Genomic DNA, 144,179 nt, shown 5'->3' with positions numbered 1-144,179 from the left:
CCGCAGAGACCAGTCAAGGTAACACACACACACACACAGACACACACACCAGGAGACACCTGCAGAGACCAGTCACTACGATGATGAAGGTGATGAAGAGTTTGGCGGCTGTGAAGAAGTTCTGGACGTAGTTGGCCAACCGCACACTCAGAGAGTTCACCAGGAAAATTACCACTACACACACGCGCACGCACACACACACACACACACACACACACACACACACACACACACACACACACACACACACACACACACACACACACACACAGAGTTCACATGGGAGATTAGCACTACACACACACACACACACACACACACACACACACACACACACACACACACACACACACACACACACACACACACACACACACACACACACACACACACACACCCGCACACACACTTACACATTTCACCAGAGTGATCAGTACTGAAGACACACTCACACACACACGGATGAAAGACGCGACGCCACAAAGCATTTGCGGATCCAAAATAGATTTCTCTTTGATCGTTAACAAATTATTTGCGCAAATTATTTTGCTCTTCCAATAATTACTTTTGTGCCTGCTCAAAATGTTTCTGTACTGAGGAGAGTTTGCAAGTCACCTGTTAGCATTTAACGCCATGATGGTTCATAAGGACTGAGAAGCTGTTTACACGTACAGTATGGATCTTTTTGAAAACAAATTGGTTGTGGCCTTCTGTTTATACATAAACAAAGTTTTAAAATCCGCATCCAGCTTTAAAATTATCCCATTTTAGGAGGCTAAAACGCACAATGAATTTACACCATAACAGGATAAAAAAAAAATCCACATTTAAAAATATCCAGATATGTGTAAACAGCACCTGAAGCTCTATGGAAATTGATTGAGGTTTCACAGATCCGTCTCAAAGACGTGAGTGAAAACACAAGAGGAGCGAACCCCAGCATTTGAGGAGATTAAAAACAGACTGTAGGGATAACGTGGCCGATCATTTGGTATCAAAGAATAACATAAATACAATGATGCTATCAACATGCTAAAGCAGGAAAACTGACTACGCAAGAGAGATGTGTATCGAATGTCACTGACCATGTCCATGGTAACAATACTCAAGTCGGAGACCTTGGAAATATCTCTCTACACCCTGATACATGTTGTTTTTCACTACTGACAACACTATTTGATCAAACTTAAAGAACGCCATAATTGCATTAAGTCTGATTGACATTGTTTATTAATATAATTTCAAAACTTACCATCGAGGTGAGGTTGATTATGTGACTAGTCCTTGTGGCAGGAACTCGTTTCAGCTCATGCAAGATGATCAATGTAGTTCTCAAATTTTGGTTGTTAGCCGAGGGATATTATTGACATTACTTTATTATCATCATATTTTGTCTAATAAACACATCCATATGTTTGTGGTGTTCCTTTTAATGATGGGGAACGGATGCAGGAACACATGAATGCCGGTGGGTAACATCACCCTCTTATATTTTTGTCGAACATAATATGACCATGTTATTCGCCATAGAAACCAGATTCGCAGCATACGTCACGTCACGTCTTTTTTTATTTTAGAGTGCTAGTAAATTGTGAGTCTATATCACTGTACTGTTCATTCAAAATATAGGTTCCAATATAGGGTGTAGTTCCATATTGTCTCCTAGTTCCATATATTCTCCATTGTGTGTGTGTGTGTGTGCGTGTGTGTGTGTGTGTGTGTGCGCGTGTGCGTGCGTGTGCGCGCACTACAGGTGCCTGTGGTGGTTGCAGGGCTGGTGGTGTGCGTGTCTTGTTATCTGGTGTTGGCCCCCATCGTTGAGCAGCCGACCTTGGAGTATATTTACTGTACAGCTTTCATTCTCAGCGGCCTGATCATATACCTGCTGTTCATACACCACACACACACCTGGAGTCACCGCGTTATGGGTGAGTCCACACACACACATACACACGCACACGCACCCGCATACGAACACACACACCTGATCGTATACCTTTTCTATATACACCACACAAACAGCTGGACTCATAACCTCATGGGTGAGGACGCACACACACACACACACACACACACACACACACACACACACACACACACACACACACATACACACACACCTGATCTCTGGGCATTTCTCAGAGTGAATTGTTCTAGCCTTGCTAGTGCGAGTAACGACCATTTTTCGTGGATTTCACCAAGAAGTATCCAATTATTAATTACACTTAGAACTAGGCTAGTTATTGAATACTCTTTGGTGAAATCTGCGAAAAATGGGCGTTATACGTTACTTGCGCTTGTGTAAGTTGCAGCTTTGTTTCAACTACACTTAATAAATGAGATAGTGGGCTAATGAAATATTTATTAAATGAAATTTTTTTGCTCGGATGGCTCACAGGCAAATCTAAAAACTGTTGTGCTTAAATGGGATTTCTATAAATAGGTAGTGGGCATGATCGATTTCGCGCAACGTCTGCATGTGCATGCAGCATGCATTCTGGATGACAATGTTGCATGATGGTTAGATTTCTTGTCCAACTTTCAGACCAAATTTCAGTCATGTTGCGCCGACGAGGTGACATGTCACATGATGTCAAACTATTGCGGGATCAATGTGACTGCAGACGGACCTTGCTACTCCCGCAGTTGCTTATCCCCACTGATGTTCATCTGCATACTGCCTCCAAGGTCAACTGATTGGCCACCATTTCACTGTGTAGGCGCGTTGTCCCACACCCCTAAGAAAGTTTGCACTGCACCCCACTTCAGCCCCTCCTACCCACCCTTCCCCCCACACTTCGCACTCTTGGTGTGCTATTAGATCAAACAAGCGCGAGCTCATCGTCTCGTGCACATTTGTGGTCGACTTTAAATGCGCTGTGTTTAATACCTCCCACATTGTGATTACAAGTTTTCGCTCACATGCTTTATCAACATCGACCGACAGCAACGGAGTCAAACCAGCCTAGTATTTTTTGCTAATACAGTAATAATCATGTGAGAGCTGACTGTCATGTGTCTCTCTGCAGGACCAATCACCACACAACTACAACTGCTGATGCAGGTGGTGCCCCCTGAGAAGATGGACTGAAGACAACGCACGTACGCGCGCACACGCGCACGCGTGCGCGCACGCACACACACACACACACACACACACACACACACTATGGACTCTATCGGGTCAGAATTGTATTGTCTTCAGAAACTTCAACTCTTCAACTGTCAACTTTTCAACTGTCTGTTTTGTTTCCAGAATATTCAGACCCACATCTGTCTCTCTGTTTGTCTATCAGTCCTGGCTGTACTATACTGTACCTGGCTGCGTTTTAGTACTAACACATGTCAGGGTGGTGCAACCACATCTAATGCCACTATTGTATGGATATATATATATATATATATATATTAGTGCATATTCATTGAAGTAGGCCTACATTAATTACAAATTACTAATTCATTTATGGGCATTAGCTGTGGTTACATCACCTGACGTCTAGGCTAAAAAAACGTCATTGAACCATTTACATTTCTAGCATAATAATGCAATTTGCAGTTCGTTTGTCTGTTTTTTTGTTTCTGTTTAGCCTTTGGAAATCGCCATTTCACATTGAAGAAGGGTGTAAGCCCGAAACGTCTGTGATGTGAGGCGATTAAAAAAGAAAAGAAATCTGATGAGTGCCTCTTTATTTTTGAGATGTGAGTTCAACCATTTGTAATGGAAGCTATTTTGAGATGAGTCATTATCCTCAGTCAGCGGGATACACTAGGTGGGGAATAGCGGTAAGAAAACTGTTGATTTTCCATTGCGACACATACCCCCATTTGAGTGATGGTGCAAATGTGAAATATTAGAGATAAACAGTGGGTGAAATGGAAGCAAATTCAACCAATCAATAGATATAAGTAATAGCTACTTTACTGTTAATTGTGGACCCTTAGTTGGAAGTGTTACCAGTCGGGGTAACCACCGCATCCTATGCATCTATGGACTACCCGGGTCCCCAAGCCGTGTAGGGTTTCATTCTGCCCTGGATCACAATGTCTTTTTATCTAGTCTACCCATTCTCCAAACCTGACTGGAGATCTTCGCTGACGCCTCGGCCTTTGAGAGCGCTGATCAGGCAGCTGTGTCTTTGCCTCACCCCCACTGAAGGGTCGTCCTCTGGAGAGCCGGTAGGAGGAAGTGAACCGGCTGTGGCAGAGTCGTTTTCCACTGTATCCAGGACCGACTCCTGGCCCACACTGGAGAAGAGGCAAGCAAGGTCCAGCGCCACAGAGTCTGGGGCCACAGTCGGAGGAGGCTACTACTGTTGTGCAATCCTTGACAAATCTTCGGTAGTGCGATGCTAACCCGATGAACTGGCGATCGTCCTGAAACGAAGTGGGCGTAGGCCGTTCCTGTACCTTCTATATTTCGGCGGGGTCTGATGCCACCCCTTCTTTGGAGACCACATGCCCCAGGTAAGCTACCTGTCGTCAGAAGAGGCAACATTTCGCTGGCTTCAGTTTCAAGTTTAGGCCTACTTGTAGCAGCCTATCGAAGACTTGACTGAGACGATGCAACATCTCGGGCACGTCGCATTATGTCGTCCAAATAGACAAGACATGTCCCACTGCATGTCAGCTAACACCCAGTCCAATAAACGTTGGAATGTTACCCAAATGGCATGACATTCCATTCGAACAGTCTGTTTCTGGTGCAGTGGCCGCTCGGACAGGCTAGTGGTGTCAGTTCTATGTGCCAGTAGTGCGGTAAAGTTAGGTTGATATTGGACATTCATTTGACATTCAAAATAAAAACTTGATGGATCTGAAAAATACGTAAGTCTTGTGGTACATGAGGGACTTCTGTCCCTATGTTAAAAATATGGTTTGATGACTCATGGTCAAAAGGTCAAGGAGCCTAATTAGTTTATATCAACATATTGAGTATTTTTATTATTTGTAGAATTACTTGAGTGCTAAATCTAAAAAACAAGTCTTGTGGTAAATGAGGTATATTTATCTCTGTTTTATAAAACTGGTGTGGTGATCTGAGGTCAAAAGGTCAAGGAGCCTAATTTGTGCCAGTATCCAGACGCGAGGTCTAGTGTGCTGAACCACTTGGCAGTGGAGAGGGTGTCTATGGTGTGTTGGATGCGGGGCAGTGGATACGCAGCCTTCATAGTGCAGTCGTTCAGTGCCCGATAGTTGACACAGAGGCGGTAAGTTGCATCTTTCTTACGTACCATCACGAGGGCTGAGGCCCAGCTGCTGTCGCTGCGGCATGCCACAGCTGCACCTGGCTGGACCATGATGTCATGTTGCACAAGGCTTGTACGGTCGAGGTCGTTAGGCCCTGTTGAGAACACCGTGCTGCACTTGCATGAAAGTTGGGTGAGCTGGGGCTGCTGTTTTCGGTCAAGCTCAGCAACACTCTGGTTGTAAAGCTCTTGCAGGTGCTGGGGGACTGTGCTCTGGCAGTTCGGCCATGGCCGTGGTGGTGCTGGGTGGTAGAGCGTGTGCAGGCTGGAGGACTTTTTGCCTTCATGTTAGTATGATTCTTCTGACTCTCCATCAGAAATAGAATTACAACCTGTCTGTGAAGATTCTCATTCACTCAATGCACATTCCTACCTCCCGCAACACCAAATGCCACCACTAGACACATGAAGTTTCTAATGCACCACTGGTTTAAGTGTTACAGTATTTAAGGCTCATGCTCCAATGCATCGCTTCCAATTTCCCATCACTGTGACGAGGATGAGATGAGGCGAGACATGACCTGAGCTGAAGCCGAAGCCGAAGCCAAAAAGAATTTGACGAGCAGCTGATGATCGAGATGGATCGAGAGTGGCCACCTGCGACCTGATGGAAGATGCGCAACGGCATTCTTCCCGATGAGAGTCCGTGACCTGGGCGCAAGGGTTAATACCAGGGCCGAAATGGACGGGTGCGAACGCTCGCATCTCAGAAAGATACATGTAAGTCACTGATTCTTGAGAAAGCGGCTAAAACATGTCTCTGCAATAAACTGCCAATTCTGTTGAAAATGAACTACATTTTCATGAACAAAATGAATCCAGATAAAGACCCAGGGGTCTGTTACACAAATGTACAGTCGTTTGAAATATTTAAGTGTAATTTTATTACTTTTCATGGCTATAAACCTGCCCACACCCTGTAAAAACAGCTGTCCCAAGGACAGACATCATCATTTCAATTGACTTAAAATGTAAAAATCACTGATATTATTGAATAATATCACCCTGATGTGAAAGTCCATATTGAAGTGGTTCTGCAGATATGCACATAGTGCGTGTAAAGCAATATTTACTACTATTTTCTGATTGCTCAAAGTGTGTCCAGCATATTAGTCACCACTGTCAGATTTTTTTAAAAAGACAATAAAATCAGGTATGCACAAGGTCATTGTCATTACTTAGGACCCCGTTTCAAACCTTTAGCTCTACTGAATACTTCACCATCACTGAAGCTCCTGTAAGTTTACTAATTTTGCCTCAATTTGTTAATTTGTTTGGACACTGGTACTGTCCCAACCATAAACTGTCAACACCGTCGGGGGGTTTAATAGTATTATGTTACATTAATGTTAATTATATATACATTTTCAGAAGCGGCATGAAGCCCCTAAGAAACAGAGCGAAAACGAAGTGGCTAATGTGAGCAAAAAATGCACAATATGTAAAAGAGTGTTTTTTTGTCTCACACCGTCAGATGTCACCACCGTCAGATTTTGTTCCGCTCATCATCTTGTTCCATATTTTACTAAATTGTGCTGGTTAATGAAACATTACCAGACATGTTAGTAATAATTGTGACCCAAACTTATACTCCAGCCTCCACTGAAGTGCATTTGGAGGGTTTTTTGTCACAAAACCTGACGGTGGTGACATCTGGTGTAGTTCACAAAAAAGCACGTGTTTCACATGTTTTTGACAAGTTTTAAGAATATGCTTCCAATAAGTATCTACAATTATGTTGAATTGTAAAAGTAATTCACGTAAACATATTTTTTTACTTCTAATTCTGTCTGACGCTGGTGACAAAACCAAGAAAGAGCCCATTTTATGAAAAATGTAAAACATGGGGAGCTTGGCCAATACATTCACTGCACAGCCAAGACCTTCATCTATGATAATACACCTCTATATTTTGGATTTGAACAACTTAAAACCTGTTTATGCCACATTTTCAATAATCTAGGCCTACTTCCTAGAGTATCTAACAAATGAAGAAAAAACTCATGCACAAACATACTGTGCACACACAAAAATAAAGTGTTTATGCTAGATGCCATTGACTTGAGAGGGCTATTTATTTTGCTAAATGTAGGTAATAATTAGGTCACTTTCACCACCTTCAGATTACTGTCACCACCGTCAGTTCTTAAGTCACCACCGTAAGAAGGAGTTTTGGACATTTTAAATGAATGTCCTTACAAAATTTTCCTTTGGAGTTGTTGAATTACCAAAGTAATTGCAAATTTAAGCCTACACGAATATTTGTGAAATTACAAAAAATTGTTTGATCTATTTAGGCATTAAGTAAGCATTGTCTGACAGCACATATTTTTAAATTAGAACACATGAAGCCGTATTAAAATAGAATGAAAATGAATTTTCAACATTTAAAGGCGTATGTGTGAACCAAAAAACACACACAATCACTTAAAAACTCCAGATACATATGCAACCAAATCAATACACTTTTTATTGCTTTTAAATTGTGTCTGACGGTGTTGACAAAAAACAAGGTATGATCGGAGAAAAACCTGATTTCTGAAAAAAAATCAAAATGGGGAGATTGGCCTTGTGCATTTCTGAAAAGCCAAGACCTTTGTCTACGAGGATATACCATATTATTTTGTAATTCACTTCGTTTTTTTCTTTCGAGATTACAACCTGTTTTAGCCACTTTCTCAAGAATCAGTGATGTGCATGCCGCAACCTAGTCCCCGTGGCACTTCAAAAAGGCAGACTGCTTGGCTTCTCTGCTCTCTCACAAATCCCTCTCTCTCTTCCCCTCGCTCTCTCATCTGCCTTCTCACTCCTCCCTCCGACTCACCCTATTCTTGGGCCCCAGCTTTGCCACAGTGAACGTAGTGAAAAACCCTCAACAATATGTGTAACAAGTAAAGTATGAGAATGAAAATGAGAAAAATGAGAATAAAAATGAGAAACAAGTAAAGACCTTCCTCTTTCGAGAGTATCTACTAGACTAATGCTTGAGCTGGCCTAGCCCCAGGGCAGCCTCTTGACATGATGTCTAGTTTAGTTTGTGTGTGTGTGTGTGTGTGTGTGTGTGTGTGTGTGTGTGTGTGTGTGTGTGTGTGTGTGTGTGTGTGTGTGTGTGTGTTTACTCGTTATTTACTCTTTATTTACTCTTAAAAAAAAATAAAAAAAACGAACCCCTCTTTGCAACTGCACTTGTTGTTCTGTATATTTCCTGTGCACTTGGTATTTGCTTGTGATGTTGGCTTGATTATGCCCTCTTTTGAAAGTTGCTTTGGTTTTAAAGCGTCTACCAAATGCAATGTAATGTAATGTAATGTGTAACTGTGATGGCCGTTCTTATTTGTTCACCGTGTGAAGATTACCGTGCAGTGTCATGTGTGCCATGTGTGCGTTATGGTTTAGAAAATCACGTGTGTAGGCCCTGCGGTGGCCTAATAGTAGGGCACTGGGTTACTACACTGGCAACCCGGATTCCGGCCCGGGACATTTGCCAATCCAATTAGAGAAACAACTGTGGCATATTGAAAAGTGTGAACACTGGCTGGTGATGATCTCCCTGTGCCCCCTAGCATTTGCCATATACGCCTACAGTCTACGCGGCAGGACCGTGGTGCTGGGTGCCCTTCTGGAGAGACTGAATGGAACCCCTCCTCTGTTGGATGGACTAGTTGCATGCACGCACCCACACACACACACACATCCACTCACAGGGCTCCGTACCGCACTACGTGTAGATAAGTAAATATTCGTCTTTAACTGCTCTGGTGTCTTGGTGTGTTTGAGTGTACAATGCTCCTCGGGGTAGGTGATAGTATTCTTCTGTAATGAAAGCCCCCTTTCTGAAGCACGTATTGAACCCTTCCACAAACTTTCCTTTTAACTGTAAACGTGACATTTTCCCTTTCAAGCTACATGCACATTAAAAAGCTGTTTCACTTCTGCATAACATCCTGAAGGATTGTAATAAAACTATGAAACTATGAGAATATACTTTAGTGTAACTGTTCCAGGCATTTTTACCTCTGCCAAGGAAGTTATGGTTTTTTTTAGCTCTGCCAAGGAGGTTATGTTTTCGGTCGCGTTGGTTTGTCTGTCTGTCTGTTTGTTTGTTCGGATTTGGATGAAACTTTGTGGAGTTGTTGGAAATGACAAAAGGAACATCAAGTGATTACATTTTGATGGTGATCCGTATTACAATCCGTAACCAGGATTTTTATTATTATTATTATTCTTTTTGGGGGGGATTTTATTATTTTTCAGATTGGACAGTGGAGGAGAGCGAGGAAGCGAGGTGGGAGAGAGTGATGGGGAAGGATCGGGAATGACTCAAACCCAGATGGCCCGCGTAGCAGTTCAGTGCCCAGACGTTACAGCCACAGCTGGGCCCGGATTTTTTTTTTTTTTTTAAGATTCCTCACCATTGCGGGATAGGGCAGATTTTGACATTCCAGTTTCTAACTCCATATAAAGAGGCACGGAAAACTTGGGAAAAAAGGGTGTAATATAGTCAAATGTTCTATGACCTTGGCGGAGGTCTGCACTCTCTGAGTACATTTCTAGTTATTATTGTTGTTGTTGTTGTTAATACCTGTGAAGACCCTCATCCAGGCAGATCACAGTTTGTATAGGCCTAATTTATTCCACACAAATACAGAGAACTGTTTCTTCACTGAGATGAATCGGTGGCATGTCATTTTTCTGACGCCTCTTTGGTCCGACGTGTAGCCTATATTCCGAAAATTTCCCATTGATCCTACAGCCCATTAACCCGAAATAATTAAATTAAACCCTTTGCTCCGATAGCTCAATGTTCCGACCAATGGCTGTTTGAGGTCTGTCATCATAATTCCCCAGGTCGTATTCCTGCTCCAAAAATTCTGAAAAAGCCTACTCGAATGTTTGCTGTGAACAGCATAGCTGAGTGATTTAAAGTGGGAATTAAAGGGGGGGTGGGGGGTGCAGAATGGGTGGCTTCAAGTAGGCTAACCTGATAAAGTGCTGATAGAAAATTCCCTTGGCCCAACTCACGTGGTTTGAAAGGCTGGCTCTCATAAGAAACTTTGTAAATAGGCCTACTTAACCAAAGTCAGCAGCCTATCCCTTTTATATATTAGGGCTAGGCTGCTGACTTTGGTTAAGTAGACCAACTCTTGGCAAGTTTTGTTGGCCTTGTATTGTGAAGCAGGAGAGGGACAGTTTTTGTGAATCGGTGTCTGTATCCAACTTCATAAGTCATAACAGGCCTATGCTACTTTAAGTGTAGGTGAAAGTTGGCAAAGAGCCTTTACAGTGGAACACTAAATCTACCGCCCAAGTCCGACACGTTGTTACTTAGTTTCCTTACATTCCGTTACTTTATTGCTTCCTTGTGTTACTTTGTGTCTTCCATCTCATACTTGTGCTGTCATTGTAGTGCGCCTGCGCGAACTTGGGATAACGGGAGGCAACCGTAGAGACAACACAACAGCTGGTTAGCAACGGGGACAGGACAACATCATGGATGAGTTTCAGTCGGGAGACGAGGTAGGCTGCTGTGTAGTTTAGCCCAGTATAACATAAGCATAGCGAATACAAAGAGCGTATTAAATGAAATCATTCTGTTGTTTGGAAAAAATAGTTGGCCAACACGAATGTGATGCTCGGCACAGGAAGGTGTTCCCTATTGTCTGCGTAGCAGTTTTGCTACATCAGCCTTCTAATGCTAACCTGGCACAACTCTATCTGAATTCCAAGAACAGTTTATTTACATACTTACTCGTAGCTACGTAGTTTGCAACTGACAGCACAGTAGTGGTATCAACGATAGAATTAACTTGAGGTTGCTGTATCTTGCAGTGGTGTCACGCTAGCTATGAGCAAATGAGCATGGATGGAGTTAACCCTATGCGCTGCATTGCATTTCCGTCTTCTAGTTTCGGTATCAGATGCAAGCATTGAGAGTAAATAGAATGGAGGCCAAAATTCTATTTCATTGTTGAAGCCAAGTTGGAGCCAAGGTTGGACCCAAAAAGACCAAAAAATGGCCAAATCCCATTCATTCCTATGAGAGACATAAAACCCTGTATCTCCCTTAAATGCCACTCCAGGGGGATAATTTTTCGCTCAACTAGTAGGTCCCCTTGCTCTCCAACTTACCAGGGTGGTGATTTTTTGTGGTGATGTTTTGTTTTAGAGAGATATTAAAAGGTAAATTGACCAATGAGCATCAGAACATGGTTTGATTGACCGTTAGAAGTCTTGTTGTTGTCCAATCAGCACCTGCGTTTGGCGTTGCTAAGGTGGAATGTAAGTTGGAATGTTCCCAAATCTGGCTTCAAAGCGTTGAATGGCAAATAGGGTTGATTTGGCGTCCATTCTATTTACTGTCAATGGATGCAAGGCTCTACCATGGATCTGTAGATTATCTTAATTTGGCACCTGGCTGTGGGAAAATTATGCTTGGCTATGCAGAACAGTCAGAAATCTAGCTGACTCACCGTGTAGCCTATTACAATGTGCTTTGAAAATGTGTGACATCTCCCTAATGGCCAAATTCCTCTTTTCAATTAGGCCATTGCCACAACCTGCAATAACGGGCCTTTACCTCATTTCATAAATCCAGATGTTGCTTTTTATGACATTTACAATGTGACCAAAATGTGTTCTTTTTTTAGACAGCCTTTGTCGTGGACGACGTAAGCACAATCATAAAAGAGGTATGTCTTGGCTTTAAGCTGTCTCTTGTTATTGTACGTCTTTCACAAGTCATCCTATTCCTCCCTATGTAATTTACTTTCTCTCTCCAGTCTGTTGAAACAGCCATTGGTGGGAACACCTACCAACACAGTAGGGTCAATCAGTGGACAACAAATGTTGTGGAACAGTGCCTCAGCCAACTCAGCAAGCTTGGCAAACCTTTCAAATACATTGGTAAGTGCATTCGTCATGCCAACAAACATGAGTGATTAAGTTGATGTCACAGTCACACCACTCTCCAATGTGTTTGAAACCTGTTTTACATAGATGCATAATGATAATAATAACAGCAAAAACAACACAATTAGTATAGTGCAATTCATACAAATATGCAGCTCAATGTACTTTGTCAGATTGATTACTGGTAAAACACAAGTTTGTGTTGCATCCCCATAATGCACAACGTTCTGCCATTGGAACGCTGTAGTCATTGCAAAACTATAACTACCATACCACACCACTATGACATCAGCCCTTTAGAAATACATTACAAAATCTTAAAATGACGTTTTTGTATACAAAACTATTGTACTCCACTTGTTACCTGTGGCTCATTGAATGACATCCTGTTGTCTCCACCTGGCACTAGTGACGTGCATCATCATGCAGAAGAACGGGGCGGGACTGCAGACGGCCAGCTCGTGCTTCTGGGACAATAACACTGATGGTAAGGACACCACTGCTGACACAATTCACATTTAGAGAACAGGGGCCTCATGTACAAAGCTTGCTTATGCACAAAAAAGCTACACAAGTAACTTTTCACGCAAATGTTCAGATGTACTAAGACTGACTTAATGTGAAAAAGTGCATGTAGCCTACTAAATTTCATGTGAATGACACATGTGAATGACACATGGAATGAGTCTTCAATCATGGATGTTTATTTACATTCACCAAAACAAACCACAAAGATATGTTTTACATGTAAAACAAAACACAAGTCTACTGAAACAAAAGGAAATGACTGAACATCCATATGACTTGCTGGATCTGGCCGCAAGATTTCATCAACATCACATGCTACAGTATATCACGAAAGTGAATACACCCCTCACAGTTTTTGCAGATTTGTGAGTATATATTTTCATAGGAAAGCATTACAGAAATTTCAATTCGACACAATGATTAGTGACCATTTAACAACATATTTAACCGCTTACATTTCTTGTTCTCTCAGAATCAAAAACAAAATACGGCCATTATAATGTTTGAACATGTACTCACAAAAAAGTGAGTACACCCCAGATTAAAATCCGGTAGAGAAGGGGCCGTGCTGACTGGAATCGTCTCGAAATGAAAAGGGATTGAAAGGGAGGTCATCAGTGTGCGTTTCAACCTTTCTTTGCACTGAACTTTTACATTTTGAGTGTGCATCTGGCTTAAATAGATTGGTGTGAGATTTGAATGCAATCCTATGGAGAATATCATGATCTGCTTCAGTAGTCACAGTGCATGTTGACATGCATGTTTCTTTTAGGTGTATTTCAGATTGCCAATGTTGACAGCATCCATGCATCTACCAAACCATGTCAGTCCCACTACCATGCTTGGCTTTTGAGAGGATACACTTTTCTTTGTAAAACTCACTTGTTTACCACCACACATGCTTGACACCATCTAAATTAAATTTGCTTATCTTGGTCACTTCAGATCGCACGACATGGTTCCAGTGATCCATGTCCTTGGTCTGTTCATCTCTCTTGAGACCAAGATAACATTTTATTGGCTGTTTTCTGTATCACGTCTTGCAGTTTTCAATGCTTTGAAGTGCTTTTATTTAATTTAACATTCATTTGCTCCTGAAATACCCACGGAAGTAATTGAAACTTTTTTTAAAAATTCTGCATCGATTATGGAACTCGCCGCGTTGAATTGAATTGTCCATGCCCCGCATTGCATTGCCGAGTCGATTATTGTTGACACCACTACTGTCCATGTTAACCTCTTGCTCTTATTTCTTCAAATCCACGTCCTCTGTCTCGCCCTCTTCTTAGCCTCACTCTTCTGATGATTCTTTATCTTTCCATTGTTCTCCAAACAGAAAGCTTGCCTGAGGTGTACTTATAATTTGTAATTTATTTGTGTTCATAATAATTTGGAAAATGTGTGTAAAGCAGTGAGTTGTGTTTATACTAGTCATGCAAAAAGAGTGTTGTGCAAATCAGTAATAATTTTGGTACATTGATGTAATGTTTGTGTATTTGTGTAAAGAGTTTAGCAAAAAACAGCCCAAGTAACAAAATATGGGCTTCAGCAAACAGAAAAACTCAATTACTACTTCCTGTAGGTTAACTTACTAAGGTTGGCAGGTATGACTTAGCCAGGTTTATCTTTTAATGCGTTTTGTAAAAATGTATTTGTTATATTTGTGTCTTTCCAGGGAGCTGCACAGTGAGATGGGAGAACAAGTCAATGTACTGCATTGTCAGCGTCTTTGGGCTGGCCATCTAAAACACTAAACTGTGCTGCGCAGTACTGAACCTTCTGTATCAGCTCTTGACATATTTGTGCCTAATGTTCTCAAGCAAGACAAGCCTCTCGGACCAAAGGTTACACACTCATGAAAATCATCCCGCTGTTTTTACACTGAATGAAAAAAAAAAGAATAAATTATTTTGTCTTTCTGTAAATTATTTCTAATTTTTAGCCTACTTGTTCACATATATGACATACAGCTGTGCTCAAATACCATTGTCTGTACAAAGGTGAGTAAATGTCAGAATTCTTCAAATAAATTGTACTTTCATGAGCAAAAAATGCATTGGGGACTGCACATTCTATGTGTATTTCAATGCAAAAAAATTGACAGTTGCCGGACGTTGTTCAATTCCATGCCCCACAGATGGGAAACCGTAGAACCATTGTCATGCAACAAAATATAAGTTTAGGATGCTCAGCAAAGTTGTATTTTCAAGAATTTGTTAGTTTGTATGGAACATTTTTGAGTTTCTAAAGACATGTCAACAATGTTTTTTTTTAACATTAAATTTCTTCACTTTCTATGAAATAATATACAATCGAATTACTTTACCTAATTTTCTTGCTTTGAAATAGAATGTGCAGTGAATGTGTGGTGTCCCCAATGCATTTTTGCTCATTTAAGAATTTTGACTTTCACTCAACTTTATAAAGGCACTGCTATTATTTTGAGAATAACTGTATGTAGACACATACTTCTATACATACACACATACTGTGAGTTATTGTCAAACCCATCCTTATAGGTCAGGTGCATTGCTGGCACTTATGCCTAAATTAATGTAACCTACATTGCAGTACTTACCAAGAAAGTGAAATTCAGAGACTTTCACAGCGTTAAATTCAATGTCAGATACGCTTTTAAAATGGAACTTTAATGACAGTGACATCACAGCATTGTATTTACAAGTGATTTGGTTTTTTTATAAACTGCCCAAACAAACCACAAAGACTTTCATCATTTGGTGGTTAGTAGTCCCTTTCCTCCCGAAATTTTCATGCCTAGCAGCCATCGTTTTCATGGTTAAACATGGATAGATAGCCAAAGAGTAAGCTTTGCCTCTGCAGTGGGAAAAAAATGTCATACACAACCCAAAGCAGTAATACTGTGCAAAATAAAAAAGGAAAGGCACCCATCATTTCAAATCTCATGTCAAAAGAAACTGGTTGTATATGGTCTGGAAGGAAAAAGGTGTAAAAGTGAAGTTAGTGTTCGAGTAGGCAAAATGGTATAGGTGACGTCAGACAGTGTGTTCGACTTGATGTGTTGTAAATACAAGTACACAGTAAAACATTAAAAGCGCTGAAATTACCCTTCATACATGATCAAAAGCAAGGGATGCAACATTGAGACGGATATACACAAAAGTACAAAAGAAACACTCAAATCAAAAGTGCATTAAGGTGGAATGTGATAATTACTGAAGAAACATGTTACTTTTTAAAAGTTTTTTCTCAAGGGGATAAAGGACCTAAATAAAGTTCTGGTGTCTGCAATATTAAGGAGCTGAACTGAAGGTGGGGTCGGTAAAAAGGAATGATCCGACACAAAAACAATAAGCATTTACACCACATCATAGATGTACAAATGTTCTTCTTGGCAAAATAAAATGAAATAAAATGTCAATATTTAATCAGATACTCTGGCACAGCAACCAGAGAGGAGTTCAACCTCAATAATTAGGTTTGGATAGGCAGGATGTGTTTTTGGCACATATGTACAATAATGGGAGAAAGAAGGTCTAAAGTAAAATTAATGGGGATGCAAGGATCAACTGCAACAGAAACTTGACATTTTTAGACAGTATGTTTTTCTAAACAGGTTAGTCCCAACTCGACCACAAACCGGACGACATAACCATTGTTATTTCCGAGTGCGTCGATGAGTTAATGAGCTGTAAACCGTTATTACAGTTGAAAATGTAAAATCTCAAATGCATGTATTGTATAGGGGGGGACATGATACATTTACATTCAGTCAATCCCGTCGTAAGGGGGGGAAAAAGGAGGGAATAAAATCGGCTTTTACACTGGTTAGTTTTCCCTCTTGTACATTCACACAAAACATGTTTGTTTCCTTTGTTTAAAAATATATATTTATATATTATATCCTCTTCAACAACCATATTTACACGGCGTGGTTCTGCTGATGTACAGTCTGGTGGTTAGGCAAAAAGCGGAGAAAACCCACAGGATGGATTAGTCACTGTCACTTTCGTCTTGGTACTTTGAAGTGGTTTTAATGGCCCGCCCATTTTGTAAAGGCATTTCCTCATAGTCGCTCCTGCACAATGAATCAAATAAAAATAGATTCATTAGAGATGAATGATCAGGAATACAATCAGACTTCCCTTCCCTGAACCATTTTTTTTATTGTAAATGTCCAATGATGTATACATCAACAACACACAATATAGTGTGGCAGTGACCTGAACCCACATCCTATTTTTTTTAACTAAAATCCATGAAATGCTAATATTGTGAAAACCTACCCATAAATAACCTCGTCGTCAGAGTCATTCAACATGGAAAAGGCAGGGTTATCTTTCAGTTGAGAGTCTGGAAGGAGAATAGAGATATGGATTTAAAAAAAACACCATTTTGAAAACGGACATTAGAATTACACAGCCAAAATATTTATTGAGCATCATAAGAAAGATGACTCCTTCGGCTAGAGCTACACTGGATGTGTTGCGTCAAGTCAAGCTACTTTTGAGAATGTTCGCTGCAGTGCAGTGTCTGATGTAGACAGGTCGATGGGGTGACGTGAAAGCTAATTATCACAGCAGACGTTTTTGACTTAACATATCCAGTGTAGCCCTGGGGTCACAGCTGTATCAGTACATACCATACATTGCATTCTTGGAGGGAGAGTACACAAAGGCTAATGTGTACAAGTAGAAGTTGAGTAGTCCGTAGAAGGACAGGAACTCAGCAGGTGAAAAGGCCACGTTAAGGACAATATTCACTTTGACAATGTGACTTTCATCAACTGACTCAAAAGCCCTATTCATACAGGATTCATTATGTGTTGACCTGGGGTACAGTAATAATTACAGGGAAATGTAGGCATTCAATTTTATTCAGGATTCTTTTCCTAAAATATGCTCTCTACAGGCTACTCAAAATCAGGAAGCAAGGTCACAAAGCACACTTCATGCTAATGTGTGTGAATGTGTGCTGATACATCTGGATTTAGATGGGTTACCTAGCCAGCTAGCATTGAATAAAATTCTTCAACGGCACCAAATTCCTGCATTATAAATATATTTTAATATGGTACCCACGTGACATCAAAAACGGTCACAACGATGGGTGAAGAGTGACCCCTGGATCCCAGTCTGATCTCATGCACATTCAATTTCTGTTAGCCGGGTGCATGGTCAAAATGTTAAGTTAAAGTGTAAGGCAAGGAATTTCAATTTATTAGTTTAGGGGGATAGCCCCTTGAGATAGGATATCTCTTTTTTGAGGAAGACCCGCACACCGATGGGCTCTCTTTTAATCCTTTTTTATTTTAGAAAATAAAAAAGGATTAAAAGTGAGCTAAGTGGTGTGCGGGCCTTCCTTGCCTTACATGAAGAATGACCCCTCCCACTCTCTGCTTTAATGCATCACAGGACAACCCCCAATCTCCATTCCTCCCCCATCCCTGCCATGCTCGCCAATTGGTCATGTCTCCTCCCAGAAGCCCTGACCCAGACGCAACGTGGAGGGAAATGTAAATGGACCGGAGGTTTACGGACAGCAAGGCCAAGAAAGGATATAGTTCTGGTAATGAGTCGACAGCTCAGCTACAAAGTTGTCTTGAAGTGCTTTGGCTCCAAACCTCATGTACAGTATAACCATGCTGGAAGACACAACACAGTTGATGGAAACTGTTAGATACAGGGAGTAGATACTTGCTGTTGAAGAATTAAAAACAAAATCCCACTTCTTAGATGTTCAGAGGATAGACGGAAACAGACAGACAGGAAGAGAGAGAGAGGAGAGACAGGGGGAGAGAGAGAGGAGAGATATCAAACATGTCATACATGTCAACAATATCAAAAAGCCTACCTTATTATGAGAACAACAAATGTCAGAGCCGTCAGGAACTTCAGCCGTAAGTCTACAAAACAAGTAATGAGATGTGCACGTATGAATTGTGTGTGTGTGTCTGCGAAAAAACAAAATAATTTACATTGCAGACACAGATGTGTGTGTGTGTGTGTGTGCAAGCACATTCTTTAAAAAAAAAAAAAATGCAGACGCACAGATGTGTGCCCTTCCTTACAGGGAAGGGCTGGCAAAGGACCTGGGTCGGGAATCGAACCCAGGCCGACCAAGTAGTAGACGAGTGCCCTACCATTAAGCCACGGTAGGGCCGTACAAACACATTCTTAACCCACCCCTGTTTACAAGGTTAATACACATGGATACCGCAGCCGGTCTTAAAGGTAAACACGCACACAGATGCGTTTCCCTGTCTTGCAGTTTTTGTTCGCTAATGCTTATTTTTTTGTATATTTGTATTCATTGACTGGGAAAATTGCACTTTTCATACATGAAAAAGGGGATCTTCTCCATTGTCTGCCATTTTAAATATCCAGAAATTTTAGCGGCAAAATATACTGTACTTTGGCCATGCTAGTAAATATTAGTTCATTATTTTGTAAATATTCATGGAAAGATCAAATGTTCAATGAGCAGCATAGTTGGAATACCTACTCTGGCCACTCTGCTACACAGTGCACCTTTAAGTTACAAAAATGAGCTTTAGCTATCAGAAAAAAACTGTAATGGGTGAAATAGGTCATGGCGGCCATCTTCCCGTTACCTGAGTAAGGCATGTGCTTCAGTTCCGAGCAGGCTCGCACCACCAGGAACACCAGATAGAGAATATACAGTATCACCACCAACAGGAAGAAGATCTTCATGCCCTGGGGAGTCATGGTTGTACAGTTGGTATTATTGTTACTGTGGATACTACTGTACTGTGTACCATCCACCATGACACTTAACATTACATTATTTAGACAGTAATGACAAAGGGTGCATTCGTTAATTAAATCTGGCGCATGAAAGTACTGCACTTTTCTGAGGGAAAAAAATTGAAATAAATAAACAGTCAGGCTAAACAAACCAGAATTCTGTAATTTATGATCGGTTTCTAAGTACTGGTGTGTGCTCGGAGCACTCGGGAAGTTGAAAATGTTGCTTGGTGTGATATCAGATTAAAGTAACGGTACACATACATCACTCAAAACAAAAATTCAATAGAACTAAAAAAACCAGATGTACATATCAAGTACACTTTACCTGAAAGTTGTCAATGTCTACTTTGTAATTGTAGGTAGGGTCCTGCAGCTCATTTACACTGGAAGGTAAACAAGACGCACATCAGTTCAATTCTGCTTGCTGACTGCTTTTCCCCTGAACAATTTCTACACAGTGTGCGTTTCATAGGGTACTTCAGGCTTCGGATTCGGGATAAGGTCTTTACATGAACACAGTTTTTGGGTTAGTAATAATCCCAATTTACATGCAAAATACAAGTATTCTGATTTCTTGTCAGTTAGTATTCTTCTGAAATGGCTGACCCAGTTTCCCTGTATACCCTGATTTCTCAAATAATAAATCCCAAAATATATATTAATATATAGCAATATTCAGGATACTGAATTTGGGAAAAGGTGTTTACGTGATCAAATGCAAATTTGGGATAAGTACATAGTAGTCCTCATGCAAAAGCATTCAGTAGTCCAGGTTCAAGGCGGAAAAATTTGATCAATGCTAAAAGTTAAGAGAACACAGCACGCTGAGCACTGTTCTTTTTCTTTTTTAATTTCTGGGAGCGAACAACGCGTTTCGCCCAGTGCATCTTCCGGTTCGCCCTTTACCAAATTCGTGATACTTAATTTCCTGATCATGTTTGGGATACAGAAATGCATATAAACGCACCCACTGCCTTGCTTTTCCCCTTAGAAATAGCCACCGAGCCCACTTACGTTTGCCAGATACCCAAGGTTACAGCTGAGAGCCAGATCAGCCCCACAATGAGGAACTTGGGAATGTAAAATGTCGAACATTTTCTCTCGCCCTATGAACAAGAGAAAAGTACATTGTTAGAGTAGGACAAAATCAGCCTCAACAAAACACATTGACTGCGGTTACATATATATTTCAGTTCCAAATGGAGTATGGCCAATATTCAGTTTATAACAAGTTACAGAATATACCAACATGTGTGGAGCAATGTTGTGCTACCGGAATATTCAAAGAATACGGCCACATTAATAAAGCAGTTGCCATGACTCGTGCTCAAACGCAACTATGGAATATTGCCTGCATGTAAATGTGCTCATAGATAGATGTTTGAAATGTTTACATTATTTTTTTGCTCAATCACCAACATTTGGCCATGACATGTAACATATCTGTCTGTTTGCGATGAGTCATTGCTCACCCCCCCTCCCCTGTCACTCCCCCATTCGCTGAATGAATATGTTGGAAAACATCTGTAATGTCTCCTCAGAAGACAAAACACAAATGAATTGAGTGGCCAACAAATGTGCGAGTGTGGTCTGAACACTAGGTATAAGCTCCAAATAATATACTTCAAATTGTTCAACAAACAGCAATATTTCACACAAGAGTGGGATCTTTCGCAGCCAAATGGCAACAATAGGCCACCCACCTGGACGCGTATCCCGTGATAGACACACAGCCAGAAGAGCAGCAGGGCACAGAGGAACAGGGCCTGGAAGAAGGCGTCCAGGGTGCCTGGGAACCAGCTGTTGACCAGGAAGGACAGCGGGAAGAAGGGATCTGACCGCCGCAACAATAAGGGCACAAAGGGAATTGTGTGTGTGAGAGAGGGAAAGAGTGAGTGAGAGAGTAAAAATGTGACTGGCATGGATGGAAAAAATGTTTTATTAGAATATATAGAATATCTTTTCATTTGTCATTTTGACTAGCACAACGAAATTGAGCATCCCTTGTTGAAGCAATAATAAAAATAAAATAAAAGTATGTATAAAAACTATTCTTTTGTAGCATAATTAAGTGCTGTAATTAGAATAGCGGATAAGTGAGAACATAAAACATTAAACTAGAAGCACTCAGAGAGCGCAGACCTCCGCCAAGGAAGCTGCTTGATAGAACATTTGACTATGTTACACCAGAAGTCTTTCTGCCTTCTTTTTGTGCAGTTCCAGGCTCCCGCAATTCAATTTCTGGTCACTAGGGGCGCCTAGATATATAGGGCAGCAATGGTAAAGAATATTTCAAAAAGTCCTGGTTCCGGTTCGTGATCCGGATCACCACCAGAATTTAATCACTTGTTCCTTGGGTCATTACTAACAACGCCACAAAGTTTCGTCCAAATCAGTTGTGATTAGTTTTTGAGTTATGCTGCTGACAGAATCTTTCAAAAAGTCCTGGTTCCGGTTCGTGATCCGGATCACCACCAGAATTTGATCACTTGTTCCTTGGGTCATCATCAACAACTCCAGAAAGTTTCGTCCAAATCAGTAGATTAGTTTTTGAGTTATGCTGCTGACAGAATCTTTCAAAAAGTCCTTGGCGGAGGCAATGACTACACTGGTATTATGATTGAGAAAACATGCTGAACCAGTCATTTAAAAAAAAAAAACATTACAGTATTGATATTATGCTTGAGTAATCAAAAGCAGTTGTGGACTCACCATTGTAAAGCAATAACAAGGGCAGCAAGATCGACATCCACTTTTGCTCAATCCCCCAATCCCTCATGGAGAACTTTCTTAGGGAGTGGGCAAACATGCACTGTTTCATTGAAAAACACAAAAAGACATCTGGATATGAGCGGATTGGTCACAAAACTACTGTAATTACTTTAGAAAATAGACAAACACCACTTCCTATACGTTAGCTTAGTCAGGTTTATCACTAACACCATGTTCTAGGAATACCCCCCTGAAAATGTAACATGAGTGCCATTAAAGGAAGCGTTCCATGTAATACACTGTAAGCTCACCGTGACGATGAAGGTCAGGACCACAAACACAAACCGGAACCAGATCTCCACTTGGGAGAAGGAGGGGTTGTACCTTTTCCACTGTGATGGAGTCAAAACACACACACACACACACACACGCACACACACACACACACACACACACACACACACACACACACACACACACACACACACACACACACACACACACACACACTAAGATGTGAACCTTTACCAGCCACTGGCAAATAAATGCAAATTTGACCAACCATTCCATTCAACAGCAAATGTCCAATCTATGATCTGCTGCTTTCATACTTTCTTTATAATGGCTTTTGTGTCCTTACTGCTTGTAGGACGGGAGCAGTCGAGAACCTGGATCCCTATGGGCATGCAAGCCCATATGTGGTGGGCTTAGCAAATTGTGCCGTTTTCATACTTAAGCGGCATTTGTTTGGTGGCATTTCTTTCCCCTGACACACATCCGCATACAATTACATATTGCTACATACACTTGAACAAGACAAAAGACAACCACAGACTGAGAGTGTCAGTACTTACAACAAATGTGACACCTTGGATCTCGTCTGTGAGATTCTCCAAGCCCTTCAGGATGACGCTGATCTTGTACTGGGTGTAGTTCAGGTAGCCCAAGTGCATCACGATGATCTCATCACAACCACTTGGTATCTGGAGGGATAAAACAGTCTTGCCGGTTAGACAATAGGGTGGCTCAATTATGGACAATAGGGTTGTAAATCACATCTTCCATGACAATACAATTCGATATAGATTTCTTAGGGCAGCAATTTGATCATTTTCAATACTTAAAGGGACACTGTGTGAGATTTGTAGTTGTTTATTTCCAGAATTCATGCTACCCACTCACTAATGTTACCTTTTTCATGAATATTTACCACCACCATGAAATTCTAAGTATTCATAATGACTGGAAAAATTGCACTTTTCATACATGAAAAGGGGGATCTTCTCCATGGTCCGCCATTTTGAATTTCCAGAAATAGTCATTTTTAGCTGCAAAAATGACTGTACTTGGGCCATACTAGAAAATATTAGTTTATTACTTAGTAAACTATCATAAAAAGGTCAAATTTGGCAATAGGCGACACAGTTTCAATGAGCAGCATAGTTGCAGTACCTTTTTGACCATTTCCTGCACGTGTCCCTTTAAGTATGCCCCAGAATACGATTCGAATCGATCCTTGTGTACTTCCCTACAACGTTAACTCACTAGTATCTGTAATCTATTAAAAAACGGCAAATAATCGTTTCCTATATAGTGGAGATTGATTGACATGAAAATGGTAATGATGATTAAAACATGATTAATAACACAGCCTTATTAGATGAGGATCTGCTAAATACTGACAATAGTCTCCCCAACACACACAATTCTTCTATATACAGTCCTTATGCAGTCCAGAAACTCTGCGATTCACAGACCAACTCCGTGAGCTTCCCCACCCAATCACTAGGATTGACACCAACATTTCATGAAGACTTGCTGGTATTTGAAGAGACCTCGCTAAATTATTCATCTATAAATCACAGGGTGCAATGAGGAACACTGTGAGCTATGGCTGCAGGAGTGAAGTGAGTCACTGCCCGGCCCGTCATAGAGCCATCCCTTCCAACAACCAAAAGACTTCCAACAAGCCAGTCCCCTCAATATACATCACACATTATTGTCACAAGAGTATGGCAAAAAATGTCCGCCGTTCCGACTGCACTGTTGTAAACTACTAAAAATGTTTTCTTTTCACACCTCCACAGCGGACAGGTCAGTTTCACGAGGTAAGAAAGCCATGCTACCTAAAGATAAGTGCTTTTCTGAGTGACAAATATATCCCTTCCTTCTTTTCTTGCCTTAGCTTGTAATCTAATCACTTGACAGTGCTGTTCCCATGAGTTGAAGTGTACCACCTACGCCATTTATATTTTGGTTGTCTGACAAGAAGCAGACTATTTAGACTATATGAAGAGTTCAGATGCAAAACCCCCTAAGTGCCATTTCAGAAAATAATCTTAATTCATTTTTATTTAATACAAAGCTATCAAAATTGCATATTTTTTAATTTTATTTATGTAATATAACTATTTATATGTATTATCAAGTACATGAATGCAAACCAAACCAACAACGGGGTTGTCTAAAAATATAGAAGTGCAGGTCTTCAGAAATGGAGTTAGGGGGTTTTGCATCTGAACTCTTCATATATAGGCCATCGTATGTGTGTATATGTGTGTGGACCTCAAAAGTGTTTAACACCAATGCAACACCCTTCATCCCAACTTCCTATGTCCAGATCATAGCCATAGCCTCTATTAAGTAGACCTTGGGTTTCAATGTCCTTAAATGCTAGGCATACTACATTTAGTATTGAAGTTGCTGACACGACAGGTCACCACACAGCTTGAAATACAATGCAAATACATCACTTCATCGAAAACAGGAACATGCTCACAACGCAACCTCAGAATATTTTTAATTACCACAAGAGGTGGAAGCTTTTAAACGGTTCAATCTGATTATCTGCATACAATAAGCCATCACAATCATGTCATTGCCTTGCAAAGCCCTCTCCAACAACTCGCTGCACCAATTCAAACAAAAACCCCAGATACACACAGGGGTCAATGACGTTTTGTAGTAGCAGATGTCAGGGGGTACAATCACCACAGCTCATGCTCATAACTGAATTAGTGATAGGTAATTAATGTACCAGCAATGAATGTGCTTCTTAGATGAGTTATCCAGTAAAAAAAAATAAAAAAATGATATTGGCATTAAATGAGGTTGTACCACCCTGACGTCTGCCAATTCTGAAACGTCATTGACACAGATAGACTGTTATGATTGAAGGACAAATTATGCATCCTTTTTTGATCATCTCCAATGGTGCAGCAGTACACCAACTCACCAGGCAAACTGTTTTCAGTTGGAAAAGGGAAGTCACTTGTGCTCTAACCTTCTTGGTGCGTCTAGTCCAGGACGGTAGACAATGGAAAGCAAACTGGTCCACTTCAGAGAGACTAGGACCACCCCTCACTAGTAACCAATGTTGGTGTTAGAGGGAGGGAATGATTTTGATATTTTCTGGTCAGTGATGTCAGTATGGTTTGACTCACTGCAACAAATGTCAGCCATTATGTTGGCACCATAATAAATAACTAAAAAGTATTCCTCTAAGGAAAAAAAGAGTCCTCCAGGGATCCCAGTTTGCTTTCCACTGGTTTCAGTTGCTTGGTGATTTCCTCTAGTTTACTAAGCTTATTGCATGTCCTAATAGTCCTAGTAGTGGCACTCACAGCTCCACAGTGCAGTGTGCGTTTCCTCTGGTGCACCTCGTCACTGATGTGCATGACGCTGGCATCCTGCATGACTCCCTTCAGCTCAACGTTGACCTCAAAGCTCTGGATGAAGTCTGCCACTGTAGGGAGAGAAGACACGTCACAGCAGTCAGTGGACACCATCAGTGTTTCTTACACACAGACAGCTCTATACTGCAGCATAATCTATATGTATTGATGCATCAATCCTACGGCTGATAATCAAATTGTATTGTGGGGCATTCTTAAGTGTCGTAAATAATCGAAAAGCTGTCCCCTGTGAAATGTCCTAGCTCCCTAACATAATAGAAGTGGATAAGTAATTGGGGGAAAAATCAAATAGAATCTAATGGTATGGTATTGTGGGGCATTCTTAAAGGCCATATCTCAGGTTAATTTTTATTCAAAATAGTGGAATAGCTGTGATAGTTCCACCATTTCAACAATTATCCATCGGTTTTTTTCATGCAACAGGGCATCATAACATGAAATATAATGTGAAAGTATGTATTTTCCCTTTTCAGTAACATGTTAAGAAGAATTCTAATCTATTGTGTGACGTCAGCCGAGGCCACTCCCCGCATTCATAGGCCTACTGTACACTACAGTGTGTGATTGATATGAATGAATACACTAAGGGTAGCCAATGAAATAAATATCATTGTCAATATTAGGACCGCTAGAGGGAGCCTTGTGACAGTGAGTCGGTAAAATAGCCTACCACTAGCAGCTTGGTAGTGGTACAGCACACACCAACTGTGGTCATTTTAGTTGAATAAGCATATCTTCTTCAGATGACATTATTCTAGGTTTGATGCGTTTATCGTCGCGAAATACTTTTCAGATAAAGTTGAGAGATGGTATCCTTGCTTGTGGTCTCATATTGCCAAGTTAGCACACAAAGCTTTCCAGGCTAAAGCTTTGGAAATAAAGTACACGAACAATGCGTTTTTTTCAAAGCAATGTGCATACGTGTTGATGACTACTACTAGCCCAAGTGCGCAGACGAAATGGATAAGAAAGCGGACACCATTGCTTAGTTTAGGACAAAGCGCAGGGACTGGGGTGAAGGTATGCTGCTCCATACACTAGCAGAACATCTAATTTGTGCTGATGTAAGTTATCAAATAGTTACCTCCACCAAGGAGGTAATGTTTTCGGTTGCGTTCGTTCGTTTGTCTGTCTGTCTGTCTATCCATCTGTCTGTCTGTCTGTCAGCAGGATAACTCAAAAACTTGTGATCGGATTTGGCTGAAACTGAAGCAGAAGCAGTCAATAATGATATAGAAAAATGACGATGATGATGATGAAGGTCACCCTGTTCAGTCTGCCACAGTGCTTGAACTTGCCACCTCCTAGCAACCCTGCGACATGAGGAGACTGGTGCACAGTAGCACTGAGCGAAGAGAGGACGTCTAGGGCTAGGCCGTTAGCTCAAGGCCTCTGTAAGCTGGTAGACATCATTACAGTGATGAAGGCCTCTCACCTTTACTGTGGGCTACTCGGATCACACAGGTCAGCCATAGCTGCTGATTATAGGTGGACAGTGGCGGTGACTGTAAGTGAAAGGGACCAGTCTAAAGCAGGAGGAAGAAAAATAATGTTATTTGAAGGAATGCTGAAAGAAAGAAAACATGTTTCTTAAATCAACATTTGCCATCACAGGAATGGTTAAGCAAAATTATCACACAGCATACTGTAGGCTATGCACTCATACGCAAACACAGTAACAGGGGGGAAAAAACACAGAAAACAATATATTACCTTTGAATCATTTACAGTACTTGTGGGCGCAAGGTATTCAGTCTTTTCTATAATTCCTGGGCCTAAAGAAGACGATGAAGATGGGAGACACAACGCACCCAGTTCGAAAAGGTTATTAAAACAAATGCCATGGTATTTTCATACAATTTTTTCCTTTGGGCTATGAAGAACAGAAAAACAATTACCTGCTATTCCTATGAAGACTGTCAATCCAAAACATGCCAAGAAAAAGACGAAAACCAACACAAAGTGTCTTTTGGACAGCGTGTATAGCCGCATGGGGGCGAGCCTAAACAGGGAATAGACAAATGTGCGCAGTTAGGAACTTGCGACTAGGCTACAACACTACATAATCATAACACTGGTCGGTTCAAACAAACAAACAAAAAACCGAGGTTTAACAGTGCATCAGTTATTTATTCAGTGAACCCTCAGATCAGTCTATATGTTATTGATTGCAATCACTTTCACGTTGCAACAGAGATGCTTCCGCCTCGCTTGCAGTAAACACAGCTTGGCTAATTTAGCTACTAGAGCTAACCCCGTCTGGTTCTTGTTCAGGATTCCCTGATTGACGCTCCCAACCCAGGACGCTCCCATTTCATCTCGCTCCCACTAGCCAGACTATCGGTACCACCGCCATATGACGGAGCCAGTTATCTTGTTGATGTTAGTTTTTTGTTTCTAACCCTAACCTTAACCCAACCCTAACCCTAACCTTAACCCTAAACCTAACCATAACCCTAAACCTAACCCTAACTTGCTTGTATGTGGCAGTATATGATAATACGTGAAATATAATCGGGTGGGACCGCACGTCCGGGAGTGATAGAAACACCTGGGACCGCACGTCCGGGAGCGATCTCAGTTGGGAGTCTCCATCCCCTTACCCTTGTTCAGGAATTCCTGTAGGCTAGTTAGCTGGCTCTGACTAGAACTTTGGCAGAGTACCCAGCTCAGCAAACACATTGCATTTCTAATCAAACATGTCGTTGAGAGCCAACCTAATCGGCCATGGTGGACAGCAACAATTAAATATCAATGTCTGCTCAAAACATTAACCTGAAGTACTTGACATCAATAGGACTTTAGGCCGACACGACTGCACACAGCTGGCAGATTTAGAAGGCACTGTAAACAACAGTGGCATTTGTCCAAACTGTTAAGCACTTGACCATGATTCACATGAAATACTCAAACACTCACATATCCATTGGATTAATTCCGCCGTGCAGGGCGAAATAGTTTTTTTCGGCAACTGTAATTCTGCTTCACACACATCCGTATACATCAGACTATGCGACAAATTAAGCAACATCTACGTCATTGTACTCGAACCACGTGATATTTACTAAGCTGGAGCTCCGCCCAAGTGATCGATTATTATACCATTATTATACCATTATTATTATTATTATACGATTATTATACCATACTATTCTACCATTGTTTCTACTTACGATGTCCGTTTAAATGAAGGCACATATCAGTCGGTTGCAAACTGTACAATAACAGAGGAAGCTGTAGCTAGTTTAGGGCTATACACGTCAGCCTGGGTAGTTCGAATTAATTCCCTCAATCAGCATAGGCCTATGATTAGAATATGCATAGATAGCCAGTTTTAGTCCAAACAGCCTAATTAGGCCTATAGGCCTATGTGACTGACTGACAGCTATAAAAAGGAAAAAAACAAACGGCATCTAGGCCAACGCTTTTGTGAACGACATAGAATCTTCAAATAGGCCCTACATCTGAAGGATGTTGTTTATGCGACAAAGCTTTTGCCCTGGCCTAATGTAGGCCTACATTAATGTACATAATGTAGGCCTGCCAATAACTGATAGGGTCGAGCTGCATTCCAAAAAATATTTTAATGAAAACATTGGTCTGAAGACGTGCCGCCATGTTGCCTTTTGATAATACAGCCTGTGTTACTGAATGGTAATCTTAACATGGCCTAGCCCTGGTCATCCCTGGTTCATATCAATTAATCGACATATTTTTTTGTGAAAGTAGCCTAGGCTATGCCACCAGTCGAACATCACCGTTTTCCACCTACCTGTAGAATCGGTCGTCCCTGTAGGGAGTTAGGTCCTCCATCAGCTCATTGTAGGCCTCCTGTATCTTCTTGTAGAAATATTTTAATTCACCGTACAGCGGATTCTCAAAAGTAGTGGCGTAGTCGCTCTCCATGATTATCCATGCAGAGGTGAGTCACAACAAGCCTTTCCTTTTCCCCCAACGAATCCCGAATCACAAATTGCGCTTCCAAGGCTTCGTCCATGCGTTAAGCCGCCTTTTCATCGTCGCTTGCGTGGGTGCTCTCCCTCTGAAGATACCGGAAGTCACTCATATCTTATGTGGAATGGAAAACATTAGGTCACTGGCGATACAAAGGTATCCTAATGAACCAAGCCGGTGATTAAATAATGTCAGCAACAGCTCCGCAGATGTTCAGTTTTTGCTCTGAGCCATAACCACCGCAAATGGAAACTGCTGCGGCTGGCCGTCACGTGATACCAAAGCGGCTATCAGTTCAGGACCTTGGACAGAGTCACACACAATTGCGCTTGCCAATAGGCCTATGGTTCAATTAACGTTAAAATCAGTGATCACTGACTCAATGAATAGGTAATCTAATCTAATCTAATCTAATCTAATACACAATATACTACAATAATAACAAATTAAATACACGACACTGAAGCTTTAGGCCTGTAGAGCGTTTTCAGGCACATGTAAACCATTTCTGTAGCCCTAGAGACTATTAAAGGATTTCTATAGACCTATTTTTTTCTCTCCATATCTGATTGTCAGAAAGGCCTTCAGCTTTAGTTTTACTTAAATTAAAATAAATAATAATGACTTTAACAAAATGCCCTACATGCAGAGGTGCCAAAAATAAAAAAAATAAATTCAAGGAGCAAACACACTAGCACATGATATTTCATAGCTGTCAGGCTACACCATTTACTTCATTGTAGGCTACCTAATGAGGTAGATAGAATGTCGTTGTTACTGAAAACACTTAGGCCTACAGTAGGCCTAACACATGAACTCACCACAAACTAGATCCAACCAGAGGAGAGAGTTAACTGTAGGGCTGCTCGATTATGAGAAAAATCAATATCACGATTAGCCTATTTCAGTTAATATTGATTGATCACGATTTTTAGACGATATTTCTTTTAAAGGAAAATAATTGGGCTGAACAATTCACAATCTTCCTTTGCTTCAGCAGTATGAGTGTCCATAGAGAAACAGATGTTGGCCTAGAGATGTTCTGCATGAATGTTGGGTAGCAAGTCTGCTCTGTACTCACAATGGCTCAATGAGGGGAATGTATTGTGCTTAGCGTAATCTACCTTTTGGCAGTATAGGCAAATATAACAAATATTATTTCAAATCAATATTATAAAATTTGATATTGTTTGACAGCAATATTGATATCACGATATAAATTCGATAAATTGCACAGCCCTAGTTAGCTGATCGTAAAATACATGTACACACACGTCTACTGGTTACTCAGATAAGTCACCTGTGTTGGAAGGAAACTTTTGACACCTCTGCCTACATGCCCACAACTCAACTTCTTCTGTAGGACAGAGTATTCACAAAGTGCAATTATAAATGAAGCAGACACATTACTCAATTGGCCAATCCATCCACTTTTATTTCTTCCAAACCAGCACAAAATCTTGAAATGAAGTGACCTATAGAGTGTAAAATAATTTACATGGCATGCCTCGCTACCTTCCACAAAACATTCAGTCCCCATCATTAGTCTCCCATTTTTTTCAAGTATTTTTTTCTCTTGTAATTTCTTGCCTACATCTACGTGTACAAAGCACATCTGTTCAAATGAACACTTTCCAAAAAAAAGAAAAAAACAGAATGCTACACCACCAGCCCCATACAGTTGTTTGTTTTGAGACCATTCTCCACAGAGTTCAATGTTGTTTTATTAAGCGGATTCAAACCACACGTAAAACAGGGGGATCATGTCGTTAGACTGTCACATCATGTTATCCTCTTATTAAAATGGAAAAAAACGTGATGACACTCCTTTTGTGAACAGGAACGACAATCACAATGGAAAAACAAAACAAAACAAAAAAAAACTCGCATCTCCATGGGTAAATCATCTTGGCGTGTGAGCATGGGGAGAGATGGTGAAAGGTACATGTACTTACACAGGTTCATCTGTACTGAAATCAGTTGACTTCACAACTGTACACACAGACACAACTTGACGTGATACACAATCTACTGCACTTGACTAAGTTCTAGAACAGACACAAACTCATTCCCTTCTGAAAAGCCCACAATTCCAAAACACCGTATTTCTGTCCGTCCTACGCCCCTTTACAAACACGACAGTAACAAATCTCGTCAATACAAAGAAATGCTCAGCAACATCTAAATAACATATATACAGCAACAGAAGAAAGAAATGTCCTCAGTATAAATAAAAACATTTTTTACAAACCAGCACAGTATGTTTCATTCCCGCCAACACACACACACACACACACACACACACACACACACACACACACACACACACACACACACACACACACACACACACACACACACACACACACACACACACACACACACACACACACACGTGTGCACTTTTGTATGGGTACGATCAATAGTAAGGAAAGGGGATATTTAAAAAATATTGCACAAACAAAATTAATGAACAAAAAGAAAGGGTTTTTTTGATCCATTTTGGCTTCTTAATTCACCAACCCCCCTCCCCCACTACCACCACCACCGTCACTACCCCAACACGTTAGTCATGCATCCCATTCAATGCACAACAAAGACACATTTCCTGCATTGCAAATTCACCATCCCCTCTTGGCCTCTTACTTAGCACAAGTTCATGCTCATGGATTTCTTTGAAAATGTTACAAATAATAACAGTAACCTCGACACATATTCTAACAGACTACCATAAACTGAATGTCCAAGCCAATAATGGCACTGGTCTGTCTGGGTTGAGGTGGGATGACGTGGGGTGGGGTGTGTGTGGTGTGGTGTTGGAACAGAGAATTTAGACAGTTAAAACAACAACAAGAGACAGTCGCCTGGTCCCACCTAAACAGCATTAAGCTTTGGCACACAGATTTTTTCTTTTTTGTTTTTTAGGTTTAGAGGTATTAAAGAGCAAAAATGTAAAAAATAATTGTATTGACTTTGTTTAAACTGAATCAAATATTGCAATTTGGACTTCATATGCGGATGACAACAATAATAATTACACACACACACACTCAAACAAATGCACGCACACACAGTGGAGTTATACATTATAACAAACCGAAGAATCCCACTGTGCAAAAGCAGACCAGTCATGTGACCAGCTTGTGGTAATACTGAAACCCAATCGACCAAACCTGTCAACCAGACAGCAGGGTTCTCATCTCATAGAATAATGCAAAAAAAGTAATCTACTGGACTTAAAACAAACACAGATCCTTCACGAAAGGTTTCATGCGTCTTCTCAAAACATGTCAACAGAACATGAGGCTACCGTGTCTTTTAATGAATTAAATCGTCAGTGTAGTTGAAAAAGGAAGCACCTATTTCAGGGAGCCGTGACTGAACAAACAGTTTTGTTTATGACAGAAGAACATTAAATGGAATAATAAAATGTGACAATCTGTCATAATTAAAATATAATATTATGAAATGACATCGATGACACATAGAAAAATACTTATTGTACCTTGCTTACAGTCTTAAAAACCGGAGATCAGTTTTACCTACAACACTCACTTCATAGAAGTGATAGCCCATGGCTTATAACTTACGTTTTTTTTCCTTTCCTTTTTTGACAATTTTGAATACTCAGATATAGTGTGCCATTTTTCAGTTTTAATAACTGACGCCCAAAACAAAAACATTGATAAAGGTGATGTAAACAAGGTACAACATTATCTTGCATTACCTACACAAATATATAAACATACCATTACAAATATAATGCCGGTAGCCATGACACAATGTGTAATATTATGTATGTTACATTAAGAGAAACAATACTGTTGCATGTAGAGGGGCACAAATGAACATATATTTGTGTTATGATATGGTGTAAAATAAAAATAAAAATAACTCACCCTGAAATGTGGTTACTGCACAGTTTTGTTTTTGTCTTTCTTAACCAACCAAGAATTCATAGACCGTTCGTTCAGTTCAGTCTCATTACAAATTTACGGAACACATTCCTTACACATTGATCACAAAATGGCAAGCAAGAAGCCAATCTCACACAGTTAAATGTGGGAACCATTTCCCAGCTCAAAACACAAGGCTCTCCTTCCTTTAAATGTAAGATGTGTGACATTAATGTATTGTTCCTTGCACACAATTATCACTTCCACATCGTACAGCAATTGATTTCAGTGCCCAGTAGTACCTCTATTTAGTCTGGAAAATCATGGCCAATTTCCCAGGAAGCAAAAAGGATTCAAGTATTACTGTTGCTTTAACTTTTTAAAAAATTGGACACACACAATAACACACAAAACAAAACGAAAGAAAAAAACCTCTGAGACTTGACCATTTGTCATCAGGAGTGTGTATAAATCACATAAGGCAGCCTAATTTGGGACAGGGGGTGGTGTTTTTCCTTCTCTTCTGTTCTTATCCTCTGCAGACATGAGGAGTGTGTGTCCAGAGTGTTACAACAGCACGATACTGAGCCTCTTCCTTCAAGCCCTGCAGCCCATCGCCCGCCACTCCGCCTCTTCCCTCAAGGGGGCGCCCTTTTTTTTATTTAAAAAAGCAACCTATTACGGCCACCAGTTTTTTTTGGAGCCATCCCTCAGACAAAATAGTAGTGTGAACACACTTTGTGCAAGTTTATACAAAAGTTGTTCCACTTGTAACAAGCTCCTCTTCAAAGTCAGAGTTCAGAGGGAGACGAGTCAGTTACTTCAGCCTCTGTGTGACGTTAGCGAGTGCCACTGCAAAAGCTTGCACAGCAGAGAAAGGGTACTGAAAGTCCAATATATAGGCGTTCCCGTCGATCCTTCCAAATTGCATAACCTGTATAGGGAGACAAAGGTGGATTAACCATCACTGACCAAAAATGAATTAATAATATATTGATACCTGCGATGTATGTAATTAAAATAAAAAAAATCATGTCATCTATGAAATGTACACTTATTTAAGGCCTTAACTGCAACCCACAAATAGCTTGTAATCTACCTGTAGCTGAATGAGCAGTTAACAGTATTTTGTTTTAAACTGAGACTGTATTTTGTTTTATGGCCGCTTAACTTCAAATACAAATACACAAGTGCTGGGCTCATCTAGCTAACTGTCCTAGAACCTTTGGAGCATCTTCAAGCAAAAGAACTGTTTTCAGGCCGACAAGAATGGTGCCGGTGCCGGTTTTGCCATTTGCGGATCTTTCCAACATTACAAAGTTATGAAACTGTTTTGCGTAATAATTTGGAACAGAGCATTTTTAAGATAAGAATCCCTCAACCTATATCTCCAAAATACAGTACTTCAACCAACAACATGCTTTGGATTAGGGGTGTCAAATTCAGACCAGGGTCAGGCCAAATCTGGTCCTCAATGTAATTTTTTTTGGCCAGCAAGAAAATGTGTATTAGAGTCCTCATGTACTGTGTATATAGTGTACTGGTGGTATAAGACTCCAGCTCCATATCAGACAAAAAAAATCCATGACTTTTCCATGCCTTTCCCTGACCATAAAACAGAATTTCATGACATGACAATCATGACATCCCGTGAAAAGAAATGCCCAACATATTGAAAAATCACAATCGCCTTTGTTAGCCACTTCTCCTGGAATCTCTATTCATGGGCCATACTTGCCAGAATTGAGAAACTTCTTGAAGAGTTTGCATTCTACAAAGTATAACATTGCATATTTTAGGGAGAAGCAAGGAGACACTGACATTTTTGCTATTGCACTCCTGTTAACGAAATTCCATGCTATTCCCTGACTATGCAAGCAAACTTTGTCAAATTCCATGACTTTCCCATGACTGGAAAACTATAGAATTTCCATGATATTCCAGGAATTCCATGACCAGTGGTAACCCTGTATACAGCAAGCAATATGACTTGAATGCGACATTTCGTGTACCACAGGAATACAGTATGACTGAGACCAAGCCACAATAACATATCCCACTCATCTCTCACTTCGGATCAGATTTTTGATTTTGGCTCACTGTGAATTTGAGTCTGACAACCCTGCCTTAGAGGCCCAATCAAGCTGCTCACCTGTCTGCCCTCCAGCTCGATCTGGAAGTTCTTGGCCGACTCTTGGGTGACACGGCCGCCAAAGTCAAGCTGGTAGACCTGCGTGGCCTCGTTCCAGAGCGGCTGCTTGTTGGCCATGACGTAGACGAAGCCCTGGCTGCCCAGGCTGCGGTCCTCGCGCTCATTGGCCTTGCGGCACTTGATCTCGTCCAGCTCGCAGGCGCCCGCCCGCAGGCTTCGCTTGCTCTTCCAGCCCTTCTTGCTGTTCTGGCTCTGGTTGAGCAGCTCATCGCCGCTGATGAAGAGCTCGGGCTCGCTCTCCGAGCTGTCCTGGAACTCACTGGTGGTGGCGGCGGCGTTGGCCTTGCTCATCTTCTTGGCCTTGAGCTGCTCCTTGGGGCCCTTGGGCTTCTTCTTGTCGCGGCCGCCCAGCCTGGGGCTGGAGATGAGGGAGTTGAAGTCTCCCAGCGCGCGGCCCGCGCTGCTGCCACTGCCGTCTTTCTTGGATTTCCCGCTGCCACCTTCCGCCATGGCCGAGACACTGGACTCGTCGGCACGGCTGTTGTCCAGCCTCTTGCGGCTCTTCTTGCCAAAGCGGTCCGCCCGCTGTGGCACAGGGCTCTCACTCAGCGACAGCACCTCCTGGAAGCCCTCGCCGGCGTCCGCGGAAGCTTCTGGCGAGGCCAGGAGGCCCTGGAGGTCAGAAGTGGGGGGTGGGGGCAGTGGCGGCGGTGGAGGAGGGGAGAGGAGCTGCTTGTCCACCAGGGCTGCCATGTGCGAGGCCTTGGGAGGAAGGGGCACAGCAGGGGCACTACTGGACTGCATGGGTGGTGGGCACGGGTTGTAGGCGCTCCACGGGTGCAGGGCGACGGGCGTCATGGGGACCCCGGCGCAAGCACCCGCGGCAGGGTACATGGGCGGCAGCGGGCAACAGGCCAGGCTGGCAAGGTTTTGTGCGTACCCCTGAGACAGGACCAGAGCGGGCTCTTGCTGCGAAAAGGGCACGGGGGCGACCACCTCTTTGGGTGAGCAAGGGCGCGGGGACCCCTGCATGGCCTGAAGCTGCCCAGCACTGTACCCGGCTGCCGCCGCATAGGGCAAGGCGATCTGATACCCGGCAGGAACTTGGAAAGAGGCGGCATTCTGAGAGGTTGGGGACTTGGGGGACAGGACGAAGGGAACACCCCGCCCTGAAACATCTAGGTGCTGCGCAGGGCTGAGGATAAGGGGTGGTGGCTTGTGCGGTAGGGGGGGTCCGGGTGAGGGTGCTTGCTGAGCAGCAGCAGCTGCAGCGGCGGCAGCAGCCAGGGCAGAGACGCCGGTGCGCTCCTGGGGGATCCAGATCTCCTCTGTGGCCGACGGGTCCCACTGGTACGGAGGCGGACGCTTTACCGTCAGGGTGCCAGCCATGTCCCCGCTGCCACCACTCATCACCAGGTGCCTGAGGGACTGGCTCAGCGCCTCGTCCTCGGTGAAGGCCGTGTTGACATAGTCTGCCCGGTCCCTTCCTGCACCACCTCCTCCCCCTGCGGCTGCACTGGATGTGCCTGCTCCTCCTCCCCCGGGTCCTCCGCTCCCGTCCAGGCTCAGCAGGTTGTAGGAGGACTGGGAGGGCAGCGGTGAGGCGCTGTTGGAGTGCACGATGACCGTGCTGTGAGGCACGCCACTCACCGTGGGAGGAAAGTCTTGCCGGATAATGGTGCCCCCGGCGATGCCACCGTTGCTGCCTCCGCCAGCAGCTCCACTGATGTTGCCGCTGCTGCTGCTGCACTGGCTGCAGGTGTAGAGGGCGGTGGGCATGCGCTGCTGCGGCTGGTAGGTGCCGGCGGCGATACCGCTCGCACTACTGCCACTGCTGGAGGCTTTGGCTTTGGCAGGGAGGGCTGGGAGTGGGCGTTGGGCGGGATGCCCAGCTTCCAGCATCTGGGAGACCTTTAACGCGGCTTGAGCGCTGTTGCGGCGCAGGGTGGCGTGGATCAGGTTGCTGTCCAGACGCTGCTGGCCGGGGCTCCGCCCACCTGCTGCGCTCGCTTGATTGGCCGAAGAGGAAGAGGAGGAGGAGTCCGGGTAGGGGGGAGGGTCCCCGCTGGGGATGGAGTAGCGGGGCACGGTGAGGCGGTTGAGGGTGGCCGAGGCGTAGGGGAGTTGCACCTTCTTGCCATCCAGCGTGAGGGTGTTGGCGCTAAGTGCCATGGAGGCTGAAGAGGAGGAGGAGGTGACCCTGAGGGTGGCAGAGCTTCCGGGGCCCTGCAGTGTGTAAACATTTTGGTTGCAGACCAGCCGCGTGCGCGGGCGGCACACCTCCTCCACGTTGCCGCTGCTGTCGAACGTGGTGATCCGCTCGTAGCCCAGCGGCATTGGGTATCCCTGCACCCCACCACCGCCACCCTGAGCCCCAACGCCACCACCACCACTACCACCACCACCACCACCACCAGGAGGCGGGTACAGTGTGAATTCCCCTTTCTTCAGGCACAGGTCCACAGACGGTGGCGGTGTCCCGCTGGCCACTGTTGACGCCGGCCCTGCTGTCCCCACACCGGGGGCACCGGATCCGGACGCAGATGCTGCAGAGGCAGCGGAAGCAGCAGCCGCAGCCGCCGCCGCAGCCACCGCCGCCGCCACCGTGCCCGGATAAGGAGGAGGCGGGTTCATCTTGCTGAGCTCCAGCGGGGTGCTAAAGATGACAGCGTCGCCCTCGGCCAGCTGCGGAGCCGAACGCGTCGACTTGATCTTAAGCAGGTGCTCATGCTCCGCTCCTCCGGCTCGCTCGGTGGTGTGGTCCACAGCTGCCGGGGAGTGGGGGACTTGGAGCACCACTTGCTGGAGCTGGAGCAGGGGCCCGGGGGAGGCAGCGGCGGCAGCAGTCTGGCCCTGAGCAAGGGGGTTGGGTGGGATCTGGATCTGGATGGGGTGCTGCTGAAGCTGCTGCTGCTGTTGCTGCTGGAGCTGATGCTGTATCTGTTGGTTGTGCTGCTGCAACTGTTGCTGCTGCTGCTGCAGCTGATGCTGAATTTGTTGCTGATGCTGTTGCTGCTGAAATTGTTGGTGGTGCTGTTGCAGTTGATGTGCCTGCTGTTGCTGAACCTGCTGTTGCAGCTGCTGCATTTGTTGTTGTTGGAGCTGCTGGTGGTGCTGCTGCAGCTGCTGCAGCTGTTGCATCTGCTGTTGCTGCAGCTGCTGGTGTTGCTGCTGCTGCTGCATTTGGTGCAGGTGCTGTTGCATCTGCTGATGCTGCAGCATCTGCTGTTGGTGCTGCTGCTGCAGGTGCTGTTGTAGCTGTTGATGTTGTTGCTGCTGCTGCTGCTGTTGCTGCTGCTGGAGCTGCTGAAGCTGCTGGATTTGATGCTGCTGCAGCTGGTGTTGATGGTGCTGCTGTTGCTGAGATGCTTGTGCAGGAGTAGTGACCAACAGTCTTCCCACCTCCAGTCCGCCGAAGATCACCTGTCCCGGGCTGGAGTACCTGGCGGGGACAGTGTACTGGGCTGTCAGCACGGGGTCCTGGCCTTGGTCGGACGAGGATGACGATGATGCCGCCGCCGCCGCCGCAGCAGCAGCAGCAGCCGCTGCCGCAGAGGCCATGGGATTGGCCAGGATGTCCAGCTGGACGTTCTGATTGGCCAGCAGCGACTGGACCAGGCCGATGCTCTGGGTGGGGGACATGGCCTGGGCGGGGCTGTGGATGGGGGCGATGGGGATGTTGACGGTGCAGGGCGGGTTATCGTCGGCCACGCCCGAGGGGCCGGTGACGGGCAGGTCGTCCTCGTCCTCGCTGAAGACGTTGGGGCTGAAGACCGGAAGGTTGATGTAGTCCAGGGAGATCTTGCGCACCTCTGGCAGGTAAATGGTCATCTGCCGTGGCTGCAGGTGCAGCAAACTGGTCTTGTAGATTACTAGAGTTTTTTTTTTTCGTTTTCGGGAGCATGATAATGGAGGGAAATATAACAGGTAGTCATTAGCCTCCCCATAATAACCACTATCAAAAGAATTAAAGGCAATCAAAACCAAGTTATATAACATGCATGCTAATTATCACTCATTCGTGTACTTGTAACCTTGACTGTTGTGCTTGGAAATGTGTTGTGTATTAATGCTGAAAATGTCATTTTCCATTTCCAAATTCAATAAAGGACAAATTTACCTGCTCCTAGATTCGTAGGCAAGAAGGTAGCCAGCCCAACAATTTTAAACTTGGTCCCCCATATGTTAGATGTTACCTGAGCAAGGTAATTATGCTGAAAGAAAAGCAGGATAAAATGAGGTTATTTGCAGGCCAAAAACCGACATTAATGTTGCTTCGACATTATAAAAACATAAACCAATCATTTGACACACAGCATACTACTTAAACCACAATGAGAATTGTCTAACACTCAATTAGAAGGAATCTACATGAACATGGCATGTAAGCGGTATAAGAATGACATGACACGTCGGGAACTTCTATGGTACGTTATTGATGTTTATGACTGATTGATGTTTATGTCATTATGAGTCATTCTGCTTTTGAAATGTCAAATCGCCATTGTTTGGGTGTAATGACGTTCCAAAACCCGACAGTAATGAATATCAATAATGTATCATTGATGTCATCATGCCATTCTTATGACAGTTACAAGACACCCTTACATTGTCCCTTTCAAAGAATGTGTTACCAACGGTCTTCAAGCAAAGACAAGATAGCACAAATGGCACTGTTATGAATGTCCCAAAATGTTCCGCTACCTGTGTGATGTCATCAAGAGGGAACTCTCGGCGGGTCAAACTCGGTGAGCCGATGGAGGGTTTCCGGATGGGTAACCGTGGCGATCGGGATATTTCCTGTGTGGCACGGGATAGCTTTGGGGACTTTCGTGGATCTATATTGATCCTGTTGGTAAAGGGACACACTAAGTCTCTACAGACAAGGTAGTAGACGGGAAGAGAGGTTGAAAATCAAGGTGGTGTAACGAAGCATGCAAGAACCACATACAAATCACAACTACACACAGCGTTAAAGTTCACCATGCGTATTAGCATTATCGCATAAAAAGAAATCACATGGAAGCAGTGAGAAAAATGTGGTGTTGACAGGAGTAGTAAGAAGCATGAAATCAGATTAGCAGTTTATCACAAAGAAACTGGGTCATCAGCTGTGGCAAACGAGGGGGAAATTATTTATGGTCATTTAGGAGTTATGGTCCTACTCCTACCTGAGGATTGTTATGTGCAAACAAAAAACAAAAAACGAAAGGAATAAAATGGAATCAGTCGCAACCTGAACATCAGCCACATCTCCTGTCCTTTGGACACACTATCAAAACTATACTACATACCCTAATTAAAAAAGGCACATCAAGAGAGGTTTGACTGTAGGGTTGTTGCTTGTCTGCCTCTCTTACTCTATTGCTCTGTCACTCTTTCAATGTCTCAGGTTGCCCATTTGCTTAAAGCCACACTATCTGCAATTCTCATTCTTATTTATAGGGAGAGCATGACAAAATAGACTTTTTTTTTGGCCTAAGCCATTTTCAATGTCTAGCTTTTTTTGTTAGTACAGTCTACACACCCCTATATGTACAGGATATACAAAGCCATTTCTCTCGACATTCACACATCCATATCAAAACAATGCTTAAAGGTGCACTATGTAATATTTTTTAGCAGTTTCTTTCCAGAATTCATGCTGCTAATTCACAAATGTTTTTTTTCCACAAATACCATCAAATAATGAAGTATTCATTATGAATGGTAAAATTACTTTTTTCATACATGAAAGGGTGGATCTTCTCCACGTCTGCTGTTTAACATTTTCAGAAATAGACATTTTAGCTGCAAAACTTACTGTACTTTGGTCATACTAGTAAATATTAGTTTATTACTTTGCAAATATTCATGAAAAGAACATATTTGGCAATAGGTAGCACAGTTTCAATGAGCAGCATAGTTGCAACACCTACTCTGGCCACCATCCAACACAGTGCACCTTTAACGACAATTGAGTCGTGGTCACTGGTCAGCAGATGTTGAGAATAAACGATAGGAGATTTAAAGGGACACTGTGTAATATTTTTAGTAGTTTATTTCCAGAATCCATGCTGCCCATTCACAAATGTTACCTTTTTCATGAATACTTACCACCACCATCAAATTCTAAGTATTCATTATGACTGGGAAAATTGCATTTTTCATACATGAAAAGGGGGATCTTCTCCATGGTCCGCCATTTTGAATTTCCAGAAATAGCCATTTTTAACTGCAAAAATGACTCTACTTGGACCATACTAGAAAATATTTGTTTATTACTTAGAAAACTTTCATGTAAAGATCAAATTTGGCAATTGGCAGCACAGTTTCAATGAGCATAGTTGCAGTACCCTTTTTGACCTGCACAGTGTCCCTTTAAGGCTTGTCTTGGATATATTGCTCTGCATGTTCATTTTTACAATTCTACTGAACGTGTTGCTGTCAGCCTGTAAGTTAAAGTTGCAGGAGATTGTCCTTTTACTGGACCTACTTTGGCCACAATCCTATAAAGTGCACCTTTAATAAGAAAAACAGAAAAATGAAGGAGGTTAGGTTTACCGTGGCAGCTTGGGTGACTTGCTTCCTCTGGATATCTTTGGTGATTTCTTGCCCACCCAGTCGTCACTAAGCTCAATGTCACTGGAGTCAGAGCAGTTGCAGCTGTCGATCATGGAGGAGATCAGAGTGTTTCCGTACACCTCATCTGAGCACACACAAACACACACACACACACACACACACACACACACACACACACACACACACACACACACACACACACACACACACACACACACACACACAAACACACACACACACACACACACACTTAAGTTACACTGACAGTCACATCACAACAGAGGGCAGTTCTATAATGACTTACTCAATGTGATCAGCACTTAGTAGTTTTGCTTTTTCCTCCTGTTCTCAAAGGCATTCAGAAGTGCCATTCAAACCTATCACAAGCCGACAAATCACTACCTAGTGTTTAGTGCTGCTTAGTGATTTAACATGCCCAAAGAGATGACCTAAGCATTGTTACTGAATCAGCCAAAGTCTGGTTTTAGCATATGTAGACCTCTTGGGTGCCAAGTTGTTGAATCTGACCCCACTGGCGAAGCCTCCAAATCTTCATCTGAATTTGGGGGCAGCCATGGCCTACTGGTTGGGGAATTTGCTTTAGATCGAGCGGTTGCCGGTTCAAATCCAAGCACAACCCCCAACCACCAATACCTGCTTATAACTCCCACTTTGGATAACCACTTCCTGTCTCCTCTATGCTATCCTATATAATACAGACACAAAACGCCCCCAAAATACACATTTTTAAGAAAGCTTCTAGCTTTAATGCAGTTACGAGCGAGCCACCTGTTTTGCCGTCCGTCTTGGGGTCCATGATGACGAACTCGGGCCGCAGCTTGCTGATGCGCCGGCCCTTGAGGATGGGCACCAGGCCCCCCAGGTACTCCAGGTAGAGCGTGTAGCAGGGCCCGCCCACCTCCGGATTGTCCTCCGTGCGCTTCATGGTGCAGTGCAGGCGCTCGTTGCCCGACGTAGGGTAGCTCACAAAGTCGCGCATGTTGTTGGGGTCGGGGATTGGGGGCTGAGGGAGGGATTAGGAGGGGAAAAAGACAACATATGGACGTCACATTTATATAATCCATCCACCAAACAAACAGCTCTAATTCTCAGAGATGCACTGTGTAGGATGGTGGTCAGGCAAGAGCAGGTATTGCAACTATGCTGCTCATTGAAACTGTGAATATTTACTAAGTAATAAACTAATATTCACTAGTATGGCCAAAGTACAGTATGTTTTGCAGCTAAAAATGTCTAGGTCTGGAAATTTAAAATGGCGGACACTGGAGAAGATGTCCCTTTTCATGTATGAAAAGTGCAATTTTCTCTGTCATAATGAATACCGGTACTTAGAATGTGATGAAACGGCCAAGTTAACACTTTCTAGCTTTCTCCCTCTCCGTCTCCGTCTCTATCCATCCATCTCTCATCAATACCTTTGTGAATGCGGTGGTGACGTCGGTGCAGAGGCACAAGGGCATGGTGAGCTAGGCCACATTGTTCTCCTCATGTATTTTTAAAATCACCTTTTTAACAAATACTCTTTGTCTCTTGGTTGTATCTCTACCTTGATGGTAGGTGTGAATGCTACCATCTCTCTCTCTCTCTCTCTCTCTCTCCCCCTCTCTCTCCCCCTCTCTCTCTCTCTCTCTCTCTCTCTCTCTCTCTCTCTCTCTCTCTCTCTCTCTCTCTCTCTCTCTCTCTCTCTCTCTCTCTCTCTCTCTCTCTCTCTCTCTCTCTCTCTCTCTCTCTCTCTCTCTCTCTCTCTCTCTCTCTCTCTCTCTCTCTCTCTCTCTCTCTCTCTACAGGTGCACTCTGTATGAAGGTTGCAATAGCAGTAATTGCAACTATGGATCCTATTGCCAAATTTGATCTTTTCATGAATATTTACTAAATAACAAAATAATATTTACGAGTATGACCAAAGTATAGTAAGTTTTGCAGCTAAAAACTTAAATTTCTGGAAGATCAAAATGGTGGACATGGAGAAGGCCCACCTTTAATTGCAATTCTCCCAGTCATTATGTATAAGACCTTGACCTTACCAATAATTTGATGGTAGTGGCAAGTATTGAGAAAAAAATAGCATTTGTGAATGGGCAGCATGAATTCTGGAAATAAACTACTAAAAATATTACTCTGTGCACCTTTAACTAACCACTCTCTAATAAATACTCTGTCTGTGGGCCATCCCTACCTTGATGGTGGGAGTGAATGCGGTGGTGACGTAGGTGCATAGGCGTGAGGGCATGGTGAGCTTGGCTACATCCTTCTCCTCGTGGACGGCGCTGGCGATGGCGTGCTGGCAGAGCAGTTGCAGATTGGCCACCCGATGCTCCACCCGCACCACGTAGAGCGCCGCGCCGCATGCCAGGAACAGACGTGAGTCCCGGTGGCCCCAGCACAGCGTGGTGATCGGACGCTGGGTGCACAGAGAGAGAAGTGGAAAAGAAACCCATAAAAAAATGCAATGTCAGAATGTGCTGACCTTATAAATAACTGCACAGACAGCACAGGGAGAAACAGGTTAAAGAATCAACTGATTTCGCCCGTGACATAAAGTTTAATAGCAGTACCGGTAAGCACAAACACAAAGTCACATGTGGCTCAATTAATAATGTTCTGGCTTATTGATTCATTTACCAAGTCCCTCCCACTGTAAATGGCGTACCTGTGCAGGCGTGTCCAGGGTGTATATGTGCTCCCCGCGGACGTTGTAGAACTTGACGACGGCATTCCTGGCGGAGGGGGCAGCAGGGCAGGTGGGGTCGGGGGACAGCACCAGCCTCTCCATCCCCGCCACAGCAAGCAAGTCGCCCTGAGAGCACCACTGCACCACCACATCTGCCATGGAGGACAGGACACACAAACGCACACACACAAACACACACATGCAATACATCTTTTAATACAATGAACGCTGACACCCTGTTTGAGTTTCAAAAAAAAAATTGGGCAGTTCTATACAAACTGGAATAGTTTCATTCAACCCACCTTGTGAAAAACACAGCGAGAGATCACAATAACCGTGTGGTGGAAATGTAATACTGTACCAGGACACCCCTAAGGGCGATAAAGGAAGTGGGAAGGGCTCACCTTTTAGCCCTGAGCGGATGATGATGGGTGAGAGGTCGTCATAGTTACTCATCAGGTTGATGTCTCCAGAAGTGAAGCAGACAGTCAGCAGAGGCCTGAGGCTGTGCACTGCAGAGAGAGAGAGAGAGAGAGAGAGAGAGAGAGAGAGAGAGAGAGAGAGAGAGAGAGAGAGAGAGAGAGAGAGAGAGAGAGAGAGAGAGAGAGAGAGGGGACGTCACAGTGACACTTGAACAAAGGAAAATGCTAACTCCACTAGAGCACCCCTGAGTACACTTTATAGATCCTGAAGGAAAGTAAAAGTATATAGTCTACATAGTCACACACACACAGGCAGAGAGGCACACATGGACATACACACAGCAACTAAAAAAAAATACATGAATACATTGAGACCCACAGCATATACACAATACAAAGCAATACACAGCAGACTGGGCAGTGACGGTAAGGACATAGCAAGTGACAATGGGACAATGAGACAATGGGCTGCCTGAACATCATAAATGTAGAAGGTAAAACTTTAATAGAGGCCACATGGTCATTTTCAGCAGAGCCTGACAGCCAGGGTAGGCAGTCAGGACGTCAGAAGTGACACTAGTGCAAAAGCGAAAAAAAATGCTGACTGATCACTATAACAGCGCAGCTGCTAAAACAGTATAAAACACATTCAGGCCATCCGGTCAAAAACAGAATTAAGGCTTAACAGGGGCTGATATTTTTAGACCCCTGTCCCAAAACTTACATAAGGGCAAAATCAGCTGTGTTGTCCGTCTCACAAAAGTACAATAGAAAGCCTACTAACTTTTCACCTTCACAACAAACATTGTGTGTCCAGAGTCAAGTTAAAAGTACTGTACATGAAGGTCTAGGCCGATAGCTGATCTTTAACTACTACAACAATGGCCATTTTTTTCCATTAATATTTCTAGATTTTCCTAACTGTTAACCTGAGGATATCCCATTTTAAGCAATGTCCCTTTTGTCCGCGACCTCCCGCGAGTTACCTCCGTGACACTCCCTCCACCCCACCCCCACACCCCAACCAAGGGGTCCCAACCCCTTGGGAACCACTGGTCCATAACATCTATAATATCTATATGAGACTTCGGGAGGGATGTCTACTAAGGCCTATCACCAAACTCTGCTAGCAGCTAGTTGCCATTCATTACAGATAATTACACATAATCAGATATAAGATGACACAGTGCAATCTATTCTGTCCACTGCAGGCATCTGTGCAAGGGAAGAGGAGAGCTGGAAGAGGGAGGCAGGAAGACAGGGAGGCTCACTGTATCTCTGACATCTGACCCCTCATGATACATCATCAGCATCACTCCATTCCCTTTCTCACTCATTACTGCTCCATCATAACTTATGGCAACCTTTTCACTTGCTCCTGCAACTAGATTATCTGCCCAAATCAAAGCCAGGCAATTACGGGAGACATTTCAAATCCAGCACCGTGAAATAGACTCCTCTAACTAACTGCCCTGCTGGAATGAAAAAGGGCATAACCATCACTAGGCGACGCCGTCCAAGCAGTTTGAGCTCTGAGGACCAGAAAGATGGGGAGGTCACAGGAAGCCATTTCCACACATTATGTAAGCTTAGCTGCTCTAAATCATGAAGGAGAATGAAGAATGCTCTTTTAAGTTAAGAGTGTGTAGGTTTTTCTTTTAGAAGTTTATTTCCAGAATGTAAGCTGCAATTTCAAAAATGTTATCCTTTTTATATAAAACTCAGAAAAACTAAAAAAACTGAAGTGGTCTCTCAATTTTTGCCAGAGCTGTATATTTACAGTATAACAATCAATTTCATTATGAATTGGAAACCCTTTCCGTGCATGAACAGAAGCAAGCATCTTCTCTGTGCCCGCCATTCATAGACATGCCAGCAGTCATTGACATCTTTGGCTGCAAAATGTACAGTGGTTTGGTCATACCAGCAAATGTTTCGTTTATTACTACAAATTAAATATCCAGGAAAAGATAGACTAAAACTGCTACATATTCCAAAGCATCTGTGTTCCACCCCACATGGAATCCCATCTAAAGCTATGCTAAAAAAGCAAAAGTCATGTATTCTGCTTCACATGTCGATAATGCTACTGTGGGTTGCTTCTTACTTTTCCACGATATCAGTGAGCTCTCTTTACTCATGCTCACACAGTAGCCAGACGTGCTCCGTCCCATCCTCAGTCTGCTGTGTGGGCCTTGTTCCTCTCAGGCTGGTTGCACGTCAAACCTCATTAAGCATGTTTACGATCACTAACTTAAGATGTAGCAATGTAGCCATTCTAGGCACATGGTACAGGTAAGATTAAGATCAGATTGGGGACGCTATACAGGTTACACAAATTCTTGCTATGGATTAGCTGTCTAGGTGGGAAGCCAGGCATGAAGAGATGGCCTGTTCACCTAAACGTAATACCATTATACCATACCATATTTTCAGAAAGTTGATGAACCACTGGAATGGATTTTGGAAACCTACTGTACATTTTAACATTAGAAAACCAGTTTGTGTTTTAAAAGCAGCACTGCTCTGTAGGATCATTTACAATGAATACACTGCATATAGTTGGGCGTAAAGCCACTCGTTCAGGGCAGAAAAGTAACAAGTTTTAAGGTTGCACTCTGCTGTTCTTGTAGCCACCCATTCAAGTTCGAAAGCCAATGTTCAAAACACAAAAGGTGTATAACATGAATGGAGAAGTAGGACAGCACCCCTTTGTCAACCCCATGGGAGGTGTGCGTGCGTGCGTGCGTGCGTGCGTGTTGGAGGGGGGATGTAACCTTTGAAGCCGTTAGAGCATCCCTGGTGATGGCTGGCTTCTGGAATAGTCCATGGAACCTGTGCTTAAAGTAACCATGGTGATCCCTGTGTTGACGCACACCCTGCATGGTGCCAATGACGCTAACAATCACTTCTACTATCAGGCGGCCCACAGCAGGACCCTTTTTCTTTCCAGTCAATGCACACCCAAGCAAAACACACACAGCTCAATTCTTGTCCTGAGAGTTCCTACACACACACACACACACACACACACAGACACAGACAGACACACACACACACACACACACACACACACACACACACACACACACACACACACACACACACACACACACACACACACACACACACACACACACACACACACACACACAAAGAGAGAGCCCTCTTCTTGTCCTCAGCTTTTGCCCTCACTCCTCCAAGTGAGATCAGCTAGATCATCTTCTACTGGGCCACAGGCAGTGGGACAGATAATTGAGCAGGAAGACTCATATTAGGACAACTGGGAGAGGCTAAGCTTAGTTAGGAGTTTTTGTCATTGCAAGCCTGGCAGTACAAGATCTACTTTATTCTCCTAACCTAAACAAATGGCATTAGGCTCTTCTATCAGATTTAAGTCCGTTTTTGTGGTGCAGGCCGACAAAATCTGCTCAGCCTTTAAAAAAAGGTTTTCGCCTTCCCCTCACATTTTATTTTCCCATTCCAGAGTACCAACAGTCTATACAAATGTGAATAACGGAATGTCTATTGAAGTACGTAAAATCAGATTTTCTTACGGCAAGTTTTTTTTTTCTTTTCCCCCAAAACGCTCCTTTGGGTCAGTCAAAACTTCCAAGAGGCAATTTCTGACAGCAGAGCAGACCGTCAAACAATCAGCAGTCAGCATCAGCCTGTTAATGGCCACTATTTCTGGAAATATATATCATTTTACGTCCCTTGAGTTAGCAATCTTTAGCAGTTTCTTTCCAGAATTCATGCTGCCCATTCACAAATGTTACCTTTTCCATGAAAACTTACCACCACCATCACATTTTAAGTATTCATTATGACTGGGCAGTATAGTAATCTTGTTTTTAATGTCTCTGTCTAAAAAGTTGTCTCTTGTCCCACACACCACCACAACCAAGGTAATTCAGGGGAAAGTTCAGAGCTAAGCTATAATAGTAGCAATAATAAGTACTAAGACCCAGCACAGAGAGAGAGAGAGAGGCCAGATGGGCACAGCCCAGGTACCATCTGCGTCCCTTAGTCTGCCACGGGAGCAGGCACAAAGCCACAGGGAAACCACAGGGAGACCAAAACAGCTGGATGGCGCTCTGGTGGCACTCAAACCCCCCAGGGGGGCCCAGTGCTTGGCACGAGATTAAATCCGCAGTCAGGGTATTGGAGACATGGAGAGTGGTGTGTGTGTGTGTGTGTGTGTTGACTGGTAGGCTATGGGTTTAATGCCATGTTCCATTTCGTTTACCTCAGAACGTCATGGCTGGGAATGATGCAAGATGCCTGTGTGCTAGCACTGGTTGCTATCAGCAAAAGCACAATCTCCAGCAACTATAATGGCTGACAACAATTCGTTCAGTGGAATTGTAGAAATGAACACGCAGAGCAACGTATCCAAGACACGTTTTCCCTCTCCTGTCACAGATACTCAACATCTGCTGGCCAGTGGCCACAACTAAATTGTAATGGCCCATATTGTGCAACAACAAAAAACGTGTTCTAAAAGCCAACAGATTTTATTCATATTAAGTGTGGAATGCTTGTATGTAGTCTGTGTCCACAATGTTTCAAATGTTTTGTATGGGTGGAGATCACTTAACTGCAAATAAAATCTACCTTTAGGTACTAATAAAAGTTATCTAATCTAATCGAATCTATGAAAGAGCAGTGCCTGCTGTCTCCTTACCCTGAGGTGGTGTGTAGTGTGTAGTGGGGTCTCCTAACCCTGAGGTGCTGCGTAGTGTGTAGTGGGGTCTCCTAACCTGAGGTAGTGTGTAGTGGGGTCTCCTAACTTGAGGTAGTGTGTAGTGGGGTCTCCTAGCCCTGAGGTAGTGTGTAGTGGGGTCTCCTAACCCTGAGGTAGTGTGTAGTGGGGTCTCCTAACTTGAGGTAGTGTGTAGTGGGGTCTCCTAACCCTGAGGTGCTGCGTAGTGTGTAGTGGGGTGGCCTTACCCTGAGGTAGTGTGTAGTGGGGTCTCCTAACTTGAGGTAGTGTGTAGTGGGGTCTCCTAACCCTGAGTTGATGCGTAGTGTGTAGCGAGGTGGCCTTACCCTGAGGTGCTGCGTAGTGTGTAGTGGGGTCTCCTAACCCTGAGGTGCTGCGTAGTGTGTAGTGGGGTCTCCTAACCCTGAGTTGATGCGTAGTGTGTAGCGAGGTGGCCTTACCCTGAGGTGGCGTGTAGTCATCGGTGTCCGTGTCACTCTCGCTGCTGTCCTCCACCAGGAAGTTGGGGTAGTTCCAGGCCATGCTGACGATGCCGTCCGACTCGTGCAGCAGGATGTGGGCCAGCATGCGGCCGTGACAGTCCATCACGATCACCTGGCCGTCCGCCGTGCCAAACAGCACCTACAGGGGGCAGAGAGGAGCGGAGAACAGCAGAAGGGGTGAACCAGAGGCTGGGTCAGAGTGGAATCAAGGACTCCATCAAGGTCAGGGTGGGGTGCAAATTGTGTGTGTGTGTGTGTGTGTGTGTGTGTGTGTGTGTGTGTGTGTGTGTGTGTGTGTGTGTGTGTGTGTGTGTGTGTGTGTGTGTGTGTGTGTGAGAGAGAGAGAGAGAGTGACAGCAAGCTTATACAGTGCCTAACATTCAAATGTAACAGGCCTCAACTGAATTTATTCAACCTGCAGCACTGTTATTGACCTGAGCGAAATGTACTTTATGAGGTAAACTGCACACAAAAATGGATAATCTCAAAGAAGAGATATACACAAGTTTATATTGTATAAATACAATATAGCCTACAAAATATATAAAGGAGGAAAATGAGAGAAATGCCTAGAGCAAATATCTTTAACCACAAGAGGGACTGTCTAAAACAAATATCCTTAACAAGACTAAAGGTGCAATTGCCTATAGCAAAGTACACAATGCAACCCCAATGAAAACTCAGCGAGTGTGTTTGGTAACGCGGCTCCTTTAAAGGGACACTGTGCAGGAAATGGTCAAAAAGGGTACTGCAACTATGCTGCGATTTGAAACTGGGCTACCTATTGCCAAATTTGATCTTATCATGAACGTTTACGAAGTAATAAACTAATATTTTCTAGTATGGCCCAAGTACAGTCATTTTTGCAGCTAAAAATGGCTATTTTTGGAAATTCAAAATGGCGGACCATGGAGAAGATCCCCCTTTTCATGTATGAAAAGTGCAATTTTTCCAGTCATAATGAATACTTAGAATTTGATGCTGGTGGTAAGTATTCATGAAAAAGGTAACTTTAGTGAATGGGTAGCATGAATTCTGGAAATAAACAACTAAAAATCTCACACAGTGTCCCTTTAAGAAGAACGACAGAGAAAAACAAGTTGCGCTGCTCTTTAACTTAACACGGACTTGTGTAACCGCTACTCTGCCAAAGTAGCGCATTAATAAACAAATCAGCGACACTCTAACCGAGCCGCAGCAAAGAGAAGTAGTAAATGCTATTATACAAACATAACAGAGACACAATGGACAAGGAAACGGTAAACAAATACTCGCGCTGCCGCAATGTTGCAATAACACAACAATGGCGACTACACACACAAAGCAGTAACAACACAATAATAGCAACTTACATTCTCAGTTGAACTGTCAATAGAGTTCTCGTTCACTTTGAAGTCTTGGAACTAATGTAATAACGATGGCTTGGTCGGAGAGTTGGCTTGCTACAGACTCCACCGGCTTGCGCTGCGCTGCGCTGCTGCTGCTGCTGCTGCTGTTGCTAGCCTCTACACATGTGTTTGTTTATGTTGCAACAGAGCGTAGCCTGCTCAGTGTTGCAAGTGCTTGTCCACAACCTAACTTGACGTGGATCTCTTTCAACTGATTGGTTACGTGCGGCGCTGTTTAGATATGATTGGCAATTCGCGGGTCTGTGAAAACGGTGATGTTTTTTGTTTTGTTTTTTTGAATGCGCATCGAATGTCTAATTTATAATCGTAGAAAAATTTGACATCGCCATTAAAATTTAAATCGAAAAATCGTCCAGGCCTAGATGCCACTACCCCTACACTTGACGCAGAGGGGAAGGGGGAACGCATAGGGCTAAGGGGTGAATACTTTCCTCTCCTGTGTGTGTGTGTGTGTGTGTGTGTGTGTGTGTGTGTGTGTGTGTGTGTGTGTGTGTGTGTGTGTGTGTCCTGTGCTCATTGCAGCCTTACCTGCTGGTCATCGGGCGTCCAGATGCCACAGGTGATCTGGCTCTCCAGGTTGATCTCGGAGGACCAGTGTCGCTGCCCACTGACCGAGCCCACCAGCACGAAGCCATCACGGTAGGAGATGAGCGCCTGGGTGCCATCGTGGGACCACGTGAAGTCGCTGACCTGGAGAGATCGTAACACACACAAATAAATAAATCAATCAGGCAATCAATTGATCAATCCATAGATCAGTCAATCAGGGCTCTGCTCTGCAGGCTGGATGGCTGTTTTAGACAGATACCCTGGACAAAGAAGGTGGTTCATGAGTATTAATAATGATGATAGTTATAATAATAATTATTATTATGAAGTATAAGCCACTTCCTGGAATCATTATCATGTGGATGGGGTTACACAACACTTTTGTTGATTGTCTTCATAAAGGTGATTAATAGTTAAAGGATTCATCAGAGACAGGTGAAGGTAGAACATATACAGTATAATCTTTACATTGACCATAATGCCAAAAGGAGCAGCAGATTCCTGCTTGGTTGAATCGGTTGAGCGATTAAGTGCCAGGCCATGTAGTGTCAGTGCAGCTAGCACCGTCTTTTGAAAATAAAGGACGTGCTTTTTTATGTTAGGCTGCCAACGTGCTTTCTCTGCCGCAATGTGATGCGTGTATATTGGCTTGAGTATGTATGTACCCGCTGTGTGGAAGCGGTCAGAGTGGTGTATGAGCAACAAGTTTGAATGCAATGTGACTGTGTGATTCAGTATTATGATGCCTGGAAGCTGGCTGGTTGCCTGCTGTTGGAACCGCGCAGGCTCTTGAAAGTTGTAGCCTATAATTGATGCCTATTCGGACAGGAGTAGTTTAATGGGAGGACCTGGGGTAAAGTAATAATAATCGGGAAGGGATATTTAATCCCGTCTGAACGTGCCATGTCAGTATGACATTTAACTTCACCGAGAGTTTCACCACCTGTGAAACGTTCCGGAGATATTACCCTCTGAAATACTAATCCCGTCCAAATCCTATGTTAAGATGTCTGGTTAAACATGTCTAATCTCTCTGGGCTTGTAAACATTACAGCCTTGAAGTAAGCCGTCAGTTTTGTTTTAGACAGTTGTTCCAAACTGTGTTCACTGTCAAAATCAGGCAGAAAGTTATTACACATTCTCCAGATGAAAGCATGCATACTGACACATTAGAATGGACTCGGATGGGCTAATAAACCAGCTGGCAAATTGAAATTGACTAGTAACTCCTCACGTTCATGTAGCAACTGCATAGCAACTCCAACGAAAAATTGCTGGCTATTGTCTGTCAACTTCAATAGAGTTTTGGGTTTGTGGGCCCTTTATATGCTGAATGAAGCATTTTTTGCAAAAAGAAGAGGAAAGTACGATTGTGCATTATTTGCTTAATTGCTGCTTGCCAGTGATGGTTGCTAACGAAAGCAAATAAGTAACACAAGCAAAAAAACACACACACACACACAAAAGTTGTGTTCCACCTTTAACCTCCCCTGCCTCTTGGTACTGCAATGTTGAATGGAGCATTTCAGATTTGCAACTTCATAGTAAGAAGCTTCTTGGAAAACCAAAGCACAATGAATAATTTTGTCCGTGAATAGCTGTCACAACCAAGTGCAAGTGCATTAGTCACAGAAGTAAATCCATATAAAAGATTCCATATAAAAGTGCTGGAACCCAACTCAGACCTGGCCTTGCACTATTAGCTTGACTGTCTGTCCATTATCTCGCCACATCAGACCACCTTCAATAAATGTCCATTGACGAAATGGCAAAATGGAATATTAGCTCAAGAAAATAAAGATGTTCAAGAATGGGGGGTGTCGTGGCTCAGTAATCTGGGGATTGTGCTCGATTAAGACCTGAGGTCATTTCTCGAACCCTCCATCTCTCCTTCCCACTCATTTCCTGTCACCATCTTCGACTGTCCTATATCAATAATAAAACTTAAAAAGGTAAGAGAAAGAACAACAAATATTTTTAACAATGTGCCAGAATGGCATTCTGCTGCGTTTCAGGCCAGAAATCCCATCAATAGCCTGTGAACTAGCACAGACGCCCTAGATGTATCTACCATCTTTGGCATGGGGTTTGAAGTTGGAAGCCACATTGGAAGTCTGTTTCTGTGCAGAGTGACAGCAGTACAAGTGAGTCGGTTTTGGGCACAGCTCCCAGCGGACCACCACATGTTAGGCCTTTGATCAAAACACTGCTCATGAAAGTGATTCTCCAGTGACTAGTAAAATCTGTCCTATTTTGGGGGAACATAAAACGGAACGTAAAACAAACACTAGGCTATATTTACACAGTCATGAATGCATGAGTGGGTGCAATGAGTTTGCGTGACATAATTTTTCCTTTTTCGATGAGCTTCAACCTTGCGTCAACTCAAAGAGACTATTTATAGACGGTTGGAGCAGCACTGCACTAAATGACATGTCTGATGGACATAAATGGGTGGGAGGGGGATGCATGTGTCCTTAAAAAGCATTCGCTGTATACCGTCAACTCGCTCTGTGGCCAGACAAAAAAAAACAAGAACGAAAAAAAAAAAGAAATCTGACGAGATGAGATTGGTATCAAGGATATGACTCCCTTCTTAATTTTCCAATGTGGCTGAAGAAGGTAAATAGTTAACAATACCGGTCTGTTTCTGTGATGGTGAGAAAGGGTGGGTTTAGTATTTTCGAGGCAGTTTTTTCAAATGGAAAAACACAAGGGGAAAAAACAGCAAATACAGACACCTCTATATAAGCATTACTCCTTACAAAACAAACAACCCTATTAATCAACATGTGTAGTAGCATGCCCTTTGTAGAGGGTCCACCAGCAATATTGCATTTATTACGCTGAGCCGCAACCTTATTCGACCCATTCAATGCTAATTAACCTTGCTCTGGCTAGCATGCCATGTATCATTTTTATGTCGCTGGATGCTGAATGGAGCAACAAAACACAATCAATATGTGACATCCTCCTTTCCTTGGCCCAGTATTAAAACCATGATGGACTGTGCTATTCTTTCAATGTTATTAAACGCCTCACGGTTTGTGTCAAGCATACAACATTGTGGTTTTCACATGAGGCCGACAATATGTTTTTAAGAACGTTTTTGTTTTATTAGTAGAAATTGTTTTTTGTACCCTGCTTCCAAATTCAGGTTGCTGTGTAGCTATGATGAGCTCCCAATGGTTTTTCAATGGGAGGACTGTTTGCTAATAGTAGCGCACACACACAGAACTCCAAAAAATGTTGAAAAACGTCTTGCATTGTCTTTTTTCAGAGTTATGACAATGTGCAAACTCAAATAGCAAAGTTTTGTGTGAAGCAAACCATGTTGGAGTTTGAATTGAGTGGTGCATAGAAATCCAGAAATGGCTCGACTCACACCGCATTTCTCCTTTTTCAAGGTAATGCTGTTCATAAAGGTTCATAAAGGCTTCCCCCAACAGTTTTTCTCTTCTTTTAAGCGTGCTGACCAAAATATTGTAAAACTGAAAGATGAGAAAAGGTTGCACCATGCATAGGTTTCTTTATTACACAGACGCGTTTCGGCGTTCTGCCTTTCTCAGTGTGCAATTCCCATTTTTCCACCACGTTTACTGGGAGTGTGAAAGTAAGGCAAACAACCTCTCCGCTTGTGGGCAATGCCACACCCACATCATGAGTCCTAAACTAGTTACTGAGACTGGCTAAAGCCTGCACATCCAATCATCTGATCTGGGAGCTGGACCCAATTGGCACCAACAAGTATTGTGTAAAAAAACCACACCTTTGCAAAAAAGACCCGGTTGAAGTGGTCACTTTCCTCTACTAACTGTAGCAACACCGTGGCTGATCAGCACACAGGGAAGGTGAAGAACAGCCGCTTCAGCACGGTGAGGCTTACCTGGGCTCCGCGGTCGTTGACCAACTCCACAGACCAGCGGCCCTCGTACTGGATCCACACGAAGATGCCTCCATCCGTGTCACACGTGGCAAGCTTCTGGAAGGGCTCATTCCAACGCACCAGAACCACCTGCCGTGACAACACACACACAGACACAGAGACACACACACACTTGGTTAGAACTGAACAGCCATCATTGCAAGATACACAGAAATAAAGATGGACAAGAAAATGATGGATACTGGTGATGACAAAGGGGTATACTTGAGCTACATTAATTACAAGGTATAGATCTTACCAACAGCTGAGAGATCTCATACATTTTGCCCAGCTCTACCTAAACAAAGATGAATCAAATTCTAACAATCCATCACTCTTGATCAGACCCAGACAAAATGCCACCTTTACACGCACCAAAAATTGATTCAAAGACACATGTCTGGTGTGAATACACACACACTTGCTGCACAGCCATGGCTTCCTCGCAACACTGTACATAGTGAATGAGGCCATTAGAGATACATTTTATTATTATATGTGATGAATAGGCTATAATTCTTGAAGAGATCATAGCTCCATCCTCCTTATCCTCTGTCCCTCTAGCGCGCATGCACGCACACACACACTCTGCCTGTGGCTCTGTATGATGTGTGACACATGTCATGTCATGTCATCCAGCACATCTCATGCTCCAATCAATCTATCATAGAGTAGAAACACTTGCATACATATGCACACACAGAGACTATGCACACAAACACCACAAAATCTATCCTATAAGATGTCCACAAACAAATACACTGCAAAGGGGTTAGGAGGTGTTCAGGCCTTCCCAGTGCAGAGACTAGCAAGGGCTATGCTATGCCATGCTAATGATGTGGATTAACCTTCAGAATCAGAATAATAAAAGTTGTCTGTATGGTGCATACATAGTGTATTATACCTTTCCAAGTTAATTAATTAATCCCCACCCTTACTTAATGATTCCTAAACTGGGGCTAGTTTCTCGAAAGCTTAGTTGCTAACTTACTTAGCAACTAACGACTCAGGTATGACATACAACAAAATACAACAAGTAATGTAGTTAGTTGTTCGTCCAGTGCTGAAGCGAACGACTCAGGTGTTGCTGCAAAACGAAGTAGGGGCTGTTCGTCAGTACTACTGTCGGATTTGGAACAAATAGCATGGTTAGCTAGTTCACCTTTGTTTTGGGAAGCACGTCACTCTTGCTCGTGGGTTTGAGGCGGGTTCAGGCAGAGTTCAGGCAACATCGATCGATTACTGCCACCAAGTGCACAAGCCTCTGACCCATACTACACCAAATGTCTAGTCATGTTACAAAAAGGGCTGAAAAAAAACCACACCAACATAGCATTCAAAATAAATATGGAAAATATGGAAAAATATGGAAAAATATAGTAGGAAATTCCATATTCCACACTTGTGCTTCACGAGCTCCGATCAATCAAAGTGGCGACAATAAAAGAACCCTGTTTGATTACCAAACACCAAAGCAGCATCTCGCATGAATGCAAAATATTTAACCACTCACCTATCTCCACACATGACAGAATTAATAGTATATTTTGATTAAACTCCAATAAGCATAGGCTACATGGAAATAGGCTACATGTAAGCTTAGTTGTCATTACGAAATGCATTGTTCACTAATTAAAAAAAGTGTGCGGTGATCCTTCTCGTTTTCCTTGCATTGTAGGCTATGCCTTGGTCTACAAGAACACCAAACTACATCATAGGCTACAACAAGTTCAAAAATGGACATTATGCAACTGCATAGCCTGTTGGAATAGTGCGTAATGGAAAGGCACTCGGAAAGGCAAGCGTGATGACAAGAACTGGACACTTCTTCGCGTTAGTTCTTATTTCATAGTATTCCTATTCTTCTTTTCATTTCAATTCTACTATTGTAATACAAGCCGGTCACAAGCAGCCGGCCAATAGGCTACTGTTAAAACAAATGTTGTTTCAGCAGTGATAACACTCCAAATAGCGCCATGACCCATGGCGCACAAAGTGTCCGTCATGTAGTGCAGTCAGGGGGATCTGAAAACAACACAGCGCATTGTGTCCTTATTTCTCTCTGTGTGTAATTTGGGCCATCGTTTTGTGTCTTTGTAAAATGCAGGTGAAAAGCAGTCAGTTACTTGGCCTTCATGTGACTGCGTGTGGGACTGCGAGAAAAGGACTCTCGGATGCCACAGTCTGGGATGGGACGGGATAGGGTTTTTTTTCTGGGACCGGGATGGGACGGGAGTGAAAATCCACTCCTGTGTCATGCTCTAGTTTGCGTGCGTGGCAACAAGATAGCCGACAATCCGCCCACCTAACTTTTTAGCAAATCATGATCAGCGATTTTGTCGTCATGCATGCAAAGGGTGAATGCGAGCATATTAAAAGCCGGCTTGGTACAGACTTATGTGACACTGTGTTGCCATTTACTCCTAGATTTTGTCAGCCCCCGGGGCACACTAGCGCCGCAATTTATCAAAATGCTACGAGTAACGGTAACGCTGATACAGTTATGGATAGAGTAATTAAGTATTTATTCCGTTACCCAAAATGTAGCTCCGTTAGTAACGCAGTTATACTCTAACGCCGTTATTTCTAGCACTGATTACGTATATGTCATTTAGTGTACATACATAGCCTATAGCCAATCATCTCAGTTGTATTCAAACAAACAGCAAGTCATAACCTTTCCACCCCTCCCAGCTCTGGGATTGTCTCCCTACCTCAGGCTAGTGCTTTGGGACAAGCATTCATGCTGTCTTTCAGGCGGGAACAATTGTGCAAAGCAGCGTGGGATTTCCCAGGCTACCATTTCCCATTCATTCAATTTTATGTTGGCAGATACATGTTGGAAAATCTGAGGTCGGGCCAGAAATAATCGTAGACTAATTAGTCGACCACTAAAATCATAGTTAGTGGCAAGCCTAATGGTGTACCTTCACGGGCTGTATGCAAATAGGTAAGTCCTTGTGGAGTGACAGTCCTGTCGGTGACACACACTCCGTTGCACTGTCACAGTGCAACTGAGTGTGTGTGTCATTATTAAGCCACGGAACAGAACAGAAGACACAGCACCACACACCCTCAGGCCATGTGAGGTTGCTTCCAGTGACTACCAGCTTAAGCGCGCGCACGCGCGCACACGCACACGCACACACAGCCCCTGTCCGAGCAAGGGACACGTCACGTGGCCGGCCAACAGGGAAAGGGGCGGGATCCCAGTGCAACTCCCTTTTATTTTTTCCTCTCTCTTGTCGATGACAGCGACAGGCTTTAGTTGGGGCTTAAAGTGACACTGGTGAAAAAGAGGTAGAGAGGGGCAGAGAGAGAGAGAGCAGGCAAACCCTGTCCATGCAGCGGTAGCTTAACTCCTTTCAAGCAAGGAGATTAGAGGAAACCTACACACACACACACACACACACACACACACACACACACTCACAAATGACAGACAACAAAGTCCCATCATCCGCCACCATTGACATGACCCTGGAGGGCCTGGATGCCATGTGCCCTGAACACTGAAGGACGACACACACACACACACACACACACACACACACACACACACACACACACACACACACACACACACACACACACACACACACACACACACACACACACACACACACACACACACACACACACACACACACACACACACACACGAGGACAGGACAGGACGTGCGCACGCAGGCACACGCACACACACAAACGCACGCCAGTGTCACTAATATGTTCAGGCCTTATGTATTGTATTCATGCCTGTGGAATTGATCCATCTGAAAATATCTGGCAATGGATAGTATCTGCATCTTGTATTGTTTTGCAATGCATATAACATGTATTGTATGAGTACACTGATGGACACCTTCAGTTCCTTTGGGATAAATGAATTAACTACTCTACTATTTGTTTCACATCAAGATGCTACAAGACTCAACTTATCGAATAATAAGGAACGGTAATGTTTTTTCCCCAAATGCAGGTGAATGATTGTCGTCTTAGATCTTCCTAGGTAGAGACCAAAAAAAAGAGAGAACCTTCAGATTATATTGTGCTGCCTGTGTGCTGTCTGTGCGTTGTTGCGAACAGCAGTGCAATTCATCTGGAATAATGCTGCTCCTTCCTGCCTTCCATTTCCTGCATGGGCCAGTTGGTCCGTAGCCCCGGGCTGCGTCCACACACACAGTAGCCCCATCTTTTATTTATTTGATTACGAGCTGTACAAGGCCAACAGTCACACACGGCACAACAAACAAACACACACACAGACACACACACAGACACGCACACACACAACAAAGGACCAGTGTCTTTCCAACTAACAAATGGGTCTCTCGCGCTCTCTTTTTTTTTCTTTCTCTTTCTCTCTCTCTCTCCCTCTCTGAAACAGAGACAGTCACAGCAGCAGCACAAGGGTGTCGTAGTGGTATATTTACTCTTCCCACCCATCCCCCCCTCTTTTCTCCAGGCCCACACACGCAACCATAAATCATGAAAAAGCTTTTGGCTTTCCACCATCCCTTCCACCCCACGCATGCCAACATCCACACACCCACGCAGAGTAGACATAGGCACACACTCATATGGACACACACACAATTACATGGACACACACACGGACACACACACAGCAGAGAGGGTCAGTACAAACACTTCTTCCTGTCGTGCCTGCCATACGTTTGCCTTGGCTAGCGAATTGGAGGATAGCGTGCGTGCGTGCGTGCGTGCGTGCGTGCGTGTATATTGGAGGTGAGGGGTTGAAGGTGGGTCTTGAAATAAATAGTTCGGTAGATAGAAACAGCAGAGAAAAGGAGAGGGGGGATAAAACAAAGACACAATGTAAACAAAGAGAGAGAGAAAGAAAGATAGAAGACAGAAGATAGAAAAAATAGGAAGAGAGAGTGAGATAGTGGGAAATGGCGAAAGAGAAAGTGTGATGGCCATCTGGGCATGGGATGGATGGATCAACCTTGTAATCACTGGTGGTTGTGCTGTGCCAACTTCAGTCTCTCTCACTCTCACTCTCACTCTCACTCTCACTCCGCGGCCAATGATCAATATTCAATTACTTATCATTACCTCCACAGTGCAGCACAGCACCGCTCTGGCCTGGGCCTGTTACTGCTTCTTGGACAAATGATCAGTGTGGGGGGCAAAGGACATGGTGTTGCATTTTGTAGCACCTGATCCTACATGACACCCGCCCAAAACTAATTGACCAGTGCAGCAGGTGGCCCCAAAACACACCCAGCAGTGGCAACCAGCAGGCCAACCCAGAACACCAGCATCACAAATGAGACCAGCAAGCCCCCCAACAGAGGACACCTACTAACACACACACTCTTAAACATGCCAGTGTCTTAATCGATCAACATGATATGTCCTCATGCCCACTACCCCTCCTGTTAGTGACTAGAGAAAACAGTGGTGCCAAATAGGGCTGTCCTAAGCCATTATTTTCCTCCCGATTAATCTATCAACTATTTTTTTCCGAATAGTCGATTAGTCAAACGATTCATTTTTCAAGTACTCTAGCACTTTAATCTCCAAGGAAATTGGGAAAAAAGAAAGAAACTGTTCAAATTAGGTCCCTGAGCTCACAATGAGCTTTAAATCATGATAGTGGCTTATTTACTCTGAGATACAACGTCCAATTCATACGTGCTGGGCAATTTTAGGTTTCAATAAAGTAATGAGGCATTAGTAAAGTAAGTAAAAAAGCATTGAATTAAATGAAACGATTAGTCGACTATGAAAATTCTTGTCGACTAATTTTTATAGTCGATTAGTCACGATTAGTCGATTAATCGTCCCAGCCCTAGTGCCAAATATAGATCAGCAGGAGTGTGGGCATGTGTGTGTGTGTGTGTGTGTGTGTGTGTGTGTGTGTGTGTGTGTGTGTGTGTGTGTGTGTGTGTGTGTATATAGTCACACATATTGCATGTGTGTGCGTGTGTGTGCATAGTGTGTGTGTGAATGTGTGTGAATGTGTATGTAGTGTGTGATAGTGTATGTGCATGTAGTCAGTCACACATACTGTGTGTGTGTGTGTGTGTGTGTGTGTGTGTGTGTGTGTGTGTGTGTGTGTGTGTGTGTGTGTGTGTGTGTGTGTGTGTGTGTGTAAGCATGTCAGTGGTGGGATTATGATCCATCCACAGCAGACCAGTAATGGGCTCAGTGACGCCCGTGTGGTGACCAAGCGTCTCCAGGGATCAGGTGTCACATGAGTGTCCACCAGACTGGAAGACACAACAATGCCAGTGGGAGTCACTGTGTGTGTGTGTGTGTGTGTGTGTGTGTGTGTGTGTGTGTGTGTGTGTGTGTGTGTGTGTGTGTGTGTGTGTGTGTGTGTGTGCGTATGAGCTCTTGGTGTGTTAAGTCAGTGAATGGGCAGGTGTTTTTTTATTTTGTGTATGTGGAGAGAGAGAGAGACAGACAGAGACAGACACAATCCACACCTCTTAAAAGTAAAACACATGCTTTGACACTCCCAATAACGAATAGTTCTGCACCAATTGTGCCTTCCTGATTCAGCAGGAGTAGGAATGCTAGTTAACAACTAGGGCTAGCTAACGTTACCTTTTCAATCTCACAGAAAGTCACACAATGGGGGTTGTCACAGTAGCTCTTGAGTAACACCTTGCACTCAGGTTGACTGAAACATAAAGCAGCTGGGAAACATTTTGATATCAGTTGCTCAACCTCAGTCAACTCAATTGCCACCAGCAAGTGTCTGAGCTTTTAAAGGCAGGCCAAGGTATCATTCCACATCAATTCAACAAATGGCCACACAAAAAAACTATCTGAAGAACTTGACTATGTGTTTCTTTAGCAAGATATCCAGGCAGAGGATTCAAATTGTTTGTGTTCATATGGATAGAATCGAAAATAGAAACAGAAAGCCTTTTATTGCCATTATACAATGATACAATTACTTATGTCTTAATGTCTGTATGCACTTGTGTGCAATATTTTCCTCCTGTCCTATATTTGTATGCTCTACGTGGGCTGCTAGGCACCTTAATATCCACCACCAGGATGAATGAAGTTACACTACTCTCTCTCTACATATTTGTATTGACTTTAATAGGTTGGCGAAGGTGGTGAGAAAGGGGAGTAAGTGGGAGACAGAGATAGGTAGGGGTATAACTCAGAGCCTTCACGGCAATTTGATTCAATATCAATATCAATACCTTACCGGCTTGGCTTATGTGTGAAATGTTTCAACATAAGTTGAAATATCTGCATGCATTTTATTTGAGGAACATCATTATTACAGTAAGAAAAAAATAATTAATCGATTAATTACGATCAATCAATTCTCTTGTGGACGAATTGATGAATCGAGTCGCCGGCTGTAGGATAGATGCATCGATACGACTCGATTATTTCAAAGGAAAGAAGTCTACCGCACACATTCTTGACTTTATGCTCGTTTTATTAGAGCGAACAACGCGTTTCGCCTCAGTGCGTCATCAGGCTCGCTCAGGTATTACCTGGGCTCTGTCAGGTGTGGCTTAAATAACATCGTGTCACATGGTTTTCTCTTAAAGTCATCTTTTTTAAATGCAACATATAATACATATAATACATAGAACTATCTACAATAGAAAAGCAGAGCAATCCCATCCAGTGTGGACAACATTATATCAAAAAGACCAACAGTAAAACCCATACTCAATTCCAGTCATTTCATTTCAGTTAGTCCAAATGTTACAAGATGAAAATCTGCACAATTTACATACACCAACATATTTACACAATATTTACAAAAAACAACTCAAGTCCTGTGCTTCATTCAGTCCCAATGGTTCAATAGTTGACAGTTCATTAATCCAGTACGCTTCCCTCCTTAGAAGTTGCTTGATTCTGTTGCCACCCCTAGGATTTGGTGGCACGACTGGATTATTATTTACACCTAGAGATAGGGGTAGGGATTGGGAAATGACCAGGGAAATGGCCGGATTCGAACATGGGTACCCATGGACAAGAAGGTCATTCATGGTACAGTGAGTGTGCAGTTGTACAGAGGGTAGCAAGGTTTCAATTTCATTAAGCCTCTTTTATCTCCATGTTAAAACATGACATTTACTGCAGCTAGCGAGGATGGGGGGGGGGGTCGTTAGCCACACAGGTAAATCAGCCCCAACCCCGCACCCCCGTCAAGGACTAGCGACCCATGTTCTCACCCACCACGTTCTCACCCAATTACAAGCAGTAAATAACCTGGGCCTCTAGGAATTTGCTGAACGTGCAGTTTGTCTTGACAAAAATTGAAAGCAGAGCCGAGTGTCCTACAGGGAGCGCTGGGCTGCAGCCGGCTTTACCTATGGCACAGTACCTACCTAGCTGCAGTACAATTGAATTGTTCTGAATCAATGGTCAAGGACGCAGGGGGCCAGTGACGACGAGGTAGGGCAGTGGCAGGGGTAGGGAGGGAGTTGTGTCTGTGCGTATTTGTGCATGCGTGTGTGTGTGTGTGTGCGTGTGCGTGTGTGTGTGTGTGTGTGTGTGGTGTGCGTGCGAGAGAGAGAGAGAGAGAGAGAGAGAGAGAGGTATTGTCTCTCCTGCACTGGCCTTGCCCCGCCTCCACTTTGTGAGTGCATGCGTGTTCTGCTAGGCCTTTAAATCAACCCTGGAACTCAATTAGTGAAAATCGCTGTTCTCGGACAAGAGGGGTGATATGTGGAACTATATGAAGCCACAGAACCTGACGCAGAGTCAGGGTGAAAGAAAGAAAGAAAGAAAGAAAGAAAGAAAGAAAGAAAGAAAGAAAGAAAGAAAGAAAGAAAGAGCAGATGTTTCACATCTGTGTGTGTGCATTGCGATAAAGAGGTAGACTTCATCAAGGTCTTTATGAAATGTGCTATCTGTCCGCCAGTGCATATCTCCCCCTCTCTTTCATCCAGTCTAGATATGCACAGACAGGAAATTGAATTCTTAATGTGCGGCGTCCATTGTTGTATATATGACACAGATACTTGCACTGCACAGTCTCTTCGCCTTGAGGCACATCTCTCACCACAAAAAAAAATACAAAAACATGAACGCAATTGAACTCTACTCTCCTGCTCAGAGGCACTGCCTTATGCGATCAGCAGAGGTGAAAGTGGTAGCAGCGGTGCACTGGAGTCGGTACCAGTATCTGTGCATACAGTCAGGGCCGCTGACAGCTTTGGCCAGGCCCAATTCTGGGCCCCCTTTCTCCCTGAGCCCAGGACAACTGTCCCCTTTATCTTCCCCTGTCGACTTCCCTGCATACAGTATGCGTTTCTAGGTCAACAAGGTTGTTTTACCAAAGAAATTGTATACACTAATTCATTTCTGGAGGTTTTCGTATCATATTTCATAGGAAAATGCACAACATGGCCTTTCCAACGATGACAGTCACATGTTTCTGACACCAGCATACTCCAGTCCCCACCACCTTGACTGACAAATGTACGTATAGCCTAGTGAGAGGATTTCAAACATGTAGGGATGCACCGATACTGCCATTACGCAAAACGACACAACATCTCATCACGTTCTGCAGCATGGGAAAAAAAGTGCCGTCTCATAAATTTACTAACTTTTAAATCCACATGGAAAGGAACAAAACATATCACAGGAAGAACTAGAAATGCACTCAGAGAGTGCAGACCTCTGCCAAGGAAGCTGGTTGATAGAACATTTCACTATGCTGCACTTTTTTTCTTCAATTCTTTCTGCCATCTTTTTGTGGAGTTAGAAACTTGAATGTCAAAATTCACCCTATCCCCCAATTGATGCAGTCGGCTGGTATGCTCCGCCTACCCAAAATGAGCTAGCAGTGCACTCTGAGGGGAAAACGTGCAGCCTCAAAATGAATGGCAGTGAATGAGAAGCCAGCGTAAAAACTCTGCTTTTTTGTAATGGTCAGGAGAACCTACATTCAAAGTCGACTGCCTGCCTCTATGGTGAAGATTTTTTTCTGCGCCATGACCCGGATCAACATCAAAATTGAATCACTTCCTTTGGTCATTGCCAACAATTCCACAAAGTTTCATCCAAATTCGTTCATAACGTTTTGAGTTATCCTGCTGATACAGACGGACAAACAAACAGACAGACAAATCAACACGACCGAAAACATAACCTCCTTGGTGGAGGTAAAAAAACAAGGCTATGCATTTATCTTCATTGTATGTTGCAGGTTAAAGTATTGATATCGGTACTCTGGGTCGGCAAGTACAGAATGAATGTACTGGTACTTTTATCGGTTTTCAAAAAAAAGTGGTATTGTGCATCCCTACAAATATGACCAAAAAGTGACCCCCATGCTGTGAAATAAAATTCATGTGAAGATGTCTGTTCTTTTAGAGGAGACACTGAGCAGTCTAGTTGCAGTCGGTGTGGGTATTGTCAAAGGGATCTGCCGGCAACTAATAAATCCTCCAGTGATCAAGCAGTTCTGTGAGCTTTTCAAATCAGATTACGGTCCGACACGACTCATGCTTTGAGCCCACTAATAACCCCGACTGTAGTCTGCAGCTCCACCGTTACTCACAGGTGAGGGGATGAGGAGCAGAGTCAGACGGGAGGTCAGGGCCCCATGTGCCCATTCAAATGTCCTTTTAACACAAGGGCATCGCTCCCTGGGGTGAAAAGGATAAAAGTCTGCATGTGATACCGCACACACACACAAACACACACACACACACACACACACTCATGACATGCACACACCTAGGAGGAGACTTGTGGTTCCCATTGCGTAACATTATTACCCTGAGAACAGATTAGGCTTTAACGCACACAAAGCTGACCGGCTCGGTGTGTTATTTGACCGGGGATGCCCCCTCTCATACACACCACCGTGTTACATGCTGCATGTGATGACATCGAAGATGTCAAACTTTTCTTCACTGTTTTATACTTTACAAAAGGCCTGTTTTAAATTAAAATCTGCTGTTCCCAGAATGGCAATGACCAAGTCAAAATGTATTACTAGACCATGTGTAATCGCATAGTACTGTACTTTTCAATTACTAGTACAGCATTACAGTGGTGGAACTGGAAGCATTTTATCACTACCCTTCATGGAGGATCCTCAAAGTCTTACGCTGTGTAAGCTTACCTGAACAAAATGTCAAAGTGAGATGTCTGCATCTCTGTGTGAAACAGACAAAATTTTATTTTATTAATTGCTTTTTTCACATATGTTAACGATATAAAATAAAATTGGAAATTAAAATGATTATAGTATAGTTAGAAGAGGTAACAAGAGGCTACTAATATTGTTATTTTTTCAAGTTTAAAAATAACAATGATGACTTGAAGCACTTTCACATACAGTATCATGTTTTTTGGACTGAAGGGTAGTAGAACTTTGAAAGGGTGTATCACTATACTGCCTTCTTGCACCACGATACAGAATAGCTTTTGATAGATACAGTACAGCTTTGTGTATCACGATTTCTCGGTTCAATATAATATTGTTACAGCCCTAGTATTGGTGTGTGCATTGATGCGAGTGTGCGCGTGTGCATTTGTGTCGTGTAGTATAGCAGTGGGGGAGGGGAGATGAGACACTGGTTTCTTGAAAGCAGATCTCCTATGGGGGGAAGGAACGAACGAACGAGCCCCGGCCACTTTGAACCTGACAGGTGCTGAGCCCCCAGGCAAGCACAGGCTGTAGTCACCAGCAGCAACAACACATGACCAGACAAGCCTGGCAAGCCACCCAGCCCACTCTGAAGCCCACACTGAAGCCCACACTGCTGGGATGACATGGCATGACATTAGGGGTGGGTGAGTGAGAATCCCACTGCAAATGCACACGTCACACACCCACAGATGCATCAATACACACAAAAATGGCAGATCTGTCAACACTGATTGAAACACATGCACAGGACCCTCTTTAAGATCTGAAACACATGCATGGGACCCTCTGTAAGGCCCTGACTGATTGGTGAGAATCCCAGCTCAACACACACACACACACACACACACACACACACACACACACACACACACACACACACACCCTGTTATTGGTCCCTTTCTGATTACAGGATCCCATGAGCACCAACCACAGTCATCATCCCACACTCAGTCCTGGCCTTTGCGGTGTGGAGTAGACACTGGTAGCGTTCCCCATACTGTACACAATCAAGATAGTTACCCATATTGTCCACATAATTCATTTTGTGAGCCATGTTGAAGGATCTTAAATAAGATAGCACTCAACTTCTCAACTAATACTGTGCTCAACTTCACAGCACCCATACCCTTACTACCATACGAATGCAATAAACAGATAATTAGACAGGCAAGGAAAAGAGAAGAGAAGAGAAGAGAAGAGAAGAGAAGAGAAGAGAAGAGAAGAGAAGAGAAGAGAAGAGAAGAGAGAAATAAACACAGCAGATCATCTTACTCTCATCAGATTGGCTGAGAAGCTCCAACATGAGAGCCCTCCACTGGGAATACATCTGATTTAAAAGGATTAGAAGCAGAAAGCAGGTCAAGATCTGGGATTGCTTTTTGTTTATTTTTATCCCCATATTTTTTATTTTTATACCATTCACATTTTGGACCAGAGCCGGAGCAGCATGGATGAGCTAATGGTTGGCCTGGCTGGTACCATCTGACCGCATGGGTTACGTAACCAGACGGCGTGCTAGTCTTCTATTCTGCCAACTGACAAACACTGACAAACTGAATGTCAATTTCCATGGTGGCTGTTACTTCCCTCCTTCACTCAACCCTTTGGGGAGTGCCTGGCATCATAAGCGATTAGAGTTTTATCAAAACTTTGAGATCTCACAATGATGACGTCACAAGGACTTTTTAGCAACTTTCTATGGAAACTGTAATGTTTGATTGAAATTCTTACAGACCTGGGGGGAATTCAATGTTATGGTAATGTTGAAATATCGTAGATATTACCCAACTGTTGTTTTTTTTAACTGACATTAGGCATTTCATTCATTTTTTTTTAAATGGCAGTGCTCAGGAGGCCCACTGACTGGAACAGAACATATAACAGAATATACAGTAGGTCAGTGGTTCTTAACCTGGGGTGCGGGCACCCCCTGGGGGTGCGCCAGAGATTTCAGGGGGTGCGTGAAATTTTGTTTGTGTTGAGGTTGTGACCAAAATTCTGCAAGCAAACATTATAATTAGGCCAAATCAAAACCAAATTAAAACATGTTTTGGTCCCCATGTAAAGGCACAAGGTATTGATTCATGTCTTAAGCAAGAATCATTGTAATTAATCACTAAAATAATTTGTTTAGTGTATGTATATGTGTAGCCGCTTGAGTTGGGGGTGTGCGACTTGTCTTGGGCACAGTTTAGGGGGTGCGTTGAGGAAAAAAGGTTAAGAACCACTGCAGTAGGTAACCAAATGCACTCATCAATTCAGGGTTGGCCAGGTTCATAGTCACCACCAGCAATGCACAGAGAATAAAAGAGGAATAAATAAAAAAACAAAAAAAACTCACGATTCGGTTCGTATCACGATTTTTGACCTACGGTTCGATACATCCCACGATTTCTGAAATGTATCTCCACTGAAGTTTGGAAACACTATCACATCAAATCATAAGGCTGTTTTCTGGACTAACGGGTAATAAAACTTTGAAAGGGTGTATCACGATATTGCCTCCTTGTATCACGATACAGTATTGTGACTCTGTGTATCACGATTTCTCGGTTCGATACAATATCGTTACAGCCCTAGTATGCAACCTTCACATTATTAGGATGTCTGCAACATGAACTGAACTACAGTACATAGATCATAATCATAATGGCAGCATAGTGGAGAGTAGTCTGTTCCTAGCCAAGTATAGCACACAGGTGTGTTAGCTCAACAAGTAAGACTTACACTACAGTATATTGTCAAAGTGGTAGGCGGTAGCGCCCTCAGCTAACGCATGAATGAAAGGCTTGCCTCTCAGGCTCTAGACAGAACAACACCTGCCCTAGGCTTAACTTACACTGGCAGCATGGCAGAGTGGTTGGTGAGGACTGTCCTCAGCTCACATTGGCATCAAGGTCTGAGAATGCCCTAAGCTTGGCAACATGTTACAGGCGATGAGAGTGCCCTAAGCTTACATTGGCAGTAGGGAGAGAGTGTTCTCGTCTTAAGCAGGAATAAACGGCTAAGAGTCCATGGGACACCCTGCACGGAGTCCACACACACATATACACACACCATTCACTTCTGCTGAGCTCCAATACCCCCCCCCCCCCCCCCACACACACACACACACACACACACACACACACACACACACACACACACACACACACACACACACACACACACACACACACACATCGCTCACCTTAGAATAATCCCTCCAACTGTCCCAGACCATTATTAGACAACAACAGTCTGCTGAAGCCAAATACAGAAACATGCAGCAGCACACAAGTCACTCAGACCAACACACTCATGAGGAGTCAATCCCAGGGGTCAGCCAGGAAGACAAACCCTGCACCCTGCCACGTGTTGAATCTCCAACACAGGTGACTTCAATGAGGATAGCTGATCTGTATGCCTTGATGAGTGCTCTTGACATGTACCGATAGCTGATTCAGATCTGCTTAGATCAAATTAGGGGATGGAAATCCCATTCATGCATTATGTGTGATGCAGATATGTTTGGACTGGTTCACACCCTATCCAGGGTACCCCTCAACGTTTATAGCTAAGTCCCTAAAAACAATGAAGATTTTGTGTTGTGGGAATGTAATTTCTAAGCAGCATAGCCTTTCCAATGAGGATAGTCTCTCCCCCAAATAATAAGATATCAATATTGAATCGTATCCTCATGGAGTCTGTGATTTACACCCCCCAGTTTTAATCAGGGTGTTATTTGTAGGGGGTCTTTCCCAGCCTTCTGGTTTTATTATCTCCACTTTTTTGACATGATTAATCACGATTTAATGTCACTCCATTGATAGGCCTATTGGTTAAGTTAAAAATGAAACATATCCCTCCTTCTGGCATCTTGAGAAATCAAACTCTGGCTATAATAGTGTGTATCGGTGTTCTGCTTGGAATTGTGATTTGTCCACTAGCGTCCATGTACCTTTTTTATGCTGTGAGACAGCACAACATTACATTCAAAATGTGCAGCACTAAAATTGACATCTAACAGAAGTCTTTTCTTTCACCTTCATCAATGCGCTCCTTGTGCCAATACTGAGGACAGAGTACAGTTCCCTCTCTCTCTCTCACACACACACACACACACACACACACACACACACACTTGATTTTGACTTTTGACAGAGGGCCCTCACAAAATTACAGTAATTTACAAAGAAGCTCACACACAGTAGTTTAACACTTGGTGCATAGGATAGTGTGTGTGTGTGTGTGTGTGTGTGTGTGTGTGTGTGTGTGTGTGTGTGTGTGTGTGTGTGTGTGTGTGTGTGTTTCAGAGAGATGTGGGACTGCATAAATGAGGTGGTCGATCAGTCACCAGTTTGACAGAATTCATTAGGCGGCGTAATTTCCACACTGTCACTGCGTGGAATGACGTGGGCCTCCCGTGATGGATTCTACCTTCTCCACCCAGCCAACACAGCAGCACCACTGTAGAACTACGTTTGATCAGTCATGCAGGTTACTAGGTAGGGAGGGAGAAGCATGCTGCATGCGCCTTTTTCGCTCTCTCATTTTAGCCAACATTGATTTCCATTTTATTTGTTCCAATGACTTGTCACCATGATAGCTGTTGTCTAGCAAGACGACTGCTTATCCTGCCACTCTTCTGCACAATGCACACTACAACTAAACACAACCGCACACGCTTTTGGCTTCCAGGTTCTAAAATTACGCTTTCTGAAGAGCCATATACTTCTTGACAACAACATTTGCAGCCTACTTGCTGGTAATTATTTAGAGATCAAGAGCAGTTAGCAGCCGTTTGACTACATCAGAGGAGAAACAAGGAAGCCGTCAACTCACCTCAGAGTTGTGTCCCCTCAAGTTGAAGTTTATTCTCTGAGGCGTCGCCCGGTCTCTTCTGCAGTGGCTGGAGGTGAACGTCACTCCCACGACCCCCCGGCCGTTCCCCGTGGCGAGCCAGCCTTCCTCGTAGTAGCGCTTGCGGCACACGGGCTTCTCCTTCTCGCTCTTTGGCACGCGACCCTTCCAGGACAAGCAGAGGATGTTCGAGTCGCTGCAGAGCACGGGCCCATGCTCGACCGCCGCGAACATTCCTGCCACGAACAGCACTGGACAACTCGTGGACTGGCGAAGATGATCCGCGGCTTCAGTGTCAAGACAAGTTTAAGTACTGTAGTGAGCGCTAAGACCAGGAGCCAACAACAGTCTGAGCGCTCATAGTACAAAGTCTAGGAATCGCATCGGTCATTCAGCGACACTATCCAGGAAAGGTGACATGACCTTTTGAATTGAACTTTTTTGCGGACCACGTCGACAACAGCAAAATCCAGGGGATGTTGCCAAAGTGGTCACTACAAGCGCTTCGCCGTCAAACATTTGTAAAATAACAAACTTGATATGCGTTAACAAAAAGGCACACGGATCAAGTCATTTCAATATAATAGTGAATAATTGTGCAACTTAGAGTTGAAAATGTCCTTTTGCTCGTGTTGATATTTGTTCTGTCAGTAATATTTAGTGACAGGCTTTTAAACCAATTATGGACCATAGACTTTCTGCTCTCTGCAGCTAAGATTATAAATATTTCATACCTCTCATACAGTAACAGACATCCCACATGCTCCAAGTAGTGCCGTTGAGTTCATACCCATCATTATTGATGCATCCTTCCTCTGAACGGCCCAATAGTAAACACCAACCATCCGTTTGTGGAACAAGTGAAATGTGTAGCTCCTTATGTCATGCAGCGATGTCCGAACAGACCAGACAGTAGAACTTCTTCTAGAGCTCTAGACAGAATCTGGATGGGAGATCATCAGCTGTCCTTCCGCGGGAGAACGGCTTCTCCCGGCAACGTCATTGCGTCATTGATTTGTCGCACCAATCAGCGTCGGGAATCCCTTCAAAGATGAAAGCCAAGCCAGCAGCGCAGCGACAGGAGAGAAAATATTGACGTTAGGTGACCACAACGCACAAAAAAGACAAAAATCACTATTCTGGTCATTCAGATACAACAAGCTCAACATAATACGAATAAAAAACGCCAGCCTCATATCACTTTATTAAGAGAACAATGAAACGAACAGACAGTGTTATGACTGGCGATTTTAAATCATTCGTTTTTGCTCGTCTGGCAGCTACATTGTTTTTGTGTTCATAAAGGGAAAACGGGGCCATGCCGAGGAGGCGGTTCAAATAACAAATTATAAGCTGTCAACATTTTTCAATAATGAAAATAAATATGTACAAAGATTAAACAGTTTATATGACATCAGCGGCGTGTATCTAATATTAATAATATAACCAATTTGTTTGCGGAAGCCGGTCTAAGAACCTTTCGTATAAACTGCCAACTTGATTTGACGAGCGGCTGGTCCTCATCAACACTAGAACTACAATCGCAGCATCCTTTGCCGTTTTCAACGGAACCATATTATAATCTGTCATTACCAGCTGCATCCACAACTAATCTAAAATCACCCATCCATGGTCGGAAAACAAGAGAACTAGCAATAACAACATTTGAGTGGATCATCCAGGCCTTATTGAAAAAGTTTCCGAACTCCCAAATTCAACTTAGATGTGAATTCACGGAATGTTTCCGTTATTACAATTCTACTACGGTGTCCAGAAAAATAACTTGACACTTAGGCTACATGGTAAACACATCGGAGATGTCTATTGTGCTACTAGTGTAAACAGGTCGAATTGGGCACACTTTACGAAGAAAGAGAGACTAACAACTCTTTCTGTCTTGCCATTCTCTGATTATTTTGCAATGAAGACGACTATTTTCGCACAAAGGTGGCGTTTAGCAGGAAAGTCTCTGCTCGCTTTCGCTACGATTCTTTGATATTAGCGAACATTAGCAAGCGGTAGTTGACCATAATGCAAGCAAAACGGTTGCCGAGTTACAACGAGACATTGTGCAGAATTCAATCCAAAGCACACCACTCAATCACCATATTAATTTAAGTTCACCGTCCATTAAAGCTGAGATTTATCGAATATGAAACCTATCAAAGCGCTTACCTTTGTCGTCCAATGTTTAATAGCATGAGCCACCTCACTATGCAGGGCCCGAAATGCACGGGTCACGTGATGGTCACATGATTCTTGTATGTGAGGTTGTCTGTCAGTGGAGTGGGGACCAGTTAGAATTCTATCAAAGGATAGGCTACACCCAAGTCACCAGCCCACTAGTCATCCTATTGGATTGTTTATGTATCAACCTGTATCATTAGCATTGTTTAACATAAGCACAACCAGACTTTGCTCTAGGCATATGCCAGCTGTGTTGTGCAAAAAAAACACACACACACACAGACAGAGAGACAGACAGACACAGAGACAGACAGACAGACAGACAGACAGACAGACACACACACACACACACACACACACACACACACACACACACACACACACACACACAAACCATAAATAATGTGCCATGGCTATGCCAAAATACACATGGTAAATCTGCAGGTTTATTGACAAATTGGAGCGGTGTGTGTGTGTGCATGTGTGTTGTCCTGGTTTTACTTGTTGGGACACTAATCTGTATCCATTCCAATTTGTCTACCGCCCCAAGCGCTCCACTGATGATGCCATAGCAACGGTTACATACCGCCATTCAGACAAAGCGCCATTCCGACAAACACCGCCATTCAGACATACCGACATTCCGACAAACAGCCATTCCGACACTTTTTCATACCGCCGTACCGAGACCAAGTTGCTTTTAGGGGAGTGAGCATACACCTTCGGCATGTCATGGAGCTGTCCACGCATGTGGTGCTGAAATATAGTAAATCGTGCTCACTTTTTCCTACCGCCATACCGAGACCAAGTTGCTTTTAAGGGAGCGAGCATACACCTGTGGCATGTCTGGAGCTCTCCACGCATGTGGTGCTGAAATCTGAATTTGTTTTGTCCAAGAGTGGGGGGTGGGGGGGGGGGGGGCGGTGGTCGGAATGGCGGGATGTTTCATGGAAAAAAAAGATAGCGCCATTCGGACCATCTCCATCCTTCACTTTTCCTTTCAGATCAGATAGACTTGTCATGGATCATCAGGATGTGCTTCTGGTAGTGGAACCTAACTGCAACGGGACGTACTTATACATTATCTACAAAAGACACAGCTGCTGCTTCAAATGCACTGGTAGAGTACAAAATGAGAGTGTAGCCATTGATTATCTCTTTAAAGTACGGTAAAGGGAAGATGACACAGGTACACAGAGAAGGAATGTTCAAACATTCACATATCATCATTTGGTGTGTATAAATGGACATCTGCCTTAGTTTCTGAAACCTGGGACCATGGAAACTGACCATTTTTGTTTTGTTTTTGTTTTGTCATGTGATGCTACTATGGTATTACCATATTAGTAAGTGGTCTGTATGATGCCATATTTGTGAGTCAAATTCTCTCTGAAATGAATAAAGAACCGAACACCAGCATTTGAGGTGTTGCTAATGACATTGCCGACTACGTTTGGACAAGGAACTGGCCATTTTAAAACATAGTTTTTTTAGATATTCAATTTTTAATTTTTCAATTTATCATAATTCATATTCTGAGAGTTGTTGTATTCCAAGCTGATTGTGTAATATGTAGAGCCAGATAACACCACAGGCATCTTTTTGTGACTAACACTGACTGATACGGTATATTCAAGGCTGAATGTATAGTGTCCTACCCTAAAATGTGAACCTTTCCTAGTCTGTTTCTCCCTTAATATTAGTGTCAGATTCAAACCAATGCAGTTCTGGGGTGCTACCTTGCTACTAAAAAGGCACACCAAGTATGATTGAAATCCGGATCGGTCGGGTCCCAAAGCGTCTGATTTCACGTGAAATGACCCAGAGGTGCTATTGAGAGCATCCTGACTAGCAGCGTCTCTGTCTGGCACGGCAGCTGCCTAGCTGCAGACAAGAAGGCGCTGCAGAGGGTGGTGCGGACAGCAGAAAAGACCATCAGATCACCCATACCAGTCATTCAGGACCTGTACACTTCACACTGTTCCAAGAGGGAAATGACCATCACCAAAGACACAACTCAACTCATCCAGCACACAGACTGTTCTCCCTTCTACCATCAGGGAAGCGGTACCGCAACCTGCGCTCCTGCACAAGCAGACTGAGGAACATCTTCTTTCCTCAAGCAATCAGACTCATCAACACACTGAAGAAAACCACACGAACATTCCAAGGTGGACATCCCATGAACATTTCTTTCACCATGCCACTGGCACTTCATTCTTGTTCACCTTGTATACAGATCTACACATTTCACTTTACTAGTATGACCACTGATTGTACTTCTGTAGCTGTGTGTGTGTGTGTTCAAACTTCTGTGCTAACCCTGTTACATAGATTTTTGACAATAAAGTATACTTGACCTGACTTGACTAATCCCCTAACCTGCCCGTAACCTGCAATCCGTAAACTTCCACTCAATACCCATTGGCTTATGAGGATATGGAGCTTGTTTAGTATGCTTGCTTGCCATACTAATTGGTCTCCGACAGTTTATTCGCTTTCACCTCGGGTCTATGGGATTTGCCATTCATTCGTATGCCGGTTTTGAATCGTCGCAGCTTTCGAGATTGAGACGCGGTTCGAACGCCAAAACAACCGGCTCGAAAAGGGCTCAGGGTGGTGTATTTTTCGCTGGCCTACCCCTTTTCATTCGTTCACCAGACTCGTTTTTCCTCCGTTTTCTCTCTGTTTCGCCTCTCATTGAAATGAATGTTGAATGGTCAAGATGATGATGTCACAACCTGTGGCAGTTAGAGTAAGAGGTGACCTGTCCTCTGTTTTTAAATATAATAAAATAAACCGCTTCACCTATCGACTAGGTAAAGGCATTGTCAGAGAGGTCTTGGGTCTGAGTACAAACTGTGTTAAGATCATTAGCCAACTCTTAAAAATGTTTCAGAGAGAGCAGTGTTAAAATCCCTATGAGGTGACCCCATTCATTTAGAAAAAAAATGTGTGAACAGCTCAGCGCATAGGCCTGAAACTGTCCATTTTTTGACTGAACCATTAGGCCTAGAATAGTGATCTCAGCTTTGACATGGAGAGCAGGGTTGTGACATTTTATGTGTGTTAATATCATTTGACAACTTTCCAAAACCTTTGGAGATATGACAGAGTAAAAATAAGGCTGCACATATTAGAACTCTGCTGTCACCTGGGCAACCGTGCTGCTGTGCTCACTGCTGGGCAACAATGCTGCTGTGGCCACTGTATACAGTAAGAGGCAGTGGCCTAATGGGTAGGGTGTTGGTCTGTCAGAGGGTTGCAGGTTCGAATCCCACCCTTACCTCTCCCTACTCACCCATTACTGAAAGGCACCTGAAGCATCTACATGCGTGCGCCAACACACACACACACACACACACACACACACACACACACACACACACACACACACACACACACACACACACACACACACACACACACACACCTCTCTCTCTCTCTCTCTCTCTCTCTCTCAGACAGACAGACAGACAGACACACACACTCAGATCGATCTCTATCTCTTTCCCTTGTGTTTCTGCATGTGTTTACGGCAGCTCTCTGTGTGTGTGTGTGTGTGTGTGTGTGTGTGTGTGTGTGTGTGTGTGTGTGTGTGTGTGTGTGTGTGTGTGTGTGTGTGTGCGCGTGTGTTTGTGTATGTATGTGTGTGCATAAGCTACAAGCATAATAATAGCATTGTCTCTGCGGAAATGCAGTCGAGTTTTTATCAGGGTTTGTCTTATAGGTTTTAAATCCTTACAGCTAAAGCAAATGTGATCCGTGGTCCGTTGTAGCCCATTTTGTTCATTTGTAAGAGTTTATCTGATAGCATAGACACTCCTGCAGTTATTTGACTAGGCTACTGTTTAATGCAAAAGGCATAAATGACAAAACTGCATAGAGTACACGCATACTTGTATACTTCCACGTAATATACTCAGATGGCATACTTAGTTTGCAGTCAGATGGCTTATTCCATATTAGAACTCAGATGGCTTATGCCCACATAATACACTCGGATGACTTATTTCCATATAGCTGACTTACTTCCACATAGTATACTTGGATGACTTACTGCTTTCATAGTACAGTATACTTGAATGGCCCTTTGGCATTGTGTACTCAGATGATTTACACTTCTCTGATGACTTAGTTTGCGTCCACATACTCAGCTGGCCTCTAAACTAATTGAAATGTATGCTTTGGGTTACAATGTTGTTGGAAGACCCAGCAATTCAGATCCAGACCCAGACTCCCTGTGTCTGAGGCTGAATAACAGACTAAAAACTTGATGTCCCCACCATTATGTGTAACTGTGGGAACGGCTTAGTCTCATTAGACCAAAGAAGCATTGGATTCCTGCCTAGATTATTGTTATTGGCCTGGTCTCACCTGGAGTTTTTATTTCAAGAAAGACAGCTGTTAGGGCTTGTCATCATATTGGGCTTTCGGGCCATCATCACAGAAGAACCCCTTTACTAAAGGCGGTGCATATCAGAGTGTTATTGATCTTTGCCTGTGAACATTTGAAAGTCAAAAATGAATTTTGAAAGTCTCTGCTTTCATCTTATGAGATTCAATTGCACCTGCTTTGATGCATGAATTCTGTCAGGTGAAGAAAGGGACAGGCCTTAAATCTTTTTAACATGGTTTCCACAATTAAACATGGTGGTGGAAGTATCATTCTGTGGCAGCCTCAGGCACAGGAAACCTTGTTTGGGTGTACGGTGTAGCGGACCGCCCCTCTGACTTGGCCAGTCAGGGGACTGCGCTACCTTTTCACTACACTTCCCAGCGAACACCACGGCGCTCCGAGTCATGCGGGGAGTGGCCTCTTGTTAAATAGCCCAAGTTCAAGCTCAATGGCGGGTGAGACTGTTCTGCAATTACAGCGCGTGCAGAGGAGCAGAGCGAGAGAGAAGAAGAGGAAAAGTGTGCGCCATGAAGAGAAGTTTTGCACAGCCGTCGCACGTTTCCAGTTCCATTCCTTGTGCCGGATGAACGGAGTAAAAGTCAAGTTATGAAGAGGATTCTCGTGTGCTGTTCGGCAAGGTGAAACCCACGCGGACCTGGGCGACTCCGACAACGCTGGAGTCGTTGTTCTCGTGCACCTGTGTCGGCGTGCAGACCTGGAGGCATCCTCAGATCACATTCGCTGTCAGGACGAATCCTGGATCAGGGCGAACAGAACACTTGAACACAACGGACGGTAAACTTCATCTTTGTGCACCTGGCTCTTCCTCCTCTCTCAAACTCGTTGCTGCTCTTACAGCTCTCATCTCAGCCACCTCTCCACACACACACACACACACACACACACACACACACACACACACACACACACACACACACACACACACACACACACACACACACACACACACACTCACCCAACACGCACATGGTTAGGCCTATGGACCTGTATGGACTACATTTATGTTGTGTTTATTATTTTGAAACCTTGAATGCCTTGTTTTGAATTATGAACTCGTGATCACTAAAAGAAAAGAAAAGATAACTTTGTGTTGAACTGATTTATTTGTGTTTGGTAAGTATTTTGTGTTTAAATGCTGACGTGGCATCTCTTAACTTTAAACTTTGGTAGTTTGTTAAACTGCCTGGCGCCTGAACCAGACATTTAAAAAACATTTTCATATTCACCCTCAGTAGGCTAGGGGGCGTCACGTTACAGAATGGCGCCTGAACAGGGACTGAACTAAATTGACAGACTCTGATGTGATCATGATTCATGCATGGACAATTCACTTGAACATTGAATATTTCGTCTTGCTGAATGCAAACTGTTTTCATGTGGAGCTGATTAATTGTCTATTTCTGTGGCTACAACTAACTGTGGACAATTGAAACTGAACTGAAGTGTTGCATTGCATTGAATGGACAATTATATTGAAAAGGACTGAACTTGGACTGCTTTCAGTGGCTTATATAGCCTAAGTGGGTTTAAAACAATCTCTAAGAAAAATAATCACTGAAAAAATGGCACATTGACAAAAAGGCACTTTGGACAAAAAATGTCTCTAAAGAAAATGCATAGTGATTTTGTAACCTGTTAAAAATATTGGATGTGCTTAAATGTAAACAAAACAGTGATGTTGATGGTGCATTGAGTTAATGATTTGGGAGATTATTCATATGCATTATTGCTGTAATTCCCATTCGTTTGTATACACTCACAACAGCACATATCTACAACTGATTCACATATACACACATCCTTGCTTTGACCTGCTTGGCAGTACAGCCAACTTCAGCCACTATGTCCATCAACGTTCTCTCTGTTCCACCACGGAACGCCCTTTTCATACCAATCCAACCTCCCCTCCCTCTGGTCTCTTTTGGAGTATTGAACACCAGAAGTCAAGTGGAGTGGGATATGGATTTTAATGCAACACAAAAGAACATTGAAACACTAGGAAAGAACATCAAAATAGAACTCAGTGCAATGCTGGATAACATGAGAATATTCTTTGTGGATTTTAAGCAGCAACTGCAGCAGCTGACTGAAATTCGGGGCTGGGTGGATCAGCTCAGACATGACCTCCAGGTTCATCACGTCAACCTGCAGGGTGACCACCAGGTGGCCTCGAGACTCAGCGAATCCCCAGGTAGACCACCTGCAACTTGCTGTGCTCCAGAAGCATCTCCAGCTGCAGGTCGAGGTGGTGCTTGTCTCTTCACCTCTGTGCAACCGGAGTCGGACATGCAGCCTACTTCTCCAGTTCGCCTCCCAGTCTCCATGTCTACAGTGCATGCAGAGCAGCAGAGGTGCCCTGTGATCCAGCGCATCCTGCACTCCATCGGCGAAGGCTGTGAAGACACAAGCCGGAAGTATGCTGTGTCTGCAGGTGTGGTGTATAGGAAGACCCAATCTGGTCAGTACAGACTTTACATTCCCTCTACACTGGTGGAAGCTGTCCTGCGTGCTTACACACAACCCGAGCACCAGGGGCTGTTTAAGACTTTCTATCGTTTGCACAGTGCTGTTTTTTGGCCTAACCTGTGGAGTTCATTAAAGAGCTTCATGAGGGCCTCTCCAAAGACTGACACTGGAAGCAGAGGACAGCCTTCAACTGCAGCTCCATGTGAACCTGCTGTTACAGACTGTGGTGCAGTTCAGGACATTAATGTTTGCAATCCAACAGCAGCCTTAGTCCAGAGTTCTGACAAAGCAGAAGAACTGTATTCACTTTCTGTATTTAAAATGTTTCACACACTTGTTCCTCATACCAGGACCAGTAGCAGTGATGACGGACCCTTCTCCACTGACTCTTCAGAAGATGAGGCTGACATCATGTGCTACCCTGGGTGGTGAGTTTCATCCAACCTACGCTTGTCTTTCCAAGGGGGGGAGAGTGTAGCGGACCGCCCCTCTGACTTGGCCAGTCAGGGGACTGCGCTACCTTTTCACTACACTTCCCAGCGAACACCACGGCGCTCCGAGTCATGCGGGGAGTGGCCTCTTGTTAAATAGCCCAAGTTCAAGCTCAATGGCGGGTGAGACTGTTCTGCAATTACAGCGCGTGCAGAGGAGCAGAGCGAGAGAGAAGAAGAGGAAAAGTGTGCGCCATGAAGAGAAGTTTTGCACAGCCGTCGCACGTTTCCAGTTCCATTCCTTGTGCCGGATGAACGGAGTAAAAGTCAAGTTATGAAGAGGATTCTCGTGTGCTGTTCGGCAAGGTGAAACCCACGCGGACCTGGGCGACTCCGACAACGCTGGAGTCGTTGTTCTCGTGCACCTGTGTCGGCGTGCAGACCTGGAGGCATCCTCAGATCACATTCGCTGTCAGGACGAATCCTGGATCAGGGCGAACAGAACACTTGAACACAACGGACGGTAAACTTCATCTTCGTGCACCTGGCTCTTCCTCCACTCTCAAACTCGTTGCTGCTCTTACAGTTCTCATCTCAGCCACCTCTCTCCACACACACGCACACGCACACGCACACGCACACACACACACACTCGCCCAACACGCACATAATTATGGACCTGTATGGACTACATTTATGTTGTGTTTATTATTTTGAAACCTTGAATGCCTTGTTTTGAATTATGAACTCGTGATCACTAAAAGAAAAGAAAAGATAACTTTGTGTTGAACTGATTTATTTGTGTTTGGTAACTATTTTGTGTTTAAATGCTGACGTGGCATCTCTTAACTTTAAACTTTGGTAGTTTGTTAAACTGCCTGGCGCCTGAACCAGACATTTAAAAAACATTTTCATATTCACCCTCAGTAGGCTAGGGGGCGTCACGTTACAACGGCACCATAACAACAGAAGATTATGATAAAATGTGGAAAAATGTGGTGAAAAAATATGCTCATAGAGGAAGCTAAGATCTTCACTGGATCTTTCAATAAGATAATAACCCAAAACTTACATCCAAAATACTGTAGTTCAAACGTTCTATATACTAAATGTTCTATATACTAAACGTTCGATACTAAAACCATGGTCATGGAGTGGTTCAGACCTCAATCCTTAGTCTTAGAGGAGTGCTGAAAATGAATGTCCATCCTCAACAACCCTGCAATTTGAAAGAAAGAAAGAAAGCCCATTGGGAAACTCCAACTCCCATTGTCATTGTGACACAGCACTCAACAGCACACAAGTGAACACTGCACACTGCACACAACGAAATTGCATTTATGCCTCACCCGTGCAAGGGGGCAGCCCTCAGTGGCGCCCCATGGGGAGCAGTGCGGTGGGACGGTACAATGCTCAGGGTACCTCAGTCATGGAGGAGGATGGGGGAGAGCACTGGTTGATTACTCCCCCCACCAACCTGGCGGGTCAGGAGTCGAACCGGCAACCTCTGGGATGCAAGTCTGACGCCCTAACCGCTCACCCATGACTGCCCGTATCTACAAAGCGGATTCCAAAAAAGTTGGGACACTTGGTATTTTGTGAATAAAAGCAAAATGCTGCCATTTTCAAAACATTCATTCCATGTGTAAGATGCCCAATGTCACAAGGTCGGCATAGCAACTGTTAAATGGAGGCAAAAATATTGTTTTGGGGGAAATATGTGTTCATTTAAAATTCGACCCATGCAACAAATCTCAAAAAAGTTGGGACGTGGCCAAAACATGTTGGTATAGTTAGATAATTCTAAAAATAACACAAGGAAGAATATTTTAAAAGGATCTATATTGACTACCAACATGAATGCACAAATAAAATATCATCACAGAAAGGCTGTGGCACTCAGTGGCGAAGATTTTGAGGCACTAATTACTGATCTATTACACAGAAAGATTGAATTATCAAAATTGCAGGCATATAAGGCCTATTTCCGTAATATGGAGTTCTGTGAAATCCTTGCACGGGTTATGATATCATGACATACTCATCGTCAATAAGCAAACTCTGACACTCCAACAATGACAGCTGTTGAAAAAATGACCATAAACACAACATTTGATTAAAGCACATGATGCAGACATTAAACAGAGTTGCAAGTGGCGAAGCTCATTCTAGATGGACCTAGGAGACATGTGAAACTGTCCTCTGATTACAGAATGGAAAATATTTCATCCTTTTTTAAAATCATGGAGTCATGCACCCTCCAGGTTATGAAGAAAATGAATACTTCAGCTTGTTTTAGTAGTCAGTCTGAAAGACAGCATATGTGACGGTAAAGGGGTGCAGAGGTGCCTTGGTTATGGTCTTCTTACTCATGTAGAGCATTAAAATGAAATGAATGTTTAATGATATATACAGACTTTAAACAGCATACATAGCTACCAAGGCATTATATTTTGGAGTACCGCCTTTAGATATTGCCCCATAATGGTGGCAGATTTCAATCTCTACTATGTTCCAATGATGTGGTTCCATCATAAGAGTAAACAGGTGACAAAATTGTTCTCTTGCAGTCAAGATATGCCACATATTAAGCATAACAATAAGGGGAACAAGTTGAAGAACACACCTATCAGTTGAGCTGCTGAAATCGAGTCTCGCACATCCAAATATCTATTTTTTTTTATAAAATCATGGCATCAATTAAAATATCTAACTGTTAAGTATCTTCCCTTGTGTTATTTGTAGTCTTATCAAACATAAAAAGCATTTTATTGGCCCCGTCCCAACTTTTTTGGGATTTGTTGCAAGGGTGAAATTTCAAATGATCACATAATTACCTCAAAACAACAATTTTGCTGACTTCAACAACTGATATGTTGTCTGTACGCAATGCTCTACCTTATTAACATATTGAATGTTTTGAAAATGCCAGCATTTTTATTTTATTCACAAAATACCAAGTGTTCCAACTTTTTTGGAATCCGCTTTGTAGATGTAGATTAGACATAGATAGACAGACTTATATTAGACGTATATATATATATATATCACATGACAGATAGTAAGGTAATTAGGAACAGCTGTACAAGATCAAAAGAAATAAGGCATGTATGCCATTTCTTAACCTTAACTTAACACTTTGTTAATCAAAATCAGCATTTCAAAACAATTACAATCATAGGCATCATTTCACCTTCCACTAATTAAACAAAAACCCAAAATGGCTCCAACAGATATATAGACGTAGATTAGAAGTAGAGGGATAGACGTAGATAGCTAGACGTAGAATAGACGTAGATTGACAGATGTAGATTAGACGTAGATATATAGACGTAGATTCGACGTAGATAGCTAGACGTAGAATAGACGTAGATATATAGACGTAGATTAGACGTAGATAGCTAGACGTAGAATAGACGTAGATATTTAGACTTAGATTAGACGTAGATATATAGACGTAGATTAGACGTAGATATATAGACGTAGATTAGATGTAGATAGCTAGACGTAGAATAGACATAGATATATAGACGTAGATTAGACGTAGATAGCTAGATGTAGAATAGACGTAGATATATAGACGTAGATTAGACGTAGATATATAGACGTAGATTAGACGTAGATAGCTAGACGTAGAATAGACGTAGATTGACAGATGTAGATTAGACGTAGATATATAGACGTAGATTAGACGTAGATAGCTAGACGTAGAATAGACGAAGATTGACAGATGTAGATTAGACGTAGATATATAGACGTAGATTAGACGTAGATAGCTAGACGTAGAATAGACGTAGATTGACAGATGTAGATTAGACGTAGATATATAGACGTAGATTAGACGTAGATAGCTAGACGTAGAATAGACGTAGATATATAGACGTAGATTCGACGTAGATAGCTAGACGTAGAATAGACGTAGATATATAGACGTAGATTAGACGTAGATAGCTAGACGTAGAATAGACGTAGATATTTAGACTTAGATTAGACGTAGATAGCTAGACGTACAATAGACGTAGATTGACAGATGTAGATTAGACGTAGATATATAGACGTAGATTAGACGTAGATAGCTAGACGTAGAATAGACGAAGATTGACAGATGTAGATTAGACGTAGATATATAGACGTAGATTAGACGTAGATAGCTAGACGTACAATAGACGTAGATTGACAGATGTAGATTAGACGTAGATATATAGACGTAGATTAGAGGTAGATAGCTAGAAGTACAATAGACGTAGATTGACAGATATAGAATAGACGTAGATATATATAGACGTAGAGTGACAAGACAGGCAACTCTACCTGTGCAACTCCACCGAAGCAAGGACACGTAAGGCACATTTTGTATCTCACTACTGACCTACATTGACAATGTGTTTCCAGAAAATCCCAGTAATCTGCAGAAGGCGCAGGCCTTTCAAACCCTCCAACCAACGCAGAAACCTGGCCAACCTTCAGCCACTACAACCGAACACAACTTCAATCACCTCCTTCACTGTTGGTCTCTGGAACTGCCAATCAGCTGTCAACAAAGCAGACTTTATCTCTGCTTATGCTAGTAGAAACCAGACAACTTTGCCACCTTCTTCACGGAAAAGACGGCAAATATTAGCAAGCAATTCTGTGAGCCGACCTCCCGCCCAGAAGACACCCCCGTGGGAAACACGCCGACTCCTGCAACACTTAAAGAATTCACTCTGCTCTCTGAAGAAGACGTTTCCAAACTCATCACAAGAAGCCGTCCCACCACCTGCCTAATGGACCCAGTGCCCACGAACCTTCTTCAAGATATTGCCCAAACAGTGGTCCCAGCAATCACATCCATCATGAACTCCTCACTCTCCTCCGGCACTGTCCCCTCCGCCTTCAAACAAGCAAGGGTGACACCACTACTGAAGAAGCCTACACTGAACCCTGCTCATGTCGAAAACTACAGACCTGTCTCACTGCTTCCCTTCCTATCCAAGACGCTAGAAAGTGCAGTTGCAAAGCAGGTCACCAACCAGAACGGATTACTGGACCCAAAACAATCTGGTTTCAGAAGCGGACATTCAACTGAAACTGCGTTACTCTCAGTGACTGAAGCTCTAAGGACTGCAAGAACGGAAGGACTATCCTCGGTCCTCATCCTACTAGACCTGTCTGCAGCCTTTGACACAGTCAACCACAAGATCCTCCTGAGGATACTCACAGCCATGGGAATCACAGGCGTTGTCCACTCATGGTTCAACTCCTACCTCTCTGGACGCACCTTCAGTGTGTCATGGCAAGGGAAACTGTCTACGACTCACACCCTCTCCACAGGCGTACCCCAAGGATCAGTGCTGGGACCCCTTCTGTTTGCAATATACACCTCCTCCCTGGGACGTGTCATTCAAACACATGGGTTCTCCTACCACTGCTATGCTGATGATACCCAGATGTACCTGTCGTTCCGTCCAGATGACACCACGGTTTCGGAACGCATCTCTGCCTGCCTCACCGATTTGTCAAGATGGATGAAGGACCACCACCTACAGCTGAACCTGGCCAAGACAGAGCTCCTGGTGATCCCAGCTAAAGAGTCGCTCAGTCACAACATCAACCTCAAGATAGGCTCCACCATCGTGACCCCAAACAAAGTCGCCAAAAACCTTGGCGTCATGATTGATGATGAGCTGTCATGCTCCAAATACATCGACTCACAGTCACCCGGACCTGTCGATTCCAGATGTCCAACGTACGGAATATCAGATCTGTGCTGACACAATATTCTACACAACGACTGGTGCAGGCCACTGTCCTGTCCCGCGGTTGACTACTGCAACTCACTCATGACAGGCCTACCTGCTTGTGCGCTAAAACCTCTGCAGATGATCCAGAATGCGGCGGCACGGTTGATATTCAATCAACCCAAAAGGACCCATGTTACTCCTCTATTTATTGAGTTGCACTGGTTACCGATCACCGCCCGGATCAAGCACAAGGCATTGACCCTTGCCTAAAAAACCATCACAAGAACGGCCCCAGCGTATCTGAAGGACCTACTAACGCCCTATGTTACTGGAAGAGAACTGCGCTCATCCAGCACAAGCCGTCTGGCTCTGCCATCCAGTCGCTCTAGGTACTCCCAGTCAAGATTGTTCTCCGTTGTGGTACCCAAGTGGTGGAACGGTCTCCCAGAGGCAGCAAGACTAAGCACATCTCTTGCAGCCTTCAAGAAACAACTGAAGACCTTCCTCTTTCGAGAGAATCTACTAGACTAATGCTTGAACTGGCCTTGCCCCAGGGCAGACTCCTGACATGATGTTTAGTTTAGTTAGTTTGTGTGTGTGTACTCGTTATTTACTCTTTGATTTATAAAAAAAAAAAAAAAAAAAAAACCTAACCCCTCTGCAACTGCACTTATTGTTCTGTATATCTCCTGTGCACATTGTATTTGCTTGTGATGTTGGCTTGAATATGTCCTCTTTTGAAAGTCGCTTTGGTTATAAAGCGTCTGCCAAATGCAATATAATGTAATGTAATGTAATGTAATATAGACGTAGATTAGACGTAGATAGCTAGACGTAGAATAGACGTAGATTGACAGACGTAGATTAGACGTAGATATATAGATGTAGATTAGACGTAGATATATAGACGTAGATTAGACGTAGATAGCTAGACGTAGAATAGACGTAGATTGACAGATGTAGATTAGACGTAGATATATAGACGTAGATTAGACGTAGATAGCTAGACGTAGAATAGACGTAGATATATAGACGTAGATTAGACGTAGATAGCTAGACGTAGAATAGACGTAGATATATAGACGTAGATTAGACGTAGATAGCTAGATGTAGAATAGACGTAGATATATAGACGTAGATTAGACGTAGATATATAGACGTAGATTAGACGTAGATAGCTAGACGTAGAATAGACGTAGATTGACAGATGTAGATTAGACGTAGATATATAGACGTAGATTAGACGTAGATAGCTAGACGTAGAATAGACGAAGATTGACAGATGTAGATTAGACGTAGATATATAGACGTAGATTAGACGTAGATAGCTAGACGTAGAATAGACGTAGATTGACAGATGTAGATTAGACGTAGATATATAGACGTAGATTAGACGTAGATAGCTAGACGTAGAATAGACGTAGATTGACAGATGTAGATTAGACGTAGATATATAGACGTAGATTAGACGTAGATAGCTAGACGTAGAATAGACGTAGATATATAGACGTAGATTCGACGTAGATAGCTAGACGTAGAACAGACGTAGATATATAGACGTAGATTAGACGTAGATAGCTAGACGTAGAATAGACGTAGATATTTAGACTTAGATTAGACGTAGATAGCTAGACGTACAATAGACGTAGATTGACAGATGTAGATTAGACGTAGATATATAGACGTAGATTAGACGTAGATAGCTAGACGTAGAATAGACGAAGATTGACAGATGTAGATTAGACGTAGATATATAGACGTAGATTAGATGTAGATAGCTAGACGTAGAATAGACGAAGATTGACAGATGTAGATTAGACGTAGATATATAGACGTAGATTAGACGTAGATAGCTAGACGTACAATAGACGTAGATTGACAGATGTAGATTAGACGTAGATATATAGACGTAGATTAGACGTAGATAGCTAGACGTAGAATAGACGTAGATTGACAGATGTAGATTAGACGTAGATAGCTAGACGTAGAATAGACGTAGATTGACAGATGTAGATTAGACGTAGATATATAGACGTAGATTAGACGTAGATAGCTAGACGTAGAATAGACGTAGATTGACAGATGTAGATTAGACGTAGATATATAGATGTAGATTAGACGTAGATATATAGACGTAGATTAGACGTAGATAGCTAGACATAGAATAGACGTAGATTGACAGATGTAGATTAGACGTAGATATATAGACGTAGATTAGACGTAGATAGCTAGACGTAGAATAGACGTAGATATATAGACGTAGATTAGACGTAGATAGCTAGACGTAGAATAGACGTAGATATATAGACGTAGATTAGACGTAGATAGCTAGATGTAGAATAGACGTAGATATATAGACGTAGATTAGACGTAGATATATAGACGTAGATTAGACGTAGATAGCTAGACGTAGAATAGACGTAGATTGACAGATGTAGATTAGACGTAGATATATAGACGTAGATTAGACGTAGATAGCTAGACGTAGAATAGACGTAGATTGACAGATGTAGATTAGACGTAGATATATAGACGTAGATTAGACGTAGATAGCTAGACGTAGAATAGATGTAGATTGACAGATGTAGATTAGACGTAGATATATAGACGTAGATTAGACGTAGATAGCTAGACGTAGAATAGACGTAGATATATAGACGTAGATTAGACGTAGATAGCTAGACGTAGAATAGACGTAGATATATAGACGTAGATTAGACGTAGATAGCTAGACGTAGAATAGATGTAGATATATAGACGTAGATAGCTAGACGTAGAATAGACGTATATTGACACATGTAGATTAGACATAGATATATAGACGTAGATTAGACGTAGATAGCTAGACGTAGAATAGACGAAGATTGACAGATGTAGATTAGACGTAGATATATAGACGTAGATTAGACGTAGATAGCTAGACGTAGAATAGACGTAGATTGACAGATGTAGATTAGACGTAGATATATAGACGTAGATTAGACGTAGATAGCTAGACGTAGAATAGACGTAGATTGACAGATGTAGATTAGACGTAGATATATAGACGTAGATTAGACGTAGATAGCTAGACGTAGAATAGACGTAGATTGACAGATGTAGATTAGACGTAGATATATAGACGTAGATTAGACGTAGATAGCTAGACGTAGAATAGACGAAGATTGACAGATGTAGATTAGACGTAGATATATAGACGTAGATTAGACGTAGATAGCTAGACGTACAATAGACGTAGATTGACAGATGTAGATTAGACGTAGATATATAGACGTAGATTAGACGTAGATAGCTAGACGTAGAATAGACGAAGATTGACAGATGTAGATTAGACGTAGATATATAGACGTAGATTAGACGTAGATAGCTAGACGTAGAATAGACGTAGATTGACAGATGTAGATTAGACGTAGATATATAGACGTAGATTAGACGTAGATAGCTAGACGTAGAATAGACGTAGATATATAGACGTAGATTAGACGTAGATAGCTAGACGTAGAATAGACGTAGATATTTAGACTTAGATTAGACGTAGATATATAGACGTAGATTAGACGTAGATATATAGACGTAGATTAGACGTAGATAGCTAGACGTAGAATAGACGTAGATATTTAGACTTAGATTAGACGTAGATATATAGACGTAGATTAGACGTAGATAGCTAGACGTAGAATAGACGTAGATATTTAGACTTAGATTAGACGTAGATATATAGACGTAGAATAGACGTAGATATTTAGACTTAGATTAGACGTAGATATATAGACGTAGATTAGACGTAGATATATAGACGTAGATTAGACGTAGATAGCTAGATGTAGAATAGAGGTAGATTGACAGATGTAGATTAGACGTAGATATATAGGCGTAGATTAGACGTAGATAGCTAGATGTAGATTAGGCGTAGATATATAGACGTAGATTAGACGTAGATAGCTAGACGTAAATTAGACGTAGATATATAGATGTAGATTAGACGTAGATAGCTAGACGTAGAATAGATAGCTAGACGTAGAATAGATGTAGATATATAGACGTAGATTAGACGTAGATAGCTAGACGTAGAATAGACGTAGATATATAGACGTAGAATAGACGTAGATTGACAGATGTAGATTAGACGTAGATATATAGACGTAGATTAGACGTAGATAGCTAGACGTAGAATAGACGTAGATAGCTAGACGTAGAATAGACGTAGATAGCTAGACGTAGAATAGACGTAGATATATAGACGTAGATTAGACGTAGATAGCTAGACGTAGAATAGACGTAGATATTTAGACTTAGATTAGACCTAGATATATAGACGTAGATTAGACCTAGATATATAGACGTAGATTAGACGTAGATAGCTAGACGTAGAATAGACATAGATATATAGACGTAGATTAGACGTAGATAGCTAGACGTAGAATAGACGTAGATATATAGACGTAGATTAGACGTAGATATATAGACGTAGATTAGACGTAGATATATAGACGTAGATTAGACGTAGATAGCTACACGTAGAATAGACGTAGATTGACAGATGTATATTAGACGTAGATATAAAGACGTAGATTAGACGAAGATAGCTAGACGTGGAATAGACGTAGATATATAGACGTAGATTAGACGTAGATATAAAGACGTAGATTAGACGAAGATAGCTAGACGTGGAATAGACGTAGATATATAGACGTAGATTAGACGTAGATATATAGACGTAGATAAGACGTAGATAGCTAGACGTAGAATAGACATAGATATATAGACGTAGATTAGACGTAGATATATAGACGTAGATTAGACGTAGATAGCTAGACGTAGATTAGACGTAGATATATAGACGTAGATTAGACGTAGATAGCTAGACGTAGAATAGACGTAGATTGACAGATGTAGATTAGACGTAGATATATAGACGTAGATATATAGACGTAGATTAGACGTAGATAGCTAGACGTAGAATAGACGTAGATTGACATATGTAGATTAGACGTAGATATATAGACGTAGATTAGACGTAGATAGCTAGACGTAGAATAGACGAAGATTGACAGATGTAGATTAGACGTAGATATATAGACGTAGATTAGACGTAGATAGCTAGACGTAGAATAGACGAAGATATATAGACGTAGATATATAGACGTAGATTAGACGTAGATAGCTAGACGTAGAATAGACGAAGATTGACAGATGTAGATTAGACGTAGATATATAGACGTAGATTAGACGTAGATAGCTAGACGTAGAATAGACGAAGATATATAGACGTAGATTAGACGTAGATAGCTAGACGTAGAATAGACGTAGATATATAGACGTAGATTAGACGTAGATATATAGACGTAGATTAGACGTAGATATATAGACGTAGATTAGACGTAGATATATAGACGTAGATTAGACGTAGATTGACAGATGTAGATTAGATGTAGAATAGACGTAGATTGACAGATGTAGATTAGACGTAGATATATAGACGTAGATTAGACGTAGATAGCTAGATGTAGAATAGACGTAGATTGACAGATGTAGATTAGACGTAGATATATAGACGTAGATTAGACGTAGATAGCTAGACGTAGAATAGACGTAGATATATAGACGTAGATATAAAGACGTACATTACACGTAGATAGCTAGACGTAGAATAGACGAAGATTGACAGATGTAGATTAGACGTAGATATACAGAAGTAGATTAGACATAGATAGCTAGACGTAGAATAGACGTAGATATATAGACGTAGATATATAGACGTAGATTAGACGTAGATAGCTAGACGTAGAATAGACGAAGATTGACAGATGTAGATTAGACGTAGATATATAGACGTAGATTAGACGTAGATAGCTAGACGTAGAATAGACGTAGATATATAGACGTAGATTAGACGTAGATAGCTAGACGTAGAATAGACGTAGATATATAGACGTAGATTAGACGTAGATAGCTAGACGTAGAATAGACGTAGATATATAGACGTAGATTAGACGTAGATATATAGACGTAGAATAGACGTAGATATATAGACGTAGATTAGACGTAGATAGCTAGACGTAGAATAGACGTAGATATATAGACGTAGATTAGACGTAGATATATAGACGTAGATTAGACGTAGATAGCTAGACGTAGAATAGACGTAGATATATAGACGTAGATTAGACGTAGATAGCTAGACGTAGAATAGACGTAGATCTATAGACGTAGATTAGACGTAGATATATAGACGTAGATTAGACGTAGATATATAGACGTAGATTAGACGTAGATTGACAGATGTAGATTAGACGTAGATTAGACGTAGATTGACAGATGTAGATTAGACGTAGATATATAGACGTAGATTAGACGTAGATAGCTAGACGTAGAATAGACCAGTGTTAATTTCGTCAGCTTTTTTTAATTTAGTCTTAGTCTTAGTCACATTGACGAAAATCAATTTTAGTCTTAGTCATATTTTAGTCATTGCCTTCCCAATTTAGTCTTAGTCTTAGTCAAAATGACGAAAATCAATTTTAGTCATAGTCAAATTTTAGTCATTTTAGTCATTTTAGTCAACATTTCAAATTTGAGTCATTTTAGTCAATATTGTGGTCTAAAATAAATAACCTACAATGGCTATTGTTATTTCACCAAGTATTACTAAGCCTATTGCAGCAAATATTCACCTTTTTACTTGGTCATTTTCCACCAAAACCCAAATCAGTCATTTCAACATCATAGAGCAAAAGAGCATCACACACACACACACTTCCAGGTGCAGGCTGCTCTCTCTCTCTCTCTCTCTCTCTCTCTCTCTCTCTCTCTCTCTCTCTCTCGTGCATTAGAAGCTGCTGCATATTATTTGATTTTGAGTTTGATCACGGAGGAGGCTACAGCTGACCGCGTGACTTAAAGCCTGCAGATTGCCGGCAGTGGGAAGACCAGACATCCCAAGTCTCCATGAAGTTGAAAAGTCTCCCTGATAGTTAGCCTGGTAAACCAGCGCCACCTGCTGGACAATATATTTAGGCTGGTTTATCAGGCTACCTGATAGTGGCTTCCCGATGACCACGAGTCAGATAAAATATTGCTGATGTTAGACTATGCAAGTTAGCGTTTTTTTTTCCAATAGGTAATGCGAGCAGAGAAAGATAATGACTCGGGCGGCATGCGTGGAATAGGCTTAAATAGATTTTGAGAGCACACTTCGTATGCCCTGCAAAAGTCCCAGGAAAAATAGTTAGGCAGGGGTATGCAGACTGGACGATAGAAATGACATGCACATACAAATATTTAAACACTAATGCTGTTTTCTTTGTCGGGGGAGTCGAGGCTCGATAAGGATGACCCTGAAAAGAGTTTTTGGAACTTAGGAAGACGCTGCAGACGCATGGAAATGCTGTCGACTTCCTTGGGTCTTTTAGCGTTGCTCTCGACGAGAACAAGTTTCAAATCTCAACAGTTTAAAACTCCTTAGCGATCACCCATCCATTGATTCTTTTCAAAACAACAGTAGCCGTGCCTCTGCTTAGAATGGCCAACTTTCCTCCTGCTGGCGCGCGCTCCCGCGGTGACTGATTTAAATAAATTCACAAATCCGACCTTCATGATTTGCTTGCGAACTGCCTACTCATATGGTTAAACAACAAATATAGCAAACAATACAAAAAAAGAACAGACAACGAACGCCGGGCTAAGACAGCCTAAGTGAAAAGGAGAATAGTGGAAGCTGAGCTCGAGGAGGTTTAACATGACCGTATCAGAGGAGGATTGGCGCGACTGTCATTACTGCAGAAACACATGTCTTCGTCATGGACAAGAGGGTCGTTGAACATGTTTCAAAATGAACACTTCCCTCAACGTCGGCTATTTTTTCTCTTTCTATGGGAATGTTTTAGGACCTAAACTCAACTTAAATGGACTCACTGAACTACTAGGCTACAGAACTACTGACTGAGCCGCGCCATGCACTGGCTGCCGGCAGAGACAAGCGAGGCAACAGGGTGAGCGTGCAATCACCTATGAAGTTCAAAACTCGGCATATATTACAATTAAAATAATTATATTTTTTAATGTCCATTCGTCCATGGCTTGTAAATTTCGTCTCGTCTTAGTCTCCTTGACGAAAATATTATTTTATTTTCGTCATATTTTTATTTGCTGGAGGCAATTTTTAGTGCGTCATCGTCTCGTCATCGTCAAGGGAAAAAGGGGCGTTGACGAAATATTTTCGTCATCGTCGTGGTTGACGAAATTAACACTGGAATAGACGAAGATTGACAGATGCAGATTAGACGTAGATATATAGACGTAGATTAGAGGTAGATAGCTAGACGTAGAATAGACGTAGATTGACAGATGTAGATTAGACGTAGATATATAGACGTAGATTAGACGTAGATAGCCAGACGTAGAATAGACGTAGATATATAGACGTAGATTAGACGTAGATAGCTAGACGTAGAATAGATGTAGATAGCTAGACGTAGAATAGACGTAGATATAGAGACGTAGATAGCTAGACGTAGAATAGACGTAGACATAGATGTAGATTAGGCGTAGATATATAGACGTAGATTAGACGTAGATAGCTAGACGTAGAATAGACGTAGATTGACAGATGTAGATTAGACGTAGATATATAGACGTAGATTAGACGTAGATAGCTAGACGTAGAATAGACGTAGATATATAGACGTAGATTAGACGTACATAGCTAGACGTAGAATAGACGTAGATATGAAGAGCTTTTTTCCAAAACGCTATATCCACCATTTCTTACTGTTTGCATTTTAACATTGGAATTGACTGTTAAGAAGTCCTATCATCTATGTGTGAATTCTTGCCATTCAAATGTTTTGAGAAAATACTTTTAAACCTCTTTAAAAATGCGTTTTGCAATGCAATTCAATGGAATGCCCAATACAAAATGTCAATTTCCCAACATTCCATAAAATGGATATATCTCATTTTGAAAAAGAGCTCTTCATATATAGATGTAGATTAGACGTAGATATATAGACGTAGACGTAAATTAGAAGTAGATATGTAGATGTGGTTTAGACGTAGATGGATAGACTAAGATTAGACGTAGATAGACAGACATATATTAGACGTAGATTAGACGTAGATATATAGATGTAGATTAGACATAGATAGCTAGACATAGAATCGACGTCGATAGACAGATGAAAGTGAAAAGTGAAAGCCTATTGGGAAACTCCAACTCCCATTGTCATTGTGACACAGCACTCCACAGCACACAAGTGAACACTGCACACAACGAAATTGCATTTATGCCTCACCCGTGCAAGGGGGCAGCCCTCAGTGGCGCCCCATGGGGAGCAGTGCGGTGGGACGGTACCATGCTCAGGGTACCTCAGTCATGGAGGAGGATGGGGGAGAGCACTGGTTGATTACTCCCCCCACCAACCTGGCGGGTCGGGAGTCGAACCGGCAACCTCTGGGATGCAAGTCTGACGCCCTAACCGCTCAGCCATGACTGCCCTAAATGTATGTAGATTTGGACAAGATTAACTATTTGCAATGAAAAAATGGGCCGAAATCCCTGGTAGGACATGTGCCAACATAGTTAACAACTAATCAAAGTGCCTGGTGTCAATTTTGGTTAATAAATGGCACTGTATTGACTATTAATGATAAGGGGGGTAATAATTTTGTCCTTGCCATTTTTACCCTTTTTTGTTTAAAATCATTGTAAAAATGGAAAAGTCCAAATTCAACTTATTGGATACTATCTCCATGGTGTATTAGTTTCCAGAATAACATAGATTAATTAATAATGATAATTCTCAAATAATTAATCAAGAGAGATGTCTAATTTCAGGAGGGGGGCTAATAATATCGTCCTCAACTGTATATAAAAAGCATTTTGCAATGCAATGCGCAACATAAAAAGTCAATTTCCTAAAATGTTCCAAAATGGATATGTCACTTTGCAACAAAGCTAACTGAGGTTATCCTGTGCAGTCTGTCACTTGGGACTTGAACTCACAAACTTTCAGTCACAGCTCAGTTCAGCATGAGTAGCACAGGTGCAATACCACTGAGCTAAATGTCTAGGCCAGGGATGGGCAACTGAGGTCAGGTGGCCGTTTGTGGCCTGCCTCCTCACTCAGTGTGGGCCATATATAAAACAATAATTAAAATAAACATTGCCAAGATTTTGTTAATACGATTTCTGAATTAATTTGTTGTAATTATACTGTTGGCCAAGAGAGTACACTTCTATTCCTTCCAAGCAATATGGGCAGGCAGTGAGCAATCAACTGTGCCTCGAACTCTGGAAGTTGCAATTAGATCTGTGGTCATGTGGCTCTTCTGATGGTGGTGATGAAAAAAAACGTGGCCCCCCTCATCATTTAAGTTGCCCATCCCAGGCCCAGGCCGATATCAGCACTACGTCATCTGTATGAGGCTTCGGGAGGGAGGTTTTCTAATGTTCTACCGCTGAACTTCACTAGTTGGCATCTGTATTACATATACTCACATGCCTTACTTGCTTACTCGGATGGCTTACTTACTTCTAGTGGAATGTGGGGTTAGGTGCTTGCTCCAGGCCAGGCCACCAGAAATCTGCCTTGAATAATCAGCCACTATACCACATGTCACTGCCTGGTCTAGAAATGGCCACAGAAATAAACAAACGAAAAATAAGCAAAGGAAGACTCAATTTATGTTAATCTAAATTGCATAGCCTTATAATGTACACCACTCCAGCAGTAGAGCACTGTAATAGCCTTTTTGAAAAGAGTTCACTACCATAATACTACATTAAGTCCATACATTACGACTTGGCCATTGTACATTGGCAGTACATTCATAAACGGCCAAGGGCCATGTCTGAACAGACTAACAGACTAAGATGCATTTTTTTGTAACTCTGCATCCAACAAATTCAACTTAGTCATTGGTATGCTACCGATAGCCTACTATATGAGGCTTCGGGCGGGAGGTACTAAGCCACGCCACACTCTACCAGTTGGCCTCCGTTACATAGCCAAGGCCTACTTCTTATCAAAGGTAAGATGTATCAAATGATTGGCCACAATATGATAGATCAATATTAAGCTTCAATATTAAGCTTCAATATTAAGCAAAAATTATAGCTTTTGGCGCAATAGCCATATAACCTAGTTCCAAGATGTAGACCACAACATTGTCTATCAATTCAAATATAGGGCTACTAAATGGTGTAGAACCATAAGAATCAAAATCCATGGCCATCAATTACTTCAAGTTAATTATGGCTTACAAGTAGGCCGTCATTAAGGGTTAAGCACGTGGAATTCGAAACTATTTTCACAACTAGCCTATCACAAGAATTCACCCAGGCCTACCGGTATTCTAAATATTTCAAAACTATTATTATAGGGTCTATCCTTTTTCAGTCTTTTATTGTTTAAATTTCCCAGTGTTACTAATGTGAATGTGTATTTTTGAGTCGGCCTGTGCAACTTCTTGGATGCTGGTTGAATAATGTAGGCCTAGAAATTCTAGTTGCTATGTAGCCCATCACCAGAGGGAGCAGCAAAGAGAACGATGTGTTGGAATCTGAAAAAGAAAGAACGAGCTCGCATAGCATGTTGGGATATCCATCATGGCGACTTCCATAGTTACGGTCGGGAGAAATGTAGGTGCTTTCGCAAATGCTCTTTTAAGGACATCCCCGGTAAGATATCTCCTCTCTCAGATCAGTGAATATTGTATCATTTTATTATTTTCATTAGAGAGCTAATTGCTGTTTCAAATGAATCCGATTTCGTTGCTCTTTCACGTTGTTGCTCCTCTGATTTACACTGACACTTACTGGCATGTGTACATTTCAGACATTACGTGACGTTTGTGGGGCTAAAGGCCGGCAAGCGATTCATAGGTTTGTATTGACTATATATTTTATATATTGTATATTAGGACACTATATTGTTATTGAATTCAAAGTCAAACACTTAATCGCTGTTGTAAATGTAGTTGACATTGTGCAAAGTCAGATCACGATGATGTAAGAGACTTATTTCACTCTGGATTCCAGTGTCCGCTATGTGCATGCATCCATTGATTTTTATCTACTTTTCAGCCAAAAATGTCGTTTGCAGAAGTCAGCAGGTTTCCATACTGCTTGTCTTCTCAAAGCACCTGCACCTGCAGTAAGTTCCCTTGCAGCAGCCAACACACATACATTGCAAATAACTGATCTGCTCAATCTGTACCTAATGCATACAGTTTTGTTTTATATTTTGTTCAAGATCACAGTGACTGAAGAACCAGATACCCTTTATCAGAAGATTGAGGTCAAAGTGAAGAGTCACGACAAGACGGTTCTTGACAGCTATGAATTCTTTGCCACCATGGCTGCGAAAGAGCTGGGCATCGACATTGGCAATGTGTAAGAAAACTCCACATCACTAACCTTGTAATCAAGATGATCATATTTTTGTTACAATCTGGTTGTTCAGCCAATCACATTACATTGCCCGCAGCAAATTGTAGTCTATAGGTTGCGCATGGTCAGTTTTTGGGACTTGTGTGATGGGTCCATTGAAAGGATTGTATTATGATGTGCCGGGTAATCACCCTGACCGTAGGAACTGTATTTTGAATATTCCAATTGTATTTCGAATGCGTTTACTTTTTATGTGCTTATTCTTGGGGCCACAGGGTTTAATTTAATTTTATTTTTGTTGCAGGTATGAGCCACCTAAAAATATTGAGAGATTAACATTGCTGAAATCAGTGCACATTTTCAAGAAGCATCGAGTTCAATATGAGATGAGGACTCATTTCAGATGCATAGAGGTAATGTTCTGAATGTGCTGAATTTGGGTCACTGAGTCCTGTTTAACCCCTTAAGACGCGGCTTTATAAATTTGTTGTTACCAGTATGGTAATGACCAAGTTGTGGTGCATTAGTAAAGGGCCTGTGTTGTGTCATAGTATTGTGGTGCTATGGTAGTTACATTTCAATGTCTATTACAGCGTGCCACTGGAGGTACGGCGCACATTAAGGGGCTACCGTGTCTTTTTAATAATTGATGTTGTCAACAGATTCAGAGAGAGAAAAATAACCGTTTGGAATCCAGAAACTGTAATGTAGAGTGTGTATGCAATTGTAATTCAGTAATCTTGGGCTCTTTTTCTTTCTTGTTGATAGTTGTCACGAATAACAGGATCCACAGCCCAGGTGTATCTGGAGTATATCCAGCGGAATCTTCCAGAGGGAGTTGCTATGGAGGTTACAAGAGTAAGTCCTGTTCAGTCTTTCTCTGATGATTTTTTTTCAGTTGACACTTGGTGTTGGCTAGGCTATATTATTTCAGGGGCCCACTCATGGTGATCTTGCTTGCTGGTTGGTTGGTGGGTTGATTTGTTTGTATGTTGTTGTTTTTTATAATTGTAATGCTTTGTACTGCTTCTAGTTTATCATCTTTTTCTCCTGTATTTACATTTTAATTAATGTTTTATTAAGATGTATACCAGAAGAAGTGTGACAGAAGAAGCGTGACAGAGCTAATGGAATTGCTTCATATCATTTGCAGACAGCCGTAGAAAAGGTTCCAGAGCACATTCAGCAACCCATGTGGGACGACATCCCGACTAAAGACCAAGCAAGCCAATAAGTGGACAGTGAATAACTCCCTTCTTACTCCATTCTGATTTTAAAGAAGATAATTAACCAAACATTTACTTCAAGTCATTTTGTCACATTGACGAAATTCAGTCACATCGTAAAGACTTATAAGTTTGTGCCCATTCTGTTTATTTGTGTAAATGTATGTTTTTGTGGTAAGTTTGCTTTAGTAAATCAAGTGAGAAAAATATATTATTGTGTGTTTTTGTCTTTCTACAACTCTGCAGTCGTCCTACTAGGTTATATGGACACAAATTAGTCAAATGTTTGAGAGTAACCGCGATATAACATTATGTCCTGTGACTCTACAGATGCAACACAAATACAGACCTTTTTAAAACACAAAGAAGTACAATGATGGTTTGGAGAATTTCAATATTTTAATAACCACAGCAAGAAAACTGCAAAATTGTTTCAGCAAAATGGAAAAACTATAAAAAAAAAATATACACAAAACTGTCCATTAAAACCTGAGCAATCTGTCAGAAAGGTGCAATTACTTATAAATGACATACAATCAAATGAAATGGTGGAAGGACTTGCTCTCCTTTCAGAAAAATGTAAAAAAAAAAAAAAAAAAAAAACATTAAATCGAAAATTAAAACCATGAGGTTGGAAGTTATGAACACATTTTGTTGTGTTGATTCCACTACAAGTTTGAAGTCAAATGCATTGTCGGTTTTTTGTTTTGTTTGTTTTTCCTGTGCTATGCATAGCATGAGCTCATCTGGAAAGCCTTTCTACCAGGAGGACCATGTGGCGTGATCACACCAACTCATGCATGTATTATATAGAGCAGCGAGTGCACTGCAGTGAATTACTCATTTTTCATGCATGGATTATAGGTCACGGTGCTGGGAGTGAATCACTTCTGATGACTCACTAAGAGCTGAAGCACCTTCTCTTCCCTTACCGCGTTTTCGGCACAAGGTGATTTTGTGCACCAATGTCTTTTGGTTTTTTTTATCACTTCATCTTATTGGTTGTAAGAGCAGATAGCTGGAAGCTCCACTCTGCTTCAACTAATTCCAACCAAACATTTACAAACATATTTTTATTGGCCAGAAGATGTAAACATTCACAGGACAGCAGCACCTATATTTTAGAAACAAATTGACTTTAGAATGACTGTATAACAATAAAACAATGAATAGGCCACTCAAAGCCTGGACAAAAAACAAAACAAAAAAACAATTGAGATGATATGGCATGAAGTCAAGAAAGCTATTCACTCCATACATCCAAGAAACCTTGCTAAAGAGGGGCAGTTTTGTAAAGAAGAGGGAGACGAGATGCATCCAGATTCTTTTGTTGATCTGATCTGCAACTACAGGAAACGTCTGGTTAAGGATATTGCGACTAACTGAGGTTTAAAACCTATTGAATGCAAGGGCGTACTTACTTATGCCTTGCTGTCCTGTGAATGTTTACATCTTATGGCCAATAAAAAAATATGATAACATGTAAGTGTAATTAGTGGAATTAGTTAAAGCAAGACTCTGTTTCTTCTTGTGATTTCCGGGAAGATCAGACCATGTTTTATGACCAATTTTGACAAAAATATAGGTAATTTCAAACGTTTTCCTATGATTGTACTCTCTAAAACCACATTCCATCTCCGCCTCTGTTAAAGAGTATGCAGACTTGTATGGTCTCACCTGGACTGTGTGGACGGATCTTCGCAGTGCACATCCCCTCTCTGGGGAAACGGCTACCGCACAGATGTGAAGGGCAGGGCAGGTCAGGACAGGGGCTAGAGACAGGAAGGGCTGCTTCCACATCGCACCACATTGCAAAGGGTGAATGACTGTCTCTGTGCCCCTTCCTTCGGGACGGGAGACAACAACAATCAGTCTGTCATCATCATCACTGTCAGACAGAGCCAGCCGCACCAGCACCAGAGTCAACAGCAGAGAAGCATTCAGATGCAGTGGAGAGTAGACATTAGGCTGGATATCACCAACAAAAAGACGCAACACCTGTTGAGAGAGTCTGAAAAAGTCTAGCTGAAGAAAGAAGTGCTTTGTCTATTGGAATGATGTGTGTGTGTGTGTGTGTGTTTGTGTTCACATTCTCATTTTAGGTATACTAACAGCATGTCATAGATTGTGATGGTCATTTTTGATTAATGAAAGGAAGCTGATGTAAAAGATATGTAATGCTTTATAATATGAGTCATAAATTAGTGGCGGAGAAGTTGTATTTTTAGCAATGTAAATTATCTGCCCCTGATTTATAAATCATATTAATAAGACATACAGTAAGTGTATGTAGCTCATATGCCATAAAATCTAAAAAATGTAATATTTTATGTATGCCTACTGATGTTAAATACCGGTACTTAAATACCAAGTGCCACTATACAGGTAGAGTAACCATTAATGAGCCAGCAAAGGTTTTATATTGAGTGGCAGACAGCCTTCATCTCTTTGCATGAAGAGTGGATGAATATACTTTCCTTATTTGCACCTTCACCTCATTGCACCGTCACATGCATTGTCATGCACTAGAAAGACTGAAACCCCTTTAATGCAATGAGAATGGGATAAGTTCTTAAACACTACATCCCAAAGTCAGCATGCAGACCTACATCCTCATGAAAGACTCACCATACTGTAGAAAAGTGTGACGGCCCAGTGAATTGCCCGCTTCCAGTGATGTTATCTATCTGACTATGTACAGTATGAGACTGACTTGAGTGGATTTGAATTACTGTTTACAATATACATTGCCATAGATATGTTTTTGTAAATACAGGTATGGGGCACGTATATATGTGTATTGTATGTGTTTAATTTAAATTTTATCGGCCCAGTTAGGTATCGCTCCTCCTCAGCAAAGGTGCATGTACCTGTGTCTATGGAAATACAAATGTCACATATTCTAATTGGTTCTTGGTCCTCCAACCTCACTTTCAAGTCAGGAATAATTCCTTGTATGTTCCATATACAGTAATTGTAACATTAATGTGTAACTCACATTTCTGAGTTCTGCTATTTACTGTGTGCAAATGCAATACTTAATGTGCATAAGGTCCATACATTCTGTATTAATCATAATTTCCAAATAGTGCTCCAGTTATATTACATTAAGCTTCTTTTCTTGAGGTAAGGTCCAAAAGGACGAAGAAATTGCAGTCTTGTGTTGCTTTGAACAAACAGTAAGAAAAGGAGTTGAGGTCATTTTAACTTTATTTTTTTCCATTACCTCTGTAGTTCCAATCTGTTGTGCTTGTACAAAGTGTACATTCACAATTCCATAGGACTATAAAGTAGATATAGATAATCATAACAATTCACAACATACACATGTGCTTTACATTATTTTAAAGCAATTCGATTTGTTCTTTAAATTTGCCTTCAAAACACTTGCATTCTGTTTGAGCATTATGTAATGCCTCATACGTCACTGTATGTCATACTATATTAACTATTCATTAATTTGATCCATATTATACTGTAGATCGCAGAACATGAACATAAATGGATTCCATACAATGATACTCAAATATTGTAAAGGCATCTGTACATTAATAACAATGATGCTCACAGAATCAATAACACTGCACATATAAATTGCATTTGGTGTATCAAATGGTCTGTTGTGTCAATGTTTGTATGTCTTTGATGTTGAAACCGTTACAGCTCTACACTATCACAACAGGAATAATTAAGGAGGTCCCAGGAATCCAAGAGTTTAGGTATACCTGCACATATACGGGCTGAGAGAACATTAACAATTTCTTACTCATTTAATCTACTTTCTTACATTTTCTGACTGTCTCAAAACACTATACTGGATGACAACTACAGATTTTTAAGGCTCACAAGATGATAGGCAAAAGGACTAAACAATACTTAAAGGGTCATGTTTATTAAGTCACTGTCTGGTAATAAGTTATCCTTACACATAAAAAAGATGTTTCATCAATGGGCATGTTTACTCTCTCTCTCTCTGTTTCTCTCTCTCTCACCAGCTCACTGATTCTCAAGGTTCATTCTCGAGAGAAGAAAAAAAAGAAATCCAAATTGTTTAGGGACATTTTGGCATTTTTTTCCCTAGGTAGCTATTATCCACTCTCGTATGGCCATTCGGCTGGCTCAAGCATTAATGAAAATGGCTCATTTTTCTCATTTCTCACTTAAAAACAAACAAACAATTTTGCTCTAAAAGCGTCGTGCCCTGGGTGGGCCTGGCCAACGCTGCCCCCTGTTGTGCATAAGGTGAGGTGGCGGAGGGGTGGGTCCATTGTGGTAGCTGTATGAAGGGGGGACAAAAGCACATGTTTGCATGTAGCTCCAACTGTCCGCTGCACTGCACTGCACTGCACTGCAATCTGAACTGCTTTGAAGGTGGAAGGGCAATGAGCTTTGATTTGTACAAGTGTGAAGTGGTATACCAATACATCACAGCACAAACAGTCAGCATGGCAATTCAATCATAACAATATGATGCATGCACAATTTTTTTATATTCAGATTTTTGCTGCTTTTGAATACAGTGTTAGTGTAAGCAGCACTACACAATCATGACAAGGCAGACAGGCATGTAGAAAGAGTCCAGGGATAAGTGAAGCCAATCAGTGTTAGAAATGAGAAGAGAAGAGAAGAGAAGAGAAGAGAAGAGAAGAGAAGAGAAGAGAAGAGAAGAGAAGAGAAGAGAAGAGAAAAGAAAAAAAAGACAAATTAGCAGGGAGGGATGTGAAGAGGAGAGGAGAACATAGAGCAGTCTGGAAAGAGGGAAGAAGAAGAGATGAAAAAGAAGAGACGAAAGAAGAATTGAGAAAGGAAGATGGGAGATTAAATCAAGGAGGAGGGGGAGAAAAGAAGACGGGGAACGAGATGACTAGAAGAGACCACAGGGGAAAGAACAGAGTAGAAGGGGAAACAAGGAGATAAGAGGAGAGGGGGAAAGAGGAGAGGAGAGAAGGGCAGAAGGTCACAGAAGAGATGAAAAGAAGAGGAGGAGAAGAAAGCAGGTGCATGAGAAGAAGGAGGACACAGCGTGTCATGTCTTACCCTCTGGGGTGGAAGTGGCGAGGGGGCCCTGGGGGACCACCATGGCCTCGAGGAGGAGGAGGACGCCCACGGAAGCCTGGAGGACCAAGTGGCAGTGGAGGGGGACCATGCCTGGTGAGAGAGAGAGAGAGAGAGAGAGAGAGAGAGAGAGAGAGAGAGAGAGAGAGAGAGAGAGAGAGAGAGAGAGAGAGAGAGAGAGAGAGAGAGAGAGAGAGAGAATGCACAACAGCTTGGTTCGGTTGGATGAAATAGCTTTGTTTGGACCTCCTCTCTGCTAAATATGCTGATTGTCCTAACTGTGTGTGTGTGTGTGTGTGTGTGTGTGTGTGTGTGTGTGTGTGTGTGTGTGTGTGTGTGTGTGTGTGTGTGTGTGTGTGTGTGTGTGTGTGTGTGTTACGCCTAAACGTGTGATAACAAGATATGACATACTTACCGAATCACCACAGCAAATGACAAAAAATGGAAACCACATTGACTTCACTTGTAAAAAATATACAGATTACGATCCTTTGGTGCTAGTGCCCAAATCATCTTATTTTTTTACATCTGTGATCCAGAGCATTATGCTTTACTGCAGTACAGCTTGGTATAATAGCCTCTCTGTAAAAGATAAAGCAAAACTCCAACGGCAAATTAAAATCTGCTCTAAGATCATTGGGCTGCCCATAGCAAACCTATTCCAGGAAGCTCATAACAAAAGCATGCTCCGACTGGCCACTTGCATCTCTAATGACATCACACACACCCTTTATCAAGAATACCAGCCATTACCCTCAAGTACACGTTTCAGAGTTCCCCGTTTCAACCGCAACAGACTTAAACATGCTTTCATTCATCAATCGATTCTTTTGTTAAATCAGTCACAAGACTGCATAGAGTTATCACTCAGTGTTGGTAGGATCTTCAAGTTATGTGAGTTGTATGTAATGTATGTATGCATGTGTGTCTGTATTAGAGATGCACCGGATCCTGATTTTTAGGATCCTGCCAGATACCGGATCCACTACTTAAGATCCTGCCGGATCCGGAACCGGATACCGGATCCTACAAAAGGGTTGAAACACATAGTCTACTCGCACACTTGTGCGCTTTTTATTACGTTGGCTCAAACTATTTTTTAGACTCATTAGACTATTTTTTAGACTCATTTAGACTCAAGTGCCTGCAACGGCCGCTTCCAAAGGGCTTTCACTCCATGCAGTGATTGGGGTTGTGAAAGACTGACTGAAAAGCCTAGGCTACGTAAAAACTAGAGATGCACCAGATCCTGACTTTTAGGTAACTGCCGGATATCCACTGCTTAAGATCCTGCCGGATCCGGATCCTGTGAAAAACCCTATTATCCTGCCGGATCCGGAATCGGATCCGGTGCATCTCTAGTCTGTACATAGGCCTGTGTCCTCTGTTTTTGTTTTGTTTTTTTTGGTCAGTTGTGCAATAGTCTTGAGTGATGTTATGTGTATGTCCTGTCTTAAGCGAGTGTTGCTCAGGGACGCAAAATGAATTTCAGTGAAAACTGACAATAAAATCTAATCATATCGTATCGTAAAAAAATCCCCTAGCCGTGCCATGAAAGCAAAGCACCTCTCAAATTTGCTCTCTCTTTCCTTTTCTCTCTGTGTCCAAAGGCTCGCGAAAATAAACGCCTCTCTTTTCATGTATTTTCCTTATCACCACCACCCCTTCTCTTTGACTTGACCACCCCCTCCACACACACACACACACACACACACACACACACACACACACACACACACACACACACACACACACACACACACACACACACACACACACACACACACACACACACACACACATCCAATAACCATAGCTCCTGTCCACACCCTTTCACCTCTCTCTACATATATTTCTCACCACTCCCCCCTCATTCTCTCATTTGACCCCCATCAGCCACCCCACCACCACTCTCTCTCTCTGGAACTCTGGAAGTCTTAGGGACGAGAGGCCTATGTGGTCATGCAGGTGCACAGCTTGGAGGGAAGATGCATCGCTTACCAATGTCCTGTCGAAATTGAGCTACTGTACCTGTGTCTGGGCATTGGACCATAAGGCCTCATGTGAAATGGGGGAGGGGGAGGTGGGGGAGGTGGAGGGCCGACTCCTCTCACAAAGCCCCTGCCTCTGAAGTCCGGGTAAGGCCGCACCCTTCCCATACCTCTCCTGTGGACACATGAGAAGACATTTGGACAAAACAAATAATAAACGATAATGATTCAACCTCAAAGCATTGCCATGTGAACAGCATATGGGCAAGAGAAATGTGACTGATAGCTTCTGGAAGATCTGCAAAATCAGGCCAAGTACACTTCTATTCAAACAAATTGAAATTGGATTTTGGCAAATGTGAGCCACATACAATAGTAGTAATAGTAGTAGTAGTAGTAGTAGTAATAGTAGTAGCAGTAGTAGTATAGGCCTACATAATGCAGTACATTTTAGTGCATGTACCTCATGGGTCCGAAGCCGTTCATTGGTCCGTTGTGTCCTCGGCCCCTTCCCCGTCCTGGGGGCCCAAAGCCCTTCACCATGCCGCCACGTCCACGGCCACCGCGACCCATACGACCACCTCTGCCCATACGTCCCCCTCGCCCACGACCTTTCACCTCATTACCCCTAGGGAGAACCAATGAAATACAACACTACCAGTTAATACAGGCTTAAAATCTTTAAAAAAATAAAAGGCTTCCCATTTCTGTTCTATTTGCTTTACTTAACATAAAGTGATTTGATGTGATTGATTTCATAACCTATTGGTAAAATGGGCTCACTGCCCGTGGGGACCAAGGTTCGAGTCCACCCTCCGTCATTTCCCAGTCCTGACCCAGCTCTCTCTGCCCCTTGTTTCCTCCCACCTTATTACTGTCCTATCCAATAAAGGCATTAAAAAGCCATACAAAATATAGGCTACTGAAAAGATAGAGTGGATCCATTATGTCAACTCCCGTCCTTGCCTTATGCGTGTGGCCTTGTGCTGCACTGAATCCCACCTCCATCGAGAAAAGAATAAAGTTTCCCCACTGTCAGCCTCAACACAACAACTTTTGGGGAACTTCTCCCCATCCGACATCCCAATTGCAAATGAGAAAATGACCTTTGTACTGTGCTTTTGCGAGATATTGAATAAAACTTCTATCGTCAATGAGGTCTTGCCTTGCATTGCGAGGCCACTAGCACAAGGCGAGGATGGGAGTTTAAATAATGGGATTGACCCAGTATCTTAGGTGTATTGAAGGCAGCCATGGCCTAATGGTTTGGTATATGGCCTTGGAATTGGGAACCCGCAGCTTCCCAATTCTCTTCCCAAAAAATGTTATTTATAGGTACAGTTCCTGGTGCACTGATGGGCACTTAGGCCATAACTGTACCTATAAGTAACAACTTGCTTTGGATAAAAGTGTCCACAAAGTGTGCTGTAATGTTGAAAACCACATTTTTAGATAAAATTAGACTCACGTTTACTATTAATTATTTTTCAGCATTATTGTTGCTGTTAAAAGAAAAAAAAGAAAATCTGAAATGATGTATGAAACCTGATTCTGCCAACTGATCTGGCTGACCTGGTTTTGGTCTCAGGTGCAGTTTCTTCTGTAGCGGGTGCTGTGGCGTCTGTCTGCTCCTGAATCTGCTCCGTTTCAGCCTCCATCTGTAAAGAGACACGGGAACATGGCATCATAAAAGTAAGATAACACATCGACTTGAACCGTATCGCCAGAGAGAGTAGAGAGAGAGAGGTTCCATTGGCCCATTGTTTCACGTCCCTTTAGGCAGACCGGAACCTGGTCATGTTAGGTGCCCATAGAAACCTATTATGTTGGCATATCTCTATACTTAAAGAATCTCTGGTATCGCTTTTGTGCACTACACCTTTGCATGGTGACTCGTGCTCCACAAGGCCTTGCCTGGTTAACACCAGATGATCTCACAAGTGTCTTTCAGATCGTAAGAATTGTGCAAAACAGCATGGGATTTCCCAGGCTACACAACACCCCGTGACAGGTTAGGTTTAGGGATGGGTTTGGTCTGAGCACAATTTCGCAACAAATTCAACATTTCGCTTGCTTGTTTGACGCTGTTCTCACTTAGGTCACGCAAGACTGGCTCTCGACAGATCTGTGTTTCTGCACACCTCGTCTCAGCTCAAGGATCTGGGAGAATGGTGTAGGATTAATTTTCAGAAGGTGTCTTTATCAACCACTTGTCCAGCCATGCCACCAAATTTAAATACAGTTTTGAGATAAAAATGAGCACTATGTCAAGATATCAATTAGGCATTAGAGAAGGCAGATGAGGCATTAGGGAAGGCAGTCAAGCATGATAGGAGAAAATGCCAGATGGAACTAGAACCTTCAACCTCCCATCCTTAAAGCCAGGGAACCTCTTCTTTTAATACATTATAATGCTTACTTTAAAGGGACAGTTTGGTCAATTTCAACATGCAGTTGTATTGCTCACGCTACCCTTGACTTGGCAGTACCTGGTGATGCCACGTTTTTCGGCTCAGCCCTTTCCGAGATATGAGCAATTCTAATGGGGGCAGCGTTTGTTTACATTTTTAAAAAATGAAACAGGCCAACTCCAAATATTTTCCCAAAAGGTACTGCTGTTTGCTAGTTGTCTGCTGATGTTTTATAACCTTTTGGATGTTTTTGGGAATAAATAAAAATGTTTTTTTGAAATGTAAACAAAGAGCTGCCCCCATTACAATGACCAGGATCTCGGAAACGGCTGAAGAAGAAGAAGAAAAAATCTCAGGCCCTGACAAGTCCAGGGTAGTGTGAGCATTACAACTGCATGTTGAAATTGACCAAACTGTCCCTTTAAATTGTAGGCCTATCAACGGAATTCTTGCAGTTACCCATTTTGTGAAGTTGAAAGTACTGTTCCCTGGGGCATCGGGACAAACACGTTTTTCTCCCCAGACAGCACAGCATTTTTTTCTTCTTATAGACATGCTTTTTGTCACAGACAGCTCTGGCATACACAATCTTACCATGAATCTCCAAATAGTTCACAGCACAGTGTTACAACTCGACATGTTAAAGTTGATGTCAGCTGTGGTGGTATTCTGACGCCTATCGGAATGTAGGCCTAGGCCCTACATGCCTACACATACTAGACATAGCAGGCTTGGTCCACTGTGTATCCATGTTTAGAAACTTCTGAAAGGCGTATTTTTGTAATGACAGCGACACCCGTGTAATGTAGCCTGTATGTCGTGGTCGTGCTCGAGGATGGCGGCTTGCCATTCCTTCGCATCTCGTTTTCGGAATGTGAAAAGGGCGCCATGAAGTAGGTCTAAGCTACGGCTCGATGAACTCTCAATAGAGTGAGGGGCATATTCAGCCTGAATATCAGATGACCGGTGGAGGCGTTATGTTTGTGGAATTCCTGCACGAGCTGCAAGACGAGTCAGTGACCGAGTGCTGATTCACACTACAACTTATTCGAGCATCATTGTGTGTAGGCTATAGAAATGAATGAATGAATGAACGAATGAATGAATGAATGAATGAATGAATGCTACCGAGAACCCATTCGAGAACTAACCGGTTTCAAATCCATTTGTTGTAGGCTAGGCTACTGTAGGATAGTCTAATCTTTGCCTACTCAGGCCATTTGATCATCTTTAGGCCGAAGGTAAGGGATCAGAAGTTTAACATTAGGCTATTGCTTCCCCAGTTTCTCCATCACGTTCTGGTAGTGATTTTCTTTGCAAAATGATCAGATATCATCGTCATGACAATAGAAAAATATAGCCTACTTCAAAAAAAAGTGTGGTCATTCAATAGCCTACGACGCACGACTCCCATTTACAGAATTGGTCCACGTCCCTGTTCATACATCCCAACAGAAATATAGGATACATCCATAAACTGGACATACAGCATTTATGGAATTGATATTTCCGACGCAGTTTATTATAGGCTACAGCGAACGTTTTGTTTTGCTTTGGCAGACGATGCGATGTTTGAAGGCACCTGCGACACATGCATTGTTTTAAAAGATAGATTCGTCACCTTGGTTTTGCACAACTCAGGTCTAAATCGCAAGGCAAAATATGACAGGCTTACCTTGAGGTGCAGAGAGAACTGCGATTACAAAAAGCTAAAAATAAAAATAAATAGGAAAATATACCAATTAAAATATCAAAAATATATACAATAAAATCTTTATCCCTCTGTTAATTTGCTTTGAAATGGCGGCTTGAGCCAACCAATATCTCTAGCTGAGGTTTCTTTGTCAAGAATACATAGTAGCCGGATTCACGCCCACAGGAAATGGTACGGACATGCAGTTGGCTACCTTCTGCCATCGTCATGAACACAGTGAGATTGGAGCGATGTTATTGGTGGCATAAACGCACAGCGTTTAAATCCATGTTAGGCATTATTTCAATCCACACACATTGCGCACAGAAGAGCGCACAATAAACAGCGACTTATTCGTACATAAGGCAACCCCTGGGATGCCCCTAGGGAGAAACCTGCATCTGAATCAGTTTCAAACAGTACACCAAATGGACGATTAAAAATACTTTTAATTAACAAGGAGTAATACCAATTGAAATAATAAAAATCTACAAACAACTGACACATCTTCAAGTGCCAAATAAAACATTATTATTTACAATCAAGGCATGGATGATATCCAGCGAAATAAATTTATACAACATAACTGGCACCGTATCCACTAAAATGTCCATACAACAAACCCAGCGCATTAAAAATCAACAATCTGTGGAGGTCGTTGCGATCTGAAGTCAGTCCGAGCGCTACCAGACCGGAGCGCACGGAATTACGCACAGGCGGGTATCTTCCAAAAAAGTTCCAGTGAGAGAACAAAATAGGCTTATGAATGGTTGAGGATGTCTGAAAGTTCTTTTATATACTCAATGGTGTACTTCAGCGTCTGGATTTTGGTCAATGGCTGTCCTCTACGGTTGTAATCAGGTGGGAGAAAGTCACGGAGGTGATGCAAAGCCTCTGCCAGACTTCTCATCCGCATCTTCTCTCTCTCACTCGCTTTGATGCGCCTTTTTGTGGACATCTTGGACTTGGATCCTTTATGCGAGGTGCGCCGAGTAGGGCTGTGTTCCGCCAGGGAATACGGGAGGGAGGCGTAGGGTTGGCACGCGTTGGTATTTCCAGGCATCTCCGGAGAGGAGCACATAGAATCCAGTGACGAATTTGGTGACGAGGAAGCACTGTGCACGGTCCCCTGTTCATGTGCAAAAGCCTCGTCGTTTCTCCAGTCCCATTGGGTCAGCAACTTGGCTGTAATCGCCTCCAGATTCGGTCCCATCATAATTTGAGTGCTCGGCTGACCCTCCATATCGCCCTCAATCAAAGACTAAGTCCCATTGGAGCCGCGGAATCCTATATACCGCCTGGAAACGTCCTGAGATTTTACGAGTTCACAGTTACGGCAACAGTTCAAAGAAAAGTTAAGTGCCAAGCAGCGACCTTTCCTGGGGCTGTCGTTCGTTGTCACTGACGTGCGAATGAGAGGCAATAGACTACTAATGTGTAAAAGAAAGAAAAATAATTAGATTCCCTTTTGTGGGAAATCACTATCTAAGTCAGTCTGGTCACAATTATCAGTTTGTTGCGACTTGAGACAAAAGACAGGCGTTGCACCTGGCCGTTTAGCGTATCCGTGCGAAGCCTAGGGCGCATGTGGCAGGGCCTAGTTCCTAACGTTGTCATACACAGGGGTAGAGAGTCACAGTTATTAATGGACATAGTACTCGTTTTAAATACAGACGTCATTTTAAATGCAATTAAGACAATAAGTGAAGGCTTTTTAAACTCTCCATCCTTAAAAACACCTTCCGTGCCTAATAGACTAGAGATTAGCAGTCCCATCCCTTCGAAGTATACCTGACCAATAAAACTGATTCTGACAGTTATTTATAACAGATTTTTTAAATTAAGCTATATTATTTGTTCAATGATTCCATTAACTTATCAACTTCATTAAGTTATCTTTTCATGCAAGGCTGCGTTTATATATATAGGCCTATTAAAAAACCCAGATGCATCGGTGTGTATGCTTGAATCCATAGGCCCTTTGGACTGGCCTAATTTGACACCATTTCCTTTAACAATTATAGGTTACATAAGCCCCCGGGACGGTTAAGGATGTAGAGTGCTACAACTTACGGAATTAAAGATGACCTTGAAGTCTGTCTGGTGGTGTGAAACAGGTAGTAGTTACTTTCCTCTCCACACACACACACACACACACACGATGCAGCTGTCATGCTTCTGCGTGAACAGACAGCCTTTCATGTCGGGAGAAGGTGTGCGATGAGCCACTAATGATCAAGGGGTACCAACACCACAGTTGCCATAAACTCACCCACGCAGTGTCTGCTACTACCACTACAAGTAACCACCATCACCAGCCCATCTACTGAACCCTCACATGGCGCGCACGCGTACACACGCACACACACAGGCCTGCCAACAGTAGGGGACAAACAGGTCCCTGGGTCCCAGTTCCACTGCATGGGGACCCTTTCAGGGTGATCTTATCCCAGGCCCAGTCGAAGTACACACAAACATGCACCTCATAAATGCACACCACCCAGGCAAGATATATTTCAGGAGCTGATGATATGATTGTAATTACAATTTGTATCCAAGTCAGACATGACCATTTTATTTTGACTCAATAGGAGGCGACGCTCTCAACAAGCGAGTTTACAATGCATTAAGTAAGTCATGAGTACGGATGGATAGAAGTAATGATGGGTTTCATGCTTGGAACAAAACCCCTGATTCCATGACATCACAGCTAAGCTGACAAAGCTTTATTTAATTTAAAAAAACAGACTAATTTCACATGGACAAAACACAAGGACCCAATACGACATGTGAATATCTTTTGAAGCTCACTTGGCAAACTTCAGTTTCAGTCTCTCAGCAAGGGGCAAGGGGCTTTCAATGGAGACCACGGAGTCATCGATCTCACTCGGTGCAGCAGAAGTCGAAGGAGAGGATGGGGCGGACAGACAGAGATCTATTACTTCCGTCGCCTCAGCTCTCTCAGTCCTCTGCGGCAGGCACTCGGGCAGACGAGGCGATAAGCCCACAGCCGCATCTGATCTGGGTACAGCCAAGGTCGTTGCTGTGGTGATTGGCATCAATAAAGTGGCAGTGGTTGGCAGCGGTGGCTGTGGTGGTGTCTGCTTTGGCTGGGTGCCAGCTCCTACTGCTCTCCTGGAGGCCACAGCAGGGAAGGCCTTCTGACCTTTGGGGTAGATGGCATTGGGATAGACGGATTTAGGTCTGGGTTTGAACTTGGCTTTGCTGGCCTTGCTGACCGATCGCTGCCCCCTGGGCTGATTCTCCACGTCGCTGTCATCGCTCGAGTACACCAAGCCCACACACACACTGGGCTTGGAGGGCTTGCGAGGCTTTGGGTTAACTTTTGGGTTTGGGTTCAGCTCTGGTACTGGCTTGGGGTTTGGCCTTGGCCTTGGCTCTGGTGCTGGGTCTGGGTTTTGGGTTTGCCTGATAGGTGCTGGTGCTGGGTCTAGGTCTGGCTCTGCGTCTCTGGGTAGTGTTGGGCTGGAAGGGTCCTCAGCCTCGGCCTGCTGCTGCAGAAGAGCAGGGGCATATGCTTTACTAGTCTTGACAAATTTGTATTTGACTGGTGGGTTTGCGCTCTCTAAATTGGGTTGTTTTGCTTTGTTTGTGGCTGTGGAAATTGTCACAACGGCTGTTTTTGAGACAACTTGAGATGAAATTCTAGATTCTAGACTATTTACAGGTTCCTGCGCTACATTTCTGAGCGGTTGGAACTTTCCGGACTGAACCATTGGACCACTGGGGCCCTTTACTGGTTTTTGAGATTCATTCATCATGAGTGGTTGAGGATTTTTATGTAGGGTCTTTGACAGTGGTTGCGACTGTGGTTCAACAACAGATAACAATTCCTTCTCATGTCTCGAGCGTCCAGTGTCAAATTTTGCATTTATTACGGCGGAATCCTCTCCCTCAACAGGAGCAGACTTGACCTCTGACCTCCCTGTTGTTGTGACGGCAGGCGGTTCAGACGCACTTATGGACCTCACTGCCGCGTTCCTCATGAGAACCCTCTCCCTTAGTGAACACAGTTCCGTTTCGGCCAAGGGTTCAGATTCGGTTCTATTCCTGCTTTTGATCACAGGAATGACCGGCGATCTGTCACCTAAGGTCAGTACGGAACCGTCCAATGCTACAGAGGCTTGGGGGCTGGTTCCTGCTCCTGGCGCCTGAGAGGGGGATGATGCGGTAAAGGAGCAGGCCTCCCAGTCAATGTCACTAAGGTGCAGCTTGTCCATGACGGTGGATGTGGAGAGAGGTGTGGTGGCCTGGAGGGCCTGGGAGGCAGAGGGGCCCGGCAGAGGAGACTGTGGAAGAGGCTTCTCAACCTCCACCACCTCTACCTTATTAGGCTTCTCCTCACCTGGTTGAATGTTGACCTCGTTCTCATCGCCATCTCGTTCTCCCACGGCAGCAGACATGTCTGGAAGGATCTCATCTCGGGGGAGCTTCTCGCCCGACTGTATCGTTGCTGCAACTGCCGTAGCTGTAGTGGTAGTGGCACTCGTTGGCTTTTCGGCAGAGTGTTTTTTCAGCGTCATTCGAGAGAGGAGGTCTGAGACGTCGTCGTCGTCCTTGCATGCCATGTCTGTAGATTTCTCCTTCTTGTTCTTCGGTTTCTTTTCTGTAAGGAAATAAACAAAGGAAACTGTGGGTGAAAACATATTGGAGGGTGGGGGGGTGTCCCTTAAATAAATGTCTGAGCAACTGGGTTTTTTGGAGGGGGTAGTGTTTTCTGTGTGTGTGTGTGTGTGTGTGTGTGTGTGTGTGTGTGTGTGTGTGTGTGTGTGTGTGTGTGTGTGTGTGTGTGTGTGTGTGTGTGTGTGTGTGTGTGTGGTGGTAGTGGTGTGTAGCGTAGAGAGAGCCGAGAACAAGGCACAGGACAGGGACAGCTTAGTGACAGCAGCTCCTGTGTGTCACCTCCTGGTTATCAAAGCTTCAGGAGGTGAGCGAGAGCAGTGAGCAGCGACACAGCCGCTCTTTTGAAGTGTCTGGGGGGCCCCTAGAGGAAAACACTCTCCCCAGTAGTGTGGCACTGTCACCCTGCTCACACAGCTCTTTTGATGATGGAAACGGAAAGAGAGCAAACAGCAGATTTGTGAATTACAAGAGATTCTACCTTCATCACAATCAGAAAAACTGATTCTATGGTGACATAGTAACCAGTCTTTATAAGTCTTTTTTTAACGACCTATACAGAACACATCTGTCATTGCCAAAAGTGTGATGAATGTGATCAGATTCCATAGTGGCAAATGGCAGTCTACATTGAAAAACATATTCCTCACTGTAATATTTGTGAATATGATGAGAATCCACTGTGGCCCAGTAATCCAACTCTTCTGAAAATGTCTACACAGAAAATAATATGGTATAGAGTGCTGTAGGGAGAGAGCGAAACAGGAAGGCATTATGTTTACTTTTGAGTTTGTTTGTGTGGGCCTCTTCTCTCTCCTTGGCGTAGAGCTCTGCGATGAGTGGATAGGCCAGTCTGAAGAGAGCCTCCTCCTCCACAGTCCTCACCACCTCCTCCTCCTCGTGCCTCTCCACCTCTTGCTCCTCGGGGAACACGTAATGCGCTGGACACAAGGACACAAGCATTACATAAATAATGAACTTAATTCAATTGAGTTGAGTTAAGTTGAATTTCATTGGATTTTGAGTTGAATTTTCAATTTCATTTCATTTAATTTCAAGGACATACCGTAGCATCAATTCACAACAACTGACACAATGTAAAACTGACAAAACCAGTAAAATAAAAATGCAGGGAAGGTTTCGTATAGCACCGCTGTTTTTTTTACTATCACATGAAACAGAGAAGCAGACTGCTGAGAGCTCTCTATTCCCACTGGAAAGCTGCTACACTTGCACCTCCTTGTCAACCATGTATGTATGAAACCATCTGTGGACTGTATAAATAGCTCAAAGGCCACATTTACATGATGTTTTTAATTCCGAATTGTGAAGTGTTTAATTAATTGTGAAGTGCAGATTTACTTTAAATTAAATTAATTAATATAAATGTGTCATGTCACCGAGACTTATTTTCCAGTCGAAATTGTCCACTCACTGCTTCTTAAAGATCCCATGGCATGAAATTTTCACTCTGTGAGCTCTTTTGGCCTTAAAATGAGTCTCTATAGCCTCCTTAAGTCACCCCAGGGGCTAAAAATGTCGAAATGTGTTCACAGAGCACTACAGTATTTCCTCCATGCTTTGAAAAGAGCTAGTCCAATTGACGCAAAACTACGAGGCTCCTGGGATGACGTCATCCCAGGACGAGCTCATCTAAATTCCCCACGCCTTCTCTCCGCCACGCCCTCTGTCTCCACCCACTACCTGGATTACCCCACCCGCCTGGCCCCGAGCCCAATTCATTTGGAATAAACGCATAGGCCTACCATAAGACTGAAGAGATTAAAGCAGTGGATGTTCTAAACGACTGAAGTGGAGGTCTGGGTCATTACCAAGTCTTGCCGGTCCATCAGCAAGAACTACCCAACACCAACAAGTAAGTCAATTAGTCCCTAGTCGCGTGCTATTTATGGATGCCATGCCAGTGTATTAGCTATCTATGATAAGCTTACATCAGCTGTATTGCATTTAGCCATGAAGCCTGCGCTGTGGTACAATACCAAAATCCATGATACTAAGTCATACTGATTTAATTGGGAAATTTGACACTTGTCGTTTGACCAAATATCTTGCATGTGCAGTGCATAAAGCACTAAAGCAAGACTGTTGTTAGCATGTTGGCAAGCATGGTCTGTGGTCAGGACCATGGAGTCGGTTACATGGAACAGCGCGAGGAAATCAAATTCATAAATTTTAAGTCTTTGCTTCGATTTGACGACATCGTTTTTTGCAAGCCTTGGTTTCGATTTGGTTACCCTATTTTTTAAATCCCGAGTCGTGCAAAGTTTAGTTCCTGGCTGAGAAATGACTAGTTGATTTGATTTCCTCGCGCTGTTCCATGTAACCGACAAGTGTCTGACCACAGACCATGCTGGGGTACGCGCGATGTTCATGTGTCCGGTTTGAGTGTTTGCGCGGTAACAAACGTTGGCTGGCTACCCTCGAGAGCCAACACTCAAACCGCGACACCCTCGTTGGCTTTGGAGGAGCACAGTTTTGAGCTGTCATTCGTAGCCATCGTCACGTCGCCAGTTTATCAAATGCTCGGATTTCGAATGAGATGTGTTCTCTCTGCGTCTCGTTGAGTTTACCAATGCCATCAGGGAGAATTGACATACAGAGGTGGTAGCATCTACAGAAAAACTGGCAGTTATGAATGTAAGCTTACAATCACGAACAGTGTTACATCAGTGTTACAGTGATTGCATGCAGACTCTCGCTGCTAGCAATATATTTTGTGGTATCAGTACTGCACATTCATTGACCCACTGCCCTCTTGCAACTTGTGAAATAACCTCATCATAATGTTATGCCATGGATTTCTCCTATTTCTTCTGTGTGTCCACTTGAAATTGTGAACAAAGCTAGGATACCGGTATTAATGCAAACGTGTTGCTGTCTGTGCAGAACATGCATGATTGGGGGGGGGGGGGGGGGGTTGTGCATGTTGGTGCATTATGTATTTCTGAATCTCATTGAGTGTTGTTGTCTTCACAGGCCACCACCACATCAAGTGTGTACACGTTCAGAGATATGGGTCATGGATTCTGCCTGCCAGACAGACCGCATTGCCACCCAGACTACAGCCACACCAGTTATCCTTGAAGACATTGCCGCCCCAGTCATGGAGTAAATGTATGTTGCCTACTGTAGCTGCCACTTCCAATACTGTTGTGTAGCTTCAAAATGGTTACTTCCCTTTTCCCCTTGTTGTGTAACATTATGTTATTACATTACATTTCGTTATTACATTACATTTCGCTTTAGCAGACGGTTTCATTTATTCAAAGCGACTTACAGTTATTATTTGTCAGGGTAATGGTTACAGTCCCTGGAGCAATGTGGGGTTAGGTGCCTTGCTCAAGGGCACTTCAGCCATGGGTGGAGATGTAGGGAGAGGTCAGGGGGGATTCGAACCTGCAACCCCCAGATTGAAAGACCAACTCTCTAACCACTAGGCCATGGCTATTGTTATTCCACAATATTGTTACAGGACAAAACATTAACTGTATCAGGGTAAGGTGCAGTCATTGATTGGAATCAGAAATATGACAACACTATGACTATGTCTACTGAGCCACATCAGAAATGACAGTGACGGCCATTGTAATACTTGGGAAGATGACGGCATCTTATAGGCCTTCAACATTTTGTTTTACTGACAATTTTTTCCATGCCATTTCTGTCTGTTCTGACTCACTCACTCACTCACTTGTCTTGTATAGTTGGAGAGCCTTGTTGTGGATCATTGTTTTAAGCTGTGTGCAGTATTCTTCTAATGATTTAGCAATTCTCATCTACAGAAACTCAAGTAAAAGGAAGCAGAATGATGTTGCAAAGCTCAGCCCCACCACCAGACCTCAGAGCACCAGTCTTTTCATTCAGTCATCCTTAGAATTGCCACTAAGAATGGTGACTTTCACTTCATTAGAATGCTGCATGTGAGAAGATTGTTGTTCTTGAAAGTTGGTGCCTGAAATGTCATTATTTAGCAGGGCTTGTCCTGCTTTAAATGGCAAGAAACGTCTATCATCATAGTTCTTTCCACTATCTAAACTCCTGTCCTCCCTTCTGATGACATTGCAAAATACTGTATCTTTGATGATAGATGTTTTATTTCAATATCTCGCAAAAGCACAATTCAAAGGTCATTTTCTCATTTGCAATCGGGATGGGGAAAAGTCCCCCAAAAGTTGTTGTGCCTAGGCTGACAGCATAACAGGGAACCTGTGTTATTTTCTCCATGGATGGTGGGAATCAGGCCACAAGCCACATGTGGTGGACATGAGTTTGGATAATGGAGTGGATCCCTTGGACTAGGCCCCCTGAAAACACAATGTTTTTCTGTGAATTTAATTTCTATATTTGCTTTACCAGAAAATGTATAATTTACACACACACGGGGTTGCGGATGATACTTGACTTGATGAAATTATAACTATTATGAACTATACAATTCATGGCAATTGTATAAAATGGCTTTTGCTGTATCTTGGAGCTCTTCAAATCCTTTCCAATGACTTATCAGTGGGACAGTGTTCACACATATTCTGTTGTACTTACAGACGGCTATCCACAATGGAAATACAAACCAACTACCGGCCCTACGGCTACCTGCAGGAGGTCTACCTTTCTTCAAAATCGCAAGACCAAGAAGGGATAGTGCATCAACCATCAAAAGCTTATGGCAACCTTTGTATTGGTAAGATTTCAAAAGAATTCATTTCAACTCATTTTGGACATAACATTTTTACTGGTGTTACTTCAATATCACGTTAAATCCATAAAATAAGAGAATTAGAATTCAAAACAATGTCTTTTTTTCTGTATGTTTTTTTGTGTTAAGGTTATGTTCATGTCCTGGTGGACCTCATTCTGGACAAGGTCTTTGGGAACCCTGCGACACACTACGGCAATGTTGGCGTTGGTGCCGTTCACAGACGAGCCAGCCAGATAAAGAGGGGCCTTGTGTTGAGGTTCTCGTGTACTGCAGTCTGAATCCCCGGTGTAGTGTCCTTCGTCATCAAGGAACTCAGCATGGATATGCAAGACAACACAGGAATCACTGTTGGACAAATACTTGAAGCGGCTGAAAAAAATAGAAAAGACAGTTGCAGAGATTGTTAGTGCCGATATTCTTTCACTACAATATTTGTCTTCCATAAATATCCCCATGTTCCTATGGAATACTCTTGATGCTGTCATAAATAAATATTCACACTGTCTTACACTGTCTGCATAATTGAATTAACAGCATATGTGGGTGTGTGTGATCCTGAAATATATTATTGATTACGATTACACTTAACTTATCTGACACTTTCATTTATTCAAAGCGACGTACAGTACAACTATTACTTTTCAGGGTATTGGTTACAGTCCCAATGTGTGGTTAGGTGCCTTGCTAAAGGGTACTTCAGCCTGGACGGAGAGGTCAGGGGGGATTTGAATCAGCAACTCCTAGAATGAAAGACCAACTCTCTAACCACTAGGCCAGTGTCTCCCAACTTCTTGTTGTCCTGCATACCCCCTAAGCAATTTTGTCACATGATGAGTACCCCTTCACTCATGCTCTATGTCTGTTCCTTTATCCCAGTGTGTCTACACTCCATACATTTGTTATTATTACATTTTTCCAAGTACCCCCTGAGGTGTGCTCGCGTACACCTAATGGTACACGTACCCCTGGTTGGGAAACACTGCACTAGGCCACGGGTGCCCCCCGAGTAGTATAGGCCTACAAGTAGTTACTCACTATTACTTGTATAAATTGAAGCAAGTGTGAATCTTGGCTCTCCCAGCACATCTCCTATTCTACAAAGATTAGATATGGTAAATGTTTCATCTTATTCATAGGTCTCTCTTTTTGTGGGCATTGACCATTGTATCCGTTTCCACGCTAGCATGCAAACTTATTTCCAAAAAATAATGCAGTTTTATGGTCGTGTTTTGGTTCCTCGGGTAAACATAGGATGAGGCATACATTTCACAATGGAAAACTTTGGTGGCAACTCATGGGTAAAGGTAAGCTGGATCATTTCACTAATGCACACAAGCCAGAATACATGGAAAAGGGGACTATTTTCCAGAGCAGACTGGTGTTTACAGCTACTGTAGTGGCGATCACATGCGGGATAAGCATCATCCGAAACGGAACGATGTTTGAAGGGGGTAAAGTTAAACAGTCTAGGCCTACTATAAGGCTCTGAAAATTGCCCGCCTCGTTCAATAATAACACATTGATTTTACAGGTATTGGTGTAGTTAGCATATCGTAACATGTTAGAAATGAAGGACGTAGGCACATAGTTCAACATAGAACTATCCATCCATTCCACACTGAGAAAGTTGCCGGGTTTAGATAATGTGGAGTCGCGATGCCAGTAACATGCACACACAGCAAATTAGGTTTTCTAGACTACTTATAGGCATACTGTATGCTAAATAAAAAAGAATGTTGTTTGTTTTTGATGTTCACTTGCGAGCAAGGACGTCTAGATGCAAAATATTGCTGCTATAATAATTCCAGCCAGTCACTGGCTACCAAAAGGGCTTTCGGACCTACCCAACAAATGAAATTCCAGATATAACATTTCAAACTCACCCTTCTGAGACGTCCTGCGCTGAAGTCCTTGAGCAGGTAGCTCCCTACGTGTTTCATCTTCGGGTCAAAAGCGTCAATTCATCCAGTTGCTTGTGCCGATGCGAAATGCTACAGCTACTAGTTAGCAGCTAACAAACAAACACACCCTCGTCGCCACCACCCACAGGAGCTTGGTCCCGTCCCCACTCATCCACGGGACACACCCCTCCCCTCCCTCCCACTCCCCCCTGCAAACTGACGCACTGGAGAAAGCACTGAAATGGGTCTTTCTCCAAAGACGCCAAAATAGCGCATTTCGGCTTTATTTTGAGAAAGCCTGCGGATATAACATCCTGACACCCCCCGAAAGCCAATACAAAGCACCACAGGACCATGCCATGGGATCTTTAACTCAGTAGTATTAGTTATACCCCTGTTGATTTCACAACCATGTATACATACATACACACAGGCCATCATGCACTGAACCTGTTTTAAAAAACAAAACAAACAACACACACACACACACACACACACACACACACACACACACACACACACACACACACACACACACACACACACACACACACACACACACACACACACACACACACACACACACACACACACACACACACACTTGTCCATTCAGGCCTTTTTACAATCACCTAAACTAGACAGCCTCACCAGACAGGCTGTGTGGTGTGGTGTGGTGTGGTGTAGTGTGATGGGGTAGTAAGTCCAGTGCCGGTGGCGTAGAGTTAAGAGGAAGCAGCTTTAGCACCTCCGAGACTGATGCGACTCATCTGTCACCTTTGGTGGCCCTCACGCTCGCGTCACGCCCAGCCTGAACCTCACAATGAGACACTAACAGGCTGCAGAGTGACAACCTGCCACGTTTACGAGACTTGGCCAGGCCGACAAGGGGACAACAAACTTCCACGAGGGCCTACGCGGGAGATTTACCACTAGAAGTAGCATTGAATCAAAGGATTATCAAGTCAGTCAGAGAAAGTTGTGAATCAACATTAGGCCAGTGCTCTGCGGTGTTTCCAACAGAATATGTATTAGTCAAGGTGGGTGGGAGTTTAGCCATTTAGCAATCAGAGACGTGATTACTATCACTGAAAAAGCTGTTTTGTACAATTCCTTTCGTCCAAAGTCTGATATGAAATACCCAGTTTTCATGTTCATCTGTTTTTTCATGTTTTCAGGGGACTGACTGTAAAGCAAGGTGGCCGCCTTAACTATAAAGTGCTGGGGAAACCCTGCCCTGTGTTTCGCCTCACCTGGCTTCTTCCAGATGACTTCAAAGCAGGAGATTCCGTTTCTCACTCTTGGCTTGTATATACTACAGGAGGTGACATAAGAGGAAATTACTGACCAATGCAATTGGAGAGGGACTTAAAAGGAGAATCCTCCAAGCCAATTTCAACATGCAGTTATACTAGCAGTTCATATGCAGTTCAAACTAGCCTTGTCTTGTCAGTACCCAACAACACAGTACTTTTTTTGTTCAGTCCGTCCCGAGACCAAGACCGGTCATGGTTTGCTTACATTTTTTTAATACTCCACATATCATCACAGACACCTCGCACAGCAATCACTTTAGGGATGATGTCTGGAGTATGTTAACACACTTTCTTGAAAAATGTAAACAAACCATGCCTCCATTAGAATGGCCAGGATATTGGAGAAAGAAAAAAAAAAGGATAATTGTTGGGTACTGAGTCGAGGGAAGCATGAGCAATACAACTGCATGTTGAAATTGGTAGAAATGTTTCTTTAATTCCCCTTTCAAACCAGAATACAGCAGTGCATTTTTCTTAAATTACAGAATAAATTACGTGTACATAAAATTACAGAATTAACGCACGAGTATGAACGGATGCATGCTGATGTGTAGTACAGTAAAAACATAACAGGAGATAGGATAGCAGGATTTTTCAATATGAAAGCCATACAGACCGAATAGGCTGCATCTGAACAACTGTGTCCCTGCCGTGCTGCTTGTTGACCAGTTCAGTGTAGGTCATCAGGGGTAGGAGCTTCTCACTGGTGTATTCCTTTGGCCACTCCATTTTATCAAAGGCATAATTCTACGAATAAAACATTAATGTGTTAGATTAGATTAGATTCAAATTAATTTGCATTACTCAAATATGAACACAGGGCAATGACGTGCAGTTTGACCTAGGGCTGCACAATTATGGAAAAAATCATAATCACGATTATTTTGGTCAAAATCATAATCACGATTATTAATCACGATTATTGAGTTTTGCAGATTTTTTTAAAAATTATAACAAGACGAAATATAACCAAGAATGAATTACATACGGGATGAGTAAAATAAAATGAATTGTAATAATTATGAAAAGGCAATAGCATAAAAGTTAAGTGGACAGATTTCTGGCCAGAAACACCAGCCTGTCAGTATGTTCTGGCTTCAAGGACCCTCTCAAAAGTAGGTCACTATTGCCACGATTAAATCACGATTAAATTCATGAGTTCGATTTCACTATTTTATCACGATTTTGATTATTTTTCGATTAATTGTGCAGCCCTAGTTTGACATCTAATCAATCAGAAGTGTGAATAGCAGAAGTGCAATATGTTACAGAATAAATACAGTTTGAATGGATCAGTATATCAGCATAGCAGTATAAATCAGTATTTATAGAGTGAATGCCGTTGTACAACTACGACAAGTAAGGTGGTTTATGAGTAAATAAGGAGTATGTATATATAAAATACGGTGTGCAATAGTTCTATGCAGTTTATATACAAGAAGTTTGTAAGTTTTAAGTTTCCATTTGCAGAAATATACTGTACCTGCATGGACAAGAGATTTGGTTTTCTTCTGCGGAGAGGTTCAATAGGTTTATCCTTGCTGACCAGAAATTCATCAATGATCTGAAATGTAAAAATTAACACTTTTTCCTTTTTTCTTCTTCTTCTTACTTCTTTTTGTTTATCCTTTAATTTTACTGCTACAGCTTGGAATTAAAAGTATGCTTACCTCAGTAAAAGGGAAGCTTTCGCAAGCCAACGTTTTCCTTTATGAAGAATTTAAGATTTAAGAGCAATTAGTATAACTTACCAACAACTCTGAAATGAAATACTAATTCTTCACATAATTTTTCAGAGATAAAATAACAATAATGGCTAGTGCACAACACTTTGGGCAGTAACTATGTTATAAACAAAAAAAGGACTTACTTTACATCACAACAACCATAAACAAGAGATGACTTTACAACAGAAAACCTATGATGCATAAACATGTCCATACTTCCTGACAGTGGTCTCAGTGGCGTTGGCTTGGCGTAGGCGCTCAGAGCAATGCCAGTCACATGGGCACTGCAGGTCATAGTCCTGGGGCTGGCAGAAGTGGGCGCTGCCACACCACACACATCCGTTGCGTTCATGGGCCTTCTCTGAGCCTGGGGAAGCATGAGCAAATACTGTCATTCTACGGATGTTAAAGCAACATGAAATGTCTGTTTGTCTGTCTATAACAAAGCAATGACATTTCAACTAAACAACAAAAGGATATTTGTGATTTGAAAAATATGAATGTAGTAATATTATTTGAAAATAAAGTGCCTGGAAAGTCCAGCATTCACGAAAGCCATTTGCTCTTGTCTTCAGGACCGTCATTATTCTGAGTAAAATTGCTATTTCAAAGAGACTTTGTATTTATTCTGTCCATGTGAAATCGTTGTGCTTGTACCCAACAGCAGTTTAGAGACTTAATACAAGGGTAATAAGGTCTGATTTTTTTGTTTGAAAACACACTAAACCAAACACACCGGCCTTGTCCTCTCTCTCCTCTTCTTCTTTTCTCATATCTCTTGTGGCTTTGCCAGCTGCTTGTTTCTGTCGTGAATCTATAGTTTGTTTACATTTATGCACTGGCAATATGTCCGCCACATCCCAGAATGCAATGCGTGTCCGAGCCCTATTTTCTCCTGGGTGATTTTAAAGATGTACTGTGTAAGATGGTGGCCAGACTAGGTATTGCAACTATGTTGCTCATTGAAATTGTGCTGTCTACTGCCTATTTCTGGGAATTAAAAATGGCAGACGATGGAGAAGATCCCCCTTGTCATGGATGAAAAGTGCAATTTTCCCAGTCATAATGAATAGTTAGAAATTGATGGTGGTGGTAGGTATTCATGAAAAATATTTGTGAATGGGCAGCGTGAATTCTGGAAATAAACTACTAAAATATAACACAGAGCACCTTTAAAGGGCAAGGAAACAACACACATGGCCATTATGCCCGCGGCAGGGTTCTCACTCTAATTCAGATATAAAATTCCATGATTTTCCATGAATTTCCAGACCCAAAAAACTGAATTTCCATGACCACTTCTGTGAAAAGAAGTGACGTTTAACAGTTTTAAAAAGTGTAAAAAGAAAAACTGAAGATTATCTTCACCAGAGCCGACGCAGAGCCACCGCCAGACTTAGGTGGGCTCATTGCATTCTAGAATATTGCACATAACAGTGTGAAACCAAACTGTCTCTGGTGAAGCGTTCTATTATAACCAGTAAGAAACAATGTTATACACCAAACAAAAATGTTTTGCTTCTACACAACTGTTAAGAAAAATTCCATGATATTCCATGACTGTGCATGCAAAATGGTAAAATTCCATGACTTTTAATGACTGGAAAAACTTTTTATGAAATTCCATGATGTTCCAGAAATTCCATGACTGGTGGGAAGCCTGCCACAGTCCAGACAACACTCATTATTATAATGAGGCCGGTGAAGTGTGTCTGTCCAAGTTGAGAGCCCTTTAGTCCTATGGGCTTCTAACCTACATGTCAAATTCTGGCTGATAAGAGAAGTCACCAAGGAGGAAGCTCCATGGCAACAACATGGACGCACCTCGTCTGGCGCGTAGGTGGCGACGTCAGACCCTCCTGTGAAATGGCCTTAATCAACTGCCGCATGTGTGTGTAGGCCCTAATCTGTGAAAATCCCGACGACCCCCGCGCCCCCCACGCCCAGCCCCCAACCACAAGCCCTTGCCGCACACCCCAGCCCTGTAACTTGACACTTGAGCCACACTTTCACCTGGATGACGACAAACAGGACAGTGGGGGACTTTCTTAACAACCTTCTCCTGCTCTGGAGCACCGGCATTCTTCCACTCTGTGAACCTGAGAAGAGTGAAGAAAAAGTACAATGTATGCATTACTTATTACAATAAATAAACAATTCTTTTTAAAAATAATTCTTTTTTAACGATGGCACCCGCTCTCCCCCTCCATTCAAATATAAGGACCACCATGCACGTTAAATAGGGGAGCTTTATTCAGTTTTCGCTCTAAATACTCTTTTCAAGCCTTGTTCAAGTCTTTATAAATGACTTACTTCTGCAAAAGGCTCTGTCCTTTAAGGCTGTGTATCAGTTTCAGGACCATTTCCTTTCCAACCCCAGGCACGCCCTTTCAAATACAAACAAAGAAACAAACAAACAGACAAGCAAACAAAAACACAACAGTTGCTCATTATTTGAAGAGCTTTGTCACAAAATGACTTACCGGTCATTTAATATGTATTTTGGAACATTTTGGGAAATTGTCATTATTTTGTATTGGGCATTGCATTGCAAAATGCATCTTATATACATTAAAAAAGTAAGTCAAAATATTGGTGAGAATTCACACACAGATGAAATTCATTCATTTCAAACAATACAATGCAAAAGTCAAAACATGGCATATTAAGTCATTTTGCCAAAAAACTCTACATTCACTTATTAGATCACAGACAGCACAAAAGGCAAAGTCAAGTGCACAAGCATACACATTCACATATTATTAATATTGAGTGCACAACATGGTATGATCTATCCTTAGCAGGATGCTGTTAGTTTTTAGTTTGGAGAATACGGTGCGCTCTTACTCCAGGAAAACAGGCCAGCTTTTGGCTGCTCTTTGGTCCAAGGTTTGCAGATCACAGGAAAACACTTTTTCTTGACCAAGGCACTCCTATTATTAAAATATCTATGATTAAAAGCACTACATTGGACTAGTGAGAAACAAAGCCCAAGTGTAGTTGTGCAGGGCCTTCTTGCATGGCCTTTGTTTTTCACCAGTTCATTGTAGGACTTAAATAAAGACATTTTATTGGACATTTTCATCGGAATGCATAGGTCAAGAACACCCCCCCCCCTCCCTTTTCCAGGATGCAGTTACCTTGGGGATGTAGTCACAGCCAAGGAACACCGCCATCCCCACCAGAGTCTCTCGGGACAGATGGAGATCCTCTTCCACTCTGGACATTTTGTAGCATTCCACCTGAGGATCCTAAAGCCAGAGGGGTATACTAAGAAGCTGGTTCAGGAGTAAACCGAGTTAAGAGGTAAATCATCTAATATAAGAGCCTGTAGCCCAGGCTCTTCTATTAGATGATTTACCTACTAACTTCACCTGGTTTACTGAACCAGCTTCTTAGTATAGGCCCCATAGAGCAGCGGTTCCCAAACTTTTTTGTCTCGGGGACCCCCTAAACCTCTTAGTTGTGCCATGAGTACCCCCTAATTCATGTTTTATATCGCTTTCTCTGTCCTGATGTGACTGCTCCATACATTTGTTATAATAATAACATCTTTCCAAGTACCCCCTGCAGTGTGCTCGCGTACCCCTAGTGGTACACGTACCCCTGGTTGGGAAACACTGCTATAGAGAACAGAAACACTCAAACGCTACAGTATCCCGTAAGATTCCCTTCAAATCGTTTGTATTGGTGGGTCCTGAGGAAGGTCTTTGAGACTAAACACTTGGCAATAAATATATATATATAGTGCAGACATTCTGCTTCATTTTCATTGGCACCATTTTGATGTGGGTGCAGTGTTACCCACTGAAATATGCATGTTAAAAATGTGTCCAAAAATTAGTAACGTAGTAATGCAGTATTTTATATTTAACCCATTGTGTCCTGGAGCGACATATATGCGTTGCATTAAGTTTCTTGACATTTGTGCTGTTTCATTACAAATGTGGGTATGTTAGAGCTGAATGAACACATTCTGGTGCGAAATGAAGGATCTAGCTTTTAAATGAAACTTATTTCATGTTTTGATGTGCTCCGGAGGCTGAGATATTTAGGTTTTAATAGGGAGAGGACACCTTTTCCCAAAAAGAGCTTAGGCTATCTCAACAAGGTGATTCATATGTATAACAGGGTTCCCACTCTAATTCAGCTATAAAATTCCATGATTTCCCATGACTTTCCAGACCCAAAAAAAACGAATTTCCATGACCACTTCCGGAAAAAGAAATGAAGTTAAAATGTTTTAAAAAGTGTAAAAACTGAAGATTATCTTCACCGCCGAGCCACCGCCAGACTTAAAGGGACAGTTTGGTCAATTTCAACATGCAGTTGTAATGCTCACACTACCCTGGACTTGTCAGTGCCTGAGATTTTTTTTTCTTCTTCTTCAGCCGTTTCCGAGATCCTGGTCATTGTAATGGGGGCAGCTCTTTGTTTACATTTCAAAAAAACATTTTTATTTATTCCCAAAAACATCCAAAAGGTTATAAAACATCAGCAGACAACTAGCAAACAGCAGTACCTTTTGGGAAAATATTTGGAGTTGGCCTATGTTTCATTTTTTAAAAATGTAAACAAACGCTGCCCCCATTAGAATTGCTCATATCTCGGAAAGGGCTGAGCCGAAAAATGTGGCATCACCAGGTACTGACAAGTCAAGGGTAGCGTGAGCAATACAACTGCATGTTGAAATTGACCAAACTGTCCCTTTAAGTGGGCTCATTGCATTCTAGAATGTTGCAGATTACAACACGAAACCAAACGGTCTCTGGCGAAGCGTTGTAGTATAACCAGTAAGAAACAATGTTATACACGAAACAAAAAACAGAAAATGCCATGATATTCCATGACTGTGCATGCAAAATGGAAAAATTCCATGACTTTCCATGACTGGAAAAACTTTCATGAAATTCCATGATATTCCAGAAATGTCATGACCCGTGGGAACCCTGGTATAAATCCATAACAAAAATCCTTGCAGATTCAGATAGCTGTTGACTAATTTGTGTGACAACAAAACAAACACCAGCCTTTGTGTTCATGTTGAAGTTCCTGTAGACGGTTCGAGCTCCATATAGGAAGGCGTCCCCATCGTTGGTGATACAGCCGTCCACGAAGCCGTGAAGATCCAGGAAGGCACACATAGCCTCAGCCTCCCCAGCAGCAGTCACCCATGGCACACCCAGGCAGTCCAGCATCGCAGCACACTGCACACAACACAACAGGACACAGGAGGTCACTTACTGCGAGGAACATGGGTGAGGATTAGAATGTACTGGCACATGATTATTGTTTGTAAAATTGCTTAAGTACTGAAAACAGGAAAACAGTAGTGTGATTGAATCTTGCCAGGACAACAGTAAATACTAAATAACATTTTGAGAAAGAAATCTCTTAAGATTCAAAAATATGAATAGCTGGACTAACAAGACAAAACTTTTCTGCTGAAAGGATGTCAAATCACATGACTGTTATTCCATTACCTACTTGATAGGCCTATGATGTGTATCGACTTCTATTTGACATAATAGTTTATTAAAGGGAAATGGTGTTGGTTGGTAATGCTTCATCTGCCAGAACATAAAGTGAAATTAAATAAAAAAAATAAATAAAAAAAACCATGGGTTAAGATGCAACAGAAGACAAACCTCTCGGAGAACAGCGTTAAAGCGCCCTCTACCGGTGTTTTTGGCTGGTTTGGCTTTGGGTGCTTTCTTCTGAAACCCTCCAAATCTCATCTCTGTTCGTTTACTCATTGTCTCTGCCTTGAGTTTAGGAGGTTCTCCTTCCATAACAAACAGCAGCTTCACTCCCATCAGTAGGAGTGACGACACGCGAAAAAACAGATTCCTGCGCAGGTAATGCAAGAGAAGACGTCGTCCACACTGTTATTGTTGTAGCATTGTCGTAGGGGCTATCACAGAAATAGGAAATGCTGTTAGCTGGTTATAATTAACTTGAGCCATTGTCATGCTTTGGTTATTGAAATGACTTACCGAAGATGTGGTTTGTGCACTTTACCCATCATTGCTTGAACATGCTGTGCTTCGCAAACCCACAAACTGAGGTCCACAGCGAGCGTCTTTCCAGTGAGGCTGTACAGAGACACAGACTCTCGGACTGGTTCCAGAATGGACCATAGTTCATGTACACCCATTTCTTAACAACACACGGAGATACAACAAACCTAAACGAAAAAGGGAACACGGGACAACTTTATTTACATTATGTCCAAGAGTTCCTCACGCAAAGCACAACGTCATTGTTCGCCGTAGTAAGAAAGTATCGCTCCAAATCACAGTGTAAACTCGTGTTCGTGTATTCATGTGTTAAGGCAGAAACATTTGCAAAATAGACACATCTGTTATGATGATCACAAAAGCAGAATCATAATGCAAAACATCGTTAAACTACAATATGCCTACAAAATCGTGTACTGTTTTTGCAAATTACCTTCATTTCAAATCCACCGCCGAGTAAACGAAAACAAAGTTGAATCGAAGGCAGTTGTGAGCGCTCGCGCCCCCTGTGGCGTGGCGTAGTGCATGATATTCTGTAGGCCTATTTTAATTATGGTCAATCAGTTGCTTGTTCCCTAGATGTTTTAGCCCATTATACCCAGTTTGCTGAAAGGAATAGTACTTCTGTACATTTTCAGACAGAACGGTAATGCAACAACACCATTACTAAGGGCACATCATTTTAAACTTTCGACCAGTTGGGTTTTAAAATATATATAATTTGCAACCACAGGGTGGCCCTCTTTAACCTACTCAGGCTCATTAGATCTTTTTTTCCCCTCACTCCTTCACTTTACCCAGCATGCCTTGGCTCTTTTGAGGATGCTGTAACACTGGCCTTAATGCTGTCTTTGGTCTGTCATCATATGGCCTTCTTAAAATATGACCTCTTACTGACTCATGGGTCACTGACAATGTGTGGTAATGTAGTACCATGATATTTAACCTATATTCATCTTGGTGAAGTATGGTCTTGATTGACTCATATCATGCTAACATTTTTTGCCACGTAGGTCTACAGTCTACTATAGGCTTATTAGGACATGGTACCATTTCCTATTACATACAGTAGGCCTAGTCAATGTTGACCTAAGATGCCTTTTAAAGCAAACATCAGGCTGGGGTGGGCCGTTGCCATAACATATCATGGCTTGTTTTAGGTGTTGTTTTTTGGTGTTTTCCAAGCACTTGCAGGGCAGTCATGGGTAAGTGGCTAGGCTTGTCAGCCTTTCAATTCTCATTGAAGGGGGTAGGTCTGCACACTGCCAATAAGCTCCAAAAAATAAGCATTATTATTTAAAAAGCCTGGATCTTCATCCTTGAACTGTCTGGTACCTTTGTCTGGCACCTGCAAAAAGTGTTTTTGGATGTGCGCACCCTACCCAAAACTACTGCCTTTTGATTCTCGGCACACCCAGTTAACTACAAGCATTCCCTCCCATCCTGCATGGTACTGTGACTATCGTCCCACCGCACTGATTCCTTTAGGGTAGGGGTGGGGAACCTTTTTCAGTCGAGGGGCCACTTCAAATTCATCCGAGGGCCGTAAAAGTCCTCCGAGGGCCGTACTATGAAGAACACAAACCAGGATTTCCCCCTGCTCTTATTTGAAGGCAGCCACCTTTCAACCACCCTCTCTGGGTCCCCTGCATATAGCTTAATTGTATTGCAAATGTATTTTCTAAGGTTCCTTCACAAAATATGTCATATTTCATGTGAAGCTGCATAACATTTAAATTATATCGGGGGCCGGATACGGATATATTGTCGGCCCTCGAGACAAAGGTTCCCCACCCCTGCTTAGGTGCTGCCCCCTTGCATGGGTGAGGCATAAATTATTTAACTGTGGTGTGCTGCGGTGTGCTGTGTGTCACGACAGTGGGACTTACCCAGAGGACATTCACTTGGAGAGCTGATGACGACTTCAAATGCTGCTAGCCTATCCCACCATGCCTTTCAGTAGTTCAATCATGCACAGACCCAAAACACTGACACTCTTGTCCCTCTTATGAGTAAAAGTTTTCGTTTCTTACCAGTGCTACCCCCTTCCCACCCGCAAATAAATAATAAACAAACAAAATAAACATGTGCACTATCTATAGCGCTTCATGACTATTTCGGGTGTCTCTTCGTAGGACACTTATCTCAAATGGCATAGTGTGGATGTATGTGTTCTCTACTGAAATAGCGGACCTTACTTTTTTCAAATGTGGATTTTTGGGCAGCATTAAACTTATTCTCTTGCCAGTATTACTCACCATATGTGAATTTTATACCACACACCTGTGTGCGTACTATCACCCCTGCTCTTACATCAAACACTGACCTAAAATGCCAGTTGGGTAGCATAATATACAGTATATCACGAAAGTGAATACACCCCTCACAGTTTTGCAGATTTTTGAGTATATCTTTTCATAGGAAAGCATTACAGAAATTTCACTTTGACACAATGATTAGTGACCTTTTAACAACATATTTAACCGCTTAAATTTCTTGTTCACTCAGAAAAAAACAAAATACAGCCATTCATGTTTGAACATGTACTCACAAAAGTGAGTACACCCCAGATTAAAATCTGATAGAGAAGAGGCTATGTTGGCTCGAATCGTCTCGAAATGAAACGAAATGAAAAGGGATGACAAGGGAGGTCATCAGTGTGCGTTTCAACCTTTCTTTGCATTGAACTTTTAAATTTTGAGTCTGCATCTGGCTTAAATAGATTGGTGTGAGATTTGAATGCAATCCTATGGAGAATATCATGATCTGCTTCAGTAGTCACAGTGCATGTTGACATGCATGTTTCTTTTACACTGTAAAATATTTCAAACTGAAATTTACAGCTAATTGATGGGGAATAATTGCCAGCAAATTGTTTTAAATTTACAACAAATTGCAGAAAAAAAACAGTTGCCAGCAAGTCGTTTAAAATTACAACACTGTTCCGTTTTCAAAACTACTCTGACCATGGCACATGTCCTGCCCCCTCATCCGCCCGCCTCCTCCCGCCTCCACCCCCGCTGCCCGCCTCCATGTCTGAGATGCCTTCAACATGGTATCGTCCCCATCCTCCACCATGACTGAGATAGCATGGTACCATAATGCCACTCTGCTCTAGGCATATACTTCTACAAGTTCGACCTTGCATGGGTGAGGCACAAATAATAAATCACTCAGCATAGTGTTGTCACAGTGACAGTGATAGTTTCCTCAAGAGGACTTTCATTTATCAAGTCATCTCAAAGGGGAATTCAAAAACAGTCACAATAAGGACTGTATGGAAATGCATTTGTCAAACCAATCAAGTGGTCTAAATTTAATATTATGCAAAAAAAAACACCATAAAACATGCTATGCTACAAGATGGCTCTCAAAAGATGAAACAACCCAACCAGTTAACCTGTCAGGCAGCGAACCAGTTAACCGGCCAGGTAGCCAACTGGCCTTGACAGACTGGCTGGTTGACTGGCCAGCTGCCTGTCCGATTCACTGGCTGCCTGGCTAAACCAGCCAGGCAGCCAGTCAACCGGACAGGCAGCCGGACAGTCAACCAGCCAGTCAACAAGCAAGGCAGCAAGCCAGTCAACTGACCAGGCGGACAGGCTGTCAGTCAACCTACCAGGCAGCTAGCTGGTCAACTGGCACTATGCTGTCAGCCACCTTGTCAACAAACCAACCACTCATCTAGTCGGCTAATCAATTGATTGCCAGTACCAGTGGGGCAAGTGAACCATGTGACCAGAGTAATCAGGCATTGGGCAGGTGCTGGCAATCATTGAATCACGGCATGAAAGTGATTAGTAATAAAGTGAGGCAAGGCACTAATTGACAGATTGGTTAGGTATAGAGTGTGACAACAGAGTAACAAGAGAGATCTGTATCAAAAAGCTAACAAGTTCCTAGAATGTTCCAATCATTGATGCTCCTGCTCTAGAACTACAGTTTAAAAACAGACTGGGCTCCTTCTGAGATAGTGTTTAAAAAAGTACAAGGATATTCTTAAATGGATTGGGTTTGGCCCTTGTTTAATGCACATATCAAAACTTCAGTTCCAAAAAGTTTTCATTGTGATCCATGTTTATAAGTAAACATTCCATATATATGTGGAATTGTCTACACAGTGGTTGGACAAAATAACTGAAACACCTGTCCTCTTAATGTGTGGGTCAGCCTGTTGGCCATTCTTCATTAATTGCACATTGCACCAGTAAGGTGAAGTTGAGTTGAATTGCTGGTGAAAAGTTATCAGCTAATTGTTGTAAAATTACAACAAATTTGCTGGCAAAAAAGTTGCCAGCTCATTGTTGTGAAATTAAAGCAAATTGCTGGTGAAAAGTTGCCAGCTAATTGAAGTAAAATTAAAGCAAATTGCTGGCAATAAAGAGTTGCCAGCTAATTGTTGTAAAATTACATCAAATTGCTAGCAACAAGTTGCCAGCTAATTGTTGCGTTCTTCCAACGCAAACACTGGAAACTTAACAACATACAGCCTTTGAAAATAATGGTCCTGGGCCTCTGCTTCCATTCCTTCTCATGGGATTTTGAGATATATTCTGTTGCCTAAGCCATCAAAAAGCCAAATTGAACCACAGGGGAGCTGCCACACCTGAGCATCGACTATGCTCTATGACCTGCCCATCGTCTGTATAAATGGACAAACCATCATTGGCCTCTCCCACGCCCTTTTAGCAGAGAGAAACCCGTTTTGAATTGCACTGAGCTGAAATTAGCGCACCTGGACGTCATTTACAATCAGCTGGCTCATGACCAAAGAAGGTAGATTGGATAAGCAGTATCACTCAATGGAAAATGCATTGGCCACAGTGTAGTAGTTGGGGGCAGTCGTGGCTCAGTGGTTAGAGCACTGGGTTGGCAACCCAAGGGTTCCCGGTTCAATGCCCGACCGGACTGCAGCTGAAGTGCCCTTGCGCAAGGCACCTAACCCCCACACAGCTCCCCGGGCGCCACTCAGCAGGCAGCCCACTGCTACAGACTACTGTGTGTACTTTAATGTGATTCACTAACCAAAATGGGAGGTAAATGCAGAGAAAGAATTTCCCCTAGGGGACCAAAATTGGCTCCAATTGGCTTCGTAGTATGAGGGTGTTGCTTTAATGCCATAAAGCTAATACATTTATGCTTAATGACATGGTGCACATGGTGCATGGTGCACATGTGTGCGATGCCATGATGGACAAAATTTGTACTCCACAAATTTGGTCGAAAGAGGATATCCGGTTGTCAGTGCTCAGTTTGTGGCCAAATTTACTGCAGCTGTTGGTCAGCATTAATTGCGGGGGATAATTAAGGACAGGTGACAAACATTCACTATTGCATCCTATGACCTGTTCCACACTTTACCATGCTTCCAATTTGACCATGGAAGAAGAAAATTGGACTCCCCTTGCTATCATTCCGTACTACTCTCCGATGATGTCTGTAAACCCTCCTATGTCTACCTCCTTGCTCATGACCAGGTGTGTGCGATTGAAGAGTTCAAATCAGTTCAAATCCTCTCCACCTCTATCAGGCCTGTATGCATGTTTTAAAAGCATCCAATCAGAATGTGACCTGAGCTCCATAATTTCTGCATGTGGCTTTGCATACATTTGCTGGTATACTGGTATAGTAAACTGGTATATACATCTTCTTGATGTAGAATTCTAATGTGAAATCACAACAATCTTTTACAGTGTAGGTGTATTTCAGATTGCCAATGCTGACAGCATTCATGCATCCCCAAACCATGTCAGTCCCACTACCATGCTTGGCTATTGAGAGGATACAGCTTTTTTGTAAAACTCACTTGTTTACCACCACACATGATTGACACCATCTAAAGCAAATTTGTTATCTAATACAGGGGGTCGCTAATACAGAGAGAGGTCACGTTGCATAATAAATGGCAAACCCACTGGTTAACAGCTAACCTAATTCCATAAATTGGTTAGCAACTCAATTCACTTGTATGGTTAACAAATGTATTTGGTCAAAAAATGGTCCAAAATGGGTCGCAGCAGAAAATGTTTGGGAATCACGGCCCTGGCCTACCCGTACTGCCCTTTCAGTGGTACCATCATTCATAGACCAAAGACACTAAAACCCCTATTAACTCTTACGACAAACATTGACCTAAAATGCCTTGGTGCCATCACGTCTGTTTTGGGTTTGCTTAACCCCTTAGCTCAGAGCCTATGAACCTTACTGTCACCAAAATTGTAATGGCTATGTCTTAATGTGTTACTTAAGGCTCTCAGTAATGTCATAGCAATGTTGTTATGATGTAGTTCAGTATTTTAAGCAAATAGTGAATAGGCCCGCCGGGATCCCATCTGCACCAAGAGGCTATGCATAGGCCTTCCCTGTACCCACACACTCACATGACTCTGATGAAGGGTCTCACTGCTGCCTGCATGAGCCTGTCATACCTCTTGGTGGTGTTACACAGCGCTAATGTCTTCTGTTGTTATGACGGATTCTAAATAGTTGACATGCCCATGGTCTTGCGCGCGCGCACACACACACACACACACACACACACACACACACACACACACACACACACACACACACACACACACACACACACACACACACACACACACACACACACACACACACTACTGGGGTCCAGACGACATGTGTGACTGCCCCGTCTCCAGCTGCAGATGCATTGGTGTGTCACCCACACATGATGTATTGCTGCTCAAACTGAGCATGTCCATTATAAATAGACTATTTATTGTGATTGTTGTGAATGTCACCCTAAAAATAGCGTAGTGGGGGCGCATGTGGTTTGCAGGTTCCAAACATGTTCCGGCTAGCAAGAGGAGTGGAGAGTGTTCAGATTACATCTAAAAGTGGACGAGATTTTTTTTGCCAGCTATGCAAGGGCGTCTTTTGAGAGTTTTGACTTATGACGGAAACATTCAACCTCTGACACAGAAGCCAAACTGACACCAAATAAAACTACAGTATATTATAACCTCTGTGCAGTGTCTGTGTCACCATACAGCCTTTTCGACTTGAGACAAAGCAGGCAAGACATAATGGCAATGAATAAATACTATTAAAGCACTACAGTATATGTAGGCTATACAGAATTTACAGCACTTCACTTCACTTGTATGACCACTGATTGTACTTCTGCTGCTATGTGTGTGTGTGTGTGTGTGTGTGTGTGTGTGTGTGTGTGTGTGTGTGTGTGTGTGTGTGTGTGTGTGTGTGTGTGTGTGTGTGTGTGTGTGTGTGTGTGTGTGTGTGTGTGTGTGTGTGTGTGTGTGTGTGTGTGTTGTACATGTCTATATCAGTATGTTAGTGTTTTGCACATGTGTAAATGGGTCAAATGGGCCAGCTATGTAAGCATTTGGTTGTCAACATTATTTTTACTCTATTTTGAATCGTCTGAGCCTTCTGTCTACCTTAATCTGTCTTTGGATTTTGGGCATTTCCACACAAAAGTTTTTGCTGCACCTTCATTTTTGTATGAAACCTAATCAAACTTCAAATTATATGAAGCAGACCAAGGCTTTCATGCATTCATATGAAAAAAATAAAAAAATGCATATTTTTTACAGTTAAAGTAGGCTAAGCGAAATAATCTGTTGCAAAATTTCATGTTGCACTGAAGGACATTCTCCAAAATAAATTATCCTTTTTTCATGAAATAAGCATGCATTTTCACTTGTTTTTCATCTCTATTGATCAAATTAGCTGTAGCAGAATTAGGATATAGCACATCAGTGGTACATTTATGTTCCATTTGAGCAGGATACCATAGGTGTTGGCTTGATAATGGACATAACCAAGGGTGGTGCTCGACTGTAGCCACAACTGAAATTGTAGGGAGGCAAAGAGTTAATTAAAATGATCCAATGTAAGAGAGTGAGGTGCATATTATGTAAGGAAATATAAAATAGTTGATCAGTTAGTTCATATATAGGTGATATATTATGGACTTCTACTGACTTGATCCATCTTATTTCAAGCTATTATATTATAATCACCTTTCACTTTTTTGGATAGTTTGTTTTCCTTTCCCACCCCTGAACAACATTTCACTTCAATATTTATCTGCATCAACAGCTGAGCTCTTTTCAACACAAGGAAACCTACAAAAAGCATAATTGGTAATATACTGTACATTTCAATTACTGCTCCCATTAAGGATGTATAAAGTGGGAAATGGTTGTGTTGATATTTTAGAGAGGAAAAAAAATCAGTATAAAACCATGCCATTGTCAACTAAGAACAATATTGTGAATTCTGCTGTGAAACTGATTTCATTTGTGTCTGTCTCAATCCCCCCTCCCTCAAAAAATACAAATTGCCCATTATCTTATTACATTATTAAATTACATTGCATTTGACAGACGCTTTATAACCAACGTGACTTTCAAAAGAGGACATAATCATAGCCAACATCGCTAGCAGATACAAAGTGCACAGGAAATATACAGAACAACAAGTGCAGATGCAAAGAAGGGTTTTTAAAAAAAAAATTTAGAGTAAAAACACACTCACACACACATACACACATATCATGTCAAGAGTCTGGCCTGGGGCTAGGTCAGCTCAAACATCAGTCTAGTAGATACTCACGAAAGAGGAGAGTCTACACTTGCTTCTTGAAGGCTGCAAGAGATGTGCTTAGTCTTGCTGCCTCTGGGACACCATTCCACCACTTGGGTACAACAACAGAGAACAGTCTTGACTGGGAGTACCTAGAGCGACTGGATGGCAGAGCCAGACAGCTTGTGCTGGAGGAGCGCAGTTCTCTTCCAGTAACATAAGGTTTTAGTAAGTCCATCAGATAAGCTGGGGCCGTTCCTGCGATGGTTTTGTAGGCAAGGGTCAAGGCCTTGTGCTTGATCCAGGCGGCGATCGGTAGCCAGTGCAACTCAATAAATAGAGGAGTAACATGGGCAGAGGTGTCAAAAGTAAAAGTAAAAGTATATTTGTGGTGTAATTACAACACTAGCACATGTCATTACATAGCTGTTACACCATTTACTCCACTGCACCTAATGAGATAGATGGACTGTTGATACTGAAAAACACTGAAAACCCAACAAGGCCCCACCACAAACTGGATCCAACCAGTGCAGACTCAACTGATCGTAAGACAAGTAGACAGGTCTACTGGTTACTCAGATAAGTTATTTGTGTTGGAAGGAAACTGTTTCTTTTTTTTACTTTTACTTTTACTTTTGACACCTCTGAACAAGGGTCAACCGTGCCGCCGCATTCTGGACCATCTGCAGTGGTTTTAGCGCACAAGAAGGTAGACCTCTCATGAGTGAGTTGCAGTAATCAACGCGGGACAGGACTGTGGCCTGGACAAGTCGTTGTGTAGAATATTGGGTCAGCAAAGGTTTGATTTTCCGCACGTTGGATATCTGGAATCGACAGGTCCGGGTGACTGAGTTGATGTAGTTGGGGCATGACAGCTCGTCGTCAATCATGACACCAAGGTCTTTGGCGACTTTGCTTTGGGGTCACAATGATGGAGTCCAGGTTGAGGTTGAGGTTGATGTTGTTGACATTATGCCCATCAGTTTTGTGACATGTAAGTGACAATCTGTAACATTCAGTCACTTACTGATATGCTTTTGATCAACCAAGATCTATTTTACTGTCACTGTGCCTGCTCCAAAGGCCATATTACATCAAATAAAGTAAAAATACAGTATTCGTTTACTGAAAGACAAATATTTTAGTTTGGCCCATTCTTTTTACAATTACTCCATTGGTTTGTCAAAGGTAATATTGACCTTGACTTCAAGGCATTCCTACACTTATTCACTTTCACATATTAATAACTTTGTTTATTGACAAATGTAACTGCAATGTTGTGTTTTCTGTTTTGTACTGAAGGACATTCAGCTTTGTTCTGTCATGTGCTGCCTCTCTGTTAAGACATTTTTATCATAGAATGTTACAATACACAGGCATTATGTGTACATTAAAGGACCCCCTTGGGTGTTCCAAAGTTGCTGTATTGGTGACATGACTGCAGTAACTTTATCTCTTTTTCAAACAGGTTTCATTCAAAAGGTTTTATTAACATTGCACTGAGGGAAAACTAAGGATTGAGAAAATGGGCACTAATAGTATTTAGGTAATTATTGATAGTAAGAAACATGCATGATGGAAAATTATTTAATATTTCAAAGATGGCATTTGTACAAATATGCCAAAGCGGATTCCAAAAAAGTTGGGACACTTGGTATTTTGTGAATAAAAGCAAAATGCTGCCATTTTCAAAACATTCATTCCATGTGTAAGATGCACAATGTCACAAGGTCAGCATAGCAACTGTTAAATGGAGGCAAAAGTATTGTTTTGGGGGAAATATGTGTTCATTTAAAATTCGACCCATGCAACAAATCTCAAAAAAGTTGGGACGTGGCCAAAACATGTTGGTATAGTTAGATAATTCTAAAAATAACACAAGGAACAATATTTTAAAAGGAACTATATTGACTGCCAACATTAATGCACAAATAAAATACCATCACAGAAAGGCTGTGGAGCTCAGTAGTGAAGATTTTGAGGGACTAATTACTGATTTATTACACAGAAAGATTGAATTATCAAAATTGCAGGCATATAAGGCCTATTTCCGTAACGTAGAGTTCTGTGAAATCATTGCACGAGTTATGAGGTCATGACATACTCATCGTCAATAAGCAAACTATGACACTCCAACAATGACAGCTGTTGAAGAAATGACCATAAACACAACACTTGATGTTGCACATGATGCAGACATTAAACAGAGTTGCAAGTGGCAAAGCTCATTCTAGATGGACCTAGGAGACATGTGAAACTGTCCTCTGATTACAGAATGGAAAATATTTCATCCTTTTTTTTAAATCATGGAGTCATGCTTTCCTGGTGAACCAGGAAAGAGGCATGCACCCTCCAGGTTATGAAGTAAATGAATACTTCAGCTTGTTTTAGTAGTCAGTCTGAAAGACAGCAAATAAGACGGTAAAGGGGTGCAGAGGTGCCTTGGTTATGGTCTTCTTACTCATGTAGAGCAGTGTTTCCCAACCAGGGGTACGTGTACGACTAGGGGTACGCGAGCACACTGCAGGGGGTACTTGGAAAAATAAAATTTAACAAATATATGGAGCTTAGTTACATTGGGATGGAGAAAGCGGTATAGAACCTGACATAGAGGGTACTCAAGGCACAACGAAAAGGTTTGGGGGTACACAAGACAAAAAAGGTTGGGAAACACTCATGTAGAGCATTAAAATGAATGTTTAATGA

At 42.5% G+C, this 144,179-nt stretch overlaps 8 protein-coding genes and 1 long non-coding RNA gene across 14 annotated transcripts in view; 4 read left to right on the top strand and 5 right to left on the bottom strand.

The window, feature by feature from the left end:
• LOC134468322 (b(0,+)-type amino acid transporter 1-like) overlaps window positions 1–3,124 on the top strand; it is a 33,196-nt gene extending 30,072 nt beyond the window's left edge. The window contains exons 12-13 of the mRNA XM_063222264.1: window positions 1,754–1,928; window positions 3,030–3,124. Of these exons, the coding sequence (XP_063078334.1) occupies window positions 1,754–1,928; window positions 3,030–3,091 (237 nt within the window). The 3' untranslated portion in view covers window positions 3,092–3,124. The remainder of the gene's footprint in view (window positions 1–1,753; window positions 1,929–3,029) is intronic.
• Window positions 3,125–10,647: 7,523 nt separating this feature from the next.
• dynlt1b (dynein light chain Tctex-type 1b) lies at window positions 10,648–14,611 on the top strand. The gene is made up of 5 exons (XM_063222719.1): window positions 10,648–10,763; window positions 11,894–11,935; window positions 12,026–12,149; window positions 12,565–12,642; window positions 14,359–14,611. The coding sequence occupies exons 1-5, from the start codon at window positions 10,737–10,739 to the stop codon at window positions 14,427–14,429; spliced, it is 342 nt and encodes a 113-aa protein (XP_063078789.1). The 5' UTR covers window positions 10,648–10,736; the 3' UTR covers window positions 14,430–14,611.
• Window positions 14,612–14,717: 106 nt separating this feature from the next.
• On the bottom strand, window positions 14,718–30,017 carry tmem181 (transmembrane protein 181). Of its 2 annotated transcripts, none has more exons than XM_063222717.1 (17): window positions 29,612–30,017; window positions 27,738–27,841; window positions 27,553–27,614; window positions 27,275–27,365; window positions 25,768–25,889; window positions 22,999–23,127; window positions 22,456–22,536; window positions 22,145–22,244; window positions 21,136–21,266; window positions 20,447–20,538; window positions 19,758–19,815; window positions 19,276–19,378; window positions 18,516–18,567; window positions 18,224–18,306; window positions 17,305–17,394; window positions 16,949–17,015; window positions 14,718–16,740 (listed from the first exon to the last, which is right to left on the bottom strand). In XM_063222717.1, the coding sequence occupies exons 1-17, from the start codon at window positions 29,743–29,745 to the stop codon at window positions 16,656–16,658; spliced, it is 1,584 nt and encodes a 527-aa protein (XP_063078787.1). In that variant the 5' UTR covers window positions 29,746–30,017; the 3' UTR covers window positions 14,718–16,655. The 2 variants fall into 2 exon arrangements, with proteins under 2 accessions (XP_063078787.1, XP_063078788.1); XM_063222718.1 differs by lacking the exon at window positions 29,612–30,017 and adding an exon at window positions 28,759–28,858.
• Window positions 30,018–33,094: 3,077 nt separating this feature from the next.
• Window positions 33,095–74,810, bottom strand: tulp4a (TUB like protein 4a). 2 transcript variants are annotated; one of them, XM_063222714.1, is made up of 14 exons: window positions 74,756–74,810; window positions 72,563–73,623; window positions 56,572–56,700; window positions 52,665–52,826; window positions 50,686–50,866; window positions 45,502–45,609; window positions 45,077–45,249; window positions 44,603–44,827; window positions 43,195–43,429; window positions 42,385–42,529; window positions 40,546–40,717; window positions 39,962–40,055; window positions 35,842–39,713; window positions 33,095–34,623 (listed from the first exon to the last, which is right to left on the bottom strand). In XM_063222714.1, the coding sequence occupies exons 2-14, from the start codon at window positions 72,812–72,814 to the stop codon at window positions 34,507–34,509; spliced, it is 5,865 nt and encodes a 1,954-aa protein (XP_063078784.1). In that variant the 5' UTR covers window positions 72,815–73,623; window positions 74,756–74,810; the 3' UTR covers window positions 33,095–34,506. The 2 variants fall into 2 exon arrangements, with proteins under 2 accessions (XP_063078784.1, XP_063078785.1); XM_063222715.1 differs by having other exon boundaries at window positions 40,546–40,690.
• Window positions 74,811–99,373: 24,563 nt separating this feature from the next.
• On the top strand, window positions 99,374–101,633 carry mrps10 (mitochondrial ribosomal protein S10). The gene is made up of 7 exons (XM_063222263.1): window positions 99,374–99,487; window positions 99,645–99,691; window positions 99,893–99,962; window positions 100,062–100,201; window positions 100,503–100,611; window positions 100,967–101,056; window positions 101,352–101,633. The coding sequence occupies exons 1-7, from the start codon at window positions 99,416–99,418 to the stop codon at window positions 101,430–101,432; spliced, it is 609 nt and encodes a 202-aa protein (XP_063078333.1). The 5' UTR covers window positions 99,374–99,415; the 3' UTR covers window positions 101,433–101,633.
• A 2,997-nt stretch (window positions 101,634–104,630) lies between these two features.
• si:ch211-51e12.7 (uncharacterized protein LOC336335 homolog) lies at window positions 104,631–109,092 on the bottom strand. The gene is made up of 4 exons (XM_063222262.1): window positions 108,934–109,092; window positions 108,511–108,645; window positions 106,462–106,572; window positions 104,631–105,700 (listed from the first exon to the last, which is right to left on the bottom strand). Exons 1-4 carry the CDS (start codon window positions 109,059–109,061, stop codon window positions 105,610–105,612), a joined length of 465 nt encoding a protein of 154 aa, XP_063078332.1. The 5' UTR covers window positions 109,062–109,092; the 3' UTR covers window positions 104,631–105,609.
• Window positions 109,093–113,005: 3,913 nt separating this feature from the next.
• Window positions 113,006–114,433, bottom strand: msgn1 (mesogenin 1). The gene has a single exon (XM_063222261.1). The coding sequence runs from the start codon at window positions 113,815–113,817 to the stop codon at window positions 113,335–113,337; it is 483 nt and encodes a 160-aa protein (XP_063078331.1). The 5' UTR covers window positions 113,818–114,433; the 3' UTR covers window positions 113,006–113,334.
• An 852-nt stretch (window positions 114,434–115,285) lies between these two features.
• Window positions 115,286–139,464, bottom strand: LOC134468825 (flap endonuclease GEN homolog 1). 4 transcript variants are annotated; one of them, XM_063222709.1, is made up of 14 exons: window positions 139,280–139,464; window positions 132,876–133,066; window positions 132,528–132,729; window positions 131,910–132,086; window positions 130,020–130,130; window positions 129,193–129,266; window positions 128,893–128,978; window positions 127,096–127,246; window positions 126,823–126,859; window positions 126,636–126,716; window positions 125,769–125,899; window positions 125,090–125,151; window positions 117,998–118,156; window positions 115,286–117,201 (listed from the first exon to the last, which is right to left on the bottom strand). In XM_063222709.1, the coding sequence occupies exons 2-14, from the start codon at window positions 133,034–133,036 to the stop codon at window positions 115,382–115,384; spliced, it is 3,252 nt and encodes a 1,083-aa protein (XP_063078779.1). In that variant the 5' UTR covers window positions 133,037–133,066; window positions 139,280–139,464; the 3' UTR covers window positions 115,286–115,381. The 4 variants fall into 4 exon arrangements, with proteins under 4 accessions (XP_063078779.1, XP_063078782.1, XP_063078780.1 ...); XM_063222712.1 differs by lacking the exon at window positions 139,280–139,464 and adding an exon at window positions 134,789–134,949; XM_063222710.1 differs by lacking the exon at window positions 139,280–139,464 and adding an exon at window positions 133,333–133,388.
• On the top strand, window positions 119,005–122,160 carry LOC134468826 (uncharacterized). Its single transcript, XR_010038904.1, has 4 exons — window positions 119,005–119,091; window positions 120,213–120,350; window positions 121,781–121,917; window positions 122,062–122,160. It is a non-coding gene; the product is annotated as an uncharacterized LOC134468826 (long non-coding RNA).
• Window positions 139,465–144,179: the final 4,715 nt, after the last annotated feature.

Source organism: Engraulis encrasicolus, chromosome 18 (assembly GCF_034702125.1).
Source record: "Engraulis encrasicolus isolate BLACKSEA-1 chromosome 18, IST_EnEncr_1.0, whole genome shotgun sequence".
NCBI lineage: Eukaryota > Metazoa > Chordata > Actinopteri > Clupeiformes > Engraulidae > Engraulis > Engraulis encrasicolus.
Note: the sequence above shows the minus strand (reverse complement) of the source record. Positions and strands in the feature narration are given on the sequence as shown.

Excerpts from the sequence above, each read along its gene's own strand:
- LOC134468825 (XM_063222709.1), bottom strand. The coding sequence starts at position 133,036 with ATGGGTGTACATGAACTATGGTCCATTCTGGAACCAGTCCGAGAGTCT. Across the intron at positions 126,860-127,095 it reads ACTGAGACCACTGTCAGGAA|GAAAACGTTGGCTTGCGAAA; the intron begins GTATGGACATGT and ends TTCTTCATAAAG. Across the intron at positions 118,157-125,089 it reads AGTCATCTGGAAGAAGCCAG|CGCATTACGTGTTCCCCGAG; the intron begins GTGAGGCGAAAC and ends CCTTGTGTCCAG.
- dynlt1b (XM_063222719.1), top strand. The coding sequence starts at position 10,737 with ATGGATGAGTTTCAGTCGGGAGACGAG. Across the intron at positions 10,764-11,893 it reads AGTTTCAGTCGGGAGACGAG|ACAGCCTTTGTCGTGGACGA; the intron begins GTAGGCTGCTGT and ends TTCTTTTTTTAG. Across the intron at positions 11,936-12,025 it reads TAAGCACAATCATAAAAGAG|TCTGTTGAAACAGCCATTGG; the intron begins GTATGTCTTGGC and ends TTCTCTCTCCAG.
- msgn1 (XM_063222261.1), bottom strand. The coding sequence starts at position 113,817 with ATGGAGGGTCAGCCGAGCACTCAAATTATGATGGGACCGAATCTGGAG.
- si:ch211-51e12.7 (XM_063222262.1), bottom strand. The coding sequence starts at position 109,061 with ATGGGCAGAGGTGGTCGTATGGGTCGCGGTGGCCGTGGACGTGGCGGC. Across the intron at positions 106,573-108,510 it reads GGTCCAATGCCCAGACACAG|GCATGGTCCCCCTCCACTGC; the intron begins GTACAGTAGCTC and ends CTCTCTCACCAG. Across the intron at positions 105,701-106,461 it reads CGCCACTTCCACCCCAGAGG|CTACCACAATGGACCCACCC; the intron begins GTAAGACATGAC and ends CCCTTCATACAG.
- mrps10 (XM_063222263.1), top strand. The coding sequence starts at position 99,416 with ATGGCGACTTCCATAGTTACGGTCGGGAGAAATGTAGGTGCTTTCGCA. Across the intron at positions 99,963-100,061 it reads TCAAAGCACCTGCACCTGCA|ATCACAGTGACTGAAGAACC; the intron begins GTAAGTTCCCTT and ends ATTTTGTTCAAG. Across the intron at positions 100,612-100,966 it reads CTCATTTCAGATGCATAGAG|TTGTCACGAATAACAGGATC; the intron begins GTAATGTTCTGA and ends TCTTGTTGATAG.
- tmem181 (XM_063222717.1), bottom strand. The coding sequence starts at position 29,745 with ATGGAGAGCGACTACGCCACTACTTTTGAGAATCCGCTGTACGGTGAA. Across the intron at positions 27,615-27,737 it reads AGTCTTCATAGGAATAGCAG|GCCCAGGAATTATAGAAAAG; the intron begins GTAATTGTTTTT and ends CGTCTTCTTTAG. Across the intron at positions 18,568-19,275 it reads GAAGCACATGCCTTACTCAG|ACTTACGGCTGAAGTTCCTG; the intron begins GTAACGGGAAGA and ends CTTGTTTTGTAG.
- tulp4a (XM_063222714.1), bottom strand. The coding sequence starts at position 72,814 with ATGTTCGCGGCGGTCGAGCATGGGCCCGTGCTCTGCAGCGACTCGAAC. Across the intron at positions 44,828-45,076 it reads CCCTGGACACGCCTGCACAG|CGTCCGATCACCACGCTGTG; the intron begins GTACGCCATTTA and ends CTGTGCACCCAG. Across the intron at positions 40,056-40,545 it reads CTCTTGATGACATCACACAG|CATAATTACCTTGCTCAGGT; the intron begins GTAGCGGAACAT and ends CTTTTCTTTCAG.